General features: G+C 36.1%; 15 protein-coding genes and 5 long non-coding RNA genes across 47 annotated transcripts in view; 9 read left to right on the forward strand and 11 right to left on the reverse strand.

Annotated features, from left to right (window-relative positions):
* Positions 1 to 3,700, forward strand: part of LOC130730888 (uncharacterized) — a 3,895-nt gene extending 195 nt beyond the window's left edge. Inside the window, exons 1-3 of one of the 2 annotated variants that reach the window (XR_009016498.1) lie at positions 1 to 1,110; positions 1,378 to 1,530; positions 2,766 to 3,700. The exon at positions 1 to 1,110 is cut by the window's left edge and continues 195 nt beyond it. This is a non-coding gene — a long non-coding RNA (uncharacterized LOC130730888). The remainder of the gene's footprint in view (positions 1,111 to 1,377; positions 1,531 to 2,765) is intronic. The other variant, XR_009016497.1, reaches the window with a different exon arrangement.
* Positions 3,701 to 6,505: 2,805 nt separating this feature from the next.
* Positions 6,506 to 7,860, reverse strand: LOC130732708 (uncharacterized). Its single transcript, XR_009017111.1, has 2 exons — positions 6,847 to 7,860; positions 6,506 to 6,767 (listed from the first exon to the last, which is right to left on the reverse strand). It is a non-coding gene; the product is annotated as an uncharacterized LOC130732708 (long non-coding RNA).
* A 1,141-nt stretch (positions 7,861 to 9,001) lies between these two features.
* Positions 9,002 to 11,623, reverse strand: LOC130730889 (probable indole-3-pyruvate monooxygenase YUCCA10). The gene is made up of 4 exons (XM_057583028.1): positions 10,887 to 11,623; positions 10,515 to 10,748; positions 9,418 to 9,543; positions 9,002 to 9,305 (listed from the first exon to the last, which is right to left on the reverse strand). The coding sequence occupies exons 1-4, from the start codon at positions 11,496 to 11,498 to the stop codon at positions 9,111 to 9,113; spliced, it is 1,167 nt and encodes a 388-aa protein (XP_057439011.1). The 5' UTR covers positions 11,499 to 11,623; the 3' UTR covers positions 9,002 to 9,110.
* Positions 11,624 to 13,110: 1,487 nt separating this feature from the next.
* LOC130730890 (protein NETWORKED 3A-like) lies at positions 13,111 to 15,857 on the reverse strand. The gene is made up of 3 exons (XM_057583029.1): positions 15,610 to 15,857; positions 14,944 to 15,080; positions 13,111 to 14,081 (listed from the first exon to the last, which is right to left on the reverse strand). Exons 2-3 carry the CDS (start codon positions 15,038 to 15,040, stop codon positions 13,279 to 13,281), a joined length of 900 nt encoding a protein of 299 aa, XP_057439012.1. The 5' UTR covers positions 15,041 to 15,080; positions 15,610 to 15,857; the 3' UTR covers positions 13,111 to 13,278.
* Positions 15,858 to 17,431: 1,574 nt separating this feature from the next.
* Positions 17,432 to 18,260, reverse strand: LOC130730891 (uncharacterized). The gene is made up of 2 exons (XM_057583030.1): positions 17,894 to 18,260; positions 17,432 to 17,756 (listed from the first exon to the last, which is right to left on the reverse strand). Exons 1-2 carry the CDS (start codon positions 18,088 to 18,090, stop codon positions 17,666 to 17,668), a joined length of 288 nt encoding a protein of 95 aa, XP_057439013.1. The 5' UTR covers positions 18,091 to 18,260; the 3' UTR covers positions 17,432 to 17,665.
* A 3,006-nt stretch (positions 18,261 to 21,266) lies between these two features.
* On the forward strand, positions 21,267 to 22,819 carry LOC130730892 (uncharacterized). 10 transcript variants are annotated; one of them, XR_009016506.1, is made up of 4 exons: positions 21,268 to 21,397; positions 21,570 to 21,796; positions 21,922 to 22,060; positions 22,198 to 22,819. It is a non-coding gene; the product is annotated as an uncharacterized LOC130730892 (long non-coding RNA). The 10 variants fall into 10 exon arrangements; XR_009016508.1 differs by having other exon boundaries at positions 21,951 to 22,060; positions 22,198 to 22,818; XR_009016503.1 differs by having other exon boundaries at positions 22,263 to 22,816.
* A 4,668-nt stretch (positions 22,820 to 27,487) lies between these two features.
* Positions 27,488 to 32,634, forward strand: LOC130730893 (uncharacterized). 8 transcript variants are annotated; one of them, XR_009016512.1, is made up of 8 exons: positions 28,357 to 28,624; positions 29,241 to 29,452; positions 30,056 to 30,396; positions 30,498 to 30,796; positions 31,045 to 31,118; positions 31,509 to 31,712; positions 31,901 to 32,048; positions 32,161 to 32,634. It is a non-coding gene; the product is annotated as an uncharacterized LOC130730893 (long non-coding RNA). The 8 variants fall into 8 exon arrangements; XR_009016511.1 differs by having other exon boundaries at positions 28,358 to 28,624; positions 32,209 to 32,634; XR_009016515.1 differs by having other exon boundaries at positions 28,358 to 28,624; positions 31,544 to 31,653; positions 32,209 to 32,634.
* A 3,204-nt stretch (positions 32,635 to 35,838) lies between these two features.
* LOC130730894 (protein TRANSPORT INHIBITOR RESPONSE 1-like) lies at positions 35,839 to 38,336 on the forward strand. The gene is made up of 3 exons (XM_057583033.1): positions 35,839 to 36,473; positions 37,043 to 37,535; positions 37,653 to 38,336. The coding sequence occupies exons 1-3, from the start codon at positions 36,010 to 36,012 to the stop codon at positions 37,884 to 37,886; spliced, it is 1,191 nt and encodes a 396-aa protein (XP_057439016.1). The 5' UTR covers positions 35,839 to 36,009; the 3' UTR covers positions 37,887 to 38,336.
* Positions 38,337 to 41,234: 2,898 nt separating this feature from the next.
* On the reverse strand, positions 41,235 to 42,218 carry LOC130726131 (uncharacterized). The gene has a single exon (XM_057577364.1). It carries the CDS (start codon positions 42,216 to 42,218, stop codon positions 41,235 to 41,237), a length of 984 nt encoding a protein of 327 aa, XP_057433347.1.
* Positions 42,219 to 45,360: 3,142 nt separating this feature from the next.
* LOC130730895 (rRNA-processing protein FYV7) lies at positions 45,361 to 49,950 on the forward strand. The gene is made up of 3 exons (XM_057583034.1): positions 45,361 to 45,612; positions 48,721 to 48,830; positions 49,260 to 49,950. The coding sequence occupies exons 1-3, from the start codon at positions 45,453 to 45,455 to the stop codon at positions 49,554 to 49,556; spliced, it is 567 nt and encodes a 188-aa protein (XP_057439017.1). The 5' UTR covers positions 45,361 to 45,452; the 3' UTR covers positions 49,557 to 49,950.
* Positions 49,951 to 56,849: 6,899 nt separating this feature from the next.
* On the reverse strand, positions 56,850 to 59,989 carry LOC130730896 (protein TRANSPORT INHIBITOR RESPONSE 1-like). Its single transcript, XM_057583035.1, has 3 exons — positions 59,355 to 59,989; positions 58,293 to 58,785; positions 56,850 to 58,175 (listed from the first exon to the last, which is right to left on the reverse strand). Exons 1-3 carry the CDS (start codon positions 59,816 to 59,818, stop codon positions 57,375 to 57,377), a joined length of 1,758 nt encoding a protein of 585 aa, XP_057439018.1. The 5' UTR covers positions 59,819 to 59,989; the 3' UTR covers positions 56,850 to 57,374.
* Positions 59,990 to 63,207: 3,218 nt separating this feature from the next.
* On the reverse strand, positions 63,208 to 65,792 carry LOC130730898 (uncharacterized). 8 transcript variants are annotated; one of them, XR_009016518.1, is made up of 7 exons: positions 65,667 to 65,792; positions 65,446 to 65,590; positions 65,046 to 65,344; positions 64,724 to 64,829; positions 64,103 to 64,333; positions 63,794 to 63,938; positions 63,208 to 63,681 (listed from the first exon to the last, which is right to left on the reverse strand). It is a non-coding gene; the product is annotated as an uncharacterized LOC130730898 (long non-coding RNA). The 8 variants fall into 8 exon arrangements; XR_009016523.1 differs by having other exon boundaries at positions 64,103 to 64,298; positions 64,724 to 64,797; positions 65,446 to 65,776; XR_009016522.1 differs by having other exon boundaries at positions 64,103 to 64,298; positions 65,446 to 65,776.
* Positions 65,793 to 67,543: 1,751 nt separating this feature from the next.
* On the forward strand, positions 67,544 to 73,020 carry LOC130730897 (CASP-like protein 1E2). 2 transcript variants are annotated; one of them, XM_057583036.1, is made up of 5 exons: positions 67,544 to 67,702; positions 68,263 to 68,399; positions 69,262 to 69,719; positions 71,496 to 71,828; positions 72,800 to 73,020. In XM_057583036.1, the coding sequence occupies exons 2-5, from the start codon at positions 68,303 to 68,305 to the stop codon at positions 72,824 to 72,826; spliced, it is 915 nt and encodes a 304-aa protein (XP_057439019.1). In that variant the 5' UTR covers positions 67,544 to 67,702; positions 68,263 to 68,302; the 3' UTR covers positions 72,827 to 73,020. The 2 variants fall into 2 exon arrangements, with proteins under 2 accessions (XP_057439019.1, XP_057439020.1); XM_057583037.1 differs by lacking the exons at positions 67,544 to 67,702; positions 68,263 to 68,399; positions 69,262 to 69,719 and adding an exon at positions 70,140 to 70,759 and having other exon boundaries at positions 72,800 to 72,999.
* A 2,030-nt stretch (positions 73,021 to 75,050) lies between these two features.
* On the reverse strand, positions 75,051 to 79,185 carry LOC130730899 (zinc finger protein CONSTANS-LIKE 13). Of its 3 annotated transcripts, none has more exons than XR_009016525.1 (5): positions 78,407 to 79,185; positions 77,947 to 78,108; positions 77,187 to 77,449; positions 76,230 to 76,530; positions 75,051 to 75,328 (listed from the first exon to the last, which is right to left on the reverse strand). XR_009016525.1 is itself a non-coding variant. In XM_057583038.1 (5 exons), the coding sequence occupies exons 1-4, from the start codon at positions 78,980 to 78,982 to the stop codon at positions 76,440 to 76,442; spliced, it is 1,092 nt and encodes a 363-aa protein (XP_057439021.1). In that variant the 5' UTR covers positions 78,983 to 79,185; the 3' UTR covers positions 75,051 to 75,328; positions 76,433 to 76,439. The 3 variants fall into 3 exon arrangements, 2 of the variants coding, with proteins under 2 accessions (XP_057439021.1, XP_057439022.1); XM_057583038.1 differs by having other exon boundaries at positions 76,433 to 76,530; XM_057583039.1 differs by lacking the exon at positions 75,051 to 75,328 and having other exon boundaries at positions 75,885 to 76,359; positions 76,433 to 76,530.
* A 5,478-nt stretch (positions 79,186 to 84,663) lies between these two features.
* LOC130730900 (F-box/FBD/LRR-repeat protein At3g26920-like) lies at positions 84,664 to 87,999 on the reverse strand. The gene is made up of 5 exons (XM_057583040.1): positions 87,819 to 87,999; positions 86,480 to 86,591; positions 85,569 to 85,805; positions 85,312 to 85,488; positions 84,664 to 85,233 (listed from the first exon to the last, which is right to left on the reverse strand). Exons 3-5 carry the CDS (start codon positions 85,611 to 85,613, stop codon positions 84,907 to 84,909), a joined length of 549 nt encoding a protein of 182 aa, XP_057439023.1. The 5' UTR covers positions 85,614 to 85,805; positions 86,480 to 86,591; positions 87,819 to 87,999; the 3' UTR covers positions 84,664 to 84,906.
* Positions 88,000 to 93,459: 5,460 nt separating this feature from the next.
* LOC130730902 (probable protein phosphatase 2C 73) lies at positions 93,460 to 97,184 on the forward strand. The gene is made up of 6 exons (XM_057583041.1): positions 93,460 to 93,751; positions 94,905 to 95,187; positions 95,429 to 95,620; positions 96,178 to 96,295; positions 96,383 to 96,606; positions 96,906 to 97,184. The coding sequence occupies exons 2-6, from the start codon at positions 94,945 to 94,947 to the stop codon at positions 97,104 to 97,106; spliced, it is 978 nt and encodes a 325-aa protein (XP_057439024.1). The 5' UTR covers positions 93,460 to 93,751; positions 94,905 to 94,944; the 3' UTR covers positions 97,107 to 97,184.
* Positions 97,185 to 100,070: 2,886 nt separating this feature from the next.
* LOC130730906 (wall-associated receptor kinase-like 15) lies at positions 100,071 to 101,026 on the forward strand. Its single transcript, XM_057583046.1, has one exon. The coding sequence runs from the start codon at positions 100,127 to 100,129 to the stop codon at positions 100,748 to 100,750; it is 624 nt and encodes a 207-aa protein (XP_057439029.1). The 5' UTR covers positions 100,071 to 100,126; the 3' UTR covers positions 100,751 to 101,026.
* A 1,124-nt stretch (positions 101,027 to 102,150) lies between these two features.
* Positions 102,151 to 105,151, reverse strand: LOC130730904 (probable protein phosphatase 2C 5). The gene is made up of 8 exons (XM_057583043.1): positions 104,895 to 105,151; positions 104,425 to 104,685; positions 103,987 to 104,158; positions 103,684 to 103,901; positions 103,498 to 103,605; positions 103,268 to 103,393; positions 102,946 to 103,178; positions 102,151 to 102,755 (listed from the first exon to the last, which is right to left on the reverse strand). The coding sequence occupies exons 2-8, from the start codon at positions 104,641 to 104,643 to the stop codon at positions 102,536 to 102,538; spliced, it is 1,296 nt and encodes a 431-aa protein (XP_057439026.1). The 5' UTR covers positions 104,644 to 104,685; positions 104,895 to 105,151; the 3' UTR covers positions 102,151 to 102,535.
* Positions 105,152 to 111,248: 6,097 nt separating this feature from the next.
* On the forward strand, positions 111,249 to 112,909 carry LOC130730905 (uncharacterized). Its single transcript, XM_057583045.1, has 4 exons — positions 111,249 to 111,620; positions 111,944 to 112,104; positions 112,198 to 112,395; positions 112,562 to 112,909. Exons 1-4 carry the CDS (start codon positions 111,278 to 111,280, stop codon positions 112,901 to 112,903), a joined length of 1,044 nt encoding a protein of 347 aa, XP_057439028.1. The 5' UTR covers positions 111,249 to 111,277; the 3' UTR covers positions 112,904 to 112,909.
* Positions 112,910 to 113,146: 237 nt separating this feature from the next.
* Positions 113,147 to 119,669, reverse strand: LOC130730903 (kinesin-like protein KIN-14G). The gene is made up of 19 exons (XM_057583042.1): positions 119,315 to 119,669; positions 118,922 to 119,088; positions 118,549 to 118,692; positions 118,169 to 118,399; positions 118,011 to 118,082; positions 117,575 to 117,643; positions 117,386 to 117,463; positions 117,088 to 117,276; positions 116,919 to 117,000; positions 116,740 to 116,835; positions 116,331 to 116,507; positions 116,137 to 116,243; positions 115,862 to 116,042; positions 115,574 to 115,733; positions 115,112 to 115,365; positions 114,838 to 115,001; positions 114,502 to 114,636; positions 113,793 to 114,316; positions 113,147 to 113,553 (listed from the first exon to the last, which is right to left on the reverse strand). The coding sequence occupies exons 1-19, from the start codon at positions 119,430 to 119,432 to the stop codon at positions 113,436 to 113,438; spliced, it is 3,066 nt and encodes a 1,021-aa protein (XP_057439025.1). The 5' UTR covers positions 119,433 to 119,669; the 3' UTR covers positions 113,147 to 113,435.
* Positions 119,670 to 121,896: the final 2,227 nt, after the last annotated feature.

The raw sequence follows: 121,896 nt of genomic DNA on the forward strand, positions 1-121,896 counted from the left end.
TACCTGATCTTCCTTGCTAGCCCCTTTATAAGCAGTAAGCTCAAAAGCTAAAAAGTGAAGCAATCTCAATGCTGCTTGCATTTGAAGGTTTCTTTATTGTTGTTGTTGTTAAATTATGTAAAGCTGTCTCCACTGGATAAATGGAAATGATGACAAACTGTAAGCTTGCTCTTCAAAACATTCTTCGGCAGTTTTAGCATATTTAGAAGAACTTTTTATTTTTTGGGGATCTTTAAGCACTTGCGATCATCAATTTAAATCCAACAACACAAATTAAGAAGACCCCAAGTTGTGATTTCACATGCAAAAAACTATAAAAAAAAAGAATGAAAAAGCAAACAAAATGAAGTAAGGTGGTTAATTAACAGAAAAGGTGAAAATGCGCTTAGTTGTTAATTACTCATTTCGCATGATCAGTAATGCATCAAATAATCAATCAATCAATATATATTAGAAAAGAGCAAGGGTTATGATAGTCACTTGCTGAGGTGTCACACTACAAAAAAAAACATGATTTAGTGGGGGTTATTTAGCGGGGGTTTTAACAACCCCCGCAGATTACATTAATTTTCATTACTTAGGGGAGGTTTTAATAACCCCCGCAAAAAATTACGTTATTAAACTCTCCCAATTTTCACTCTCTGAACTCTCATCTCACTCTCACTCTGAACTCGTTTCTCATTCTCACTCTCACGATTGCAACCTGATTCGTTAACCATGGAAGCTCCTGAATCCTTTCCACCGATTTGATCTCTCGATTTCCACCGATTGCAACCTGATTTGATCTCTCAATTTCCACCGATTTCAACCTGATTCACTCTCGATTTCTTCTGATTCGACTCTCAATTTCACTCTCCTGATTCCACTCTCGATTAAACCCTAAAAATCTACTCTCGATTCTCTTCATGATTCCTCAATCTCCAGTGTTTCACGAGAAAACGCTCAATCTCTGCTTCACTTGCATTTTCCTGGTAAGAACTCAACTCCACTTCCGTATGAGTTTCAATTTTGCTTCTGATTTTGAGTTTTGTTTCTCTTTGGAATCACAAATTAGGCAGAAATTCTCTGGAGCTGGAACCTAGACATTGTTAGGAGCTTAGGAGCTGGAAGGTAAGTCGATTTCGTTTGCTTAACTTGAATATCTATGGCTGGATTGGTATGATATGATCGAGTAAAACTGTGGAAGTGAATACAGGTTTTCCAGTTTCAATTGGCTTCTGGGAGTGTTGACTTGTTTCATACGATTGATAACTTGGATCAATCCCAATTTTTCAATGAAATACTCAAGTTGAATCTGAATGGGGAACCCCTTTTAGCTACTAAAATTCCTATATTAATCATTTTGTTGCTTGATAGGTTTTTGCTTTGTTTATGCAGTCATGCCAAGGTTCAAGCGTTTCCACAACCCACAAAAATCAGCGTCTGGATCATCAACTGAAGCTTCTTCACAATCAGCTCCTGAAGTCTCTCAAAAAGCCCCACCATCGAAGAACCCCGTGAGTACACCATCTTGGAATGTTGAAGCAATAGGTATGTGTCATATTTTCTTAACAATCTTGGAATGAATTATTATCTATTCCCTTTTTCTTATCTGAAATTATTATCTCTCTTGCCCTCTCCCCCCTCTCTCTCTAACTTACATACACACAAGATATTAATGAGCTTTTAATGGTTAGCCTGCAAAACTTGAGCTTAACTCATTTATATAAACTGACTGTTTGGTGAAATTTAATTTCGCCATTTGAACACTTTCTTCTTAAACCATGTATCGTTTTCAAATCTTCCTTGGGAGAAATAAATACTGCTGAGTAGAATATGTATATGCTTTTAGTGGTGCGTTATGAGTTTATGACTAATTAGCATCTTAGCCTGTGTGCACTACACAGTAAAAATAATATAGACCAGATTCCTATGATCCTTGTTCTGGAGTGCATCTACTTCAATGACATCAGTTTTCTTTCTTCTTCAATCTTCAATGGTTGTTTGTATCAATTCGTTTTGTTTTTATCCAGATTCACATGTAAATTGCATTTCAAAGGGACAGTGTAACAGTGAAGGTTGAAGTATTGATAGATCATGCGAGAAAGTTGAGGATAGCCATAGGTTGTATTTTTTTATCCTAGACATGTTTGGTTGTCTAAAGTGTACGAACTATATAGGTTAGAGAATGAAACATCTATTTGGAGTTCGTTTAAACTAGTGAAGTAGGATGAAGTTCTGAAACATTGGTGAGGGTTGTTACTTCTAGGAAGATAAGAGCAGGCAAGAATGAGAGTTGTTATGGGGGGTGGCAATGAGTGAGGGGTGTGGAAATATATTTATACTAGTTAGAATGGGAAAAGAGAATATTAAAAAACAAATGAATGGATTGGTTTTGATATTTGAACGAGTGAAAATAGTAACTGTCAAAGTTGAAACTGAAATAAAGAAAGAAGGCCTAGGATGCTGCAGAGAAAACTGTGTGTCCATAATCATAGCATAATTTATAAATAAATAAATAAGATCATGACACTTTAGAAGATGGACTTTTGAAGTGGTTTTAGTGTAATTTCTCTAGAAAAATGAGATAGATGCTTTGAGAAGTTTAGATTTTTGGTGTGTTGTTCATCTTATGTCCATCTTAGGAAACAGTCACTTGCCCCTTCTTCTATAGTCTCTGCTAATTTTAGCTCAATTTGTAGGATTTGTCAGTTACTAGAGTGGTTCTCCAACTAAATTTACATTTTAAGCTTACTTTCTTTTCCTTCCTTTTTTACCTGTTATAGAAGATGTGTACCGACCTATGCTGTAAGCAATAGCATATACCTTGAGAATGAAAGAAATTAAGACCAGTAGTGCATCCAATAAACACATGCTTCTTATCCAGGAGTTAAGGTTCTTTACTTAACTCTGTTTTATCTTTCAAAGACTCAAACAGGGAAATTGATGGATGTAAATTTTCTCTCTTTGTTTCTACTTTCTACTGTTGTTACTTATCTGAAAGGTTTCTAGAAAGTTTCTTGCTATAATCTCAGTTTCTCAAGTTTTCATTTTCAGGTTGTATGCAGTACTCTCCAAAATATATCATTGATTTCTTTCCTAATTGGTATTACTCTATTTGGATGGGCAACCAAGCAAGTTATAAATGTTATTCAGGTTGGTTCATGATACATTTATGCTTGATATTTAGATGATGATTGATGAGGTGTTGTATAATGTATCTATCTAGTTTTTTAACCAACCCCTACCCCATAATGAAATGAGGAAGAAGAAGAGAAGCAAAGCATGTAAGGGAAGAAAAGAAAATCCAAACTCCAAAGAAAACCGAGCGGAACTTAATAGTCTATATTTTTCAGTTTGGAATATTCATCTTGACAGAGTAATAGGAAATTTGTAACCTTTGAGTTCCTGTAATCTGAACTTTCTTTTAGCATGACTCAGGAACTTCATATTGTGACCTGATAATTGGCTTCAAAGATTGTTTTTTACATTCTAGCTATAGGCTTTCTTGGATTGAAAGTTGTGTATGGGTTATTTTGGATTGTAAGTTGTCTATGGGTTTGTTTCTTTAATTGAAGTGTTTTGTTATTTTGGATTATGAGGTTAAAAATGTTCCTAGAATATATTATAGGCTGTAAATAATCTCTTGCATTTAAGGGAGGTTTAAAACTCCCGTTAAAAAAGCTTGCGGATAAGGGAGGTTTAAAACCCCCACTAAAAACCGCCGCTAAATTCATATACAGGTACCAGGGTTTGCTAAAAAACGCCGCTAATGATTTGTGGGGAGTGTAACTTCGGGATTTTTCAAAACCCCCGCTAAGTAACTCGCGGGGGTTGAAAACCCCCACTAAATGCAAAAAAAAACCCCACTAAATAACATTTTTTTTGTAGTGTCAATTCAAGGTGCATGTACTATCAGATTAATTCTCACTACTCCCTCTCTACGTGTTATTCTCACGTTTCTCCATAGCTTTTTAATACATGTCATTCCCACATGAATTATCTTCCCAGCATTTATGGTTCTCAATTTCAAAATCAATTTTCAAAAATATCCAGTTTTTGTGACTCACGTAATTCCTTTTTCCTTCTCCACACTCTCATCCGTATTCAAACCTCACCTCACAAAGAGCTTTCATTTTTTTTCGCTTGCCTACCTCTCACCCACTTACATCTCTATGAGATTCACGCAAGAAACCGGCACCTAAGCCATCATCACCGTCACGCCGAACCTAACACTATTATTTCCGGTTTCTCTCTCAGATCGTTGTTGTTTGTTCTCGTATACATCCTCAGAGCATGAAATTTCCTCTCTCAATCTCTCATTCACGTTCCTACCCTCTCAATGTCTCAAGCTTCTCAATCGTAGCGCTCATCGCCACTCTGATCATCGAACCCACAACCTCCCTCCTCTCCACAGCGTGAATGCGACGACTCAGATATCTTCATCTTGGGCTTAATTGATTTAGGGATTTAGATTTCTCATTCATTTTTTGGGTTTAATTTCTTCCTATAAAAATCATATCACAAGAACTACTATTTGTAAGAAATTACTTTAGTATTTATATTTATATTTATTATTTTTAAAAAATTTAAGATATATATATATATATATATATATTTGTGTTTGTGTGTGAGAGAAAAAGAGTATAGAAATGTCATGTCGAGATTAGAAAACAATAACATTTAGATAATCTATATTATTTATATTTAAATTATAAGATTAAAAGCTCTTATGGAGAGGAACATTTTACATGAAAATATTTCTACATAAAAATCAATATAAAATCAATTTTAATAAGATTTCATTGGTTTTCAATATATTTTCATGTTAATTTATCGTACGTAATAATATAGTCCATTTTCATTTTTTGTGCAAATTGCGGAGATAAAATTTTCATACGGGGAGGAACATTTTAACAAGAAAATACTTTCATGTTAAACCTAACTAATAGAAAAATAAATTTTATATAATTTAAGTATATTTTTCATTATTTTTTAAATGATTTTATGGTTAAAATATATAAAAATTGTTTGAAATTTTGGAAATTGTGCGATATTCGCAGTGGCTTTGTTTTGTTGAGTGGTCATATTTTTTTAGACTCTTAATTCTAGCAAGTAAAAAAAATGACAAATATTGATTTTAGTATATCAATTTTGTTACCTTTAAAAAAAAATTGTTATGAATCATTGATACATGCCTAAATTATAATATCAAAATTTGGCGTGCAACGCACGAGTAAGAAACATTAATACTTATTTAAATTATAAGGTTAAAAGCTCAAACGAGGAGGAAATTTTACATGAAAATACTTCTACATAAAGAGTTAATATAAAAATATTTTTTAATAAGATTTCATATGTTTATAATATAGTTTTACGTTGTACTACATAACAATATAGTCCGCTTTTATTTTTTTATACAAATTACAGGGGGAAAACTCTCTTAACGGGAGGAAAATTATAAAAAAAAAATTCTTTCTTAAAACTAATAAAAAATAATTTTTCATATAATTCAAGTATATTTTTCAAAATTTTTAAAACAGTCTTAGAGGTAAAATATATAAAAGTTTGTGAAACTTTGGAGATTGTGTGATATTTGTTGTGGTTATTTTTCTTTTCTTGAGTGCTTATATTTTTTTACTTTCTTAATTCTAACAACTAAATCAAATAGCAAATATTGATTTTAGTATATCAATTTTGTCATAAATCTTTGTTACATGCTTAAATAATAAGAGCAAAATTCACCGTGCAACACATAAGTAAAAAACACTAATTTAACTAGAAATCATAATTAACTTACTGAAACAACGGAAATAATAACCAATCTCATTTTTTTGTCTCTTCTTTCTGTTGCTTGGACAAATCCTTATACAAATCCACTCCTCATTTCCCCCACCATTGTTCCCGTGACCCACCCATCCCGCAACGAACATTATTCCCAGCAACCATCGTGACCCACCCACCCCGCAACCACCCTTAATCAGCACCCAAAATTTCTCCCTTCCCTCCCCCAAATATGAATAGGGGGGATGAGGAGGGGAAAGGGAGAGAAATACCAAATCCGATTAAAGAAAAATTTGATGGACTAAAATTGATGTGAAAAAAATTCACGTTGACAACATCTACTACACTTTAAAAGAGACTCAAGAAATCACTATTCCTAAAAGAACTTCCAATCTGAGCCGTCTATTCCAATCTCTCTCCATTTTCACTCTTTAATCTTGGCCACTCACTTGTGAGACTTTTTTTTGCCTCACTTTCAATATGAACCATTGATTTCAACTTCTAATCCAACAGCTGATTCTCCTCCTCACCTAATCACACATCACCTGCAGTGTCTCTCTTACACACACTGTTCACACGCCACCACCAACTACACTGCCACTGCCAGGAACTTCTCCCTTCCATACGCTACCAACAACTCCACTCCCATCATTCACTTTCTCAGGTCAGAGGAGAAAGTAAGTAGAGGAAGAAGCATGCATCAACTAGAGTATAAAGCAGAAGAGAAGGTGATGAGAAAGTAGAAGGAGAAGTAGAGGCAAAATTGCATCAACAAAAGGATACAAGCAGAAGGAGAAGGAAAGGAGCATCAAAGAGGTTAGCATACATCTTATAGCAATACATATAAGAACTGATATTGATCTTATAACAATACATCTTTACATAAAAAATCAAACTTTACAGTAAAAAATTGTTCTTTTACCCTGCATATTGATATTTACATTAAAAAAAAAAACTCCATCTTCAGAGGCTTGCATGTCACATTTGGTTGACAGGGAGATGATCTAGAAGGGAGAGGAGAAGGATTCAGTGAATGAAAATATTAAAAGAACAAAATCAAGTAAAAATTTGATTTTAACATACCTCAGAGCCTAAAATGTCCGATCCAGGTGCTTCTTGACTCGGATTTTGGTGAAAAAATCGTTGCTTGTGTAGCTCTAATTGTAAAAATCTCCGATCCATGTGGTTCTTAACTCGGATTTGGAGAAAAATGAGGGTTTTGGATCTGTAGGGGGCGAAAATTAGGGTTTAGGATCGTTTGGGGGCGAAAATGGTGGAGGGGACCAGAGGAGTGGAAGAAGAAGAATACGGTTTGAAGAACAGCAGAAGAAGAGGAAAAAATCAGAGGAAGAAAAGGATTAGGGGAAGAACGGTAAGAGTAGCGGCTAGGGTTTTAGAGAGAAGGGAGAAAGGGAGGAAGAAGAAGAAGAAGAAGAAGAAGAAGAAGAAGAAGAAGAAGAAGAAGAAATGAAGAGAGGAGGAAGCAGACGAGATTTCAGAGAAGGAGAGAGGCAGCGGCTAGGGTTTTGGGTGAGGAAGAGAGGAAATGATCTTTATATAGTGGGTGACCTGCTGAGCAGGTCATCCAGCCGTTTTGGACCATTTCCAGACCGGTTATAGCCGGTTTTTTTACCAGTTTTCTTCCCTTTTTCAGCTTTTATTGTTTAAATATTAAGTAAAATTATTTATGTATAAAATCATAATTAATTGTTTCCAAAATATAATTTAAGGCCACTAAATAAAAGCTGAAGAAGTTTTTTTTAATCCGAAATTGGTGGGTAAATTTTGAAGTCTGTATTTGAATTTAGTTGAACAAAATCTCAGAAATACCCGTAGTAACCCAAATTAAGTGGATATGCAATATTTTCTCTCAGAGCAATCAAAGATTCCATAGTCGTAAATAAATGTTTAATTCTGGAAATGTACAAATTGTGATGATCCCATACAGTAGTCGAGTCAAGTAACAAGGATCAATAGTACTTATCCAAACAATTATTACTTGAACAAATCAAACAACAGAGTGGATATTACAAAAGCAAGGGCAGAGGAAAAAAATGATATTTTTACATAGGCTGACACGCATCCACACTAATGTGTTTATTTGGCACCGAAAATTGGTTTTTTTTTGTTATTTTAGACATAAATTGACTCTATGTTAGTGAAAATCTATCTATATATTAACCAGGCAAGATGGTTTGATCTGAGCTTCTCCTCACTTTATCCTATTCGTGTATGTTTTCTAGAGGGGGATGTTTTTAAACTTGCTAAGAAATTCCAGTATGTTTGTTCTTTAAACATGCTAAGAAATTCCTTATTGGCTTAAGTTGAAAGTAGTAAGTAAAATTGTAGTGAAGAGATTTTCATCATTTTCACTCTGAGGCTTCGTATATTTATAACAGGAACTTTAACATTGTAATTGTGTTCAAGTTATTTTGACAATGATAAATGAAAATACAACTTTTGTTATCCATATTAATGTTTATAATTAGTCGTTGATGTCTATGTTTCGGTTAATCCATATTTTGTATTGTGATTAGTAAGGGTTACAATAATTGGTATGTGATTTAAATAGATGAAGTTAAATAAATTGATTGAATAAATATGATAAATTGAAGAACTGCTCGTCCGTGCATCGCACGGAGACGAGCTAAAATCCTAGTATATCTAATTAGGATTGACATATAGGCTATTAATTGAGTAAAAAATATGCCACATTTGTGGTTAGGACATCATAGGTCTAGGAATAGAAGCATAAGTTGTATGTCCCTTGCTTCTTAAGGGAGCTTTAGGTGTAACATAGTTAAGGCCTTACTCTATTCCATAAGGCCTTACTCCATTCCATCGGCAGGAATGGAGGCATCACATGTCCCCAACCCTTCCCGCGCCCCTTAATGACCTCTAATTCGTTTCTGACCCACACCCGTGGGTCAGGTGTGGGTCATTCACTATCCTGACGAGACAAAAAACTGACTTTTGTTTTCAAGGGCCAATTTAGACTTTTGTTTTCAAGGGCCAATTTAGATTCATCCGTATATTCCCTGATTTTATTATAAAGTTATCCTTAAACATACACTACCATATTCTCTGTTTCGCTGTTTCAAAGAACATCCGTATTGGAAGAAAAAAAAAACATCCGCAACACATTTTGTACTCTAATAAAGATTGGCCTAAGTTTATACCATTAGAGAGTGATAGGAAGAGACGAGAGATATAGATGTGACCGGAAGAGAGTAAGAGAGAAAAAAAAAGTTGTTCCAATGTATATATACTTTAAAGCGGTACACGTATCATTGTTGTTTATACTCCCGCCAAACATAACAGATAATAATATAATATCATTATTCATATTACACTAATAATTCCTTTTTCTCTTGTTGAGTAATTAAAGATGCAATATCATTTGCAATGTTTTGGGCATCCATGTTAGCTCCAAAAAATCCCCTCCTTGACAGTCCAACACAGTACAAACCATTATTACCCTTCCAATGGTTTGGTAAACCAGGCTTTGGAAAGCCATCCTCGTTCAAAAAATCATCACCACCCTGTACAAAATCAATTAACATTCTCATGTCAGTTAAACTTCATTGCATAATAGTTAAATTAGATTAGAACAGAACATTTTATTCATTAAAGGGTACAATATATGATACATACCTTAAGCCACTTTTTAGTTGATCTTTTGAAGCCTGTGCAGAAAATGATGGAGTCAAATGGCTGCGACTTGCCATCCCGGAACAACACTTGGTTACCTCTTATGCTCTCTATTTCTGCTGGCAACACCTACACATAGCATAATAGAATGCCACTCACTCCATGTCTCTGTCACATATGTCTTAAATTGAGCAAAAGAGACAGCAATGTTTATGAATCAAACAATGCAAATGCTGATGTAGTGAAGGATGTTGGTCATTTCAAGCTGGGAATTAAGGAAGTAACAACTAAGTGTTAACATGTTTATTGAAACACATGAATGAAAACTTAAAAAGGCTTAAGGTTCTTCATGAGTGTGGATTTAGCTTCTTAACTACAGGGTTGGCATTTTGTGTTTTAGGAGAGTGCTGCACTTGTTCTATCAATTGCTAGTAATGACAAATCCACTTCATTTTTCTCTACATCTCTATCATCCTCTTTCATCACATATATTATAGTACATATATCACATCTTTCATTTCTCTTCCTTTCCCACTCTCACTATTTTGCATGTAGACACTCCGCTTGGGTGTCAAATAAGCATTTTCCTTGTTTAATTGTATGTTTCAGTTTGCAGGTCTCTGCTATCCTTTTTCCCTTCCTTCACTCCTTAATGTGTTTTCATATGTACTCAAAAAGGAAGTTAAACTTACATATCATAATCAATTATGGGATCAAAAACACAATTGACAGTCACTTTAACTCACATTCACTATACTCAAGTTTACTAAAATGAATTCTTATCAAAATCAATTCTGCTAATGCTGTTCCACAAAGTAATGACAAGCGCACACATACGCACAAGCACGCACGTACACACGCGCGCGCACACACACGCAATCACACCTGAATCTCGTCAGATTTTATTTTGTTTACCGTTCCCATGTAGATTACAGGGAACTTGCCATACTTCTTCTTCATGGCACTATACTCAAGTTTACTAAAATGAATTCTGATCAAAATCAATTCTGCTAATGCTGTTCCACAAAGTAATGACAAGAGCACACACATACGCACGACCGTGCACGTACGCACACGCGCGCGCACACACGCAAACACACCTGAATCTCTCCAGATTTGATTTTGTTTACAGTTCCCACGTCGATTACAGGAAACTTGCCATACTTCATCTTCATGGTGAAAGGGCCCTCAGTGGGCACAGGTATGCCATACTTGCTGAGATCCCCATACACAATCCTGCTAGCCATCACCACCAGATTCTCCACCGTGCTCAAAGACAGATACCTCAACAACTCTCCAGCATAATACATCATATCCCTTGTAAGAAAATGAACCTGAACATACATAACAGCAACAACAACAATAATACACACATAGACAACCTTAATTAGCCCCTTATACTTAAGGAATTTAAAAATCAAATTCATAAAAAAATAAAATTGTAACTTCATAATTCTATTCCTATATAGTACCGGGCTTCGAACAATGATGGAAGGTTTAGCACCAAAATTGGCCAAGTCTAATGAAATCTCCATGCCAGAATTGCCAGATCCAACAACAAGAACATTCTGATTTTTGAACTCTTTCCCATTTTTATACCCTGTTGAATGAATCACTTTCCCTTTGAAACCCTCTAACCCTTCAACCTCAGGTATGCGAGGTTCAGCTGTTTCACCAGTAGCCACCACCAAGAATTTGCCAGCATATTCTTCAACATGACCAGAGGTTCTGTTCTTAGCCTTCACTCTCCAATTTTGGTGACTATTATCATGTTCTGCTAGCTCCACTGCTCTGTGGTACAGAGGATTGATGTTGAAATGCTTGACATAGTTGTCTAAGTACTCTATGAACTGCTTCTTTGGCACGTAATGGGGATAAGAAGGTGGAAATGGAAAGTGTGGAAGCTCACACGATTGCTTCCTTAGGTGGAGATGGAGGCGATCATAGGTGTATTTCTGCCACAGGGAAGCAAAACAGTCTTCTCTCTCAAGCATGATGTAAGAAATCGATTTCTTGGTTAAACAGGAAGCGGTGGCGATTCCAGAGGTTCCACCTCCGACGATTATCACCGATGCTTCCTGCATGGTGTGTTAGTTTACAAAGGTTTTTCGGGAAATGGCGTGTCTTTGTGACTTGATAAGGAATACTGCTTTTATGGTTCAAGGGTTGCCACTTGCCTCAGCAGCACTTTGAAACAACTTATTTTCAGTTGAGAACTTGGATATTGAAAGAGTTATGATATTCTCACATTTCTTTCTCGTATAATTAATTTTCACCATGTTTTTCTTTCTATCTCTCTCATACGTTTTATCATATCACCAATCTCATTATTTATTTCACTTTCTTTTCTTCTCAAATTTAAAGAGGTGGAGAGGTAAAGGGGTGTGTACCCAACATTTTTCCATATTGAAATTCGAGAACTCGCGTTTATGATGCACTAGGTGTGAAAGTAATTCAAGACTTTTAAGCTTTCTCCTGGGTTCAACTTAAAACGAAACATGAATGAATGTGATATAATAGAGTGTTTACTTTTGGTGCATATGTTATTTAAGAAAAATGTTCAGTAAGCACGAGGAATTATGATTTATTCACAGAGTTGTCTAAATAACCCATGAGAAAATTTGAGTAAATAATTCATTGTCCAATTACATTAAAGATAAGTGAGTTAAAATTTTTACTTTTGTTTTTAATTTATTTATAAAAAAAATATTGGTTCATTGAGTTGTGGGTTAGTAACCCACATGAGTCATTTAGACACTCCTTCAAACTTTAACTTTATTTTTAGTTTACATGTATCTCTCTTTTTTCTTTTAATTAAATCTATTACTCCCTCCGTTCCTTATTATAAGGTCATTTTTTAGTGTTTTTCTTGTTCCTAAATAAAAGTCTATTTACAATATCAATAGAGCATTAATTATTTTTTTTCAAAACTATCCTCATATTTAATATGAAAGAGACAATGAGGTTTTGAAATAATAATTTAGAGAGAGAAATTTATAAGAAATTAAATAAGGATAGTCTAGGAAAGTGAATAAATTCTTTTACAAATTTATTGTTTGTAACTACTTTTCTTAATCTAAGAGAATTAGGTAAAATGAGTTATATATAGGAACGGAGGGAGTATTTCCTCACTCTTTTCTTCCTAAATTTCTCTAATTCATTTGTTTTTAATAGTGTGAATGGAATTTTATCAATTTTATTCCATATAGAGTGCTAAAGAAAGAAAGAAAAGTCTACTACACAAACCATTCTCATCCTCCCAATGTTTTTCCTCATTGAGAAGATGACACCTCCCTGCTCAGCATAAATCAATATTGTCATGTCATCCTAATCTTTTTTTAGCGTAATAGTCAATCTTTTCATTGTCTAAGAATCGTGAGGGATACTTCTAAGATCTAACCAACTGTGGGAGCCATCTTTTCTTGTCTTTTTATGGCTCCAGATCTAGATTATTCTTAAACACATGTTTTTTCAACATTTTGGTAAGAAACATCAAGTGGAACGTCTTAAATACATACTTCCTAAAGGCCTAGTTGTAATTGATAGTTAGTAGTACAAATGGATAATGTATCAATAATAAGCCCCCCAGTTATCTGTTGGCATCTTCCTCAATTAGAATCTAAAACTAAGAAGAATCAAAAAAACAAGGAGAAAACATTTGAGGCATGAGACTAAGGAATTGAGGTGGGATAGTCATGCGAAATTTGAATAAAAATTTATTACAATTTGAATGCATACCGGTACTTGATGATACAAAGAATTAAAGAACACATGAAAAAATAAAGTACACACACTAGGAATCTAAGAGTAGCGGTAACATTGAATAAAGATTTATACGAAACTTGTACATGATTATGTTATTTGCTAATTTTGTAAACCACGCCTAGAGAGCTCAACACTGGGCTGATTCCTTGGAGTTCCATGAAACAACTTCATTGAAAATGCTCCCACAAGTTTGTTGAACTCAAATGGGTACTTCCATTTCTTTGTAGACTCCTTAGCAATGAAGTTTCTCATCTCTACATTCTCCTGCTTCAGCATATCTATTGCTAAACTCAGTTGTTTTATCACCTCTATTTTCTCTACATCCTTCTGCTTGAGTTCTTCTTTCTGTGCCTCATTCTCATCTCTAAGTTTCTCTATTTCTTCCCTCAACATTATCACTTCATCACAAATGGCATCCTTCTTCTTGAGTTGATCCTTGTTAACCTTGGTCTCTTCATTGAGTCTCTTAATTTCATCCCTCAGCTTCATCACTTCCTCATTGGCAGAAGCCACAAATGAAACTTGCTCTTCTTTTGTGAAGTTGTGAAATTTGGCCCTCTCCTCTTGCTCCTGATCAGGATCATCAACTTCAGATTCCTCATACTCATCTATAGCACAATCCTCAGAATAGGTATCATAACCATTATCTGCAAAACTCATTAGCTTCTCTATTTGATATTTGGCTGAAGCAAAGGGTGATCCTCCAGTCGTGAGATGGCTAATTCCGGTGTCAGGTTTCACTTGATCATACCGCTCAGCTAGTGAGCGGTGTGTCCGGTAGAAATCTTCAACCATGCTCACGAGTTCCGGTCGCTTCTTGTAGTACATCTCTGCACGTTGGGCAAAGGAATCTGCATCTTCTTCAATTAACTTTAAAATTGCCTTCGTCTTCTCATTTAGCTCTGCATTAAACATACCAATAGAGTCACACATAAGTTTACAACGTGTTTGGTTCTACATTTGGAAGACACACAATCAATTATGAGAAAAAGCTAATGTGTAACTTTAAGTCACCGTATTGTCTGTCACCACTGATCCAAACAGGCTATTAATCTCTTCAGCGAAATCCTATTCCCACATAACCTTTTTATACCTTTAACCTCCACACCAGTCTATAGTTTGTACCAAAGATGTTTATAGCTTTTCCCTTTATAACCTATGCTTCTTTCAACCATACCTTAACCTTAAGCCAGTGATACTTATTCCTTTTGGTATGTGATCATGTTGCTACTTGCTAATAGTTTGTAATATAGGTAAATTGTAGAAGGCGAGTGTATAAACTTAGTGCTCAAGTAGATGCTCTAGTCTCTTTTCCCCCTTTAATAATAAAATCATTATGTGGCACAAAAAGGTATACATAACAGATACATGTAAAAAAGAAACCAAACAAAGGTCACTCCAACGGCTAAATCCAAAGGTGGAAAAAGGAAAAGAACTTGGAAAGTAACACTCAGATAAATCATAACGGTAGCTCAAAACCTCTTTTGTGTTTATACACTATTGTTCATTTGTTCCTCTTTCTTTAGCTCAAAACAGTAATATTTCCGGGGGACAAAACTTCAGCAATTCATGAAGATAATCTATAGGTCTATATTAAAGGGCAAACTCAAATAACATTTTTCACACAATCAAAAATGCATATTAGCCTATAGAATCAAATCAACCAAAGAATATAAAAGGTGCTGCAGTGCAATAGCAAAAGAAATTATTGCTGCAAAGTGCAAATTGATAATGAAGAAGAGAGAAGAAGGACATGCATAATACCAGATAGAGTGGATTGAAGCCATGGAGATCGTTTAGTACTACTGTGGCTATCAAGAAACCACCAATGTGAGGGTTGATTCTTCGTTATTTCAGGCATCTTCTCCTTCAATATTTTCTTGTCTATCCCCAAGTTCCTCCTATTTATCAAAAGAACAAAACATATAATATTAAAACCACAAAAGATAACCTTGAATTCCTAAACCAAAAGTTGCATAAACATAACTATCAGCTAGGCTAGCAGTAGCAAAGTCTCAATCACATTGTTTCAAAACACCAAAGATATCAGAATTTGCGTGAAGAAACAAATGCACCGACTCAGTGACTCAGAGACTGACTCTGACTCTGCCTCTTCGCTATTCTCAACAGTCAACACAGCACACAGATACACCGAACAAGGCCATTCCCGTTATTTCAATTTTCAACAGTGCTACTACCAATGCTACGCGTGGGAAAACTTTCAAATCCCGAAAATCCAAAACTAGTAAAAAAATGAAAGTATGAAGAAAGCAACAACAACAACAAAAAAGACACAAAATAGTTCAAAATACAGGGCAACCCACAAGGCAATTCTTCTTGATTTCATTGTTAAGAGGACAAAAGATTCGGACTTTGAAATACCCATTTGGCAAATCAAAGTAAAAACGAAGAAGGAAGAGAGAAATGTACCTGAATGAAGTTTTATGATGGTGGGTAGGTAAAGGCTTCGACTTCTAAGTGTAATCAGCTCAACGGCACTGTCTTGTGCGCGTTTTGTGCTCTGAACAGAAACTGCTGCAACTATGGTGGAGTAGTGTGAGTGTGAAGAGTGTCCACTCCACTCCAAGAACAAAGAGGGAGAGTGGCACCATAAATATTGTTTCTTCTGATTTTGAATTTCTTTGACTCTATTCTGAAGTAGCTACCTATCATATTCTGCCACGTGTATTTGATGCAGGCCCAACCCTACACGTTGACCCAATTACTGAGTAATGACTTTTTTAAGTCCTTGGTTTTTTGGGTTAGAGAAGAGCTAATCCAAATATAATTTCACTTATTCGAGAAGTAAGATTTTAATATGTTGGCTTCAACATAAATTAACATTGAGTTCAACGGAAATCTAAATGTACACTTAATGAAGCTTACATCATCATATAAACTACTCTATCAATTTATCATACTTAAGATTATGAAATGCTAATTATTGATCAAAATAAATAAACCATAGTATATCGTGTGAGCATGTGAACATGTGTGTTGTATTATGGATTTGAAAAGTAATGGAGCGTGTAGTATTGGTATGGTGCAACGGTCAGAATTGCAATTGGAAATGTCTCTGTTTCCATTTTGGTTGAAATTCCTTCACATAGGCTCCAATTAAAATGATTTTAATTTATTGGAAATTTCGGTTGCTGGCATTATTAAGTTCTTAATTTATTGTTAGGAAGCTAATTAGTCATTACTCTTCGTTAACAACGCCTCTATTCGTTGCAAAGCCTTAATTAACTTCTAGATTTCACTTTGCAGCCTTGACCAAGGGACTGTTCACACTTCACATAAACTGAAATGAAAGCAAGAGATAGAAGGAATTGACTCTCTTTCATATTGAATGAATCTGATACACATCACTTTGCTATTTTCCACATTGATTTGTGTATCACTATATTTTGCCAAACACTCAAATACTTGATACATCCCTTTGCTAGTCCTTATAAAAAAAAAACATCCTTTGCTAGTTTCGACATTGATTTGTGTACCATCATTTTTTCGCAAGCGCTCAAACACTTTTGAGATCGATAGGCTTTGGATATGGAAGACCATTTTCGAAGTAAAGAGCGTTGAAGTTTCCGGTTATTCAAGGAAAGAAAATTAAGAGGAATGAGACGTCGTGCAACAAGCGATTGCTATTGACATTGTGCGACGGTGCTTACTTGTAACATCTTCATCAAACATTAATTCTCGCAATTATTACGTAATGCTAAAAAACACATTTGATATTTGAATTGTTCTTTCACTCAATAGCTTTGAAAACTCTAACCCTACAATGGCAAAGGATGAAGATGCATTTTCACCATGCAATCTCGACAAAGACTACTTGTCTTCTTCAATCGTCATCAAGTTTAAACGGCCCATTCATGTACTGTGAGGATCGTTATCGATTGGTGCGTACAGTGACCCATCACCCTATTTTTTTATTTGAACAACATGTTTAGTCCTATTCAAGTTAAGTATAATCAATATGAGCAATAAAGCTCTTTATACCAAGATTTAACGCAACTACATTTATAAAGACTCAAGTTAAAGATCTCTGATTAAGCTAGAACAAACTCATGTCAATTGACTTAGGCAATTGGTTGTCAGCTTATAAAAGATATGTACTGTTTTACAAATATAGTTTAAAGTTTCTCACTAATAAGTTTCCCACACAAGACAAATGCGTATACCTCTATGGGACTATCAAATAATGACTTCAAAATCAAGATAGCTAATCAATATCCTTTGGATAATTGGATAGTAATGAAAATGTAGATATATTACGAATATGACCATAATAAACGATAGCCTCATAGTATTTCATAGGGTTCAAAAAGAGTGCTTCCCAACATCAAAGATAAACTGAAAAAATAATAACACAACCACTAAAATTTCATTTCTTCATAGTCACAGACAGCGTAGTAAACCTTCAACTTCACTGATGATCCAAATAGCATTGAAGGCCTCAATCGTGAAATAGATAAGCCTGCTACTAGTAAGGTTGTGGCCCACCTTGCCATGGGCCTCCTCGTGGACCACCGAAACAACCTTGGAACATCCAGCAACAACACAAGCAGTAGAAGCTGCATTTGGAAAATCATTCATGAACAGCATAATATTATACTCTAACAATAACTTAGATATATATATATATATATATATATAAACGTCCAATTGAAAAAATGATAAAAAGCTTCAGCAATGTTCAATTATCACTCACCATGAAGATATGATGTCACATAGACCATTAGCAAATCCACCAAAAAAACCACCACCAGGTCCAAAGAAACCCGGTCCGCCAGGGCCAGGACCCCAACCCGGACCGCCAGGTCCAGGTCCCCAACCTCCACCAGGACCACCCGGGCCTGGACCCCAACCTCCACCAGGTCCTCCTCCACCAGGACCTCCAGGTCCCATGTTTAATTAGCTTGCAAGCACCACAGAGCAGGGGAACCTAGGGAGAATGAGCTTCAGGGCAGTGATGAAACCAAGGGCTGTGAAAATTTGGGATGAAAAATGTATTCCTGTTGCTCTGTAATGTGTGATTTGATAATCAAAAAGCTACAAAACTGGCTCCTATATAGAAGATGCAAGATTCAACAACTTTTCTTCTTGTTTAGTTGTTAGGCTTGCATGCATGCTTTATCACTCAAGAGAAGCAAAAACTATCAGTCAAAGCCATGGTTAGCTAGCTACCATTCAAACCTACAAATCCAACTTAAAGAAAAAAATCTCATGACAGTAGTTAATTAATGCTTAGCATATTTTCATTTCTATTTGAAGTCAAATGCATTGTGTGACATTATTCTAGATTTCCTGGTAGATCACTCTATTCATTAAAGCCTCAGCACTTAGCAAATAAATTACTTTGTGATGGTAACTGTTAATCAAATGACTTCATTGACTAATTGTTGAAGTGGGGTGAGCTATCTACTGCATAATCACAATCACAAGTTAGTGAAGTGACTCGTTTTTACTAAATTCATTCCATGAAAAATTCAAACATATTAGAATTAGAATCATTAATAAATCACACCCTTGAGAATTCTCAATTTACTTAGCTTGTGAGAATTTGGTGAAAGCATCAAGTGAAAGTCAAGGGATTCTGCCAATACAGGTCAGGCCTTCTCAATCCTTGTCTCAGTCTAGTACAGTGCACCAACGATTGCATTCACCATTATTTCACACATATTCATGTAGAAATGGAGTTGGACTTCAACAACATAGCAGAATGAGTCACGCATTTTTTGTTTTGTCAAAGGAACTAAATAAAGTTGGATTCAAGACCCTCGTTATGGGCTCAGGGCCCTTTTTATTGGACCTCTCCTGTTAGGATACTATGGTCATCTTTGTCATGTTAATGTCCACACAAAAAGAATTCAGGACCAAAAAACATTATTTATGTTGATGTTTTCATATTGATGACTCAAATAATAATTTGATGGCTGAAAACTTGTTGTTAGTTGGTACCAGCTGTATTGCTTGTCTTGGATATCAGACCTGATCATCTTGTATGGCTCTGACCAAGGCCTTTTGGGAATAAATTCATGTAGAAGCTTATTGTCCTTCCCTAACAAAGGTCCTTTTTAGCCAAAATCAGATCCTTCTACAAATTGATTTTGAGGATGAATAAACAACGGATAACATTTTAAGGAGAAGACCAAGTAAGCAAATATCACACAAAGAACAACAATCTAATGTGAAGACAGAAAGCTTCAGATTAGCATTTCGGCACATTCTTCATAGCAACAACAACCCATGTCTGTCTGAAAAACAACACGGTGCGCAAAAATGTTGTCGCAGCTCATGCCAATAATGCTCTCATCATCAGCAACTCCACTTCAAAATTCAATTCAACTCAATTCACTTCCTTTCTCAAATTCGAAAACGAAAATGGACATCGAAGAGAAAAAAATCAGACAAAATACATGTGAATTTCACAAACATAATCAGAAAAAAATCATATACTACGATTGCCATGGAAAACAAATTCAAAAGGAGAGAAATTTAACAGACAACAATTTTCGCAACAAGGATCAGCGATGTACATTAGGGTTTCATGATAAATAGGAAGGGAGATTCGAGAAAAATATAGGGTTCTTCATTGGGTTTGTTCAATTTTCCTGGCCCAGCCCAAGAGGTTATATGGCAAAGCTAAAGAGACCAAGGTGTTAAATTTAACACCCTACCCATGAAATTTCTCACCCCAGCTGAAAACCCTAGAATACCCTCCATTTTTCAGAACACAAAGGAGTTAAATGTTGAATTTTAGCTTTGAAATTTATTTCCCGAATGGTTCTAGGATTTAAATTACCTGAATGCTACTCAACATGGATTCTTGGATTATAAATCCCGGAAAGTACTAAATTTAAGGGGCATTTTAGACAATTGTTTCTTTAAAGTGAGGTATTAAATTGGTTGCTTGAGGTGCCAAATTTAACGCTGAAGAGACCACCCCACATCAACATTACATTCACCATCCCTTTTTTCTTTTCTTTTTCTAAAATACATCTCCTTTAGCATCTAGTCCCAAAGTTTGATCCCTGGACGTTGTATATGAAGAAACATTTATTGGGAAAAATCTACCCACTTAATGTGATCTCTGAGCCTCAAGATTAGTCTCGTGACTACCGGGTGTAGGAATACCTTGGAACTAAAAACTAACCTCTCAATGAAATTTTTTTAATAGGGTAAATAAGATTGCGGAATGCAATTCTATGAATCGCATAAGTTATTGTCTGCGGTATTCAAATTTTTAGTATAATTAATTTACATGTTCCAATTAAGATTCATAAAGCATTGGACGTATAGTATGTTCAGGGCCGGCTCAAGGGTAAAGCCACCCATGCAACCGCCTTAGGCCTCTAAATTTTTATTTTTTTATTAAGTAAAAAAGGCCCTAATTTTTTTTTACTTAATTAAAAAGGGTCTCAAAAAACCAAGCCTAAGACCAAAATGCCTAGAAAAATGCCTCAATTTAAAGTTTGCTTTAGACCTCATTTAGTGTTGAGCTGGCCCTGAGAATATTGATGTTTTCTACAATGCATGTCATCCACTGATATAAAAAATCACATGGTCATTAGTATACTTTAAATCTCTAATAATGTAATCTATAGTTAAAAGGAACATTGATGGTTAAGACCATTCAAACTATGTCATGAAATTATATGTTTTGAGAACATTGTGACTCTTCATGTAAGGATGTATATGAACAATTATAACCTTACGTAACAAGGTAAATCCCCACTTTCTCTATAAATATGTGACTTAAGTCACATGATACATGATGATGATGATACAATTATATATATAAATCTCATCAAAGTTGAGAATGAATGAGAGAAATATATCATAGGTGTCGGCTGTGGTGCCTCCTCCCAGATGCAGGTATGGTGCCTGCGCCTAGTTGGACCAGTAGCAACAAAACATGTATTAAATGAGGTGACTTTTCCATTTATCATAAAATGATTTTTAAATAATATTGTTTCAGAAATAAAAGAGTTTCTATATTTGCTAACTGGTCCCTAACTAAAACAGTTTCCATAGTAAAAGTAACTTTTTAACCTCCCAACTATTTATTATTCTTCATCACTCTCCAGACTCTCCACCTTCCCTAGAGAAGAACTTCCAGAGAGAGAGAGAGAGAGAGAGAGGAGAGGAGAAGACGAAGTTGTAGAGAAGACGAGCGTGCGTTTGCGATTTGCCTTTGCTCTCACCGATCAAGGTCTGTTCCTCATGTTTTCCTTGCTAATATTCGTTATTCATCGTTTTTGGGTTTGATTGATTTCTTCGCAAACATCGATTGATTTCTTCTTCTTTTTTCGTCGCCGTTCGTTATTGCATCATGATCTTCATAAAGTTTTGATTTTTGATTGAATTTCCGGAACTGTGTTCAGAAATTACTAGTTTCGTTCATCTTCATATCATGTGTTGCGCGATTTATGGGTCTCCTCTAACCTTCTTCTAAGGACCACAGAGTAAAGGTGAAGGTTCTCTCTGTTTCTCGCTCAGAAATCCTGGATGAGGTGTTTTTCGGTGAAGGTTGCGATGGTGAAGCTTCGAGTTCTGAGATAGGAGCAATCGATGAGTTGGTTACTACCCTAATCCTTTGAATTAAACACTGGTGAGTTTTGAATACCCTAATCTCTTCATTCCCTAGTTTGTGTGTTACGATATGGTGTTTCTAGGCAAATGGAAGTGGGTTAAAAGTTGATTGATTGTTAATTTGTGGATTGATGATTCAAATAGTTGTGATTGTGAGAAAGTGATATGGACAGCATATGCAGATGTGGAATAAAACACAACATTATGGTGCTGTTAAGATGATTTGAAAATCTTGATTCTAGTTTGAGAATGATTAGAGTCGGTCTTGGTTATGGAATAAAAGGTGAGAGTATACTCGTTTGTTTCCCATTATCACTACTGCTGACTGATACCATGATTTTTGAACCATTTTTATCTAGTTTCTCACCTTATGTATTGCACAACTTTCAATCTCATGGATAGTCAATTTATTAGTTGCAGATGGTTCAGACATTGATATCCTATCTTTTGATAGTCTTGATTCTGGTGTCCCTTTGTTGTTGCAGTCCTGTCTTTGTTTTGTTTTTGCGGTGCTTTTTCTGGTGTTTTGCTGCTGCAGTTCTCGATTTGCAAGCTGTTATGTTCCTCCTCTCGTTGTTCTTGTTGCAGCAGGCCCCCTTGCTGTCACAACGCTGTTTTTGCTGCGTGTTTTTGCTGTGTTTATGCTGTTTTAGCTGCTGCAATTCTGCAATTTAAGCTGTCCTCTTGCTGGAATTATTGCAGTAGGCTGGAGGTCATGGCGTTTTTACTGTGGAGGTCTTGAAGTAGGAAAAGGCAGCCTTCTTGTTGTTTTGTTTGTTTCAAGTCTTTCCTTGTATTTTGTTTTGAGTTTTGTTTGTGTGTTGTTTGATGTAGTTCTTCTTCTTTTCTTTTTGTTGCTATTATGTTTTAATCTGTACTGGAACTTGGGCTTGACCCCTTTATTTATATATCAATTTGGTTTTCCAAGAAAAAAAATAGTAGCAGATGGGTATCCTGGTATTGGTGTTAGTAATTTGGGCTTATTTCATCTCTTTTGGGTAGTAACACCAGCTGTTTGGTGATATGCCTGAGAGAGGGGGAGGAAAGTTTAGATCATTTACTTTTCTCTTGCAGGTTCGTATGGAACATCTGGATGAAGTATTATATATGGATTGGCCTCCAAACTGCTCTGCCCCAAAACTATAAAATGCATTTCAATCATCATTGTGCTGAGGTGGGATCAAAGAAGAAGATGGGATGGTTATTAGTTTGGTGCACTAGTGTTTGGAATCTATGGCTGTGGTGTTGTTTTAGTCTGCAGGGGCAAGGTAAAATGATTCTCACTTTCCTAATCTTGTAATCCTACAGTGTGTATGGCTAGTATAACTTGAAAGATGATGGAATGATGGAATGCTCTGTTACTTCTGGGGCTTTTCTCAGAGTGGGGGTTGGTTTAGATGTTGTTAACATATTGCTGGAGATGTTATATATTTGCTATTTTATATGTGTTTTTGCTGCTGCAGTGGTTCATAAGGCCTCCAAGTGGGTTATTTGAATGAGATTTGTGGGTGTCCATGTTAATTTTGTATTTCTGATATGAAGCCAGCACCAACCATCAAAATTTTAAATCTGTGCTCTATTAGTGGCGGTTACAAACTGCCAGAAACTTAACCCCAAACCGCCAGTAAAATATTATTTTCAAATAAAATTGTTTTTCTACAAAGGAAAACAAATAATTTAGTTCTTTTTATATAGACATAGTTTAGTTGTTTCTATTAGTATGTGTGTATATATATATATATATATTGTGCGAATTTCAAAAAAAATTTATACGCATTATATTCTCAAATTGTAGATATATAATATTTATACACTGTTAAAAATAATAATGCTTTATTTTTATTCACATTTTAGGATGAAATAATTTATAAAATTCAAAAAACTCGTGTTTTTTTAGTTAGAACATGAATATGAAAAATATTTTGCAATTATTTTAGAAAAATAAGTGTTCAAACAAGTTTCACAAAAAAAATATTTAAGTAAAAGCTATAAGAAAATATTCTTAAACTGGTAAAAATCATTTTGTCAAAGACTCGTATTGGACCATCGTTCATTGCCAGACTTGATAAGGGTAAATGTCAGTCCTGGTCATGTCTAAGGCTCTTATTGGGTCCCCATTCCTTTTCATGTCCAGGGTAAAAGTTAGTATTAGTGATGGGGAAGTCGAAGAAAGACCATATTGTGCCTCATAATGAAGAATGGCCCAACATGAGTCCTCGTGATGGGAAAGTCGAAGAAAGACATTATTGGACCTTATTGAGCCTCATAAGAAAGAGTGGCCCAACATGAGTCCCAGTGATGGGAAATTCAAAGAAAGACCTTAATGGGCCTCATAAGGAAGAGTGGTGGCCCAACATGAGTCCCGGTGATGGAGGAGTCGAAGGAAGAATGGCCCAACATGAGGCTCGGTGACGGGAAAGTCAAAGAAATACCTTATTGGACCTTATTGGGTCTCAAAAGGAAGAGTGGTGGCCCAACATGAGTCCCTGTGATGGGAAAGTCAAAGAAAGACCTTATTCGGGCTCAGAAAGAATAGTGATAGCCTAAAATGAGTCCCGGTGATGGGAAAGTCGAAAAAAAACCTTATTGGGCCTCATAAGAAATAGTGGTAGCCCAACACGAGTCCCGGTGATGGGAAAGTCGAAGAAAGACCTTATTGGGCCTCATAAGGAAGAGTGGTTGCCCAACATGAGTTCCGGTGACGGGAAAGTCGAAGGAAGACCATATTGGGCCTCATAAGGAAGAGTGGTGGCCCAACATGAGTCTCGGTGATGGGAAAGTCGAAGAAAGACCTTATTGGACCTTATTAGGGCTCATAAGGAATAGTGGTGGCCCAACATGAGTCTCGGTGATGGGAAAGTCGAAGAAAGACCTTATTGGACCTTATTAGGGCTCATAAGGAATAGTGGTGACCCAACATGAGTCCCGGTGATGGGAAAGTCGAAGAAAGACCTTATTGGGCCTCTTAAGGAATAATGGTAGCCCAACATGAGTCCCAGTGATGGGAAAGTCGAAGAAAGACCTTATTGGGCCTCATAAGAAATAGTGGTAGCCCAACATGAGCCCCGGTGACGGGAAAGTTGAAGAAAAACCTTATTGGGCCTCATAAGGAAGAGTAGTGGCCCAACATGAGTCCCAGTGATGGAGAAGTCGAAAAAATACCTTATTGGGCCTCATAAGGAAAAGTGATGACCCAACATGAGTCCCGGTGATGAGGAAGCTGAATGACGACCGTATTGGGCCTCATAAGGAAGAGTGGCCCAATATGAGTCCCGGTAATGCGAAAGTCAAAGAAAGACTTTATTGGACCTCATAAGGAAGAATGGCGGCCCTACATGAGTCCAAGTGATGGGGAAGTCGAAGAAAGGCATTATTGGACCTTATTAGGCCTCATACGGAAGAGTGGTGGCCCAACATGAGTCCAAGTGACGGGGAAGTCGAAGAAATACCTTATTGGGCCTCATGAGGAAGAATGACCCAACATTAGTCCCGGTGATGGGAAAGTCGAAGAAAGACCTTATTGGACCTTACTGGGCCTCATAAGGAAGAATGGTGACCCAACATGACTCCTAGTTAGTCATGAACCCAATTAATATTATGTTTTGACAATTGATTATTAAAATTGTTTCTAGCTTAGTGGTTGTAAGAAATGTATGTGTCTTAGGGGTCCCTGGTTCGATCCTTCGTGGCTAACTTTTTTAATATCAAGCGTTACCCTTCAATTTTTAACGTCATCTTGCATTGTCGTTCCTCACCAGGACTTCCCCATCACCAAACTCCACAAGTTTCTATTTAAACCATTATCTGCAATTTTTGGCGGCTGAAACGCATGGCAGTGGGGGTTTAAAACTGCCACTAATGCACAGAATGATTTTTTACACAAAACAGAGGCAAATAACTCTGCAATATAACCAATTGAAATTGATGAATAAAAAACAAAAATTATCCAGTCTGAACATATCCAAACTAACACTGCAATGGAAGTATTAAATTGCAAGATAAAACAATTAGCCTTCATGTTGGAATCTGGATATTCACCCAGGCAGAATGAAGGCATCTAGCCAAGTGCATCAACAAACCAATATCTTGAGCAGCTCAACTAAGTGCTTATCTAATGGGATAAAAATTTCACATTGTTCATACATGATAATATTTCTACCACAGCATGTTCAACATGTTAACAGCAGAAATAGTGATTAAACTGAAAAGGGGAAGAAAAATCTGCATTCTTGTTGGATATTTCCACTGTCCAATTGTGTTTATCATCACTTCCCCGTGTTCATCATCAAAGTTATGTTGTCTCCTTTGAGAAGGATCCTCCCTAATGTCTTTCTGCTATTTTTCTTGACGTTTACTTCTTCAGCATCATCCATAACCAAATTCATGTATTCAAAACCAATGATACTGCCTTCAATCAAATAAACAAGATCTGATATCAAATAAAGCAAAGAATACAGATTGAGTCATCAAAGAATGAAAGACATAACCTTTCCTCTTCGCACCCACACCATCCCACATAAACATGGAGTGAATTAACAGAGAAGGAGGAGCAGAAATTAAAGGAAAACAAGATAAACTGAGATTAAATCCACCACCTGCATGTTAATTAATTTCAAACATCACACAAAAGGTCGTGTTTCTTGATGGTGAAATTCATCATTTGTGATTGTGATTCTCTGCAAAATTTATTGAAAATTGCTACCTAAAAACTCTTTCCAAGGCAATTTTCTCAAAATCAAATCAAATCTTACACGCAGATTTTGAAATTTGAATCAATAATAGAAAAATTTACAAAACATAGATTTGTGTCCCATGAATTTCAATCAATGAATTACCCAACAGAAGAGAAAAATTACTCACCGAAAGCAGGGATCCCTATAATTTGTGCGCTGTTGAGAGGAGGCAGAGCCAGGGATTCTTTAGTGAACGAAAACAAACAAGAATGAAATGTCGTTAGCAAAGTAACAAATTGAGTAACTGAGTGAATCGATCGTAACTGACAAGTGAGAATCGAACCTGAGCAGACAAATTTGGGAGCGGTGGAGGGGCAAACGGAAGAGAGTGAGAGGAGCCTCGTCGTGTTGAGAGGGAAACCGAGGATGACAGGGTCGCGGAGAAGGTGGCAGAAGCAGAGGGAGTCCACGGCGATGGCGAAGGAGAAGGCGTCGCAGCACGTGGCGTAAGCAGTGTGAGATTAGGGTTTCATGTGTTGAAGATGAACCAAGAACAACAGAAGATGAACCAGTAATGTATGTTTCAATCTTCAAACTAAATCTCACTCAAGGTAAAAACTCATATTAACTATAGGCAACTTTCTAACAATTGCTAAAAAACCCTTATCAAAATTAATATCACAAGTTATTTCGAATTTATAGAAAAAAACGGAAATTGATGGAAAATAAAAAATCTGATATAATAATTGCCACATGTCACATTCCTATTTGACAAACCACATGGAGGCATCACACCCACATTTTCCCACAGGCACCACAGAATTCACCTATATCATCTACATACACTTAATGGGGTGTTACAAAAGCACTATTCATAAGAGAAGTTCCAATCTTGGCCATTCAATTCAGTTTCTGATCTAATGGTTGATTTTCATTCCTCACCTAACCACAGTACCACACCTTCCATCATTCACGTTTCCCCATACGCTACCAGCCTACCACCAACTCCACTCCCATCATTCGTCAAAAGCTCAGAGGTCAGAACAAAGCTCCTCCACCGTCCTCACTTTCGGTCGCTCCGCCGCCGTATCTCCGGTCACCGCTCGCCGTGCAATCTCTGCCCAGCCACCAATCGCTTCGCCCCATAGCTCCGACATGCCTCTATTGTTGGTTGTTCATCTCCCCTTTCTTTAATCGCTCCTTCTCTCTCACTCTGTTTCGTAATCTCCCATTCCCTCTTTGTTTCTGAATCACTCCTCTCTCTCATTCTCGATTTTTCGAATCTGGGTAAGGAAAAGGGTAGAGGCGGCGGTTGTGATAAGGGTTTGGGGTTGAGGTATTGATTTGGGGTTAAGAAAGGGTGAAGGGTTCCATGGTTGAGGGAGAAGGAGGTGTGGCTTCCATTAGATTGTACGAGAACGCGTTTTCTGATCCAATTGATGATGGAGGCTTTCATCATGATGTAGAAGATGTGAACCGACGATGACGCAAGATACAGTGCACTTTTGTACCTTAAGCTTCACTTCCCCGATTTCATCATCCATTTCAGATTCGTGGCTCCAATGGTGTACCGACAGATGAGTTTCCTTTATCCAATTCTTCACTCAATTGATCGTACAAATAGTTAACCTACTAATATTCAATCAATGTCCTACGGGTTATAGAGTATAGAGTAATGGCTTTCTTTCAATCCCACTCCTATAAATACTCCTATGCTTTTGGAGAGTGTGTGTTCTCATGGTTAAACTTTACATTGTTTTATTGTTTCAGCCATGGTTCTTCTGGAGGTTGTATTCAACCACTCAGGTTTTTTGGAAACCTAATTTCACTGTTTTATTTAAATCCATTGGCTTTTTTGTTTTATGAAGACCGTTTGTTGTTTGTTTTCCTAGGTATGATGTTTTTAAACTCTGTTGAGAGTTGGATTTTTTGTCATTTAGTTCTTCTTGACTGAAGATTAAATAGATTTTATTTTTAGGCTTTAATTAATCTATGAATTTTTCATTTTAGGATATGATTGTTACTTCTATTTAATCATGATATTATAATTATACACAACTTCTCACTTGCTATGAACCTATTCTTCTATTTGTTTTCTCTGGTGCAGTCACAAGAAAGAGGACAAGTTGTTTGGCAGAGTTCCACAATTCAAGAGGAAGTAAAAACTTCTAGAGGTGTTGTCAAGGAAGAAACAATTAATAACTTGATTTTGACTTCATGTTATCTGAAACCGTATTTTGATTTTGATTTGAAGACCCTTCCTAAAGCTTACATTTTAAGCTTTAAGATTCAATTTGGGTATCTGAACCTCCAAGGCAAGAAGGAGTGTTGAGAAGTTAAACATGGTTTTGGATGATGTTTAGAGTAGATTAGTTTGATTTGAATAAGTCAATTAGAATCTGCCACTAGCTGTTAGTGGACTAGATCAGTTCTTTGTTGTTTTCGATTATAAGTAACAATCCCTAAAATGAAGGAGTATATTATCTCTCATTTAGTATTTTTTTAGAAATGAGGTAACATAGTGGTAGCATTTGTAACATATCTGATTGTTTTCAAATTATGATTACTGTTATTTCTAACCCGTTTTTTTATTGTTTGCAAGGGCAGAAGATTGAGACAATTATTTGAAAAACAATGATCCTCTAATTCAGGGGTGAGGTTGCTGAGGGTAAGGTGTATAAGATTATATAATTCTCTCTTATCCTAAAATCTGTTGTGAACTTGCCATCTTTCATTCAAATTATGATTACTGTTATTTCTAACCCGTTTTTTTATTGTTTGCAAGGGCAGAAGATTGAGACAAGTATTTGAAAAACAATGATCCTCTAATTCAGGGGTGAGGTTGCTGAGGGTAAGGTGTATAAGATTATATAATTCTCTCTTATCCTAAAATCTGTTGTGAACTTGCCATCTTTCATTCACAACCTCTCCTTTCAGCAGTTGTGCAGCAGTCCTAGATTCCACCTCATTATGCAGAGTTGCAGTAGTTCTGTTTTGGTAAGGTATAGTTCCTTTGAGGTGTTATTGTTTGAAGGTAAATTAGAAAATAAGCTGAGTTCTTTTATCCTTAATTATTAATTCTTATTATCAATTTGTCGGAATTTGTAACTCGCTGTGGAACAAGAGATGCAAATATAAATGTAGAATTCATTAGTTTGGTAACAAATGTTGAGTAAAGCATATAAATTGGTCCTGAAAGTGAGCACTTACCTGCTATAGTGAGAGTTTCCATTTAGAAAAATGACACTTATCTGCTATAATGAGAGTTTCCATTTAGAAATAATTGATCTGGCTATTTGTTAAATTAGGTTCCAAACTTTTGGTGGCATTCCCACTGTTTTGTGCGCGGTCAATTTCTAATTTACTTTCTATCATTTGCATCATTGCTGGAATATTTGGTTGCTTCAATTCTAAATTAAATCCAACTAGATCCAAACCTATGTGCATGAAATTACCTTTATATTGCACAACAGTTCTAGCATTAATTTACTAACTGTGTTTCATTTTCTCTTTGAGAACACTTCCCACTGAGGTGTGTTTTAGAGAGGAGTTGTTGTTGAGGTTGGCTTAGTGAGATAAGATGGTGGGTGCTCTGTCTATTGCAGGTTCATCAGTGCTGGACTGTAGAGGTGAGCAGTTCCTTCACTGGCCGCGAGGGAGTGGAGGCTCAGTTTGAGCAAAAGGTTGCAAGAAGCACCGTAGGAAGAAAAGCGGATTTTAAAATGGTAACATGATCAATGTTTTGTGTTTAAAGTTGTGATTTGTAAAAAAGAACTTGAGGTACTTTGTTTTTTGTTACAGAGGTTTGGTTTCTTCATAGGCTTGATTGAGAAAATTCTATCTGGGAATGTGTCATCTCTGCCTTCTCGACTTAAGGCTTAGTGAAAAAGAAGTAGCAGTTGAGGACACAACACAATGAGCCTCACTGCTGCTTAAGAATTTTAAAGTACATCCTTTGATTCTCCTCACATGCTTGCTCACTTGAAAAATCAAGTGCACTTTGAAATCCCCATGCTTATCTGTTTTCACTTCTTTCTTGAATTTCAGTTTGGAATTTCCCTCTTTGCATTCTACAGCTATAGATGCACCTTTACACAAATATTGGGCATAAACCATATAAGCCTCAGAATTCTGACAATAACTTAAGGATATGAAGTGGAACCACTGCAAGAAATGGATAAGTGAAGTGGCTTCCCATGGAGAAATCCTGTTGAAAACATGTGCCACAGTACACAGTTCCAACCACCACAACTGAAGGAAGAAGGTCGTTGCTGTCAAGGCTAGCTTCTAGAAGACTACCACGAGTGAGACTGAAACAAAATTACTAGGAACCAAGACATTCTAAGGTTTGTTATTTTAGAAACAATTATTATGAGTGAACTGAATTAGTTTCGTCTTCCCCTCAAAGTCTCAAACCTTTTATAATCAAGCTCCCCGAAAGTCAATCTCATCTAGCTAATTGCTTTCAAACAACTTGATTGTGTTTTTTTGGGTTACTTTTTTAAGCAGGAAACCAGTTTTGCTGTTAGTTTTGTCCAAGTTACATTTTTCTTGGTTTTCAGTGAAGAGGAAACTAAGGAGAATATTTTTTCAGTATTTCCCGTGACTATGAGATGTACTTTAGACTTGGATGCGAGATTGATGAGGAGACACCTGATAAGCTAGAAGGTCTGTAATGAAAGTATTGTATGTCTAGCATCTTGTACTTTGAATTGGAAGTCTAGCATGTTTTTTAAGCCAGCTTTGCGAAGTTTAATAATGAATAACGTTTTCGTTTTTCCCTCCATCATTAGATTTGCTACTTAAAAGCTAATGCAATGAGTACATTTTATGTTTTGCAGTCTTAAGTTTAAGTTCTACATAAAATGAAGTAAATCGAGACTTTTGTTTATTTTCTACTTTCTTTCATTTCCCATAATCCTTTTGAAATAATCATCTTCTTAGATAAGATTTTTGGGTCCTCTTTGTTTCAAAGATTTTCATTCAAATTAATCGCTTGATGCAAGAGATTTCAAATATGGTTGTAAATTGTTGTCTATCTTTTTATTTATCATGTAGTTTTTCAGAGCTAAGGTTGAATCCTTATTGGCCAGAGACATGGAGACATCTATTAACTACACTACAAAGGAAGGGAGATCAATTTTCTCTACTGTTGATACATTGATACACTATACCCCTCTTCCTGTAGTTTTGCTGCCTTCAGGTCCGTTAACTGGCTAAAAGAAACCAATTATGCCATCTTCTCAAGATGAATGCTCCAATGTCCAAACCCTTACTTTAATCCCTATTGTGAATTTATTTTCCTTCTTTTATATATTTATTATTTAGTTTGTTTCCTTTTATGATTTTAGAGATATCTTGACTCGATGAGTTGTTTTTTGGGTACAGTTCACTGCATATGCTTAGTCTGAGAAAGAGGGACATTTAAATTTACACGGTTGAAATTTCAGGAGGTGAACTGTTTATGCTTTGTCTGAAAGACTTATAAAGTAGATTAATATATCCCAAAGTATAATTTCAGCGGTGTTAGCTTGGCATGGGCTCAAGATGCAAGTTCATTTTTTTACACTATGTTAGATGAAAGCAGTGGCCTAACAGGTAAATTTTTTATTGGCTATTCATTTTTATTAGTTTTTGAGGTTGGAGGAACGAAATGGATTTTAGCTTAAGATAGTATCATAAGTTCAACTTCCATGTGGTTTTATGGCAGGGTTTTTTGTAAAAATACTTGGATATGATCCTATGAATGATTTTGCAGTATTTACATAAAGTGATTCCAATTATTGCGTGGAAATAACAAGCACAAAAGATGGCAAGTTCACAACTGTTAACTTGAACTTAAGGACTTCATTGGAGGAAGGAAGTAGACAAAATGAAAAGGCCAACTCTTTTTTGTGGGTTTGTGAGTGTGTCACCATTTTGCTGAGAAAAATTGGTGTGAGTGCTGCATCAGAGGGAGAATTGGGATATTTGAATAAAGGTGCCCCTTGGAGCAGTTGCTACCAGTTTTATGTACTTATCATTTACGTCTCTTTGTTTCTGGTTAGATAATGTTATTCACCAATCACATGTACCTTAAGGTGATTGGAGCTTCACAAATATAATTTTAGAAGTGGTTAGGTTACATTCTATATGAATACTTGATTCCTTTTCTATATATTTCTGCATTCCATGGATTTTGTAATCCTCCTCTTTCATACATTTTTTTTATTAACAAGACTTTATCATTTACTTTCTAAAAAGGGTAGCCCCTATATATGTGTCACACTGGATGACTGGGATAAAGTCTTCCCGCTGAAAACCCCTTCTCATTCAGTCTCTTCGCTACCCACTTTGGTTAACTTTCTCATTAAAAATTTCCGCTTTCTTTGTTCACATGAAGTGCTTAGAGCTTTCGTTTGAATTTTTTGAATTCAATCTAATGTTAATGGCTCTCTCTTTTTTGATCTCTTTGAAATGAAAATGTTTCTCTTTTCAAATCCATCAGTAGAATTTGCTTGGTATGAGAAAAACTAATGTGTGTACTTTTTTATTTTCCAAAAATTCATATTTTTGTGTTACTATATGCTTTTGTAAGACTTAAGAAGTTGTTTCCTTTTTATGGGACCACAAATCAGTCGTTGTCTATTGTTTATATTGATTTGTCTATTGTCATCTTTTCTAAGAAGGTTGTCTACTTTCTTTGCTAGCTAGGCTTTTAAAATTTTCTAAAATTAAATATTTTTGCTAAAAAATTAAATATATTTGTACTAATTCTTAGAATTATAAATATGCAAAGTTTATTCAAAATTGACATGAAGATTTCCTACTGTAACAAAAAAATAATTGACATGAAGAAAGATGCACAGTTATTAATTATTTTATGTATAGGTAATATTTTAATATAATAAATCAATTAGGTTTTTTTCAAGTTTATAGGTGTTGTTGGATAACAGGAGATCTAATCATACTTATTTTTTGTTACATCTTAGAAAAATAGAGACCATATCTCTTTGACTTATCATTTTATCATTTGTGCATTTCTAATAAATATTCTAACATTGTTATTGTAGTATAATTATATTAAAAAGTGAAAAAGTGCAAAATACATGTCTTATATCTATTATAGTTTTTTTAAGAAAAAATTATACCTAAAGTTAATAAGCACTTTATTGTCACCTATATATTGTCAAAGTTGACAATAAATTTTGTTGATTTTAACATCATCCTAATGAACCAATAAAATATGAAAATCATATTCCATAAAAGATTGCAAATTATTGGTATGTAAATTAATTTGTTCATCTTAATAATTGCATAATTAATTATATCAAATCGTAGAATTGCTCGTCCGTGCATCGCACGGAAACGGGCCACTATCCTAGTATCTTCCAAACTAAGACTTTCAAGTATAACAAGGATTTCCAACATCAAGTCAATTAAGTTGCAATGGATTTTGGAGGTATGTCATCATCCTTTCTCTTATTTTATTGGTGTCCTAAACTCATGCAATTATGATCATATTCTCATACGAATGATTCATGTTTTTTTTTATATTGTGTGTGATTTATTATAAAGAATATATTGTATTGAAATTGAAATTGAAAATATTACTAAATGTTTTCCACGTATGATAATTTTTTAAAATTGATTTAAATGCATTAAGAAAAACGGCAGACACATATGTTATTACATTATACATTCACATAATAACTTACAAATATATTCACATTTTTTATTGAAGCATGCCTTATATTTTTAAGTTAACCCCCACCACTTGAAAAATTGAGGCCGGTCACTGCAATTTGCAAAGGACCAGCTATAATTATCTCCGATCTTATCCTTAATTGCAATGAATTATATTGCCGGCAATTATATGTATATCATTTTCCAGAATTAAAAGCAGATAGAAGGAGAAATGGATGGTACGTATTTATTAATCTTTCAAGTTCGACCGCATTATGTGTGGTAAGGAGTTAATGGGTAACATCATTTGTTATAATTGTAGGTGTTGGGGCCACACATAAGTCTCACTTCTTCACACAAAATTGAAAGAAATGAGACAACCAAAACGAAAACACGAAAAGGAAAGGTGTTTACAATTAAAGCTGTAGCTTTGAGCCATCAATTTCACCTCTGAATTGCAGTTACCATGCTCCTATGAAGCTTTTCTGTTCATTCAAGGTGGTGGATTTGAAAGCTGTGGTGATTCATGGTGGAGTAAGCTACTTTTGGACTTTAATGGACCACTCGTTGAAAGACTAAACTTTCAAACTCATCTATGTTGTTGGGGACCATTTTCTGGTAACATTGACAAGTTCGTAAGCCTCATATGCATTCATTCCTATGCACAGGCCCAACTTATGATTCTCTTGGGTCAAAAGGCCCAACTTATAAATACACGTGATAGCTTTTAACAAGACATTCGATGGTAAGAATCTTTTCACCTTTGCCATGACAACCTTATTACTGCCGGCTCCTTCGTACTCATGCCATATCCATATCCATAAGGTAAATAATGGAACTGATCATTAGATTAGGGTATGCTGCCATTAATAAAGTGGACCTAGATAGGGTGACTATGTCAAACTAGAAGCAGATATATCTTACTGTTAGAATCATAGAATGAAACAGTCACACATGATTGGACGGCCATGATGTCATTATTGATTTATTTCCATACTCACCTTCCTATCACTCATTCATTCCCCTATTAAATTAATTACAAGCTACTTTTTAATTTTTTAACCATTTTCAAACATAATAATACGGTGGTCCCCACCGTATCCTCTTCAGATCAAGCCGTGCAACGCGAATCATGAGATTCCCTTCCTCACCCACTACGCTACACATGATAACACTTTATCAAAACCCCGTGTCGGTATTTTAACTTCGACGAAATAATCGCGAGATAAAGATAAATATCGTTCTCATCGGATTTGGATCCTCTCCATCCAGCTTCTCTCCATCTCCTCTCCATCCAAAATCTGAGCCATTGATTTGGAATTTTAAAGGTGAGGATTAGTTCATGTTTTCTCTCTCTTCTTAAATTGATTCAAGCCTTTAAATACAATTCATTTTTTTTTTCTCTTCTTAAATTGATCCAAGCCTTTAAATTTCCAAATCAATGACTCAGATTTGGATGGAGAGAAGCTGGATGGAGAGGATCCAAATCCTATGGTCCACGTCTTTTACGTACACCCGTTTTCTGCGGCTGCTCTTCCATCCCGATAAGATCAACTTCTCACCCAACCCATCCAACGGCTCACATCCACTCCCATCACCACGTGTCTCCACCACAATCACCGATACCTTAACTCACTTCAAAAACCCCCTCCACCATCACTTATTTAACCATAGTTAATTTCTAACCACGGTTAAATAATAAAACTTCTTATCCTCTCTGTTTCTCTCTCTCTCTCTCTCACACACAAACTCTTTCTTTCTCTCTCTCTCTCTCTGCAACTTCAAGCTCGTTAATGGCGTCTCAGATCTGAACAGTTCAATCGCACCACACTACTTCACTCTACTCATCACAAAACGACACCGTTTTACCTAGATTTCGCTGTTGTTTTTCATTATGAAGAGAATGGTGTGTTCGTTCCCTGAGGAAGTGCTGGAGCACGTGTTTTCGTTCATTCAGGTCGACACTGACCGGAACGCAATCTCGCTGGTGTGCAAGTCGTGGTACGAGATCGAACGGTGGTGCAGGAGGAAAGTCTTCGTCGGGAACTGCTACGCGGTCAGCCCGATGATTGTCATCAAGCGCTTCCCGGAGGTGAGATCCATCGCGCTCAAAGGGAAGCCGCACTTCGCGGACTTCAATTTGGTTCCGGAAGGTTGGGGCGGTTACGTGTGCACGTGGATCGCAGCCATGTCACGTGCTTTTCCTTGGCTTGAGGAGATCAGGCTCAAGAGGATGGTCATCAGCGACGAGAGCTTGGAGCTCATCGCTAAATCCTTCAAGAACTTCAAGGTGCTGGTTCTTACCTCGTGTGAGGGTTTCACTACTGATGGACTTGCTGCCATTGCTGCCAATTGCAGGTTTTGTTTTGACTTCACTGTTCTACTTTTCGTTTCTTGCTTTTTCTATGCTTGTATGGGTTATTGTATTAGTAGAGTGAAACTCGTTTTTTTCTTATGAATCATTGTTGGAGTTTGTGGATTCTGGTTGGTAGTTGATGATAGCTTACTTGTTTGGATCTTCGCTTTTTGTATTGTGACGTGATGATTTTGGGGCTCAGATTTGGAAACTAATTGTTGCAAATGATTATTACAGCTAGGATTGCTTAAGATGCTCTTTTTGTTGCTGTTTGAATCTTACTTTTCTATCATTTGGTTGTTATTTTCAATCACCTGCGTACTATTCAAATCTGAGCTGTTTAACAATTGAACTTTGGAATGTTCTTGTTAATGTTATTTGGTTTTTGATAAATATGAGTGGGTTGCTAATATTGGTGAGTGTAATATGCTAATATGTTGTTAAAATTTAGTTTAGTGTGGTTCAAATTACTACATTATTTACTTCGTAATTACTCTAGAGCATGCGAGTTGCGGAACTGACGTGTCATGGCACCATCATTGATAAATTCACTGTCTGCTATGCATTGTAGGAATTTGAGGGAGTTGGACTTGCAGGAAAGTGAGGTGGAGGACCTTAGTGGGCATTGGCTAAGCCATTTCCCTGATTCCTACACATCATTAGTTTCACTTAACATCTCTTGTTTAAGCAATGAGGTGAGTTTGTCTGCACTAGAGCGCCTGCTTGGTAGGTGTCCCAACATGAAGACCCTTCGCCTCAATCGTGCTGTGCCGCTTGACAGATTACCCAACCTACTTCGCCAGTGTCCTCAGCTGGTTGAGTTAGGGACAGGAGTCTACTCAGCTGAGATGAGACCAGATGTGTTCTCAAACCTGGCAGCAGCATTTTCTGGGTGCAAGCAATTGAAGAGCTTGTCTGGCTTTTGGGACGTGCTCCCATCCTACCTTCCAGCTGTTTACCCTGTCTGCTCTGGGCTAACATCACTAAACTTGAGTTATGCTACTGTCCAAAGCTCTGATCTTGTCAAGCTTATCAGTCAATGCCCAAGTTTGCAGCGGTTATGGGTATGTTTGATTTATATCATGCCTTCCATGTATTGTTTTCCCCATGTTTTTGTTTGACGTACTATTAGTTTAGTGCCCCAGGGTGAGTTCTTATGCTAATTAAGGTCATTGTTATAGGTGCTGGATTTCATAGAAGATGCTGGTCTTGATGTCCTTGCTGCTTCATGCAAGGATCTTAGGGAGCTGAGGGTGTTTCCATCTGATCCATTTGGTTTCGAACCAAATGTTGCATTGACAGAAAGGGGCCTAGTCTCTGTATCTGAAGGCTGCCCCAAGCTCCAATCAGTTTTATATTTTTGTCGTCAATCAGAGATGGTCTTTGATAGAATGATATTTATTGCGCACACATAAGCAAAATCAGGTTCCATAGGAGATGGTCTTTGATAATATCTATATTAACATAAATAACATAGGAAACATGTTAGCAGTGGCTTTGAACTGCATTCCAGCATAGGAGATGGTCTTTGTCTCCTTGTTAACCGCCACAATGATAGTAGCCACCAGAGTGAGTGACAGTGCAAGAAATCGAAGCAACACATCGTAAGGCCTTGTCCTTGTTGGCTTCTCCACCACCTTCACATCACTGTGGACACCGTCCACATCAGGCTTAGACTGGGTTCCCATATTTTTTATCAAGATCACTGAGTTTGGTGTTGTTCTTTGAAATGGAACAGAGGAAAAGGAAGGTTAAACTGAATTAGTGGAAGAGTGCGGATCTAGTGTAATGTAAAGGAACGTTATGTGTATTTATTATTCAAGATGGATAGATATAAGGTAGGTAGCTAAGCATTGGACCATTAAGTTTGTGTCTCATTTTCTCTCTTACAAATAAATTTTTTAGGTGCACATACGATTTCTTGTGATGGTCCAATCAACATATCATTTTGCGGTAGTTTGAATACCAAAAACCACCGTTGAGTTGTATGCCGATTGGATTTTCTTAAGAATCTTATGCACACATCATACTTTTGAAAATTTTAACCATCAAAGAAATTTGTAACTTTTTTTATGAATAATAACTATGAAGAGGGAACTTCACAACCCCGAGGTTTAGAGCAATATGGGTAAATCTCCTCCCCAATGAGATACTTTTTGCAAAGAATCGAGTCAGAAACCTTCTTGTGGAGCATCCTTATACACACTCTTAAGCCTCACCTAGCAATTAGCATCCTTCCATTAAACCAAACTTCTTTGAGTAAATAACTAGCTCACTCATATCTTTTGACAACGTTTTATTAGACGAATACAAAATTGAAACATCATTTAATGATAGAAGATCTTCGTCCTGGTAGATAGGATGGAGAAGAGGATTGATGAGGTTATATGAATGAGAAAGGTGGGGGAGGTTGGAGCAACATTGAAGGCAACTCGTACGACTTCTACGTATTTAATGTTTTCAACGATCTAATGTCTATTCTCTTCCTTTTTCAGCTTTTGGTCTCAGACCTTAGCTAGCTTTCCCACTTCATTCAGGTCATGATTTTTGTGCATTTATTTGTTTTTCAGCTGTGTTATTATCTGTCTGTGACATAATTAATACTTTTTTTATTTCATATACGCGCGGCTCACTGAGCCTGATCAACAAAACAAAAGATGTTATTAATTTACGATGGGAAGTATTTGACATACTCAAAACATGTCTGACTGTGTGAGGAAGGAAAACCAAAGTGAGTGTGTAAGAAATGAAATGCACCATAGCTACAACCTATTCCAAGGGGGAAAACAAAATTATAATCATAGTCCAAATCAAGCCACACTCATAAGAGAGATTGATAGCCCACCAGGTAATCCTACAAGGCTTATTTGTATGGATAATTGGCCAGAATGGACACCCTTGTACCAGGTCCAACCTATTACTATATATAAAGGAAAACCCTCTCCAAAAAAAAAGGAAAACCCTCTAAAAGAAGAAGATCAGTGAGAATCCAAAGTAGGATTAGCCATCCAAAATGCCCTTTCTTTTTACTATCAATTTAGCTTATGTTGTAATAGAAAGTGACTTTGCACTAGTTAGTTGTAGGGTGAGTTGGTGTGTTTGGAAAATTCAAGTGAATCCATATTTAAGTGTGATTCACATTTAGAAGAAGCAATAAATAGTTACTTTTAAAAAGATAGATTCACATCTAGTAGTGTTAGAATTGAAACCAAACAAGTAATTAATATGAAAGGAAATCATCCTTTTAAGCTATTGAACCTTATAGATTTCCTTTGGGTGGAAACAAATTGGTTAGGTGTAGCATATTTTTAGAGAATAAAATTCATTTGCTAGTTTTTTTTGCGACGGGGTGATAGACAAGATGTTCTATGAGCTGTTATAAATTAGTCACTTTTTAGTGTTCGAACCCTGGGGCTTGGACTCTTCACTCTTCATTTCACCCAACCCTTATTATGTCCTCTAACTCTTACCACTTAAGTTAACTCTCAGAAACTAGTGTTCTTTACCCGTGCGTTGCACGGCGATTAAATTTATTGTAAAGATGAATCAGTAGTAATGTGTTTTAACTTAGTTTAGACTCTTTTCAGTAAGTATAAAAGATATGGAACCGAACATATGTTACAAACATGTAAATGAATGAACCACAATAAATATATTAATTTGATGAGGTTGTAGATACCATACAGTGTCAACACTTGAATAGTAATAAAAACAAAGTTTTTAAGTAATGCATTACATTGAAATTGAAATAAGATAAACATAATAATTACAGCAACATGAACACTTATTCGAAATTGTAGTCCATGATTAATGATAAAGACTTCATAATCGAGCTTGTTGTCAATCAAGCACATTTGAGTTATAGAACCTAGAAAGGAAAAAAAAAATATCAGTGTAATAATCAGTAACCAATACAAATATAAACTGTGTATAATTTGAAAGTGTTAAACTAACCTTATAGAAACGTCAATACACCTTCAAATTAGATGATCAATAAAATGTCCCTGAATGATAGCTCAAGTGGTAAGAGTTAGGGACATAAGGGTTGGGAGGGGTGAAGGGCGAAGGGTCCCGGGTTCGAACCCGGAGGAGGGACTAATTTGCTAACATTTCTAACCACTAACATTTGCGTATCAAAAAAAAAAAAGATGATCAATAAAATGCTTGATATCTTTTTATGTTATCAATAATAAAGAGAATAACCATATCATTTTTCCTATTTTTAAAATTGAAATTGAAGATAAATAAATACTTACATGTCAAATATTATCGAAGACTTCTTGATACATTACGTTGCGTGTAGTGTTAGATACAACTCCTTCGTCATCTATGATGAGCATCTTCAACCATTTTCTAGATTTAACTCTAGAAAGTGCTATATATAGCTGCCCGTGAGTAAAGACAGGCCTTGGCAAATACAGTCCAACATGAGATAAAGATTTCCCATGACTTTTATTTATAGTCATTGCAAAACATAAAGTAACAGGGAATTGTTTGCGCTGGAATTTGAATGGAATGTCAGAATTAGATGGAGTTAAGCTCATCCTTGGAATAAATGTTGTTTCACCCATTTTGTTTCCATTTAAAATAGTAGCAACAATTATATATTTAGTCAAAGCATTGACTATCATTCGAGTGTCATTACACAACTCTGCAGCTTGGTCTATGTTTCGAATGAGCATGATAAGGACACAAACTTTCAGTTTAATTGCATGGTTTGGAATTCCAGAGCATTTGAAATCATTTAAGAATTCAGATGTAAATCATTCTGCATTGACACCCGAATCGTCGTCTGACTTGCACAGAGTATCATAACTCAAATATTCTGTTTCATCACCAGGAATCATTGCTAACATAAAGTTGTTGATTTCCTCTACACTTTCAAGTGTTGGCGCAAGGATCGCTCTTTCTTGAAAGAATGAATTTTTTTGCAAATTATGCGCAAGTTTCGGATGTGCAAAATTAACTAATTCAAGCAACGGTTCCTTACACTGTTCAATAAGAAGATCTGGAGGAATCTCAATAAGTGTTTCTTCCTCATCAATCGTTTTAACTGTACCATCTCCCACTTGAAGCAACCAATCTGCAAATTCTTTTATTTCTGCTGGTGAAGAAGTCGATGTAGCATTTTGCAATATCATATTAACAGTCAACTTCATTACCTTGCAATGCTTCCACAAATATGAAGAATTGATAGCTGAACCGACAATTTCAGAACGACTTCCTTTGGAAATAACTGGAAGTATTTGTCTAAAGTCACCTCCTAGTACCACAACTTTACCTCCGAATGGAATGTCATAACCATGGGTAGACTGAGTCTTTATAATGTCATTAAGAGATCTGTCTAAAGCTTCAAAGCAATGTTTGTTTAACATAGGTGTCTCATCCCAAATAATTAGGCTTGCTTTTTTTTTCTTCAATAATTCAGCTTTTGGGGAACCGTGACGAAGATTGCAGGTTGATATCTCATTTATTGAAATAGGAATAGAAAATCTTGAATGAGCAGTTCTACCTCCAGGTAACAATAGCGATGCAATTCCGCTAAATGCGACATTTAAGACGATAAGGCCCCTTGAACGCAGAGCAGCAGATAATGTATTCCAAATAAATGTTTTTCCCGTTCCTCCAAAACCATATAGAAAAAAGAATCCACCATTATCAGACAAAACAACATCCAAAACATTCTTATAAACAATCTCTTGCTCTGAAGTAAGAGAACTGACAAATTCATCATGGATATTTACCATTTCATCCCTATTATAATTCAACTCATCTGCAACGAATCTATTTTCAAAATTATGAATTTCTGAAAATTTAGGGTATAGTAAACATGGAAATTCCTTGAGTGACCTTCCATTGCCTTGCAATATTTTTTCAATCTTACATAAGTTATATAATTCTTCATCCTCTATACGAAGATCTGAAGGAAATTAAATAAAATAAGGCAAATAAATTAAATAAGAAAATTAAATTAAATGAGAAATATTGAGTTTTTATTTTTTCATGTTGAGAAAGAAAATGCATTTACACAACTTAAATTTTTCCTTCTAATCTGACTCACCGTATTTTGATAATGTCAAATTAGGAATATTTTAAAAAAATGGTAGTAGTTTTAACGTGATACTCATGTATAAAAGTATTTTTTAAAAAAACTTGACACATTTATTTAGACAATAGAAGCTCTGATATAGATTTTTTTTTTTGATATTTTTTTAACATGCAACAAATAATAGTGAGTTTGGTAGGTGAATCTTTGTTTTTTTATTGGGAAAACTAATTATAGGTTAATTTGAGTATAAGAAAAAAATATCTCCATAAAAATTAGAAAATAGATATGGTATGTAATTATGATATAGTAGCTGTCCAAAAAAATTAAGATAGTACATCGCTTAGGTTGCTGCATAATTTTTAAAATACGGTAAATACTGTTTGGTTCAATTAACAAATGGAAAGAAATAATAATAGCCATGGACAATTATATATGTGAAAAAATAAACGCATACTAATTCTTAAGGGATAAAAAAGAAAATATTACTAATTGTGGCAAAAAACTAAAATTGATGAAATACCTGAAATGTTGAGTGCTTTTCTTCTGTCATATAAAATCCCATCACTTAAAAGAGTCCAAGACTTTCTCCAAATTTATTGTGGCCTGGAAATCAAGTTTGTTATCAGCATTCTGGTAAATAATTTCCTTAGCTGAGGTCCGGAACCAAGTTCACTTGCAATTGAGAATAGTTTAAAGATTCAGATTCATAAACAAAAAAGTTTCAGCAGACTAAACGTTGAATTTGAGAATGTTTTCACCTTACTAAATTACCTTTTTCATGCCTACCAAAAATTCGAATTTTTTTGAAAAATGATAATCAATTGTATAATGGTATATATATACAACTTTTATGTTAACAATTAATTAGGAGTTATAAAACAATAAAAACAAAATCATCATTTGAATAATGGACCTCCATAAAAAAATTGAAATTAAAATGGGCTTATACTATGTTGGTCCAAAACAATCAGAAGGTGACACTTGTCATGCAAAGAGGGGGGTGGGTGAGATTCATTCTTGGAGTGCCAAATCATGGAGATGGGGCTCACAACCTTCCTCTTTTCTAAAGTATATAGATTCCAGGAGCTATAAATTGCAATCGACCAAGAGAAATGCCTCTTTTCCTAGGAAGCCATATTGTTGATTTTTTGTTGTACACAAACTTGGAAGGAAATTCTGCATATGTGAGATTTCTCCCCTCGTGGTAATTCTTGTTGGCATTCATCCATGCCAAGAATTGAGTGCTCTTTTTAGTTGATTTTTCCTTCACAACTTCCAAATCGTCATTCTCTTTGAATAAAACACTTTGTTGATTTGTAAGATGAAATCTTAATCTCAACACTGGAGGCCATCTATCATGAATATCATATTTGAATGTTCTCCATGCGGCTTCACATGGAGTAAGGTACCTGCATTTAATTTCAGGAGTTAAAAAATTCAAATGATATTAATCATAAACTCATCTTATAGGGTAGCTACATTTTATGTGCCTGCTAATAATGAACTTGTTTTTAAAAAAATTTACCGTTTGAACTTAAATATTCACTCCTTAGTTGACGGGTTCCTTTTATTTTTAAAATAAGTTTTTTTTTATGCGCTATAAAACAAACCACACATATTTCTAAGAATGCAAAAATTTCAATACTTTTCGTTTCCATTCTTAAAATAGGAATTTACATTTGACAAACACTTAATATTGACATTACAATAAATGGAATGATTTTATGATAATAAAGTGAAAATAAATTGACTCCTTAAATTTAGTTGCACATTAATCATCAAATTAATATGGTTTTCTTAATTTTTGTTTGGTTGTACTGAAAAATAGTACAGTAAAAAAACAGCCTAATTTACTAAACAGACTATACAACTATTTTGTAATAAACAATTTCAAGCAACCAATTTTACCATAATTTTGTATTTTTTTATTTATTTTAAAAATGATTTATAATGACTTTTATGGCAAATCATATAATTTCTTTCAAGAATTAATTTCCTTATTTTCGCACAAAAAACAAACAATGCGTATTTCTTTCAAGAACGGGTCATTAATATGGTTCTCAAAATTAAGTTTTTAAGGTTTGATTGGTAAAGCAGCATTAACATGGTGTGAATGCTTGAAAGAAATTAACCTGTGACTTGCTCAGCAGAATTAACACCCTTTTAATTCTTGACTTCTTTTCCTTAATAGAATTAACACCATTAATTCTTCATTCAGTGCAGGTGCTGAATCTCAAATTCAAGGCCGTGAATATCCATTTTAAAAATAGTTTAAAGATTCAGATTCAAAAACAAAAAAGTTTCAGCAGACTAAACGTTGAATTTGAGAATGTTTTCACCTTACTAAATTACCTTTTTCATGCCTACCAAAAATTCGAATTTTTTTGAAAAATGATAATCAATTGTATAATGGTATATGTATACAACTTTTATGTTAACAATTAATTAGGAGTTATAAAACAATAAAAACAAAATCATCATTTGAATAATGGACCTCCATAAAAAAATTGAAATTAAAATGGGCTTATACTATGTTGGTCCAAAACAATCAGAAGGTGACACTTGTCATGCAAAGAGGGGGGTGGGTGAGAGTCATTCTTGGAGTGCCAAATCATGGAGATGGGGCTCACAACCTTCCTCTTTTCTAAAGTATATAGATTGGGGAAGTCAATGGTAGATTCACTTACATGATAACTGATGCTAAATTCTAATTTTTATTGGGCTCATTAAATATTATTTACATGCCAATTCTTATTGGGCTGATTATGTTAAAATATTTTGGGCCAGAGGGAAAGCCCAGTCAGTTTAGCGTGGAATAATCAGCTTCGCGAGGTACCAACCTACATTGGTTACACTCTGCAAATTAGGGTTTCCAATTTGTTCATTCTTGTTCCCTTAATTGCTCCCTGAATCACCCTTCCATCTTCCGACAATGACGAAAAACACCGATGAACGAAGCAGCGGCGGCGATCACCACAAAAATCAGTTGAAGAAGAAGAAGAACGTTTCAAGGTTAGGCGGAAGTGGGCTTTCGCTAGCCGCTTTTGCCAAAGCCAAATCCAGAAACAATAACTATAACCCAGCTATCATAAGTACGCAATTTTCTCCTCTTTTTCTTTTCGCTTCTTCTCATTTATTTTAACCCTTTTTCACAGTGTTTAATGTCATCCTACTCTGTTTGCGATCCTGTTCCATTAATCCAAACCATAATATTTTGGAGCTAGGCTTTTGTTTTTCACAAATCCACCTTTCTGGGTAAAACAATTGCTAAACTAGCATCTTTTTCCCAATTTATTTACCAATCTGATATTGTATTGGACACACTTGTATAGTTAGGTAACATATTCAGTTAATAGAATAATTTAGTTTGTTGGGTTAATTGGGCTGGGTTAGTTTGAAGGAACATGGCATGTTGCCCTATAATTAGGAAGGGTGTCTAGTTATTTTTAGAATTAGCATGGAAATATAAACATGTCAAGCATTTTTGCTTGTCTAGCTTCATTACTGTTGGCATTTTTATTTGAAAAGCATTTAACTATGTCGTCAATCCACATAACAAGTGTTTTCCAGTTTTCCTGTTAGGCACCATCTGATCTATCTATGTCTGGTTTTTTTTTAAAGAATCCAGTGTTGCCAAAGTAGTTTGGTAAATTGTTCTAATCACAATGGCACATTGTGAAAAAGCCCCTGGAGTTTATTCATGTTGTAACTTTTGGTAACAAAATTGAATATTTTTGTGATTATCAAAACCTAAATTCTTATCATGATTTCTTCACAATATTTTATGTTTTTATTCATAAAACATGAAAAATTCCTTTCATAATATGCTCTCAGGTAGGGTTGGCAACGGGCCCCGTGGGTGCGGGTTTGACCATTCCCACATCCGAACCCGAACTTAACACTCGAACCCAATATGGGTGCAAAAGTTAAACCAAACCCAAACCCAAAACCCGATGTAAGTACCGAACTCACAAAAAAACCAAAAAACCCCACCCGGAAACATGTACATAAGAGAACACCATGAACATAAGTTGATCAAACGGAAAAAATATAATTCATGAACATGAAATTTCTTTTTATAGAAAGGAGAAAGATTAATTAAAAAAAAACATTCAAAGGGTCTCCCTAGTGAGGCCAAAAGAGCAATAAAAGAGCAAGAGTCTTAAAAACAAAGAAAGAAAGAAAAAAGACCAACAGAGAGGAAAAACAGTTACTAAGCCAAGACGAGGATAACTAGATGGTTATGGTCTATCAGCGCAATTTGATATTGTTGTGAGAAGCCTTGATGTGAGTGTTATTGAGAGAAGCCCTAATGCGACACAACCAACTAAACCCTAATGCGACACAACCAACTAAATATATGATGAACGAAGCTTCTGGAGAGATTTGTATGAAGTGGTCAAATTTAAAGTGACAAAGAAGCTATGTCACTAGAGAAAGTGAGACTCCTCACCACCATTAGAGCTGCTTGTAGGCTATGATGGTGAGTAAGACAAAAATGCAGTCAAAAATGCAATCAAACCACGATTTTGATATAAATCTAGCCATGATTGTTTGTTTGATAATAAGCGTGTCTGGAACCTCTTTTTTCCATACACACTTATTATCAAACAAGCAACCATGACTAGTTTTATATCAAAATCGTGGTTTGACTGCATTTTTGTCTTACACACCATCATAGCCTACGAGCAGTTCCAATAGTGGGGAGTCTCACTTTCTCTAGTGACATGACTTTTTGTCACTTTAAATTGGACCACTTCTTCATACAAATCTCTACAGAAGCTTCGTTCATCATACATTTAGTTGGTTGCGTCGCATTAGAGCTTCTCTCAATAACACTCACATCAATGCTTCTCACAACAATATCAAACTGCGCTGATAGACCATAACCATCTAGTTATCCTCGTCTTGGTTTTGTAACTGATTTTCCTCTCTGTAACTTTTTGCCTCTCTGTTGGTCATTTTTTCTTTCTTGTTTCATGTTCTTTGTTTTTAGACTCTTCTCTTTTATTGTTCTTTTGACCTCACCAGGGAGAGGTTTGTTCCCTTGGAATGTTTTTTTTAATTAATCTTTCTCCTTTCTAAAAAAAAGGAAATTCCATGAATTATGTTCCCTCGAAATTCCTTTTATTGTTTATCAACTTATGTTCATGGTGTTCCCTTATGTACATGTTGTTTTTAGGTCGGGTTTTTTTTTTGTGAGTTCGGTACTCACATCGGGTTTGGGTTTAACTTTTGCACCCATATTGGGTTTGGGTGTTAAGTTCGGGTTCGGGTGTGAGAATGTTCAAACCCGCACCCACGGGCCCGCTGCCAACCCTAACCGGGTGACATCTGCGGGTTGTGCATGTGTTAGTTAGTACATGAAAAGGGAAGGAGGGTGACAACTTCGATCGTCGTTTTTGAGATGGCTTCTTCTAACTTGCGTGCTAACTTGGTGAGAGCTTGAAGCTTCCATAGATGGTGAGGTTTCGGGTATGGCTTCGAACAACAGGATATGTAGCGACACTATGTTGGGACTTGGGGTGGTTTCTGAGTAGAAGGAGAGTTTTTGTTGATGGCAGAAGACCCTATGTTGGTTGAAATAGAGAGTTAGCGAGTCTAAGAGAGAAAATCATAGCATATAGGAACACTCCAGAACCTCAACCATGGTGCTAGGCTTGTTTAGAAATGAAACAAGATGCACTTTGCTGACTTGTTTTTTTTTTAGGTGACTAGGTGATGAGGGAGGGGCTTCCATCTAGAGTGTTCTCTTGATAATTCATGGAATTTCTATGTTAAAGAAAACCTTACTTTGTAACTTTAATAACATATGTAAGGGGTGATAATTACATGCATAAGGCTTCATTTTTGGGTGCGGGTTTAATCAATCTCACACCCGAACCCAAACAGGTTTTAAAATTCGGGTGAAACCCAAAGAAATCGGGTTTCGTCTGAAATTTTTGGTTGGGTTCGTGTCGAGCCCCGCGGGTTTGGGTTTTCCTGCCATCTCTACTCTCAGGATGCTCAAATTTCCAATTTTATGCGATCCTTATGGCATGGTTTTCCTGTCATTACAAGATTAGTAATGTAGGCTTTGGACCTCTAATTCTGAGTATACCTTTGTCATTTCTCATACAGACAGACTTATGGGATGAGAATGTGGATGTCATATACATGCCATTACACACCTCTCATGGATGTTGTTTTGTTTTTGACAGAGAGGCAAAAGGAGTTCCATAAGAATGCTAAGAATGTGAACAAGTTTAAGAAGATGATGAAGCGGGAAAACCAGCCGAATGATCCCGCCTTGGCCCAGAGACTGATTGAGGTTTGATATCATATTTTTTTCCTTGCTGTGAGAAGGCTACTTATCTGTAGGTTGGTCTAGCTAATATGTTGTTGAAAGATGCTACCGTCATGCTCTTTCCAACACTTCCATTCATTGGTTGAAATACATATGGGTATTAGTAGCACTCCTCTATGTTTAATGTTCTAATAATTCTGATATCATTTTACCACTGGTGATAGAAGTCAGTAGCTATCTTGTTTGTCATAATAGAGAATTTTGATGTTCATGGTTAAATGGAAAAGCTGATGTCGCGTGCTCTGAATGTTGATTTATTTTGGATTCTTGTTTCCACCTTAATAACATGACTGTCAAAGTCATGAGTCATGAGAACATATATACTGTTAGTCCAATTAATAAATTGTATCTATTTAGCCTACTATTAATTTTCCTTTCTATTTCATGTTGCAGAATTTAAATGAAACTGAAGGGGACAAGGAGAAGGACAAGGGTGAGAGGAGAAGGAAGAAAGATAGTGCCTTTAGTTTGGAAGAATTGTATAAGAAGACGAATGAAGAGAAAGAGAAGGAAAGAAGGGAGAGGGAGGCAGCTCTTAGGATAAAGAAGGAAGAGACAGAAAAAGCTGAAGCTCGGAGGAAGGCCATGCGGGAAAAAATGTTTAAGAAGACACGAAAAGGGCAGCCTGTTATGAAATACAGGATTGAGCATCTTTTGGAGACTATAAATGCAGCTGACAAAAAATCCTGACTAGTGAGTTGAGAAGGGTCTGTGGCAGATAATATCCCTAGTTCCGAGGTTATATGTTTCAACCTTGAACATGACTGCCATTAATTTAAGTGCCGTTGCATGAGAAGAGTATTCGCAGAGGAACGGTGTGCTGCGTAATGCACGGTAGGATTATACTGATTATAGCCTTTCTGATGGTGCAGTGTCGGGGTGAAACTTACTCATTGTAATGTTTTGCAGACAATAAATTACCAGCTTTGTCAATCTCATATGATTGTATCAAATTTTGTAGTAAAATTGATACCAGTAATTGTTATGCAGCATTCGTGATAATTGTTGTAAGCGCATCTGCACAAATATTGCAACTGCAGTCTGCAAATATTTAAACGGAGAATGTTAATAGTGTTCGCCTCCAGTTCTATAGTAGAGTACTTAAGTCAGGGTATGGTCTGCTACGTTTCATTTATATACCATTCAAACACAGGCAAGGATGATGAAATCCATCACATAAGTTTTACTTCGAGAATTTTCATTGGCAATTCCAATTTACCAATTTACTCAGCTTGAACTTTCTCATCAATGAAATTTGTTAAAGTCACCCAAAGTGTGATAAAACTTATCATCATCCTTTTGAAAGAATCCTGCTTGTAACTAAACGCATCTTAATTGACACCCATCAATATTCCTTGCAATTAGGTATATCCTTGATTGAAAAGAAACCTCTGATTATTACTGTATTAGTTTAAGTTGCATGGACAGAGAGGAGCTAGTTAGCTATGGGAGCAAGTTAAGATAGCGCCATCTCTTCCTTGTAATAGATGCAGGAAAAGTGCCTAAAAAGAAAAGTTCATTTGCTTTTCACAATATGAATCAACACAAGATAGAACCCCATAAGGGTAAGGAAACCAGATGATTCAACATTTAGCAGATACACACGAAACATAACAAAACTAAGATTGACAGAAATCAGTGTCAACTGTCAAGAGCCGTTCGACAACTAACAACTAAGAATAAATTAATAGCACGTTTGGATAAGTTTCTTTTTCCTCATAACCAATTCTGAAACTAATGCTATTCACGTAAGCTTTTCTCCAGAATTGATTATGAAGTCAGATTCAAAAGTGGAAAGATTTCCAAACATGCATTATTACAAAGACAAAAGTCACCAGCGACACACCACTGCCCGCCTCGGACTAGGATTGGTGCAGACGACCATTATTGAGAGAGCAAGAACCAGCACCATGAGAAGTCCTGTGAAATCAATACATAGCTCCGTGCAAGCCATCGATTGTTATATGCCTGTGTCTACAAAGAAGATGCAAAGTGGTCTGCAATAAGTTCATGTATGGCACTGACATTCATGTTTTCCGTATATATAACTTGTTTCATTGTAACAAAGTTGACCTGCTAGCTCAATTATGAGTCCAGGTCTATATTTTATGATTTAAGAAATTTCTCAGGGCTGCCTCTTTCAAAGCTGAGTTGCTCCAACGTTGACAGAATAAAGGGGCCATGATGTAACGTTAAGTTAGAATTTGTCACATTGAGTTTAACATGGATCACGTTGAATTTAAAGAAAATCCAAACGCGCCTTGTTAGGATACTCGTTTGTAGTGCAAATGAATTGTTAGCATTTACTTCAAGATAAAAAGTGAATGGAATTCTTCTCTATATTAGTACGAAAGTCCATTCATATTACACTTGACTTGTATACAAGCGGGCACACTTCGTTTTCTCTTCTTGGGGGTAGTTGTCGTTTAATCCCAGCCATGTTTGAAGAAAGTTGAAAAATAGAAATGATCCCCATGTGCTTATTTTTAATATCTAGTTGCTCCAATCACAGTTTTCCTACATCATCCATCCCAGCCAAAATTTCATCTTTAGTCTATAGAAAATTCTAGTGAACCTCTCTCTCACGGAACTTTGAATTTTAATCAACTTGACGAAGCTTCGAACCAAACGACAATAGTCAAGGTCTTTCTAGAAATAGTGGATTCCACTATATCCTAATCCAAACTGAAGACTAAATCATTGACGAGGCTTTAATCTGTTCACATTTCACCGAAATTGAATAAGCTTTCACAGTATAAAAAAACAAAAAAAAAACAAGGCTTAAATAAGTTTTTCGTCCCTAACCTTTCCATAATACCTGGTTTTCGTCCCTCACCGGAGCAAAGGTGGGCTTTAGTCCCTAACCTTTGCCAAAACGTTTGGTTTTCATCCCTCCGGAGCTCTGGGTCAACGCCGGAGCTCCGGTGGCCCATGTGGCAATGCCACATGGGATTAATGAGGCCAGATGTTAATTATTATTATTTTTTAAATTAATAACAAATTAACTCACTAATTAAAAAACACTTAACTCACTAATTAAAAACCTCAAAGAAACTAAACACACTTTCTTCATTAGATCTGGAAAAATCTCTTCATCTTCATATGCCCATTCATCCTTAATCCTCCCCCTTCATCCCTTTTCTCTGATAACTCTAAATTAAATAATAAAACCCCACCTTCAAACCCCAATTTCAATCTGTTCATCTTCAAACCCCATTTCATCACATGTTTTGGGTCAATTTTTTCAACCAAAGGGAAAAGCTTCAAGTATCCACCGTCTTCACCATCAACACAGTCCTCCTCCATCTTTTTCTGACAGATCAAGAACCAGGACGAAGAAATCGAGCAGATGGAGAGCCTGGTTCTCTATTTTCTCTTCTCTGTTCGATTTTCTGGGTTTTTGGTGAAGCTCGATGGTCATGGTTGTGGAACAAGGTGGCTTTAGTGAGAAAGGGGTGACTTTCTGACGGAGGAGGCGTTATGTTGGTGAAGTCGCGTACTGGAGGGCTGGTGGTTTTGATGTCGTTTGTAAAAACGCATAAACACAGATCTGTAGCAAAACTCGCGTTCCAGCGAAAGCGATAAATTTGAGCGGTGGGTGTTGGGCGTTGGCGTTTGCACACATCTGTTCGCATACCTCTGTGTAGCTTTTCGTATGATTTGGGGTGGCAAATTCATTATTGTTCTGTTGAGAATTGTAGGAGAGGGGCCTCTCTTCACGTGGGTTTATTTTTCATCTTGATTCAGTCTGTTTCAATTCAGTTCGCTTGATTCAATTCAGTTCTAGCACATTTTCCATGTATCATACTTGATTCAATTATGTTTCAATTGGATTTGGTTGAAGGAAAGGGAAAAATTGGTTTTTGTTTCTTTTTGTTTTTGGATTTCTTGATGCTTCTTTATTTGTTTCCAGATTTTGTGTTGTTGATTAATTGGAGATTAATATCAAGGAGGATTAGATATTAATGATTTAATAAAATTAAGATAAATAAGTTAATATTTTTTTATTTTTAGACTTTAAACAATTTTTTTAAAAAAAATTAATTAGTTTTTTTTAATTTAAATGAAAAAACAAATTACACATCAGCTTATTAATCTCATGTGGCATTGCCACATAGGCCACCGGAGCTCCGGCGTTGACCCAGAGCTCCGGAGGGATGAAAACCAAATGTTTTGGCAAAGGTTAGGGACTAAAGCCCACCTTTGCTCCGGTGAGGGACGAAAACCAAGCATTTAGTAAAGGTTAAGGACGAAAAACTTATTTAAGCCAAAAAACAATAACAATAACAGTAATACTCGTATGAATCAAAATCTACTTCGTTAGCCTACTTTGGAGTGAGTTTATTTCTAGATTAATACTATTTTTATTTTTTTTGCCCTATACTATTTTAATTGAATCCGTCCTCACTTATTGTAATAATCTTCTTTTTTTTTGGTCAAATTGTAATAATCTTTGAATTGATATATATTAATGCGCTTGACCAGGCTCACCTTTAAGTTGATGAGTATGAGTATTCACAACAGACAATTTCAGGGTTAGGTTATTGACCCAAAAAAAATATTTCAGGGTTAGGTTCCAAAAATTTATGGTCAACTTAATTTGCTCTAAAGTATCCAAAGTATAATCAATTGTGTTATGTGGACATGTTAGTTGAAGAATAGAATAATGAAGAGGAAATGAAAGCAGGCACATCTCGTTTGTGTCTTGCTCTGAGTTAAAATCTCTCATCATCTTTAGTTTATACTCCTCTCTTTGTTATAAGATTTCCACCAGAATTGAGCAATTTTAGCACATATGCTCTTGCAAAACCCTTTAGGAAACCTCAAGAATGATATGGAATAAGTAGAAATAGCTTGTAGCACTGGCTTTATTAACACCTTTTTACTGGCCTGATTGAACAACTTGCCCCTTTACCCTTCAATTTTGGCAAGAACTCTCTTTCTTGGTCAAATGCTCTTATGTGTTTCTTTTGGGTCAAAAATGCATTTTTGTTTGTGAGAACCCATTTACTTGCTGAGGCCCAAGACCATGATAATGGAGTGGGCTATTAGAAAATGAACCATAAATGACTGTTTAATAAAAATTAAATAATGAACCATAATCAGCTCCAACTGAAATTTCTTATGTCGCTGAATGTTGTGATTAATATCAGCTATATGATTATATTTCAAAAAAAAAAGCTATGTGATTTGACATTAAAAAAAAATCAGCTGCATGATGAAATTATTTATTTTCATTGAATTATTTCATATTTGTAATAATTAGTTTGTATAGGTAGTAATAGAACTTTTTCTATTCAGTTGATTTTCGTTTCTTGTCGCTTCTATTTTTTTAACAAAGTTTAAATTGTGGCAGATTTGGCTACCTCATGTTCAAAGGTAGCATCATCGTAACTTATGCAATCATAAAAACCTAAGTTTGCAACTGTAATAATATAGTATAATATACAGAAGTGTGCCAAAAAATAGTAGAATTAGAAGGAAAGAGGTATGAAATAGTAGAGTGAAGTAATGATCAAAATTCAAAGGAGCATAGTCATAAGAGAATATGAATGATGAAGATCATGAACATGGAACGTGCGACCATCATTAACCAATGAAACGAGCTCTCATTCACTACTACTCACTTTTTTTTTTCTCTTTACTACTACTATCACTTTTTCTTTATTGATCGGATAAGTTTTGTGGGGACGACGGTGTTCGTGCAACATCATGTTATTGTCTTTGCCTACTTGTCCTCCTTGGCTGGGGCTTGTCCTTTCGTTCTTTCCTCTGTTTCACTCTACTTAGTATAAGGATTTTTTTTATGAACAATATCTTAGTTATTGTGAATTTAAAAGAACTAAGATATATATGAAAAATGTTAAATTCACAAGGCATGTTTTTAATATATTGAATCCGCCACGCCGCCCTACAACACTGCCACTACCACCATCACCAACTCCATCACCACGCCTCCACCACCCTTCACTACCGCCACTGCCACTACAACCACCACCACCACTGCGTTGCCACCCCTACCACCACCATCACCAACTACCCAACACATGATTATATCAATTTATAAAATTATATTATTTGATACACAATGTATAACAAAACGCTAGATAATATTACATTTTTGTCGGACTATATCCTATCGGACCTAATACTACTAGATTTTATATTATAAAACATATCAAACATCAAACGAACCCTAAATAACATAATGATTGGTTAATGAATTTGGGGTTAGAGATGACTATTTAATCAAGAGGTTACACCTCCCTCAAGTGCATATTCATTGAATAGCATGTAAAGGTCATTCCTTAGACCAGGTTATCATGAGCAGGGCCGACAATAGGCCTGTGCAGGCAGACCCACGACCCAAGGCCTCCAAAAAGAAGGGGCCCCAAAAAAAATTATCATTAAACTTTATTTATGTTAGTCACATATTTTTGAATAATATTGACTAGAATATGACGTTTTGTTTATGTTAGTCACATATTTTTGAAATTGTTGATGCTATTTACAATTTAAATAGATAATGTTCTTTAAAAAAAATTATTAGGGATCCATTTTTATTATTTGCCCAGAACCTCCAAAATGTCGGGACCGACCCTGATCATGAGTATAGCTCGTTAGACACACAGTCCTCCAAATCATCAAACTTTGAGTTATTAAGGCTTGATATGTGCCTTGCTGATTAGAATGGGCTACCATGAGTGTGGCTGGATAAGCACAAAGAGCACAACCCTCCAAGCCTTTAAGTCTTATGTGCTGCTTATAAGGTCATGCTACCATCCTCCGCAAGCACACAATCACCTAAACCCTTAAGCCTTGTTCCTATTGGGCTTGAAACTAGGTTGACTACTATCTTTCTCCTAGGGGTAGCGGGTTTAGTCTAGAAGTTGTTTGGGGGTTAATCTACTGTATCTCTACTGCTTATTGCTTCTGTAATTTTTTCTTTCTACTTGTATTGGGTTTAAGTACCCCTTGTACTTCTATTCAATATATTTTTCATGACTTATAAAACAAAAAAAACATGATTGTAATTCCGTAGGAACAAATATAAATTAGAATTTGGAACAAAAAAAAAAAATAGAATGAAAGTTTGTTTCATTACATTTAACTCGTATACACATAATAATTCAACAAAAACTGGAAAATCAGCCGGACAAGAAAACTATTTACTTCATCTAAATTACTTTTCTTTTCTCATTACTAGTATATATAATTTTATTACGTGATGTTTTGTAAGTACTACTCCTACTACATATTAATAATTTTATAAAAAAATGAATAATATTAACACAGTAAAAATGACCCTTTTTAAAGTCCATGATAAGCTGTTTAGTAGCAGAAGTTAAGATTTGGGGTGATTAGATTAGTGTCATCTATCAGGTGGGTTAGCTGTCTGCTGTAGAAAAGAGAGCAAAAGGCTGAGTATCACCGAATCTATCACGTGGCTCATCAGTCGAGGCCTTCCTCTCTTTACCCTATGACTGAACTGACTACGAACCAACATTGAATTGAATTGAATAAACATATCACCACACCACACCCGAGGGACCTTTCCTTTGCTTTTTCAAATGCCACTGCCACAAAATCTGGGCCATTCAATAATTATCCTGACCCTATGCCCACCTGAAACCTGATTTTGCTTCTCTACGCAAGCAACTTCAAAAGCTTTCCTTACTGCTCCTCCAGACTTCAGGAGAAGAGAAGACAGCACCACAGATCCATTTGCTGAATTTCCTTCCATTTGGATTTCCCATAAGACTCAGGTAGAAGACATCAAGTTTCCATTTAATCTCTTGTTTATCTAAAACACTGGTTAAATTATTTTACAAGCCAATAAAAAAGTTGAGTGAAAAGACGATCAAATTCAAGGGTCACATGGATTGATAAAACTATTCCAACTTTAAACCATTACAAGCTTACACAAGGATATTGGGAACATGGTATGATCTTAGATTAAGGTCAAAGAATCAAAGTCTAATGAAAGCAAATTAAAATACCTCAACCATTCCCTTGATTACATTACACGCTTTGGAACTCGATGGCTCGTTTCAATTTAAATACAACAGAAAGCAAGGTGCAATGACATAAATGCGTCACAAGGTTACTACAATAGAATATGAATATTATTCATTGGGAACGCTAGCAAAGTATCCAAGATCCTGCTACGCGTGACAGAGCTAACATGAAGCATTAATTGAAGTCCCCAAATATTATAAAGTCAGAAGAAGAATAATATGACAATTGTATCTTATCTAATGCACATACAACAACATAGTTTCAGTCTCTTTATTTCAGTAAACTGGCATCACGTGGCTCAGCCAAATTGTAAGATGATCAATGGCAATAGAGCTCAAGTCTTCTTTGAACTTCCCCATGTACCTAGCTCAACCACAAACCATAACTACAACTACATAAAGCCAGGAAACATGAAACTCATTAAAGAATTCCATACTGACCCTGTACCTGGGATTAAGAATTTTCCACCGGAGATTTATAACGGTATGATCACTCAAGCCTTAGAGCAGAATCATCGTCTTCCATTCTATATACAAAACCAGGCATGTCCATCCTTGGACCAGCAATAGTCCTGTATATATAAAGCTTCTCAACAGGACAACTATCTGGCCTTGAATCTGGAGGTCCTCTTTCATCAATAACCTCAACATTAAGTTTGGGCATTTTCAGACCTAGCAGCTTACACGCTCCGTAACTAACTGAACAAGAGGACATCCAAAGGGATCGCATTGTCTCCAGCTTTGCAGCATTTGCCAAGAGGGCCTTGTCACCAAAGGGGCAGTCTCTGATCTCTAGCTTCTTAAGATTATCACACCCTGATAGAACGTGATGTAGTCCTAAATCACTATCTCCAGCAAATGCCAGAGATAGCATCTCCAACTTCTTACCATAAGTCCCAATGTACTCAAAAACACGATCAGTAAGAAGACCAGATAGCGATAAGCGCTGAAGACCCTTGCAGTGCTCTACAATTGCTCCAAAACCTGAATCCAATGGTTGAAGGGTAAGATAGTCAGGAGCTTGAGGCTCGATGATACACAAGCGAAAACAAGTAAAATTAGGTCTGTTCCGCGCAATTGTATGCAGGGCTGCATTCGACATTTGACGACAAAAATATAAAACTGATTGGAGCTTGGGGCAGCCTTCAGATACAGAGACTAGGCCCCTTTCTGTCAATGCAACGTTTGGTTCGAAACCAAATGGATCAGATGGAAACACCCTCAGCTCCCTAAGATCCTTGCATGAAGCAGCAAGGACATCAAGACCAGCATCTTCTATGAAATCCAGCACCTATAACAATGACCTTAATTAGCATAAGAACTCACCCTGGGGCACTAAACTAATAGTACTTCAAACAAAAACATGGGGAAAACAATACATGGAAGGCATGATATAAATCAAACATACCCATAACCGCTGCAAACTTGGGCATTGACTGATAAGCTTGACAAGATCAGAGCTTTGGACAGTAGCATAACTCAAGTTTAGTGATGTTAGCCCAGAGCAGACAGGGTAAACAGCTGGAAGGTAGGATGGGAGCACGTCCCAAAAGCCAGACAAGCTCTTCAATTGCTTGCACCCAGAAAATGCTGCTGCCAGGTTTGAGAACACATCTGGTCTCATCTCAGCTGAGTAGACTCCTGTCCCTAACTCAACCAGCTGAGGACACTGGCGAAGTAGGTTGGGTAATCTGTCAAGCGGCACAGCACGATTGAGGCGAAGGGTCTTCATGTTGGGACACCTACCAAGCAGGCGCTCTAGTGCAGACAAACTCACCTCATTGCTTAAACAAGAGATGTTAAGTGAAACTAATGATGTGTAGGAATCAGGGAAATGGCTTAGCCAATGCCCACTAAGGTCCTCCACCTCACTTTCCTGCAAGTCCAACTCCCTCAAATTCCTACAATGCATAGCAGACAGTGAATTTATCAATGATGGTGCCATGACACGTCAGTTCCGCAACTCGCATGCTCTAGAGTAATTACGAAGTAAATAATGTAGTAATTTGAACCACACTAAACTAAATTTTAACAACATATTAGCATATTACACTCACCAATATTAGCAACCCACTCATATTTATCAAAAACCAAATAACATTAACAAGAACATTCCAAAGTTCAATTGTTAAACAGCTCAGATTTGAATAGTACGCAGGTGATTGAAAATAACAACCAAATGATAGAAAAGTAAGATTCAAACAGCAACAAAAAGAGCATCTTAAGCAATCCTAGCTGTAATAATCATTTGCAACAATTAGTTTCCAAATCTGAGCCCCAAAATCATCACGTCACAATACAAAAAGCGAAGATCCAAACAAGTAAGCTATCATCAACTACCAACCAGAATCCACAAACTCCAACAATGATTCATAAGAAAAAAACGAGTTTCACTCTACTAATACAATAACCCATACAAGCATAGAAAAAGCAAGAAACGAAAAGTAGAACAGTGAAGTCAAAACAAAACCTGCAATTGGCAGCAATGGCAGCAAGTCCATCAGTAGTGAAACCCTCACACGAGGTAAGAACCAGCACCTTGAAGTTCTTGAAGGATTTAGCGATGAGCTCCAAGCTCTCGTCGCTGATGACCATCCTCTTGAGCCTGATCTCCTCAAGCCAAGGAAAAGCACGTGACATGGCTGCGATCCACGTGCACACGTAACCGCCCCAACCTTCCGGAACCAAATTGAAGTCCGCGAAGTGCGGCTTCCCTTTGAGCGCGATGGATCTCACCTCCGGGAAGCGCTTGATGACAATCATCGGGCTGACCGCGTAGCAGTTCCCGACGAAGACTTTCCTCCTGCACCACCGTTCGATCTCGTACCACGACTTGCACACCAGCGAGATTGCGTTCCGGTCAGTGTCGACCTGAATGAACGAAAACACGTGCTCCAGCACTTCCTCAGGGAACGAACACACCATTCTCTTCATAATGAAAAACAACAGCGAAATCTAGGTAAAACGGTGTCGTTTTGTGATGAGTAGAGTGAAGTAGTGTGGTGCGATTGAACTGTTCAGATCTGAGACGCCATTAACGAGCTTGAAGTTGCAGAGAGAGAGAGAGAGAAAGAAAGAGTTTGTGTGTGAGAGAGAGAGAGAGAGAAACAGAGAGGATAAGAAGTTTTATTATTTAACCGTGGTTAGAAATTAACTATGGTTAAATAAGTGATGGTGGAGGGGGTTTTTGAAGTGAGTTAAGGTATCGGTGATTGTGGTGGAGACACGTGGTGATGGGAGTGGATGTGAGCCGTTGGATGGGTTGGGTGAGAAGTTGATCTTATCGGGATGGAAGAGCAGCCGCAGAAAACGGGTGTACGTAAAAGACGTGGACCATAGGATTTGGATCCTCTCCATCCAGCTTCTCTCCATCCTCTCTCCATCCAAATCTGAGTCATTGATTTGGAAATTTAAAGGCTTGGATCAATTTAAGAAGAGAGAAAAAAAATGAATTGTATTTAAAGGCTTGAATCAATTTAAGAAGAGAGAGAAAACATGAACTAATCCTCACCTTTAAAATTCCAAATCAATGGCTCAGATTTTGGATGGAGAGGAGATGGAGAGAAGCTGGATGGAGAGGATCCAAATCCGATGAGAACGATATTTATCTTTATCTCGCGATTATTTCGTCGAAGTTAAAATACCGACACGGGGTTTTGATAAAGTGTTATCATGTGTAGCGTAGTGGGTGAGGAAGGGAATCTCATGATTCGCGTTGCACGGCTTGATCTGAAGAGGATACGGTGGGGACCACCGTATTATTATGTTTGAAAATGGTTAAAAAATTAAAAAGTAGCTTGTAATTAATTTAATAGGGGAATGAATGAGTGATAGGAAGGTGAGTATGGAAATAAATCAATAATGACATCATGGCCGTCCAATCATGTGTGACTGTTTCATTCTATGATTCTAACAGTAAGATATATCTGCTTCTAGTTTGACATAGTCACCCTATCTAGGTCCACTTTATTAATGGCAGCATACCCTAATCTAATGATCAGTTCCATTATTTACCTTATGGATATGGATATGGCATGAGTACGAAGGAGCCGGCAGTAATAAGGTTGTCATGGCAAAGGTGAAAAGATTCTTACCATCGAATGTCTTGTTAAAAGCTATCACGTGTATTTATAAGTTGGGCCTTTTGACCCAAGAGAATCATAAGTTGGGCCTGTGCATAGGAATGAATGCATATGAGGCTTACGAACTTGTCAATGTTACCAGAAAATGGTCCCCAACAACATAGATGAGTTTGAAAGTTTAGTCTTTCAACGAGTGGTCCATTAAAGTCCAAAAGTAGCTTACTCCACCATGAATCACCACAGCTTTCAAATCCACCACCTTGAATGAACAGAAAAGCTTCATAGGAGCATGGTAACTGCAATTCAGAGGTGAAATTGATGGCTCAAAGCTACAGCTTTAATTGTAAACACCTTTCCTTTTCGTGTTTTCGTTTTGGTTGTCTCATTTCTTTCAATTTTGTGTGAAGAAGTGAGACTTATGTGTGGCCCCAACACCTACAATTATAACAAATGATGTTACCCATTAACTCCTTACCACACATAATGCGGTCGAACTTGAAAGATTAATAAATACGTACCATCCATTTCTCCTTCTATCTGCTTTTAATTCTGGAAAATGATATACATATAATTGCCGGCAATATAATTCATTGCAATTAAGGATAAGATCGGAGATAATTATAGCTGGTCCTTTGCAAATTGCAGTGACCGGCCTCAATTTTTCAAGTGGTGGGGGTTAACTTAAAAATATAAGGCATGCTTCAATAAAAAATGTGAATATATTTGTAAGTTATTATGTGAATGTATAATGTAATAACATATGTGTCTGCCGTTTTTCTTAATGCATTTAAATCAATTTTAAAAAATTATCATACGTGGAAAACATTTAGTAATATTTTCAATTTCAATTTCAATACAATATATTCTTTATAATAAATCACACACAATATAAAAAAAAACATGAATCATTCGTATGAGAATATGATCATAATTGCATGAGTTTAGGACACCAATAAAATAAGAGAAAGGATGATGACATACCTCCAAAATCCATTGCAACTTAATTGACTTGATGTTGGAAATCCTTGTTATACTTGAAAGTCTTAGTTTGGAAGATACTAGGATAGTGGCCCGTTTCCGTGCGATGCACGGACGAGCAATTCTACGATTTGATATAATTAATTATGCAATTATTAAGATGAACAAATTAATTTACATACCAATAATTTGCAATCTTTTATGGAATATGATTTTCATATTTTATTGGTTCATTAGGATGATGTTAAAATCAACAAAATTTATTGTCAACTTTGACAATATATAGGTGACAATAAAGTGCTTATTAACTTTAATAGGTATAATTTTTTCTTAAAAAAACTATAATAGATATAAGACATGTATTTTGCACTTTTTCACTTTTTAATATAATTATACTACAATAACAATGTTAGAATATTTATTAGAAATGCACAAATGATAAAATGATAAGTCAAAGAGATATGGTCTCTATTTTTCTAAGATGTAACAAAAAGTAAGTATGATTAGATCTCCTGTTATCCAACAACACCTATAAACTTGAAAAAAACCTAATTGATTTATTATATTAAAATATTACCTATACATAAAATAATTAATAACTGTGCATCTTTCTTCATGTCAATTATTTTTTTGTTACAGTAGGAAATCTTCATGTCAATTTTGAATAAACTTTGCATATTTATAATTCTAAGAATTAGTACAAATATATTTAATTTTTTAGCAAAAATATTTAATTTTATAAAATTTTAAAAGCCTAGCTAGCAAAGAAAGTAGACAACCTTCTTAGAAAAGATGACAATAGACAAATCAATATAAACAATAGACAACGACTGATTTGTGGTCCCATAAAAAGGAAACAACTTCTTAAGTCTTACAAAAGCATATAGTAACACAAAAATATGAATTTTTGGAAAATAAAAAAGTACACACATTAGTTTTTCTCATACCAAGCAAATTCTACTGATGGATTTGAAAAGAGAAACATTTTCATTTCAAAGAGATCAAAAAAGAGAGAGCCATTAACATTAGATTGAATTCAAAAAATTCAAACGAAAACTCTAAGCACTTCATGTGAACAAAGAAAGCGGAAATTTTTAATGAGAAAGTTAACCAAAGTGGGTAGCGAAGAGACTGAATGAGAAGGGGTTTTCAGCGGGAAGACTTTATCCCAGTCATCCAGTGTGACACATATATAGGGGCTACCCTTTTTAGAAAGTAAATGATAAAGTCTTGTTAATAAAAAAAATGTATGAAAGAGGAGGATTACAAAATCCATGGAATGCAGAAATATATAGAAAAGGAATCAAGTATTCATATAGAATGTAACCTAACCACTTCTAAAATTATATTTGTGAAGCTCCAATCACCTTAAGGTACATGTGATTGGTGAATAACATTATCTAACCAGAAACAAAGAGACGTAAATGATAAGTACATAAAACCGGTAGCAACTGCTCCAAGGGGCACCTTTATTCAAATATCCCAATTCTCCCTCTGATGCAGCACTCACACCAATTTTTCTCAGCAAAATGGTGACACGCTCACAAACCCACAAAAAAGAGTTGGCCTTTTCATTTTGTCTACTTCCTTCCTCCAATGAAGTCCTTAAGTTCAAGTTAACAGTTGTGAACTTGCCATCTTTTGTGCTTGTTATTTCCACGCAATAATTGGAATCACTTTCTGTAAATACTGCAAAATCATTCATAGGATCATATCCAAGTATTTTTACAAAAAACCCTGCCATAAAACCACATGGAAGTTGAACTTATGATACTATCTTAAGCTAAAATCCATTTCGTTCCTCCAACCTCAAAAACTAATAAAAATGAATAGCCAATAAAAAATTTACCTGTTAGGCCACTGCTTTCATCTAACATAGTGTAAAAAAATGAACTTGCATCTTGAGCCCATGCCAAGCTAACACCGCTGAAATTATACTTTGGGATCTATTAATCTACTTTAGAAGTCTTTCAGACAAAGCATAAACAGGTCACCTCCTGAAATTTCAACCGTGTAAATTTAAATGTCCCTCTTTCTCAGACTAAGCATATGCAGTGAACTGTACCCAAAAAACAACTCATCGAGTCAAGATATCTCTAAAATCATAAAAGGAAACAAACTAAATAATAAATATATAAAAGAAGGAAAATAAATTCACAACAGGGATTAAAGTAAGGGTTTGGACATTGGAGCATTCATCTTGAGAAGATGGCATAATTGGTTTCTTTTAGCCAGTTAACGGACCTGAAGGCAGCAAAACTACAGGAAGAGGGGTATAGTGTATCAATGTATCAACAGTAGAGAAAATTGATCTCCCTTCCTTTGTAGTGTAGTTAATAGATGTCTCCATGTCTCTGGCCAATAAGGATTCAACCTTAGCTCTGAAAAACTACATGATAAATAAAAAGATAGACAACAATTTACAACCATATTTGAAATCTCTTGCATCAAGCGATTAATTTGAATGAAAATCTTTGAAACAAAGAGGACCCAAAAATCTTATCTAAGAAGATGATTATTTCAAAAGGATTATGGGAAATGAAAGAAAGTAGAAAATAAACAAAAGTCTCGATTTACTTCATTTTATGTAGAACTTAAACTTAAGACTGCAAAACATAAAATGTACTCATTGCATTAGCTTTTAAGTAGCAAATCTAATGATGGAGGGAAAAACGAAAACGTTATTCATTATTAAACTTCGCAAAGCTGGCTTAAAAAACATGCTAGACTTCCAATTCAAAGTACAAGATGCTAGACATACAATACTTTCATTACAGACCTTCTAGCTTATCAGGTGTCTCCTCATCAATCTCGCATCCAAGTCTAAAGTACATCTCATAGTCACGGGAAATACTGAAAAAATATTCTCCTTAGTTTCCTCTTCACTGAAAACCAAGAAAAATGTAACTTGGACAAAACTAACAGCAAAACTGGTTTCCTGCTTAAAAAAGTAACCCAAAAAAACACAATCAAGTTGTTTGAAAGCAATTAGCTAGATGAGATTGACTTTCGGGGAGCTTGATTATAAAAGGTTTGAGACTTTGAGGGGAAGACGAAACTAATTCAGTTCACTCATAATAATTGTTTCTAAAATAACAAACCTTAGAATGTCTTGGTTCCTGGTAATTTTGTTTCAGTCTCACTCGTGGTAGTCTTCTAGAAGCTAGCCTTGACAGCAACGACCTTCTTCCTTCAGTTGTGGTGGTTGGAACTGTGTACTGTGGCACATGTTTTCAACAGGATTTCTCCATGGGAAGCCACTTCACTTATCCATTTCTTGCAGTGGTTCCACTTCATATCCTTAAGTTATTGTCAGAATTCTGAGGCTTATATGGTTTATGCCCAATATTTGTGTAAAGGTGCATCTATAGCTGTAGAATGCAAAGAGGGAAATTCCAAACTGAAATTCAAGAAAGAAGTGAAAACAGATAAGCATGGGGATTTCAAAGTGCACTTGGTTTTTCAAGTGAGCAAGCATGTGAGGAGAATCAAAGGATGTACTTTAAAATTCTTAAGCAGCAGTGAGGCTCATTGTGTTGTGTCCTCAACTGCTACTTCTTTTTCACTAAGCCTTAAGTCGAGAAGGCAGAGATGACACATTCCCAGATAGAATTTTCTCAATCAAGCCTATGAAGAAACCAAACCTCTGTAACAAAAAACAAAGTACCTCAAGTTCTTTTTTACAAATCACAACTTTAAACACAAAACATTGATCATGTTACCATTTTAAAATCCGCTTTTCTTCCTACGGTGCTTCTTGCAACCTTTTGCTCAAACTGAGCCTCCACTCCCTCGCGGCCAGTGAAGGAACTGCTCACCTCTACAGTCCAACACTGATGAACCTGCAATAGACAAAGCACCCACCATCTTATCTCACTAAGCCAACCTCAACAACAACTCCTCTCTAAAACACACCTCAGTGGGAAGTGTTCTCAAAGAGAAAATGAAACACAGTTAGTAAATTAATGCTAGAACTGTTGTGCAATATAAAGGTAATTTCATGCACATAGGTTTGGATCTAGTTGGATTTAATTTAGAATTGAAGCAACCAAATATTCCAGCAATGATGCAAATGATAGAAAGTAAATTAGAAATTGACCGCGCACAAAACAGTGGGAATGCCACCAAAAGTTTGGAACCTAATTTAACAAATAGCCAAATCAAGATTTAACATAAATATCATTATGATATGTTTAACATAAATGAAAATGTTTAACATCTAACTTATGAATTAAATAAACGTTGGTCAAAAGATGGACACTTTCATGCTTTAATAAGAGAAAATCATGTAATGCACATGTGAGACAAGTGAAGAGAGATCAAACAAAATGAGTGACACGTGCAAATATATCAAACAAAATGTGAACCTCTCAAGTGCAATAGATTATGGCATAGATTATGCAAGAATTGGATAATTTCAAGTTCTTTCTTCTAAAAAATAATTCTCTTATAACTCTTTTAGTATGTTATTATCTTTAAACTTTACAATTAGTATCAAGTACTCTTAGATTTATTGTCCCTCGGGCCAACCCGGTCCCGTCCTACATAGACCCGTCCTAAATTGGACCCGCATATTGTCGGGTTGCTTCGGGTCTAGGGACAGGTTAGGGTCTAAGAATTGGCCCGGTCAATATTTAGGGCCGGGTTAGGGTTAACCAAAACCCGTCCCAACCCGTCCCTTGTACACCCCTAGTCGAAACTAGCAAAGGAATGTTTTTTTTTTTTTTTGATAAGGACTAGCAAAGGGATGTATCAAGTGTTTGAGTGTTTGGCAAAATATAGTGATCCACAAATCAATGTGGAAAATAGCAAAGTGATGTGTATCAGATTCATTCAATATGAAAGAGAGTCAATTCCTTCTATCTCCTGCTTTCATTTCAGTTTATGTTTATGTGAAGTGTGAACAGTCCCTTGGTCAAGGCTGCATAGTGAAATCTAGAAGTTAATTAAGGCTTTGCAACGAATAGAGGCGTTGTTAACGAAGAGTAATGACTAATTAGCTTCCTAACAATAAATTAAGAACTTAATAATGCCAGCAACCGAAATTTCCAATAAATTAAAATCATTTTAATTGGAGCCTATGTGAAGGAATTTCAACCAAAATGGAAACAGAGACATTTCCAATTGCAATTCTGACCGTTGCACCATACCAATACTACACGCTCCATTACTTTTCAAATCCATAATACAACACACATGTTCACATGCTCACACGATATACTATGGTTTATTTATTTTGATCAATAATTAGCATTTCATAATCTTAAGTATGATAAATTGATAGAGTAGTTTATATGATGATGTAAGCTTCATTAAGTGTACATTTAGATTTCCGTTGAACTCAATGTTAATTTATGTTGAAGCCAACATATTAAAATCTTACTTCTCGAATAAGTGAAATTATATTTGGATTAGCTCTTCTCTAACCCAAAAAACCAAGGACTTAAAAAAGTCATTACTCAGTAATTGGGTCAACGTGTAGGGTTGGGCCTGCATCAAATACACGTGGCAGAATATGATAGGTAGCTACTTCAGAATAGAGTCAAAGAAATTCAAAATCAGAAGAAACAATATTTATGGTGCCACTCTCCCTCTTTGTTCTTGGAGTGGAGTGGACACTCTTCACACTCACACTACTCCACCATAGTTGCAGCAGTTTCTGTTCAGAGCACAAAACGCGCACAAGACAGTGCCGTTGAGCTGATTACACTTAGAAGTCGAAGCCTTTACCTACCCACCATCATAAAACTTCATTCAGGTACATTTCTCTCTTCCTTCTTCGTTTTTACTTTGATTTGCCAAATGGGTATTTCAAAGTCCGAATCTTTTGTCCTCTTAACAATGAAATCAAGAAGAATTGCCTTGTGGGTTGCCCTGTATTTTGAACTATTTTGTGTCTTTTTTGTTGTTGTTGTTGCTTTCTTCATACTTTCATTTTTTTACTAGTTTTGGATTTTCGGGATTTGAAAGTTTTCCCACGCGTAGCATTGGTAGTAGCACTGTTGAAAATTGAAATAACGGGAATGGCCTTGTTCGGTGTATCTGTGTGCTGTGTTGACTGTTGAGAATAGCGAAGAGGCAGAGTCAGAGTCAGTCTCTGAGTCACTGAGTCGGTGCATTTGTTTCTTCACGCAAATTCTGATATCTTTGGTGTTTTTCGTTCTTATCATGTCTCTACGTGTGTTTTGAAACAATGTGATTGAGACTTTGCTACTGCTAGGCTAGCTGATAATTATGTTTATGCAACTTTTGGTTTAGGAATTCAAAGGTTATCTTTTGTGGTTTTAATATTATATGTTTTGTTCTTTTGATAAATAGGAGGAAGTTGGAGATAGACAAGTAAATATTGAAGGAGAAGATGCCTGAAATAACGAAGAATCAACCCTCACATTGGTGGTTTCTTGATAGCCACAGTAGTACTAAACGATCTCCATGGCTTCAATCCACTCTATCTGGTATTATGCATGTCCTTCTTCTCTCTTCTTCATTATCAATTTGCACTTTGCAGCAATAATTTCTTTTGCTATTGCACTGCAGCACCTTTTATATTCTTTGGTTGATTTGATTCTATAGGCTAATATGCATTTTTGATTGTGTGAAAAATGTTATTTGAGTTTGCCCTTTAATATAGACCTATAGATTATCTTCATGAATTGCTGAAGTTTTGTCCCCCGGAAATATTACTGTTTTGAGCTAAAGAAAGAGGAACAAATGAACAATAGTGTATAAACACAAAAGAGGTTTTGAGCTACCGTTATGATTTATCTGAGTGTTACTTTCCAAGTTCTTTTCCTTTTTCCACCTTTGGATTTAGCCGTTGGAGTGACCTTTGTTTGGTTTCTTTTTTACATGTATCTGTTATGTATACCTTTTTGTGCCACATAATGATTTTATTATTAAAGGGGGAAAAGAGACTAGAGCATCTACTTGAGCACTAAGTTTATACACTCGCCTTCTACAATTTACCTATATTACAAACTATTAGCAAGTAGCAACATGATCACATACCAAAAGGAATAAGTATCACTGGCTTAAGGTTAAGGTATGGTTGAAAGAAGCATATGTTATAAAGGGAAAAGCTATAAACATCTTTGGTACAAACTATAGACTGGTGTGGAGGTTAAAGGTATAAAAAGGTTATGTGGGAATAGGATTTCGCTGAAGAGATTAATAGCCTGTTTGGATCAGTGGTGACAGACAATACGGTGACTTAAAGTTACACATTAGCTTTTTCTCATAATTGATTGTGTGTCTTCCAAATGTAGAACCAAACACGTTGTAAACTTATGTGTGACTCTATTGGTATGTTTAATGCAGAGCTAAATGAGAAGACGAAGGCAATTTTAAAGTTAATTGAAGAAGATGCAGATTCCTTTGCCCAACGTGCAGAGATGTACTACAAGAAGCGACCGGAACTCGTGAGCATGGTTGAAGATTTCTACCGGACACACCGTTCACTAGCTGAGCGGTATGATCAAGTGAAACCTGACACTGGAATTAGCCATCTCACGACTGGAGGATCACCCTTTGCTTCAGCCAAATATCAAATAGAGAAGCTAATGAGTTTTGCAGATAATGGTTATGATACCTATTCTGAGGATTGTGCTATAGATGAGTATGAGGAATCTGATGTTTATGATCCTGATCAGGAGCAAGAGGAGAGGGCCAAATTTCACAACTTCACAAAAGAAGAGCAAGTTTCATTTGTGGCTTCTGCCAATGAGGAAGTGATGAAGCTGAGGGATGAAATTAAGAGACTCAATGAAGAGACCAAGGTTATCATTAAACTTTATTTATGTTAGTCACATATTTTTGAATAATATTGACTAGAATATGACGTTTTGTTTATGTTAGTCACATATTTTTGAAATTGTTGATGCTATTTACAATTTAAATAGATAATCCTCTTCTCCATCCTATCTACCAGGACGAAGATCTTCTATCATTAAATGATGTTTCAATTTTGTATTCGTCTAATAAAACGTTGTCAAAAGATATGAGTGAGCTAGTTATTTACTCAAAGAAGTTTGGTTTAATGGAAGGATGCTAATTGCTAGGTGAGGCTTAAGAGTGTGTATAAGGATACTCCACAAGAAGGTTTCTGACTCGATTCTTTGCAAAAAGTATCTCATTGGGGAGGAGATTTACCCATATTGCTCTAAACCTCGGGGTTGTGAAGTTCCCTCTTCATAGTTATTATTCATAAAAAAAGTTACAAATTTCTTTGATGGTTAAAATTTTCAAAAGTATGATGTGTGCATAAGATTCTTAAGAAAATCCAATCGGCATACAACTCAACGGTGGTTTTTGGTATTCAAACTACCGCAAAATGATATGTTGAATGGACCATCACAAGAAATCGTATGTGCACCTAAAAAATTTATTTGTAAGAGAGAAAATGAGACACAAACTTAATGGTCCAATGCTTAGCTACCTACCTTATATCTATCCATCTTGAATAATAAATACACATAACGTTCCTTTACATTACACTAGATCCGCACTCTTCCACTAATTCAGTTTAACCTTCCTTTTCCTCTGTTCCATTTCAAAGAACAACACCAAACTCAGTGATCTTGATAAAAAATATGGGAACCCAGTCTAAGCCTGATGTGGACGGTGTCCACAGTGATGTGAAGGTGGTGGAGAAGCCAACAAGGACAAGGCCTTACGATGTGTTGCTTCGATTTCTTGCACTGTCACTCACTCTGGTGGCTACTATCATTGTGGCGGTTAACAAGGAGACAAAGACCATCTCCTATGCTGGAATGCAGTTCAAAGCCACTGCTAAGTGGGAATACATGTCTGCTATTGTGTGAGCCTCATTCTCATCTCAGTACTCTTTCACCAATTTCAAATGCACTCTGTCAAGCAACTCATAAGCATTAGCTTTTAAGATAGTTGTTTCATGATTTGGAATCAAAATATTATGACTAAATGGTCTAGATTTTAATACTTATTGAGTCATAAAAGAGTTGAATTTCAACCTAGACCTGTTGAAGCTTTCTAGTTTGGTAGTTCATGAAACTTAATACTAGTTCACATGAGATTACATATGTTTCAAATTTAGTGACTAGGTGTGTGCTTGTTTATTCATTTGATTAAATGTGAATGTGTTTTTTCTCAATCCAACAAGTTTGCTATATTGGAAAGTTAAATATGTCTGTTAAATATGATTTCAACTAGAAAACAAACACACTCTAGCTAACATGGCATTGTATATGAAAAAATAGCATTTTTTTATTTGTGATTACTAATGCAATCTTCAATAAATTAGAGTTTGTTTCGATGTCAATTGAAGTATAAAAATCGAAAAGTAACACATTCAAGACACTTTTTGTTGCTATTTCAACAAAAAGTTGTTTCAACTTTCAACATAAATTCTCTCAATGTGTTGCATTCCAGTTTTCATATTTTCTAACGGGTATCCAAGCCGCGGATTGTTAATTAGGTGCCACATTGTTATTTTTCCATTAAAGCTTTAGCAATCAATATCACCATTTTATCTAAAATAGATTGTGCACCTCAAAGTAAATTTGTTTGTGTATCAGGTTTTTCTTGGTGTCAAACGCTATTGGATGCTCCTATGCAGCTGCTTCTCTAGCCATCTCAATGGTTTCAAGAACCAGTGGAAACAAAACGGCACCGTTCCTGCTAACAGTGCTGGACCTTGTGATCATGGCGCTTCTGTTCTCAGCCAATGGCGCAGCCGCTGCAGTGGGAGTTATTGGACAGAAGGGGAACTCGCACGTACAGTGGATGAAAGTGTGCAACGTATTCAACGCTTACTGCAACCATGCCACCGCTGCTCTGGTCCTTTCTCTGATTGGATCCTCTGCTTTTCTCTTGGGGGTGGTGCACTCTGTTTTCAAACTCCATTACAGGTCAAACAAATAGATTAATTAGTACTATAGTTAAGGGTGTGCAATGCATTGGTGTGAATCTTTGTTTAGGAAGAATACCAAGGTCTTTAACCTTGGTGTAAGTTTGTATACATAATTTATTAGGCTTAATTACAACTTTGGTCCCCGACGTTTATCAATTCCACGATTTTGGTCCCCCACCTAATTTAATTACATGGATGGTCCCCGACGTTGTAGGCTGCGTGCAACGTTAGTCCTACCGTTTATTTCTTAATGGATGAGGCTTACGTGGACGTCTAGTTGGAGAGAAAAAGGAGATCTGAGGAGAGAGGGGAGCACGTGAGTATCACGTGAACTCACGTGAACCTTATATGAACCCATTATACCCAAATCTGAAACCCTAGGGATCTAAATCGCGTTACCTTCTTCGTTCCAGGGAGGTCAGAGGTTTGGGTAAAATGGGTTCAGATAAGGGTCACGTGATACTCACGTGCTTCCCTCTCTCCTCATACCTCCTTTCTCTCTCCAACTGGACGTCCACGTAAGCCTCATCCATTAAGAAATAAACGGTAGGACTAACGTTGCACACGGCCTACAACGTCGGGGACCATCCATGTAATTAAATTAGGTGGGGGACCAAAATTGTGGCATTGATAAACGTTTGGGACCAAAATTGCAATTAAGCCAATTTATTACTTAAGCTATTTGTGTTCGCTTCAGTTGGGGTACTATGCATTCATGTAATTTGATCCGTTCGATCGAGATTGGTTGCTGTCAACCAATTTTGACCGAACAACTTAGATTGCGTGATTATGTGAATGCAGTAGGAATTCCATGATTGTAGGGAATCCATCTCTGTAAGTAAGTAATGATTAAATTTAAGTGTTTTATTGTAGTAAAAACATGATCTTCTGATACCCAGATGGTAGGTTTGTATATTTAAGAGCAGTTATACTAAATATAGCTACTTTGTTTCTGAATGTGTGATGTAGGTGAAGTTATGTTACTTCCAAAAGTAGGTCAATGTTAGTAACTCCGTAGCTACCAAAGATCAATGTATGGTTGGGTTCTTCACCCTCCTTCTTGAAAGGAGATTAATGTTTCATAGTAGTACTGGTGGTAATTATGATCATAAAGGAATGAAATATATATATAGAAATGAGTATAGATACGGTTGGGTTGTACTCCACTACTCCCTCTATTTCAAAATAATTGTTCCCTAGAGAATTTTTTTTTTTACATTGGAAAGATAAATTGTACCCGTTTGGAATCGATTCCTGAACTTCCCCCTACCCAACCCATATGTCTTTCAAAATAATGAATAATTGTCCACTTAAAATTTCAAGAAAGCATTAATTGATGTTTCTCCAAATAATATCCTTATAAAAAGAATAAACGAGGAGAGATAAAAATACACTCTAAATGGTAAGGTAGGAAAATAAATGATATATTTCTAAAAGTTAACAAAATTAATTGCACTTCTTAATATGTGTGTTTACAAAATATACACAGTTAATATGAATGTTGCATATGAGAATTTGAAAATGAACTCATGGATTTTGTGTTTATAGATCCATCCAATCCCATTGATCTCTTTACTATATACATTTACTATTGGACAAGAGGAATTGAATGAAGTAAATTCAAACTATTTATTTTTTTTACATCGGAAAGATAAATTGCACCAACCAGAAATTGATCCTTGAACCTCCCTCTACCCAACTCATATGTCCCTTAACTCCTACCACTTGAGTTATCATACAGAGACATACAAAGCATTTACTAATAATTGATTTTTTTTCTTTTCTAAAAGCAAACTTAAAGGTAGCTACTTACCAGTGGCTATTACGGTGCAAGTGCACTTTAGGTCTTGCACCATGCAAGAGCCAATTTTACCTGTTATAATAGGTGATAGTTACCTGCTGGAAAAAAAATAAAAAAACTATGTTACAATAATACCCTAACCCTCATATGCTCTATCTCTCTCCTCTTTCTGGATCACCAAAATCTTCCCCTGGAACCCCAGATACAGAACCGCGGCGAGCACCGCAGCGCAGCCACCGCCATCGACGAGTTCACCGCGTGAGGTTCAGCTCCACTCTTCAGATCTTGGATTTCGTCCCCAACCACCACGGAGCCACCGCCGCGCGATGATGGGTTTGTGTTTCTCGTTCTCCCCGAAGCTGTGAAGATTAACAAGTTTCTGTGAATCTCCTGGAATGATTCACGTTCGGCGTCGATCTCATGTGCCTCGGCGAGTTGGCGGCGATGGTGGAGTAAAAGAGGAAAGGGAAAATTGCTGGTGGTGGATCTGGAAGGGAAAAAGGGGAAACCTGTTTGTGTTGTGTATTGATCTAAACTTGTGATGTATTTGTTGAGGTTTATTTGCAATCAATTACTGCTTGTTGTAATTTGGATTGGCCTAAATACAAGTTTCTTTTTTTGAAATTCTAAATACAAGTTACTTGTTCAAGTTTTGGATGAGTCTGATGACAACATGGCGACGTTCTTGTTCAAGCAAGATGGTCCTTTGTGAACATGGATGAAAACCTATTGCAAAACATTAACCTTACATTTCATTTTGAAGTTGGAGCAACAAGTGAATGGGGGCGTTCTTGTTTCAAATCAGTAAATTGTGGTACCCAAATCTTTTTCGTTGTTGTTCATGCTAAGATGAAGAGAATGGTTGTGCGGTGGTTTTCTGGACCACTGTGCTGGATCTCAGTGTCGCCGCCGCCGCAGTGATTGGCCAAAGATGGCTGCTGCGGCGAGTTTGCCAGTGAAGGAGGTTGTATCTTTCTTCAAGTAACGAGGGAGAAAGGTAGGGGTGCAAGTGTCATTTACATATTATATTTTAAATATATCTAAATTTTCAGTTTATAGAAAGAGCCGGTTTCCAATTTTCCCTCTAGACAGATGCTTTGATCTCATTGGTCCTCACCTCTATGACACCGGTGCAAGACCCATCCTCTATTGCACCTTATACTCCACCCTACTTACCTTGTCAAACTATCAATTCAGCTTTCATGAGGTTGAAAAAACTGTTGGAGAAGATCTAACCTTGTGTTTGGACTCTGTACTTTGAATGGTTGGAGAAAGAGGTCATTAATTGGTTACCTCCACCAGTCCTCCAAACCTAGTTGACTTTATCAAATTTAGTTCGGTCAGCACTGAAGCTCCTACAAAATGGTGCATTTAGAAGATGTTCGGTATAGGGTAGTATAAAGAGATAGAGGAATAGAATGGATCAGAAAATGAGAATTGTTCATTGATAGTACTACTGTTCTTTATAGTACATAAGTGCAACTGTGCAAGTGCCACATGGAGTGGCCAAACTAATTTAACTGTAAAAAATAAATAGAATTTCCATTATACACCAACTAACTTCAAGTGCTCTTGTATTAAAAAAAAAACTTCCAAGCTGCAGCTTCTAACATAACAGGAGAATGCAGTAGCTTGCAAAATGCTTCCTTGTATGTTCCATGTCCACCCGCCGTATGTACATGATGCTTATGATATCTCTGGCACATGAAATTAATGCTTTAAGTAGGCAAGATAAGGAGAAATTAGGACAAATAAAAAAATCCAAATGTTAATGCACTTCAATCAATCAACATAGTATGTCCATTCAACATACATAAAGAACAGAACTGATTAAATTGCTTTTCTATATAAGAATATAATGTTGTTCATCTATACATACTCCAGTATTTACCAGACTACTTAGTGTGATAAATTGGACAGTTTAGTCTACTGATTATGCACATGTCATCACATGTTGATTTGTTATTGAACTACTTGAGGGTGTTTTATTACACATTGCCCCACAAATGTGAGCTTTCCAATGCACTGAATGGGAAGGAAGACATTAGGTGCGGTGGGGTAAACCTTGGTTTGAGAGTGTTTCAATAGAAAAAACGAACATGCACATGGAAGCACATATTTCAGGTAAATTTAAAGGAGATAGAAAACATGCAGGCTCATTTGAGTTCAGATCCAATAGAGACTGATTCATCACTCCCTAACAGGACCAACAGTAACTCCAGAGGCGTGGGAATGGATATGTACAAGGCAACATACAACTTCATTGTCACTAGATATACCCCTGATCAAACAACAAAAGATACAACAATTGCAGACAGTTCATTAATTTGTTTACAAATCTTAAGCTAACACTTCAAAAGCTGAGCTTTTATATTCTCAGTAAATTCAAACATACAGTTGCTTCCCATTGTTCCCATAGAATGTTCAACACTAACGTTTGAACGACTAAAGGAGACCAGAGGCTATCTCAAGTTATGAGTATCATTTGAGAATCAAAAGGATAAAATATGTAAGTACACCAGATACCACGTCCCCTCCAAACACAATCTAAGGCCAAAGATCCCTGTAAATTTGATTTTTATTTAAAGAAAACTGCACCTTTTAATCCTCCTCAGATGCAATTTTGGAGCTAAGGAAAATAAATCATTGTCAAAGTCATCGCAAGAATACGTGTCTGCATTATCCAAGCTCGGAATCCAACAATACATCACTCGCAAAATATAGTTAACTATAAAAAGGAACGTGTTACAAAACTTGTGCTATGAACCAATAATAATGGTTATGATGTCATAGCAACCTACCATGATTTCAGTGTTCCATTTTGGCAAATCGGCCCCTAATTCTTATCCTGCTTTCTGCCCGAGCTTTTCGTGATTCATACCTTATGTGCTTCTCATATCTGTTGTTTTCCATATAAAGTATGTCAGTTTAATAAATCTTGGAAAGTTAAAAATTTATATACACAAATCATCAAGATCCTACACACACACACACACATATATGCAGGTCATTTGAATCAACAAGAGTTTAAAAATTGTGAGGAGATGATAAACTACAGAATCACAGTTCACACAGTGAATGGTGGCAAGAAATTTAAGAATAACAACAGTAATTTTCCAGAGAAGCCTGAACTGAACTCTTTAAGTCAATAAATTTTAGAAAACTAAGTTACATAGTACGAATTTATTCTGGACATCTCTCAAAGAACTTACATCATAAAGGAAAATCCCTAGAATATATCCAACCAAACTATGTTGGGCCAATATTTATAAAACTTCATGTCTATGAGGTGTTGAAGTTTGTCCAGTTTAAAAATGGAAAAGAAAACTTTATAAATCTAAAACAATAGAGTTAGATGCCAGAGAATTGGGATATAGTGTAGTGAGAATTTAACATATCAAAAATTACGCGGCTCGGTCTCAGATGAGCATATTTAAACATTAGAATGGTTACCTCTCTCTCTTTATCTCTCTTTCACACACACACACAAAAACAAACACCACACACACAAAAACAAAACAAAAAAACAAGCAAAGGATGCCATAATAGCAGTACCTTCTTGTTTTCTTCTTCTGCTTGTACCGTAATAATGCAGAATCCCTTTCTTGACTCGCTAACTCATATGGCACAGGTCTAGGAGTGGTTGGTAAGGTTTCAGACTTGATAGAATTTGAAGGTTGACCTTCATTATTGCCATAGGCATGAGCCTCCCCACCAGCAGAAGTAGAATGTTTAACTGAAACTTCTTCGTTAGAAGTTCTCAAAGACGATTCAAGAGGAACAACTTGATACATAGTCTCATTGCTTTCTCTATGCCACTGATATAACCATCAATAAGGCAGCATAGTGAGGGCGGACTCATAATTCAACTAAAAATAAGTTGTATAAAAATTGCACCACGAAGGTCATTTTACCAGTGCCCGAGCAAGTTAGTTAAGATACCAGTAGATATATACAAATGTTATGTAAACAGTTTCTTGCCAAACAATATGAATTGGGTTCAACTATCTCCTCATTAACAAATTAAGATAGCCTCCACAAAAGTCACATGATATTCTTTAGGACAGATGAACAAATCAAAATGAGAATATAACACAAATCCTATCCACATATACAAGTAGTCATCAGTTATACAGACACAAGGGTAAACATTTAGATGGTTGAAAAAGATTCTAAAACCAAAATTCTGAGGAGAAACTTATGTGAGTAGCTTCAAGGTGCCAGTTTCCACTATTAATTTTGAGGAAAGATAAGCTGATCCAAACATGCTATTATAAAACCAAGAACCCGTTATCAGGTAAAGTAGAAGCTTTACCTCATGGGAAGAAAAGATATCAGCCTCCATTTCACCTTCAAAACCTGTGGACAGATTTTCTGTTGGCACATACTGCTCAAGATCCAAGGGCTCAGACTTTGTTAGTTGGCGAAGCTGGTTAAGAATCTCTTCTTTGTGTCGCCCGCATGCAGCCTTACGATTCTAATCAATCACAATACCCTAAACAAGTCAAAATTGTAGCAATAGACACAGATTTTCATGTGTTCTTTTACATCAAAAGAACCCAAATCCCTAGAAGACAACCAAAACAAAATTGAAACAAAAAAAACATAAATTCTTAGAGTCTTATCAGGATTACAATTTAGCCCAAAATCCCAGCATGGCTAATTTAAATTCAAGAGCTGAACCTATAAGAGAACCCCAATTCCTACAAAAGGGGAAATGAATTCCTATTGCATTTTCTGTTTTCTCAGCATCCAAACAAGGGAACAAAATATACCTTGGGTAGAGGAGGAACCTCCATAGCCTGAAAGTTATGAGAAGAACCAGAAGAAGAAATCAAATCATCAAGACTAAAAACAGAAGGAGTATCCCAAACGAACAAATCAGAAAGCCCTTCAATCTCACACCCCAGAAACCCATCCTCTGTTTTCCCAGCAACACCACTCGAATCAAAAAGCTCTTTCTTCCCCAAATCCTGAAACCCCATAATCGACAAGAGCTCAGTAACCGAAGGGCACCCCGTGAACCCTTCAAGGGGCCTCCGTTCGTGCACAGAAGAAAGCGAAGGGTTGTGTTTCTCCCAGTCACAATTCTGGCAGAAAACAGAGGAGTCTGTGGAACAGAGTATGGTGGCAGGGGAATCATCGCAGGCATCACAGAGGAGAGTGCGAGTGTGCTTTGAGAAAAGCTGGTTTGTGGAGTGAACTTCACGGTCACAAGAGAAACAGAGCTTCGCTGAATCAGCTCTGCAGTAGAGAACTGCTGTGGAGTGACCACAGTAGTCACAGGGTCGCACAAGCTGTGGTGCTTCTTCTTCATCTTTTGGTTGTGGGTTTCTCGGAGAACCACCCATTGAGAGAGAGAGAGAGAGAGAGAGAGAGTTCAGAGAAGTTGTTGAAATCTGAGAAGAGAAGAGAAGAGAAGAGATCTGAGAAGAAAAAGTTAGGTGGGTGGAACAGAGTGGTGAAGAGGAGAATGTGGCATGTGTGTGTTGTTGTTGTTGTTGTTGTTGTTGTTGTTGTTGGAGTAGATATTCATGAATGAATCCTTCCTTGGAGAGCAAGGACTGCTTGAAAAAGTGGTTCACTTTTATATTATCCTTTAAACAAAATGCATGGACTACATCATGGTTGAATTTATTTTTGTGATTAATGCCAAACCAAAAGATTGGGACTTTTCTTAAGGGGGGATGTTAGGAAAATTTCATACAGTGTGTCATCTTGCCTATTAGGATAAGCTTGTGACAAGTTGATTTTTGTGTAAATTTTTTTTTGTTAATTTAAGTGCTATAGTAGAGCTATATTTGTATAACATTATGTGATTATAGAAGAGATGTAATAGGGTGGGTATATTTTGTTACTACTTACTAATCACATTTGATGACAAATTATTTAAGGTGTGTTTGTGAGTTTTTAAGAGAGATAAGAGGAAGACTCTGAGTTGAAGGGAGGGGAGGGGAGGGCACGTGAGCGGAATGGAGGGTAAGTCATTCTCTTGTTTACGAGTTTTAGGGGAGGGAAGGAGAAGGCTTTGAGATGAAGGGGAGGGGAGGACACGCAAGGGGAATGCACGGTAAGTCATTTTCTTGTTTGCAAGTTCCAAATTTCTCTAAACCTTTTAATTTGGGAAAACTCTATAAAATAACTAAAAGAGTGTCTAATTTGAGGAGTTTTTGAGGGTTTTAAAATATTCTTCAACTATTTTCCCTCTTCTTAAATTATACTATGAAATAATGGGAGAGCTTCTCATAAACTTAACTCACAAACACACATTAAAGGGTATAAATTTTAGGATAATAGTATTGGAAACATCCTATGCTTTGAGATATTTTTTTCAAAGAAAATATTCAGTTATGAAGTTGAAATTTAAAGCCATGCAGTAACAAAAAAAAATTGAGCCGGTGGACTTCTCATGATTAGCACGTACAAACCTCTTATTATTTATTTATTCATGTAGTAGCTTGAGAAAACATTAATCATAATTGCTTCAGCAATATTCTCATGCACACCACCTACTGATTACTACTATTAAATATAAATGAAATATTTTATATATGTCAAAACTTAGACGGAAAATCAAAAAATTAAAAATAATAATTAAATTAAATAACTTGTTTTTTTAGGCAACCACCAAAAAGAGATTGACACTGTGTCTGTGTGTCAATATGGCAGAGAGAGAGGATTAGAATTTAGAGGACACACATTTCACTTTCTGGGCTTTTGATATTTACGCTTGTGGGCCAACCTGACTTTTCAGCCGAACTTGCTCGAAACATAAGCTGGGCCCTTCACACTCATCATCGATATTTAATTATTTATGACGAATTTTAGTAAGCAAATAATTATAATTATGAGGGATTGAGGGGATGCATTATATTTTTATTTTTACACCTTTTATTTATTATAATAAAAATTGGGGAAATATAAACTATATTTAAAAAATCTAAATAATTTTGACATTAAGAATTATCGAGCTCCTTTCATGGAATGGCATGACATTAACAGAAATTGAGTGGGATTATTACTTGTGGAAAAACGTGAGAAATTATTTGTGATGTCTCTTTTAACCTAAAAGGTTTGATAGCTTGTATTGTCCACTGCGGTCCCTCTGCAAATTCAAGTGAACAAGGCATACTTTTTTTTTGGGTAATTCAAGAACCCTTTTTCACGACATGTTTGGAAAAGCAGTAACTTATCACATATTCACATACACTAAATAATTGAAATCAATAAATATTATTAATGATTTGCTTATATCAAAATTATTTGTTATTTAAAATTTTGATATTTTAAAATCAAGGACCCTTTTTTGATATATACTTACCGTCTTCCGGAAAGAAACGATATAATAACACATTAACACCTCAGCGTGACAGCATCCAATTTAATAAGAGATGCTTCTATATTTTTCCCACTTTTTAAGTTGATGAGATTCACGTACCAACTTGTACAAAGAGACAAACCTAATAAAACCTAAGGGTCCCTTGTGAGGACACCATATGCTACTCATAAATTTCTTGTGACAATATTGACAATAATTTTTGTCCATCATCTCATTCATTTCGTACCTTATTCTCACATTTTGCTACACATGTATGTCAGCATGTACGCATACACAGCCCAAGCCTATCCTAAGAATAGGGCCGGCCCAAGGGTCAAGCGACCCAAGCAAGGGCTTTAGGCCTCAAAAAATTTTTTTTTTTTTCAAAGTAAAAAAGGCCTCATATTTTTGCAAATAAGGCCTCAAATAAAAAAAAAGAAAAAATACTACCATTTTGTTACTCACCATTACCTACCACTTTGTTAGTTGTTTCTTCCCTAATTTTTCTCAAAAAATCTTAATTGACAATTACTAAATTAGCAATCTTAATTGACAACTAATTGATATTACCTATTCTTTTTCTTCACCTTTTATTCTCTGACCTTTCCTTTTCTCTCAATTAAATCCTAGTAACGTTTCTACTCTCCCTGCCACTCTCTCAGTCTCTCTCAAACTCTCATATCCTTTGTAAAAGAATTCTCCTCCATAATTTATTTTTTCTTTGATTACTTGATTAGCCATTGAGAAGAACGGGAGAAGATCAATAGGAAAACAAAACTCCCTTTATTGTAAGTAGTTACGCCCTAGCCTCTTTGCTGTTTTGTTTTTTCTGATTTCTATTTTAGTTTGCTTTTAATCATGTATGCGGTATGCCTATCCAGACTCCAGTATCCATGTCGGCATGACCATGAGGGGATGGTTTCATGGTTATGTTGAGTTTTGATACAATAAAAATTTCCTTTTTCTACAATACAAAAGGACCGTAAAGTACTAACTAATTGGAATTGGATGCAATACAAAAGCTAGAAAAATAAAGTTTAAATAAAAAATGTAATAAAGAAATTTTTTTTAGACAAAAATGCCTCACTTAGGCCTCCCTTTAAAGTTCGCTTTAGGCCTCACTTAGGGTTGGACCGGCCCTGCCTAAGAATGAGATGTTTCATTGTACATTTAATTCCATAGCAAAATCTAAATAATTTTTTACTTTTTTGGTCAAATTGTAATAACTTTGTTTGAAATTATTATTGAGAATTTTGGAATTTAAAATTATCATAATTAAGATTGGCAATAGAATGGGAGCGGGTGGAGTGATTCGGGACCATGATGGTAAGTGAGTTTCTGACTCCTCTATTAGCTTTGGAGAGGGTGATGTTTTTCATACAAAATTGATTGTTGTTGATGTTGGTTTCACTATTGTTTGGAATCTGGGGTATCGTGATATTGTTTGGGCATATGACTGTAGCAATGTCGTTGATGTTTTGTTAAGCATGACATATCTTTAGAATTACTGGTTATGTGATCATATTAGAAAGGTACGAAGCATGTTAACTCGGAAATGAAGGGCTTCCACAGTTCACATCCCTCGTGATAGCAATTTGGTTGTTCCTTAGCTAGACAAGCAACTCATGATGCGAGTCTGTTGCGTTTTTTTTTTTTTTAAGTTCTCGCCTTCCAACTTAATTCAATTGTTGTGTCAAAATGTTTTTGTGTAGTTTATTCAGCTTTCCAAATGTTGCAAAAAAAATTGTGAAAAACAATAAGTAGTTGATTTAAGTGGTACATGTTTGATTTCTCTTTAGTAAGGTATTGTGTTCAAGTCTCATGGATGAAAAAAAAACCTATTAAAAGAGCTAACCCCACCATGATGTGAATGTTTTCGGCTCGAACAAGATTGACTACGTGGAGTAAGCGAAAAAAAAATTTATATAAGAATTTGTCTTAAGTGAGATTTCATTAGTTTTATTTTTGGAAATTAAATAGCTAAAATAATGAATACTAAAATTATTATCATTGTTCTCCAATTCGTGTTCAAAATAGTCTCGTTTGGTTTGCATTTTCAGGCTCCTCTTCAAACTTCTCTCCAACAATGGTCTTTACTCTTTACCCCTGCGGAGTTGAATCCACTTTTAATTTCTAATTGGAGTTATTGTGCTAAGTTAGTGTAGTTAGTCTTTTAATTCAGCGGTTAAAAAAAATGGTAAATGAATTCGAAGAAAGAAGTGAAGTCATTGGTATATCATATTTCACTTATCAATCTTTAAAAACTTTCAATCCTGAAAATAAATTCATTCTATCAAATATTTGATAGCTTGTGTATCGGGGAACAATATTTAGTGATTCATTCATAATATTGGTTAACAACTTTTTTTTTTGGACAAACAACTATTTTTTTTCAGGAGCTAAGATAAAGACTCAGCCCACTTTATGGTTGAGCCAACCCCATCCAAAAAGACGGTAAATTGCAGCTCTGCTAGGGTTTGAAGGCAACCCACAACATCCAGCCGCTACCCCACTGGGGGCTCCTCCCCCTTTGGGGGTTCTTCTCCTCCGCCATGGAGGCCTTTCCTACACTAGGTAGGTAGCTTTCTCCCACAGTACCCACGGCCTCCACCTCCAACCACTAACCACCAGCCGTGGCCACCATCATCTTCAGTGGTACTTCCATGGTCTCATCGCTCCTTCCTTTCAGATCTGGTCTGTTGCTTGTTCTGAGGTGCTGTGCACCGCTGTGGTTGATGACCTTGTAGCAGAGAGCTGACGGCAGAGCCGGCAAGGTCTTGAAGAAGCGACATTTAAGCTTTCATATCAAATTTTCGCTTTGTTTGCAGGAGATCAGGTTCTAGGTTGAGCGGTGAAGCCAACGTCGTCCCGCCGCCGTCGCCATCACTTCCAACGCCTCAGATCCCAAATTGCTAGGGTTTGTTTGGATTTCTTTATTGGGCTGAGTTTTTGGGCTTATTGGTGATGGGCTTGGTGGCTTTGGGCTTGCAAGTTGTCTCTTTTTTAAATCTCCCTTAGCTAACTGTGTTTAGATGTATAAAGGAGTCATGTGCTTAAGTGTAATAGAACTTTCTTGTAAGTTTACTGTGTACTTCAGCTAGCAGGCCTGATTGTATTGCTTGAGAATTTGTATGGGCTCTGTAGAAAGGCTGAATGTTTGGCTCTTGTAGCCTTGTACTGGGCATGGCCCTTTCCATCTAATGAAACTATTCCTTTGACCAAAAAAAAAATGCCTTCTTTCCCCTGAATTTTTTGAAACCTGTATGATAGCCGAGCTATAATGAAATGTATATAACAGCAGCAGCATGAAAATAAGTTAAAAAATCCAATGAGAATGAAATAACTAATTTTCACCATTAAAAAAACCTCTACAGCATTGTAGACTGAACCAAATATTACCAAAATTAAGTAAATAAACGTGAATAAACCACCCAGGAATACCAGCACTCTGGTATATCACAACAGGCATTAAGCTTGCTCAGATTGTGTTATAGCACGATTAGTGCAGTGTAGATTTCTAGAATTTTGTGAGATGAGAACGTTGTGAAACAGATGAATGATTGTATAAAACAACACAGGATTTACAGATAAAAAAGATAATACAATCTCATCTTAAGTGGTTTGGTTGGAGAAGACTTATCGAAGCACTGAAAAAAAAGGTGGACGGCATGGAAGATACTCCAGTAAGACCAAGGAAAACTATAGGGCAAAACATTAAAAGAGATTTACAGATATGATCTATCTTTAAACTTGATCCATGACATCAATTTATGGCATCAATCAACTCATTTATATAGCCAACTCCACATGGTGGGGAAATACTTGTGGTGGTTGCTGTAGAATTCTAGAACTGATCTGCACTGTTAAAAACATGCAATCCCTAAATTCAAACATGTATCATAATATCCTTGTAGATATTTGTAGCTAGCTACTAGTTAAAAGGAAGAAATGAAGAAACTACTCGCAGCTACCAAATCTATTTTGTAATTCAAAGTAAAGTTCACACGTTGCTGAGTGCCTTGTGCATGAAGATAATTTTTCTATCAGCTCAAGCCTTCCCTGTTGATTTATGAAATCACCACTGCATGTTGTCATCTTCTTTAAAGATCTTCCATTCTGCATTACATGCCTTGCAAATTGAAACTCACCTTTGGTGCCTCTATAATCATTTAGATAGCATTCTTCAAGGTGTAATAGAATGCACTCAGGAAAAGATGGTGTGTACGGCCAATTTTCTGGTTCTTCTTCAGATAGTTCAGACACATAGGCATAAAAATTTGGCTGCTAAAAATAAACACAGAATAAAGAAATGAAATGAAAAAATGACAAAAAATAGTAATCATTCTAAGCCTCTAATCGAACCTGATCAATGACAATAACTTGAAGATTGGGGCAATACTTGAGCAATTCCACTACCTCAGACCAGTCATCATTATAATTTACATATTGAAGTTTAATATGGGTCAAATTCTGGAACATGGGGAAAACGTAGGGGCCCAGGACTTCAATACGATATGGGTCAAGAAGACTACAATCAATCTGCATGAGTTACAATAACAAGAAATCAAATATCTCATTTCACTTAGGAAAGAAAAATAATGATTTATAAATCACATTACCGAATCCATGTGCAAAAACTTGACATTGTTAACCAGTTCCAGCATAATCTTTGTATTTGTATTGGATATGTTTGCTCTGAGCAACTTGCCTAAGGTTTTAAACTCTCCAGTGACATCTTCGTCATAACATAAATCACTTCCAAAAGTTAGATCATATTCTGTAAAATCCTCAAGAACTGGACATCCAAAAAGAAGCTCGACGAGACATCCACGTTGTGAGAAAGATAAACGTCGTAGCTGCAGCACTTTCAGGGAAGTTAGATCAACAGAGGAAATAGGTTCCAATTTAATTTTATCCAACTTGAGAACCACCAGAGTTTTGCAACTGAGCATGGAAGACAAGTTGATTGGTCTCCAGCTAAGTTAATGTTGAGGTGCTGAACTCTGCGTTGCACAGCAGCATTAACCCATATGATGACATCGGCAAGATCAGTAAAATGAGAGACACACCTAAGGCGGAGTTTTGGGATGGGATGATGCAGATCTCGGAAGAGTGCATTCACTCCCTGAACAAGACGAGCATAAGCCTCTCTGTCTCTCCAAAAGCGACCATCATCTAAGTCCCTAGTGGGGACTGAGCGCCACAGCGGCTTCCACCGCTTGTGGCAACGACTTGCTTGGTTGGGAGAAAAGAGAGTATGAAATTGAGGATCGTGTCTGGTAAGGCGCTAATCCAATCTACCATCCTAGATAATGTAAATTACCTGCCAATAACTGAAGTGAATCTTACTACTACAGTACTACTGGTTCTAATTTCTGTTGGAAAAATTATATTTATTTAATTTAAAATTCAGATTTAAAAGTTTGTGATATTTTCTTTTAACAAATATTTATTTTTATTTCAAAAATATCTACCCTTTAGAAGCATCAGATAGTGGGAAGACTTAATTCCCTATTTCTTGGTAACTAACCTCCTGCACTTTCTCCTTTCTTCTGGTTTCACGTTTCCTATTCTTTTGTTGCACATTCAACACACGTTGAAAACAAACGTTTACAAACACTTCTCTTCTCTTCTCTATTTGACTGATTTTCCTCAATTTGATAAAGAGCACAAACTTGTTCATCAGTTCGGGGATCCTTCGCTGCACACGACTAATCCGACGGGTTGACGTATCTTGGGAGATGAGCGCATTTAAGTTCTCATTTTACCAAGTGCAGTTGGGGACAACGCCTAGCGCGCTTCAACCCAGACTTCTCCAAACCCTTTCTCTTATTATTTTATTGTTGTTCGTTAATGTATTGAATCATATTGGGATTGATTACAACTTATTTAAGTGGTGCACTTTATGTTATCTTGTTCCTCTTCATATTGTGTTTAATCAATATCAATTGATTGTTGCTCAATTTCTAGATTACAAACAGCAACAAAGAGGAATTAAAAATTGATATTGATTAGACACAATATGATTCAATACATTAACGAACAACAATAAAATAATAAGAGAAAGGGCGCTAGGCGCTGTCCTTACAGAGAAAACGCCCAAACTGCACCGGGTAAAATGAGAACTTAAATGCGCTCCTCTCCCAAGATACGTCAACCCGTCGGATCAGTCGTGTGCAGGGATCCCCGAACTGATGAACAAGTTTGTGCTCCTTATCAAATTGAAAGGAAAATCAGTAAGAGAGAGAAGAGAAGTGTTTTTTTTTAAGTGTCTCCTCCCAGAAATAAGTTGAACACTCTATTTCTAAACGTTTGTTTTCAACGTGAAAGGAGAAAGTGCAGAGGTTAGTTACCAAGAAATAAGGAATAAGTCTTCCCACTATCTGATGCTTATAAAGGTAGATATTTTTGAAATAAAAATAAATATTTGTTAAAAGAAAATATCACAAACTTTTAAATCTGAATTTTAAATTAAATTAATACTCCTAATTAGTATGCATATCATCATGGAAAATGGAGCTTCCTAATTGATGATTCATGAACCGTAGTGGATGGATCCTCAAGCTGAAATGCTCATACAAGCTAAATTGTTCACTAAGCATAATTAATAAACCAAATTCAGTTAACAGATTAGTATGCATATTATCATTGTAAAATGGAGATTCCTAATCGAGGATTCATGAACAAAACTAGCAGCTAAATTGTTCAGCAAGCATAATGAATAATACAAATTCAGTTAACATAACAGAAATTAAGCTTTCAAATTGCGGCCATGGTAATTGTGATGCAAAAACGTAGCTCTAACCCTAGATCTCTAATTGATTCTCTCCTCTCTATTAGATTTACTGGATCTCTGTAACTGTACTCACCTACTTGAGAGTTGCCGGAAAAGGAACTGGAGCGAGGGAAGAGAGGTGCGACGGAGACGGCGGAAACGAGAGAAATCGGTAGTGCAGCGAAGTCGGAGAAAGCGCCGGCAGCCGCGAGGCGCGGCGGAGACGGAGGATGCTTCTGAGTTCTGAGTGCTGTTTTCTATTTTTCGAGATGTTTTTTAATAGCAAGGGTAATACAGGAAACCAAAAGTATTGTGGTGTAGATAGCAGTTTTATGATGTGTTAAAAGTAACGTCACTTACTCACTTACTTGTTTCAGTTTGGGCCCAATCTGTCCCTTGCACATTTACGGTGTATTCCTAGCTTAATTGGGCCTAATACCTTGTATGCTGGGCCTTCTCACCTGGCCCTTTCTGATTTATGAGCAATGAGAATCTTTGGAAAAAAATATCTTAACTAAGCAAGTTTGTCACCACATGTATTAACCTCTCAACAAACTACACTAAGCCGGCACAACATTGCATGTTAAAAGTACGAAGAGGACTCTACAAGGGCAAGGACTAAAATCGATGGGCAAACTGCAAGCGCAAACTCAATGAAGCAAGTTTGTCACCAAACGTATTAGTCTTTTAACAAACTACACTAAGTCGACACAACAACACATGTCAGAAGTAAGAAGATGACTCTACATGAGTAAAAACCAAAACCAGTGAGCAAACTCCAAGCGCAAATCTATTGGAGCAAATTTGTCAACACACGTATTAGCTTCTTCCCAAATATATATGCTAGAAAGAAACATAGCACAAACGAGTAGAAATATGCAACAATTTCTATATCAACAAAATTCTAAGATGTGTTAGTTAGGTATGAGTTGGGTCTAGACGTGCATAAACTCTAAGATGTGTTGTTAGGTATGAGTTGTCTAGCTAGACGTGCATGCTTCACGGGGACAATTAGCTGTTCATGTTGTATGCGACAAACTTAAGGTCACCCTATTTTGCATTCTGAAACCTCAACATTGACTGCTAATTTGTATATTTCATTTGTTTGTAGCAAAAGTATGTATTTACTGAATCTTTGTATAATATTGTAACACATTTCCATTTCCGTGGGAGTCAATTATTGACTTGGTAGGTCCCGTGATGGAAAATCATGTGGTAGTGATCGATGAAAAGGCACAGCTAGCTCTACGTCTCAAGGTTCTCACAAATCATTATTAAAAAATCTATGTGGTTGAAAATTTACAAATGTTTTTCTGATGACTATGCATTATTTCAATCTTTTAATGATGGAATATTTGTTGGTTTTCATGTCCCACATATATATACTTATTAGTTATTAGATTCTGATCTTCATTGAGCACGCGATTGACAATTTTTACATCCACCGATCCCTAGTTCTGTACTAGATACATATTATGTAAAATACTCCACTTGTCTAAACGTAAAACTAACGTCAATAATAATTTTTATGTGGAGCATGCCCATCCACAAGTTAGTGTAAATTAATAGTCCAAGAATCATTTGTATGGGTCTTATTGGTTAATGCAGAGAATTGTGGCTTTTGCATTGGACATATATTGTGGGGTGGGTCTTGCAGTATCCACTGAGCCAAATAAATGATGACAAATTGGAATATTGGATATTGGATATTGTTTGTTATGGAAAAGCATATATCCAACTAAAGAAAAATAGAACTTTAATTTGGTTTCACTCTTAATATATATATTAGTCAAATTAGTGAATTATGTAGTTTCAATTTGCAGGTAAATTAACAAATGTGTGGCCATCACAACATTAAGTCCCACCCACGAACCGACCCATAGAGAAAGATGCAATTTCATTCTGGTCTGGACTGGTAGTAGTTAAGCGGTGAGCTAGCCACCCCCACTCAGGATTGTTGGATCTCACAATTTCATCACGTGCCAGATTTTTCTATTACTGATTCTCAAAATGGGAAAATCAATTTTTTCCTTATTCAACTTAACCAAATAAAATGATACAAATAAGTAAATCACCTCAAATAAATATAAAAAAACTCATTAATCAATTATTGAATAATATTTTGACATGCATCTTATAAAATTCAAACTTATAACACACATTTAAATATTACTTGACCATCAATGTTATGGTGATTTTTGTTCATATTAAGGTGAGGCGATTTTGACAATCCTATGTCAACAATACTCTTTCAATTCACTCATCTTTCTTCGTTATTTCTATCACATATATAAATGAACCTTCTAATCTAGTACTACATAAACTACATTTTTTTACAAATTAACCGAACATTTAAATCATCTTATACTATTTTCCGATGTACCAAAAAAAATCATCTTATACTTTTTTTTTTGAAAGAATCTTATACTTTCAGATCTCAACTCACTTGAACACTTTTTCATGCTATAACCAATTAATTTGTCAAAACTCAGGCTATCGAAAAATCAAGAGTAAAGTACACTCACCCCCCTCAAGTTTTGTTAGAATAACACTCCACCTCATTCTTATCTAAAATCAACACCCACCCCATTTTTTATAAAGGCAAATTTAGTGACGAAAAATATTCTTCATTAATAATTAGCTATTATTTAAATTGTTAATCAATAATTTCAAAAAATATTTTCAATATAGTCCAATAAATATAAAAATGAAAACATCACAGTCCTCCTCATTCTCTCAATTGCGTTCTTCCTCCGTAAATTCACAATGCAAATTCTGCAATAGCTCACATAACCGGTTGACAAACCATATCTCGAACATAGTGAAACATGCTTGTGTTTTCATATTTGGTAATAATTCAATTTTAATCAAAATAATCTATTTATACTTCCAATTTTTAAAATTGGATTGTAGACCCAAAAAGCAACACAAATGGGTGAAGAAAATAGAGAAACAAAATTAAGAAATATGAAGTGGATCGGAGGTTATTAGAACCCAACGATGCGGTGGAACACCGTTTTTAACAAAATCCAACAACATCTTAAACCAACAAAGTGTTCCCTCACAACTTAGAGGAGTGAAGTTCACAAGAAGTAGTTGAACAAGTGGCTTTGGGGATGTGCGATTCACGTTCTGGGGTTCAGGTCGCAACAAAACTTTGAGGCATGGTGGTGCCATGGGGTTTCACATTCTGGGATGGTTGTCGTCGTGTTAAAGGGAGCAAAGGTTTGGTGGTGACCGTTTGTGGTGAGAAATATGATTTGGAGATAGATGAGACGTGGACTTAACAGACAGAGTACGTGGATGGTTTTTTTTAAATTTAATTCAGTAAAATTATTTTCATAAATTGATGTATGATAGTGTATATGCATTTAATTTATTTAAATTTTAACTAATTAGTAATTATTTTTTATTAGTGACGAATTTGTTTTCGTCACTAAATTTTGCCTTTATAAAAAATGGGGTGGAGTGTAGATTTTTAAAAACAATGAGGTGGAGTGTCATTCTTGCAAACCTTGAGGGAGGTGAGTGTATTTTACTCAAAAATCAATTATATATGGCAACAATCCAAACACTAATTATTTCATTCAGCAACAAGTCAATTGATGACATTGATCCATCATTTGCATGGGGTGCCATCCCCTAGTACAACTTACCCTTCTGGAAGGGTACTATTTCTATCAAAAACAACTACGTATCTATATCCATCTAGAATTACGTTTTCGGTGTAATTTTATTTTATTTATGGGTGAGTGGGGTCATCTTGATTAATTGTTAACTGCAAATTGCAAACATTACTTCAGCAAGATTCTTACAGAGATGCCAAATGAGTGCTTAATGATGTTGTCATGTTAAATTTATAATCTGTGTATATTTGGAGCTTCTGGTTTGTCCTTTTCTTACCTAATGGAAATGGAAGGAAGGTCAAGGAACTTTGACAATGGTGTAGCACGAGGAATCACAGTAACCGTGACTAGTGACTAGGTTAGAAAAATTAAAAAGCAAAAGTGAATTTAGATATGGGGAGATGATGTCTTCCATTTGTAACCAAAAAAAAGGATATGGGGAGATGCAGTACGTGGCCGGGGTGAGTCGATTGTGGTACGAGTTGATGTGATCGGATCAATTTTTAAACTAATAAGATGTTTCATGTTTAAATAGATGATGAATCATAAAAGAATGGGCATTCAAATATCATTAATAATTGATAAAAACTTCTCATTCCATAGCGAAAATCTAACTATTAATGAATTCTAAAAACAACTACACAATTTTTGGATTATTTGGACTGAATTTTACAAACACGCATACCTGGATAGTTTTTAAAGATTTAATTTGTCATAATAAAGCTCGAATCTGCATAATGGGATGAGCAGATGTCATTAATATAAAAGTTTGTACTCAATAATAAGAATTAAAGACTCCGACTGTTTTGGAATTGTTTTTTTGAAAGAAAAAAGTATAATGCCTAACATCCTTTTTTAATATGCTCTAACTTCTATTTTTTTTTTTTTGAAAAAGCTCTAACCTCCTATTTCTAGGGAAAAACACATGCCAATTCAATAATTTGTGGAATACACGTATAAGGTGAGCAAAGAAGCACATGTGCACTTGAGCATTATGGACATGATAACCTTTCTGGTATAGCATTATAGATCTATTTTTGTTGTTAGCATTATAGATCCATTTTCATATCTTTTTGTTAGTTAAACAGTATTGTGAAGAAGTTGAATAAATATCTGTGAAAAAACAAAAACACTTTATATTTATCTCATGTGATTTGATGAAACTATATGCAATAACAATCAATTGGAGGTTACAATCCACATGATTTTTTAAGGATTTAATTTTTTTATATTTATTTATGTTGTAAAGAATTTTACACATGTATTTAATCACATTCCTCCATTTTTCATTTAAATATTTTAAATTTAAATTCAATTATGACATGATAAATTGATTAATTTTATATTTCATTTCTTTTTTATTTCTGTCTCCTTTTTATAGCAGAACAATACAGATTAACAGATTAATTATGAGGCTTTGCCTCGGCCAGGAGCTTTGCAGCGCTCCCCTAGGGCGGAAGCGGCGGCATGGTCGCGCCCAGCGGTGGGGTGGATTAAGGTAAATGTTGATGCTTCCGTGCGGCGTGCTATGGCGGGATTTGGGATGGTGGCGCGGGATGAGGAAGGTGCTCTCCTGGCAGCTGCAACTTTAGCTCCGGTGATGATGCAATCAGCGGGACTAGCAGAGGCACTTTGCTTGCGGTGGGCGATAAGGCTTGCTCTTGATCTTGGCTTCTTCTCAGTTTGCTTCGAGATGGATTCCTTGCAGCTTTATCAGTGGTGGCGTCGTCGAACTAGAGGCTCTTCTTACCTTGATTTGATTATTTCTGATTGTCGTACTTTAGCTTTATCTTTTGCAAACATTGATGTTTTGTTTGTTCGTCGTTCCGGCAACCGAGCCGCTGACTTTTTAGCCCGGGGGGCATCCTCTTTTTTGGTTTGGATAGAGGAGGGACCTCCTGGCCTTGATGCTTTTGTAACCTCTGATGCTATGGCTTCCATGCCTGTCTGATTTATGAGATCTATGTTTCTTTCAAAAAAAAAAAAAAAACAGAGTTGCACTTTTGGTAATTAAATGGGAATGGGAATAGCAACCGCCTAACCCTTTTGAGCCAAGAAACTTGACAGTGACTAGGTGAGGCTGAGAGATCGTTATGGAAGATTTTCCTTGTCTAGTCACATACGCTACAATACCCATAAATACAAATTTAAATGCAGTGACAGTGATGAGTTCCTATTGTTTTTGCTTCTAATTAGAAAAAGATAAAAACTCTGTTTTCATCTCCTTAGGCCATGGATAATAATAAGGGAACTGAAGAAGAGACTAGAACAACCAAACAAAACAAAGCTCCACATAATGTATTCTGATATTCCTTTGCTTTCTCGAAGTCTCAGCTCACCTTGTCGGAATTGCACCATCCTGTTCAGGCCATCACAGCTCCATCAGACTCAGCTTCTCTAGGTCTTGCATCAATCCATTCATTCTGTTATGTTGCCATGACTACTTGTATGTTTGGAAATGATTTTAAAGTCAGAACTCAGATCAATCCTGGTTAAAAGCTTATGCTAGTCGTGTCAGAATTGATTCTGATGAAAAATACCATGATCTATATAACATGCCATATATAAGCTCTTCTTTTGAGTCCTTCTGAGAACAAAAAATAAGCATATGGGAGTTTCCTATTTGGATCATCAAGTTAACAAAATGTTTTCTTTTTTCCTTACATGTTTCTGTCCTGAATTTGATGAATTTGGGTAGAGGTTGGAAGCATAGTCCTTAACATGTTTCCTCTTCTTTCCTCATGTTTTTGTAAGATTGAAGTTGTTTCTGACTTTTCTTTTGAATAGGTAGGAAAATTGTTGGAAGTTTAGTTTTTCTCTGGCCCCATATATATGCAGAATCTCAAATTTTTTAATTCAGATCAATAAGTTTCTTTTACATGTCATAGAATCCAAGGAGAAAGCAAGGCAGAAAGTAACCAATTAACTTTAATTTCACTTTTAGGTCCCAATTTAGTTATATCAACACATAGTTTGACATGGAATCCTTTGATCCAGGCTTTTCTAATCTCAGTTGATTTTACAGCCATAATCAGTTGTGATGAGAAGTGTAAGTAGTTACCAGATGACATGATTGATTTTGAGGAAATCAAAACGCATTCAAACATGTTATTCATTTGTCTGCCTTTATTCATATTCCTTTCATGTCTGTGTATACAGTATACTTTTTTAGTATTCATTCCCCTGCATACTGAATTCCAGATGCAATGCTTGCATTAGAGTAAGAATATTCTGAGTTCTTCTCAGTAACATGTTCCAGTTCTGAATTCAACTTTTGATTCCACACAAATATTAAATTCTGAGATTCTGAGCCTTGTGAGTCAGAAATTGTCTTATATAATCAGCCACGGCATTCCCAACTTGCTTTCACCCTTCATTTTTATTTCTGAAGAAAGTATAAAGGAAAGAGCAAGAATTAAGAAACCAATAAAAAATTAAGATGGTTTTCTCCTTTCCTATGGGCTGTGGTTTCTTACCTGCTCCTATTTCTTTTAATCCCTTATATATGTGTGTGTATTTATGTTGGTAACATTTATATAATTTTCATTGTGCAGATTATATACTCTAAACGGAGAAATCACAAAGAAAAGGTTGATGGGGCACTTATCCTCTTTGTTTAATGGCCTGGCAAAGTCGTTTTCAATGAAGAAAGGAAGAGGTTCTGGCAGATGTGGAGGGAGAGAAGCTGCTGAAGCTATGGCAAAGGAAGCTAAGAAAAATGACTTGATATTGCGTACCTCCGGCACCGTTAATGCAGATGGTTCAAACAACTTCGCCTCCGTTTTCTCTAAAAAAGGCCAGAAAGGAGTCAACCAGGATTGTTGCATAGTGTGGGAGGTACGTAGAGATAGCCGCATTTGAAATGACTTGTTCGAGTTTATCTTATAGTTTAAACATTTATGCACATTGTTTTAGTAAGCTTATGACTTCCTATCAGCTCTTTTGAACTCATTTTCATAAACTGCTCAGGTTAGCCGATGAATAAACACTTGTACATACTTGCATGTAATCAATTATGAGTTTATTTCAATAAGTTTTAGTTTCTGGCTGGTAACCATCTTTGCTATGCAAATGGCAGGAAACACTTGCCCAAACTTCACTTGATCAAGATATTGATATAGAGGATGAGAAGAAAAAACACCACCACAGGTTCAATATATGGAAGCATTCTTACCTGAAGACATGTGCTGCCATTGATCAAGAACTAGAGAAGTATCGAAAGATAGACTCGTTTTACAGTGGAACAACTGCCCTATCAATTGTTAGACAGGTAAAATTCAAAGTAGAGAAAATCAACTTCTGATAGTATGTTTGGTTCCACATTGAAATACCGTAAAACCACTTCTAGTTAGAAGTTATAGGACTTGTAGCATGTTTAGATGAACTTATTTTTTCTCAGAATCAATTCTGACACTTAGAAGTTACTCAAATAAGATTCTTTCCATAATTTTGACTTTAGAATCAATTATAGAAGAATTTCCAAACATGCACTTGGTAAATGTTTGGAAATCATTCTAGAGTTGATTGTTAACTCAAACCAATTTTCAGGAGAAACTTCTGATTTCGAGAAAAATAAAGCTGACCAAACATGGTATTAGCTTTTGAGCTTTGGATTCTATGCAACTCCTGAAACCATTCCCACTTATACTATCTCACCTACCTAATGTGCTAATTCTGTTGGTTTCATGCATTACTTTCTTGATCAATGATCACATATATGCAATTAAACTTGTTATAAACTTATATACTTATTTCATACTAGACCACTAAACAAATATTAGTGGAGTTGATTTGAAAGCTAATCCTTGATTATTGTGTAATGGCCAGGGTGAATTCATTGTGATAGCAAATGTTGGTGACTCTCGTGCTGTATTAGCTACAAAATCAGATGATGGAAGTTTGGTCCCAGTTCAGCTAACAATTGATTTCAAGCCCAACTTACCCCGTTAGTTTGGCTCAGTAGTGTGTTTCTGTGTTTCTGTTCATCCCTAATTAATGTCTTAGCTTCTCACTCTGCTGAAAAAATTTGCAGAAGAAGAAGAGAGAATAATTCAGTGCCAGGGGAGAGTGTTCTGCTTACACGATGAGCCCGGGGTGCCCCGGGTGTGGTTGCCGGATGGAGAGTCTCCAGGACTCGCCATGTCTCGAGCTTTTGGTGACTATTGTATTAAAGAATATGGTCTTATTTCAGTGCCTGAGGTAACACACAGAAGCATAGGCAGCAAAGATCAGTTTGTTGTGCTTGCCACTGATGGGGTATGGAGTCTTGTCCTAGAAAGATGAAATTGTTATACACATTGCTTTGAAAACTAGAACGGATCAGCCAGTCTGACCAGTTGAACTTGGGAAGTGATCGTTCATTTGAAGGAAAGAACTGATACTTCAAATGGACTAGTCATTTGTCCGGTTTCAGCTGATGAAGCCGGTGTGTTCGATCTGGTGATCAAAACAAGTACAAATTTTGTGATTGAACTAGTTAGCAACATCAACAAATTTTAATATTGCTGGAATGTGAAGTGTGATTAAGATGTGTTGTGATTGGTTTTGTTATGCAGGTTTGGGATGTAATCTCCAATCAAGAAGCAGTAGATATTGTGTCTTCAACACCAAACAAAGCAAAATCAGCTAAGCGTTTGGTGGAATGTGCAGCGCATGCATGGAAACGCAAGAGGAGGGGCATTGCCATTGATGATATTTCAGCTATTTGTCTCTTCTTTCACTCAGAACAAGTTAGCCATGTTACCACCCTAAAATAGATTAACTTGTAACTTGTAAATTGGGTCGATGTAACATTGGTGCAATGCAATTAAGGTAAATTGATTGGAAAGTGTCTATATCATGTTCCTGTTTTTTCCTTTGGCTAGCCTAATACGTTTAGCCTTTTGGTAGTAAAAAAAGGGTACAAGTAGTTGCTAACTTTGCTATTTTCTTCCTTGTCCAAAAGGGAGGCACCCAATTCCAGCAATTTGGTCCCAAGTTGAAATCAATAAAATGGCATGTCAAAATGGAAATTGGAAACTAGATCTTTAAAGGGCTAAAAATGTATTAAAAATGGCATAAATATACAAAATCAACCCTTGTAGTTGTATAGTTGTTTGTATTTATCAATCTCACAAATTTATACTGCCCACATGACATCGATCCATTGACTATAGACCGAAAAATTTGATACCTAACCATGTGAAAATGGCACCAAATTCATTCCAATAAGCCTTGGGTGGGCTCAAATTTTGTGATCATAGGTTGTTGGATTAAGGCCCCGTTTGGGAAAACAGCTTAACTAAACGTTTATTCATAAACTATTTTAAAAAAATTTATGGAAATATATTGAAAATAAGTTATATATAAGCATAAACTCTTTTGATAGCTTATGAAAGTAAGCTCAAAACAGCTTATGATAGGTCATAAGTTGTCTACATAAGCTCTTCCAAACACTGACATAAGTGTTTAAGCTATCATATAAGCTTAAATAAGCTCTTCCAAACGGTGGGTTGAGCTAGATTTGGGCCTTACACGGGCCATAATCCAACCAGGTCCTTTGGTCGATGCTAGACAAGGGAATGAGAATTGAGTAAACATGGACCAAACGAAGATGCGAAGTCTGATTTTACTAGTAGCTAGGAGTTCTAGGTTTTTCTGTACTTGAGAAGATGGCCCAAGTTCATTGTTTTCTGTTGGCAGTCTGCTGCCTTTCAATGAAGTGCGTTTTCGTGACAAAAAGAAGTCAATATCTAAAGCTAAATCCACAAAATGGGTATTCATGCATACATTGGGTCTTACATTTGCAACTGCTTTCTTGAGTCTTGAGTTTTTTTTTCATCAACTTAGAAAGTTATGAACTAAAATAAAAGATAAATAGATGCTCATACATTATATATAACCTTTTTTTTTTGTCAAATACATTATATATAACTCAAGACTCAACTGGCAACTGATATTAGTTGGCCTCTTGCTTTCCCTTCACGGGCTTCGGCTTTGTCCCCTTTTCAAAGAAACAACAACCTTTGACAAAAAAAAAAAAAAACTCAATGAAACCTTTAACCTTGAATGAGAAAATAAATAATGACATTAACTTATTTCGTCACTAAATTATGGAGTGGAGTGTAGATTTTTAATAAGAATGGGGTAGAGTATCATTGTATGAAACCTTGAGGGAGGAGTGTGTAATTTACCTTATATTTAAATAAATTAGTTAACAAAAGATGGTTTAATTCAAATAATTCATAAAAAGAAATGTCAAGAATCTTTAAAACATAAGAAATCTAATAATAAAATCATATTCTTAACAAAATATATATGAGTTAAATCTTAATATTTAATCGGGTTGGTGTGTCTATTCGCACTCCAAACTTGTTCTCGTTCCCGCTTTTTCATGTTCGGATTTGGTTTTTTTCTAAATCTATTTTAGTCGAAACAGGTTTTCTCCATTAAATGGGAAAACTGGGTTCGTTTGATTACCATGCCTATCTGTGGTTTTTACAGACTGACAGGTGGTCGTCCAAGAATATTCTTCTTAAATAATAAAAAAACATGCCTATCTGTTATTTTTCAAGAAAGTATCAATTTTGAAGATTGCAGGTAGATCCTTTAGTAGATTACAAACTAACAGGTGGTCGTCCAAAAATGTTCTTCTTAAATAATAAAAAAGCATGCTTGATATGGTGATTAATTAATGATTATGCACTCATAAAACTCAGTTGTATGGCACGCCTTCAGCTTGTGAACCTAAACACTACCTAGCTAAAGCATTTAATTAAAGTTGTGATGCCCAATTTAGAAAATTAAATAGCTTGTCCTTTTGTACTTTGCTGGAATCTGTGTATCCATAGGGATATAAAATTAGTTTATTAGAAGACCACTTCTAGAAATGGGAGCACCTTGAAGAGGCAAGTGGTACCCCCATAGTGCCATTTTATTCAAAACTCTCGTAATTACCCCCATACTGCTTTTAGCAAGTGGTTCCCCTTGAAAGGTTCCAAAAGGTGTTAATTAGTGTGTTCCTGCCAAATTCCAGTATATACAATATATATATATATATAAATAAAGAACACGGGTTGGATTTGCCACCCCCACATACTAGATTTGTCACCCCACTTTAAAGTGGGGAAATACAAAAATACCCTCTTCTTAAGTGCTCCGGAACTTAAAGTTCTGAAGTACTCCGGAACTTAAAGATCTGAAGCTTTTGCTACTAGAATTAACACCCTATGTTTTTTAGTACTCCGGAAGTTAAAATTCTAAAGTACTTCGGAACTTAAAGTTCCGGAGGATAGTTCTGGCATTTTGTAAAAAAATCTCGGCTGCCAGATCTGGTACCTGTGGTGCCAAATCCAACTCCCATAGAACACTACTTTTCTACCATAAACACTTATAGGGTAGATCAATGATCGCCCCTATACTAGTTTTCGAGATAGAATTAGACCTAACCTAAAATTCTTATATAATATTTTGTTCAACACTACTTTTCTTTATATTTCTTTCCATTATGATATCATTCATCACATCCACACCTATGTTTTTTCTAGTACTTACTATCTCTTATTTTACCGTGCAATGTAATTGCAACATATAGTCCCTCTTAGATAATCAACGTACGGTGCAGAAGTAACCATCATTATCTCAGAAACCTTTTACTATAAAAATACTTGTTTTAACTTTTAAGCAGAAACTCTTGGACCCAAACAGAAATTTGTGACATTTGATGTATTATAAATAGGCCACATTTCCTGATCAAGGGATATAAATCTTCCTTGCTCGATATATCCTTTGAATAAATATGGTAGCCCTTGTACTCATTCTACTAACTGGTCTTGTTCAAGTTATCAATTCATCAGCCTTTAATGCGTGTTCAAATTGTGGTAACACTGCGGTTCCATATCCCCTCAGCACTAATGAGGATTGTGGTGACAAAAGGTACAAAGTTTACTGCAATAATGGCAGGTTAGAGTTCTTGTCAGCCACAGGAACTTACTACAAGATCCTTAGAATTGACCCAAGTGCTAACAAGCTTGTCATTACCCCACCCCTCATACAGAAACACACTTGTTATTCTTCTGATCTCAAAATGGGAGGATTTGTGCTTGATGAAAGCTTACCCTTCAATATATCTACACACAACACTGTCATGTTGTTTAATTGCTCTGATAATATCCTCTTGTCTCCTCTGAACTGTTCTTCAAACAGCATCTGTAGGCAGTTTGAAGAAAAGGTGGAGGAGGGAAGTGGGTGTGTGGATACCCTTTGTTGCCATTTCTTGAAAGACTCTGCCATGAATTCCCATAAGATCAGAGTCAGGGTTGGGACCTGCACTGCCTATACTTGTTTGGTGGATTTCAAGTCTAGTGATCCTCTTGATTCTTGGAAATATGGGATTGAGCTGCAATGGCTCCCTCCGACCTGACAAAGTTGCATGTTCATGGTGTCATAATATCGTGAGTTTGTTGAGCTTTCCCTTTCAAGAAGTGTAGGTCACAGATAATGTATGCTCTTGTTTGTAGATCACCTATAAGTTTGTGTTAAGCTCTCCTGTTATTTTCCAAGTTTAAGTTTTGGTTTGGTTTTCTGTCCCAAGATTGCTTGTTTGCTTTGTTCTTGTCTAAATAAGGATAGCTTTTCTACTATTTCGTGTTCTTTTCCATGCATATAATAAACTGTTCATTAGATGTGTTTCTTGATACTTTCGCACTTGCACAAACTTCCGCCATTAATCCTCCTTCATCATTTGCCACCTATTTAAGTGTGTTTGAATCAACATTCTCATAAATAATTTTAAGTGTGTTTGAATCAACATTCTCATATATAATTTTTCAAACATTGCTTATGATAAAAATGAGTTGAAAGTAAAGTGATTTATCTTTGAATACACTTATTCATTGAGGAAGCTAAGATTTGTAGCTTTATCACATAATTCCTTTTGGGGCTGTAATTAATTGTGAAATAAAACATCTAAACTCTAAAAAAATTGTTGCCATAGAGGAGAATCAGTGCTAATACTTATAAATATGGAACCAAACACGCTCTAACTAGAAAGAACACTCCACAACTTTTTTTTTGGTCAATGGTTCTTTGTTCTTGGATTAACAAAGAACGGGCCCGAAGGCCATGAAGTACAAGGCATAAAGCCCACAAATACACGGGTCATTCTAGCCCGACAACCAGCAGCAGTATGCTTAGCATCATAGGACTGCAGAGATTCTCTGGCTAGCCTGCTGACTCAAACTAACACTCCACAACTTGAAAAAACAAATATTTTGCATGTTTGGATTTGCTTCAAGGTATGCAAAATCTAATCTCATCTCTCATAGTAGTGTACTCAATTTTGAAAATGCCACTTAAGAGGATTGATTCTCATGTGCTCACCCTTCGCTATCTAAGTTTCTACATATCTTGGCATTCAAATTACATTTCCCAAGTACTTAGCTTCCGAGCATATGACTTTTGTGCATAATCCTCTTTTGAAGTTTGAACATAATTGAAACCATATCTTTACTATTTTAATCAAATTGAATTTGATAAGTGCCTTACAAAAAAGTTTTAAACTGTTAATGTCATCATAAGCTTAAAAAATAAGAGTTGTCTAAAGTGTTCAGAAGCAATTCCCAACAGCATATGAAGCATCCACTAAATGAGACAATTTTTCTATAAGCATTTATTTGCAGTTTTTAAACAGGCCAAAGGACACTTGCGAATAAAGATAGACAAACCCTAATGAGAGCAATACAACATAGCACTGAATTACATCAATCAGGAAGATAGACAGTCCATTATGCATGATAGGGGGATGAGGGCGTGGTCGCAGACTCGCAGAATTGTGGTATTCAGAGACATTTGAAACATTCTTAGTGTGTCAAACAAATTCAGAAGATACAGATGCAATTAGACTGTTTACCACTGAAGCTCTCAAGAGAGAGATAGCCTTAAAAGCTTCAGTATACTTACAAATACAAGACGTTAGCACATACCATTAGAGCTTATCTACTAGACAGCACGTTTGTTCTGTCTGTCAGTCCAACAGCTGAGCACAAGCCAGAATCAAACTTGTAAAAATCAAAGTTATACTAAACCTATCTCAACCTCATTTCTTACACACAATCACCAACGGAAGTGTAAAAATTAAGCATGCTCACACTGCCAGGGAAAAATGATACAGATATTTACTAAGAACAACTATAATACTTGATAATTACTATGCTGTAACGGTGGGACTGCTGGGCCTTTTTCCTTCCATGGCATCTTTTTTCTTCCGGCAGTTTGTGCAGAGAAATGGGCCTTCCCATGGCTTGGATGCTGGAGAGAAAAAAGGCCCGGAGTTCACTGATAAACCATCGCCAGGGGGTTGATCCACTTGGCAAACAGCACAGCGGAAAATCCCAGAATTTTTATCTAACGGGAAATCCTTACCCAGCCTGCATTTTAACAAAATAGGGAGCTTATTGAGTTTCACACGAGTATAAACCCAAATGGACAAAGAAACCACTTAATTCCAGTCGTTTGTCACAGACGTGAACCTGGGAGGTATTAAGATAAGTTGCTAACTTGCTATGATACTTCAAGACATAGAAAGCAATATAAGTATAGCAGGGCTCCAGAATGTACCTTTCTGCAAGCATTGCAGAGCCCTCTTCAAATAACTCCTCCACAACACCAACTGCAGAAAGCTTACTAGTAGCTTTGTTTGTAGAGTTGCCAAATTTCTTTCCAAAGAGAAGTGAAGTTAGGAAGTTATGTTTCTTTCTTGGAGTTGGCGATATTACAGGAAGATCGGAAGGAATAATATCTACAACAAGGCAGGTTGTATCGTCCTTCAGGCCTCTCGATCTTAGAGCTTCCTGGGGAAAAAGAACAAAGCACTCACTAAATAAGTTCATTGGATATCCATTCGTCAAAATGTGGGAAGGGTACCAGAATTTATCATCACCTTAACCACTAGCTTCGCAGCAAGCTCTGCAGGAAGACCCCGACATGCCTTAGCAGCCATGTCAGAAGATAAAGCATCCCAAATACCATCAGAGGCTATAATGAGCCTTCCACCAGCATTTGAAAGCTGAGGAATCAATAGATAAATGTTTGTGAGCGTTGTAAATTGTAACTGAATGCTTCCACATAAAAAGGTCAGCAAACAAACAACATAATATGACACCAACTCACTTTCACTTGCTTGACATGTGGTATTGGCACAATAAATTCTCCCACATCTGTGTCACCTATTGACCTAGATAGGCACAATCCACCAGGCCAGCAGCGCAGAGGCCCTACCTATAAACATATTTGTGAACCAAAACTAATGAGTATAAGCACCAACCATTAGAACGAGTGAAAGTGATTTCATCATACCCCATTGCCTCCATATACATTGAGTCTTCCAACTTCACCACCACTGGCAGTAACACGCTCCCTCTCTTCTGCATTCTCTTCCAGTCTGTGATCAACTGTCAGGAGAGAAACTACACCTCCCTGAGTGTCTAATATGCAACGAGAATCTCCAACAGATGCAACTGTGACAGTCCATCCATCAACTAGAACAAATGTAGCTGTAGTTCCCGAGGTTTCCCCTGAAGATGAAATTAAATTATCAGCATAACTGCATAAGTAATCACGGAAGGTCAATGACGTAAGCAAGGAAGATTATGTAGATACCCTTTTGTTGAAGCTCTGTGTCAGTTTTCACAAAGCCAACAACTAGAGCACGAGGAAGGGCCTGCAGCCACGCATCCCTGCTGATATCTTGTGGTATTGCACTCAAAACATTACTTAGCAAGTTTTCCTTTGCGAAAATAGCAGCTGATATACCATTATGCCCATCAAATATCTGCCAATCAAGAATTCCTTATGGATTATCATAACCATTATGGGAATAAATTAATGCACCACTTGATAATTGAGCAAATGTAAAGAATCATTTGAAATCTATTAACCCTGGGAAACAAAATTCCCACCACTTTGTAGAACCAAGCTACCAACTCAGTCTTAGCTTCTAGGCTATATACTCCACTTCCTAACATTAAATTTCACTCTCCAAACATTCCACTAAAGACATTGTTAATCAAGTTAAATAATCAAGAAGAGAAACAATACCGCGAAGACCGAAAACGCGGTTGATGGATCCCCAGGAACCCTGTGACAATCTGTCCTGATGAGAAAGTAATCTTCTCCTTTCTTAGCCAAGCCAGCTTGGCCATACTTGACAAAAGGTTTCTCAACTTTTTCATGTCGAAGCTCACGGCCAATCAGAGTAGCCAATGGAACTGGTGGCGGCTTCATCCTCGTGGACGACAATTCACTCTTGTTCATCATCTCACTTCAGAATTCAACATTTCTAGAGAAGAAGAAGAAACCCTGCATAACATAACATGCAATTGAATTCAGAACAAAATTGAACAAAAATCCAAAACAATTTCTGGTGCACGATTCAGTGAATTAAATATTTATAAGCAAAAGATCTACTCATGAATCGATGAAATCTAGAATACGGATCGTAGAAGCATGAAAATCTGCATTTGAAGAAAGTCAACTGGAATTGAAATTAGGGGAAAAGTGAGACTAACAGTGGTGAGATTCAGCTACATTGCAGATTGGGAGAAGCATGCGCACTGGCAATTGGATTGTAGAAGCAATGGAGATGGTGATTTGGACGGAGAGAGCTGAAGATCAAATGGCGATAAACCCTAAAACTAGAGACAATGAGCAGAGGAAAAGAGAGAGAGAGAGAGAGAGAGAGAGAGAGAGAGAGAGAGAGACTGTGATTTGATTGGTAGAGAGAAAGTAAAGAAGTAAAGAAAAAGAAGAAGGTCTTTTAGTTTGTTTGGCAAAGGAATCCTCATTGACATGGTCACATTTTTGTTCTAATTATTATATCGGTTCCTATTTATAGAATTTCATAAATTTATTATTAGAAAATATGTAATAAATTGAATTATGGTATTAACTTTAAAAAAAAACTATACAACTTTTCACATTTACTTTTAATTTATCGTGTTAGCGTTCAATTAATTATTGACACTAATTAAAATTTTAGAATTGTCAAATTTAATAAATTCAATGAAAAACAATAAATATTTGTTAAAAAAAATGAGAATTTTATTGAATAAAAGAGACATATGACAACATCCATCTCATGAAGTTAGGCTATGTTTGACATGTCATTTTAGATAACTTATAACTTATTTCACTAGTTTAAAAGCTCTATAAAAGTGTTTGGTGGAGAAGCTTATTTCAGTAGCTTAAAGCTTTAAGCTATAAGCTATAAGCTATCTCAGGTAGCTTAAAGCTTATAGCTTATTAAATATATTCTCATTTTTTTCTTATCATTTTACTAAAATTCCACCTTTAGCCTTATATGTTTTTTACTAAACCTATTTACTTATCAGTTATCGCACTTATCTCATATGCACACCGTTCCCGCACACAAATAATTACTATTTTGGAATAAAACAAATTATTTTATATTACAAATTATGTATTTTATTCTATTTAATTTAATAAAAATATATAAAATTAAATAAGTAAAAATTAATATTATGTTTTTAAGATGATAAATAACTCGAGTGAAATTAAAATATTTATAATAATTATAATATTAATATCATATATGCATTAATGTGAAAATAAAATAATGTTAAATATAAAAAGAATTATTCAAGTATGTCCTTTTATGTCATTTTACATTTCAGCTTGTTCAACAGTTAGTTTTTTCAAACACTTTTGTTCAAATTATGTAGCTTTTCAGCTTTGAGCTAGCTTATCAGTAAAGCATGTCAAACACGGTCTTAGTTTAACCACCGAAACCCAACAAAAACACACTAAAAAACGAGTCTCATTAAAATCTTACCAAGAAAAATCAAGTGAGAAAAAATCTTACTTAAAAAAAAGAGTATCACATTCATGAGTGGCCATATTACAAAACCACGGTAAACCCAACAAAGGACTTTGGCTAACCCAACTTCCCATAATTACAAAAGGGTTAATGGTCAAAGTAGTCCCTGTGTTTGTATCAAATTTTGATTTTAGTCCCTTCCCGGAAAAAACTTGTCGATCTCTCCCTGCAGTTGCAATCATTTTGGTTTTAGTCCTCACCGGAGGGCGGAGCTCCGGTGAGCCCACACCTGGCACGCTGACGTGTTAAATGAGTCCTATGTGGAATTTTTTTTTTTAAAAATTAATTTCAAAATTTCAAAATTTAAAAGTTAAAAACCGTAAATACCCTTATGTTTCACCCTAAAATCCCTAAATTGGATCTCATCTTCTACCTTGAACTCCTGAATCTCCTTTCACCTGGCACACTTCTGTTAGTGCTTCCTTGCACAGGTTCGTTGTCTTTCTTTCTCTATGCATTTTTTCTCTATGCGTTTTCTTCTTCTTTCTTTCTCCATGCGTTTTTTTTCTTCTTATTTTCGACAGTGGTTGTTTATGTTCTTCTTCTTCCTTTCTCCACTATTTTTTCGTACCTTCCTCATACTTGTTTCTGGATCTGCAGCAATGAGCACAAACAGGTCCACTGCCTCATTCCCACGTCGCACAGGAAGATCTGCAGGTGCAAGGGCTAGGTGTGAATGTGGTGTCCCTGTTATCCTGTACACGTCTGTGACTGCGCACAAGTCAGGTAGAAGGTTCTTGAGATGCAGCAACTGGCATGTAAGAAGCTTTGTTGACCCATGTAAGGACCTTCTTAATGTGCAGTTACCACACAATTATGGGTGTTTTTTACTGGATTGATGATGCTGGACCACTGGGAGCACTAGGACCAGTATGAGCCTGTTGGACTAAGTTACCCACATAAAGATGTGCGTCAACTCTATTTTTAGCAGCATAGGTAGCCATCGCAAGAGCATCTTTGTCAGTCTCAAACTTTCTGATATTACCAGCATCATCACAGGTTCTCCACCACAAAGCATTTGAGGTGTAACCTAGCGCCTTCACCTCAGCCACAGTCTCTATGTACGACCAACAATCTTCATCTAAGTCTGGAACAACCTTCTCTGACCCACCATTGTAAGATAATTCTGGCTTGGCTACTAGTGAACCCTCATGGTGAATCACAAGTGAAAAAACCATACTGCATAAGCAAAGGAACATTAACATCAGATACACCCACATTCATAAGCAAAGAAATTAACATCAGATAAGCAGAAACCATACTGCATCAATGAAAATCACAAGAAACCCATAACCCAGGAGCAACTCATAACCCACGAGCAACCCATAACCCATGGCAAAACACTACCCGAAACCCATGGCAAAACCATACCCAAAACCGAATTTCAGAACCCCAGAAGCATGAGGAAACCCGAAAACAAAACCCTAAGCATTACCCACGAATTTCAAAACCCCAGAAGCATGAGGAAACACAAAGCTCTCCCTGTCGCTTGCAGAACCCAAAACGCAAAACCCAAACCCTTGGCAAAAAGCAAAACGCAAAGCAGAAACCATGGCAGAAACTTACATGGTATTCGAAAATCAACAGCAACCTTCCTCAGTCGCTTGCTCGAGCTCTTCCTCTGTCGCTGCCTTTCACCTTCACGATATGGGTTCTGCAGAACATGAATTTGTTGCTCGAGTGTCTAATTTTGGTCTTCCAGTGATATGGGAATTTAGGATTTGGGGTAACATAGAAGGGCATTTTGGGATTTTACTTTTAAATTTTGTTAAAATTTTAATAGTAAAACCGAATTTTGAAATTAATTTTTTTAAAAAAATTCCACATAGGACTCATTTAACACGTCAGCGTGCCAGGTGTGGGCCCGCCCTCCGGTGAGGACTAAAACCAAAATGATTGCAACTACAGGGAGAGATCGGCAAGTTTTTTCCGGGGAGAGACTAAAATCAAAATTCGATACAAACACAGGGACTACTTTGACCATTAACCCATTACAAAACCAACAGAAACCAAAAAGCATTATATTCCTACAAAGACCGGCACCCAACATAAACAACCCACATTATCCATTGTAATTTGTAAAGGCTATGTAAGACAAAATCCAACACTACACCATCTCTTCAATGCAATTTCATACTCCTTGAGTTACTTGCCAAACAATGCAGCACCAGTAACATGAGACCAGAACTAGTACCTGCCAACACTACACCATAACCTGCACCATAGTCCCTAGCTTATTAACCCCAACTAGAGAATCAGCCCATACTCTACCATTAACACAAAACTTGCACCATATTCCATACACCACCTCCCAACATCCCACACCAAAAATCACAGTAACCCGACACAACACAAACCAAATTAAAACTGAAAAAATCAGCACAACTTTCTGCAGCACACGCACACTAGTAAAAGCCTTATATAATCATCTCCCTCTTCCTCCTCCATTAACTCAACTCCACTCCACTAAGGTTTGTATTTTTATGTGCCTACTTGTCTCCGATTCCTCTTCTGAGGTAGAAAGCTTCTTCGCAGTAGCATTTAAGTTTTTTGCTTCTGGGATGCCCTCTATCTTTTGACACAGCTGCGGATCAACACAAAGCTCAACTGTGAGTAACACTCTGTTTTCATGCACCTCATTTTGCACCTCAACATCTTCATGCATTATCATAGTTTCATATTTTGAAGCATTTTTTTACATAACGTAGTTTCCTTTCCGACCATGATCATGTTTTCCCTTGTTTTGTGATTCATTGTTGAAATGTCTATTTTCTCGAAAGCATGGAAATGAGCTCTGCTTTTTGAGGCCCATCTGTGAGCTTTCCCCTCATTTTGTACCTCAACATTTTCATGCATGGTGATAGTTTCATGTTTTCAGCGCTTAACAGCTTTTTTTTTTATCACATAAAGTAGGTGCATTTCCAACATTAATGATGATGATACATTTACTAGCTCTGTTTTTTTTATAGGCAATTTACTAGCTCTGTAATGCATGATCCTATTTTCCCTTGTTTTGTTGTGTGATTTATAGTTGAAACTTCTATTTTCTTGGTGTTTAGCTTTGTTTTGAAAGTTTATTGTAACAAATACTTGATTTTTCATATAGAACTTTCTTAAAGGAAGAATTTTTTTGGTTCGCAGGATTTTTATGTGTGTACACACCATTGCAAAAGCTTTCCATAGTTGAATCATGGCTCCTGAGGCTTCTGGTGATCCAAATTTGTTAAGAGGTTCTGATTTTGGAGGTGATGGGAGAGTGCCTTTGAAGCAGCGCCCCTCATTTGAGGAAAATCAAGGCCGTTCAGTAGTGAGGAAGAGAGCATTAGCATTAGATTACAGAAAATCCCCTCACACTCCGGATAAGAAATCAAAGTTGTCTTCCTGTGATGATGATGAGGATGATATATTGGACTCCCTGGAGAGAGACATTGAGGAGTTTTACGCCATAGAACTTCAAAATAAGAAAAAGGAAGTTTCTTGTTTTAGAAAAATCAATGAAGTTAACAAGAAAATGCAGAAGAAAATTGAGGATCGTGTGTGCGATTTTGTCCAGCATGGTTTGATGGAGGACTTGATTAGAGAGCGCGAGCTACAGCTCAAGACCAAAGACAAAGAGCTTGATGCAATAACGAAGTTACTCGAGTTGGAAAGGAAGAAGCTAGATAGAGTAATCTCAACAATGACTGTTCGAAAGAAGGAATTTGAGTCAATGATGAATCAACTTGAAAGCCGGCGTAAGGAAGCAAAGGACCTTGAGTCAAAAAGAAAGCATTTTGAAGGTCAGGTGAAGGAGTTTGAATTAAAACAGGAGAAATTTGAAAGCCATGTAAAGGAGCTCAATTCAGATGAGAGAAGAGGGAAGCAAAATGAAGTATCAATAAAATCATTTAAAGAGGAAAATGAATTGGGTAAATATTCATTTAGTTTATTTTTTTTTGATACATGGGAAAATGTTCATTTAGTTTATTGAAACAACTTCATTTCATCTGTTTCTTTTAATGATATTGATATTTCTAGTCACCTGATCTGCCTAATTTGTCTTATAATGTTATGGTGCTGCAACAATGTTGGTTCATTGGGAACTTGTAGTCGTATTGGTGCAACTCCCTCCTCTTGTCCTCTCGACAGTCTTAGACGTGTTTTACTGCTTCAGTTAGACCATCTCCAATGGTTTCAACATTCAACACCCTCAACACTCCACTTTTTTTCTTCTTAACACTCCACATCACCACTCTCTCCAATTCAACACTTCATTCAACTTTTACCCACTTCAATAGTTTTTCATTCAACATCCTACCCCACCACTTTTTTATTTCATATTTTCATTTAATTTTATATTTTTCTTTTTATGATTATATAAAATTAAAATTTTCGATTTAAATTAAATTAAAACACTTAACAATTTAATATTTTTTTAAAAAAATATAGACAACAATTTATTTTATTTTTTTAACTTAAAAACTTGTGGAAAGATAATAAGATGGTGGAAAACTTCATTTTTTTTCTGTGTCCAAATCAAACGAACCAAATATCTATTTATAGATAAAAAAAAATTATGAATTTTGGTAAAAAAAAATTATATTTTTTTAAATTTTTTTTGAGTAAAATAATTGAGTTGGAAAGATTAGAAAAAAACGAAATCCGCTGGACCAATCAGCTATGGCCACGTGTCGCGTTCCAATCAAACCTGCACCTTTCTCTCTCTCTCCAATCAAACCTGCACCAACGAGGGCGTGCCACGTGGCGCCGGGTGCAGATTTCAACTCCGTTTAACATTTTCATCATCTCTCTCCATAATTCAACTTTCAACACTTACAATAAACACCATTGCACACACAATTCAACATTAAACATACCAACTTCAACACCATTGTAGATGGTCTTATAATGATATGACTAGTATAGATTGGTTATTCTATAGTCCCTATGCATTTCAATCTTGGAGAGATTTTTCATTCTTTCATGTTATATTCTATTTTTTAAAATTCCTATATCACCTTGATTTTTTTTATGCTTCTATAAATATGCAAGAGGTTAAATTTCTACTAGCTAAATATGCGGTTACATCTTACAGGTGAACATGAACCGCCTGACCATCAGATTCTAGTTGAGCTCGAAGCAACATCGGATCCAGCAAAAGTAGGAAAAGTGTTTATTATGGATAGCGGCCACATATTTCTGCTAGAACAACTTTTGAGAATCTCACCACATATTAAACCTTGTGTAAGAGGAGAAGCAATGAAGCTAGCTCGTGATTTGGAAGGTAACATGAGAACAAGTTCTAAAAATCCTTTGGAGGTTCTCGGCTTTCTGCTCCTTCTGTCAATTTATGGATTGGTTCCTTTCTTTGTTGAAGAAGAAGTTTTAAAGCTTTTTGAATTTGCAGACAAAAGCTCTGGTATGTTCACTGAATTACCTTTTTTGCCAACAGTATCTCTGTTTCTTTCTGTGATAGCCATTATACTTAACTTATTTTCATCTCACTCAACAATAAGTTATCATATATCAAATGTGTTAATATTGAATTCAGATTCTCAGCTGCCTCTGCAATTAATGAATCATCATAAATTCTTCAATCTAGTAAGCTATTTTTTATTAACCCTAGCCATTGATTACAAAAATAAGGGCCTAAAATTGTGCTGGAGGGAACTGTAGAGAGCCTCTGCTGTAGAGGATCCAAATTGGTTAATTAATTTCACTGCCATTCTTTGCATCCTGCAGGTTTCATTCAGAACCTTGTTAAGAAGCAGCAACATATTGAAGCTGTTAGATTCATTTGTGCATTTAAATTAGCTGACAAGAATCAACCTGTCGATCTCTTGTGGAAATACATGCAGAATGCAAAACTGGTTTCTGAGAACACCACCTCCCTTGAAATCCAGGTTAATATTTTCTGATTCAAATTCTATCAAGCACTCTATCTTAATAATTACATAATAGTTACTTACCTATATATATGCTGAATATGAACTCAGGATAAGGCCAGAGATCAAGAAGTTGCCACTTTGACAAATGTTCTACTGTCCATTTCAGACAACAAGTTAGAATCTGTGGGTCTACTTAATGAGATTCGAGATCGCATTCTTGAGCTAATTAGGCGAAATGTCAGTAGTGTTTGCACTGGCACCTGGTCCATCCTCAAAATGTGCAACACCCTAAGGAAAAGAAATGTGGTAAAGAAAACTTGCTAATAGACACTACACTAGTTGGTGTACATATTAAACTTTTTGATGAATTAACAGGATTGTCTATACTAGTTCAGATATTACATACTATGATAACAAAATAATTTATTCATTCCGCATGTATGTGAGCAATGAAAATCATTTCCGTTATTAGGATCCTAAATGTGGAAGGAGAAGGAGAATGGAGCCCTCTGAGTCCAAGTCAGCTGCTGCAGTTTCCAATGGTGAAGTCCCACAACAACAACAACAACAACAACTGAGAAGTTCTGAGCCTTCTCCCCTTGCGAAGGAGGGCGCACTTGGTGGAGAGCTTCGGAACAAGTTGGATTTCAAGGGTGCGGATGAAGGGGAATCTAGTGAAGGGTGTGCTGAAGATTGTATGATGTATTTGAAGACTGGGAGTTGCAGGTTTGGATCCAGTTGCATGTTTAACCATTCCATTAGGAGCAGGATCGTGTACGTTAGGCAATTGCCTCTAATAAAAAAGTACGTTTGAGACTTATGAGAGGTAATGAGAGGTAAATTTATATTATATGATGTTAATTTATATGTTGTTTAACCCCCTCCCCCTTCTACCCTAATTTATATACTTCCGTGCAAACTCACATAAGGCATTAAGGCAATGCTTAAGAGAACAGCCAATTAGAGACATGAACCAGGTAATTGGATAATTGCCCCATCAAATTGAAGAATAAAAATCGTTTTGCTCACTTTTTCCCGAAAATATAGATGCAACAAGAGAAAAAAAACATGATTCAACTATTAACTCAGTCTTCTTATGATACAGCAACAACAAACAAGTACTTCCCAAGATACACTTACACATCAATTTGATCTTCTAAGATTTGTGACATTGAAATGATCCTTCGCTATTAAACTAAATCATTTTGATGTCACTGTAACTTTAGAAAAAAAAATTATTTGAAGCCGTGAAAATTTAAAGAATCAAATTAATATCAAGTGTAAGAAGATGAAAATGATAGCTTAGCTAAACAAAATAAGAAGCCTTGACACTTGGAATAGTTTTCTTAGATTCCATTCCCGGTCCTTTTCTTAGCAGCAACAGGTCCTTGATGCTTTCTGGCTTGATTAACTATGGTGGGTTGTTTCTTTGATGGAGTAGGAATTAATGATGGGATCATACTCCTATTTTTAGGATACAGGAAAAGTGTTAACATCTTTGAGAAACAAATATGCAATTTAGAGAATATAAAACTTATAGCATGTTTGGAAATCATCCTACAAATGGCTCTAAATCCAAAATCAATTCGGGAGAGAAGCTTAGTGCTAGTCAATGCCAGAATTGATTCTGGGAAAAATTAGATGATTCAAACATGTTATTATATATGTGCAATCAATATCAACTAATTAAGAGGATTAATTACCTGGTTTCTAAGCTCTTTGTTGGTCTAAGATTCGTTGATTTCTTTGTTTTAGAGCCTGACCCGTTTGAAGGGCCAGTTGGTTTTGCTGCATGTGATAGCCAATTCAAGTCTGATTCTGAAGAATCACTTGTTGCAATCTCAAGCTCTTCAGATTCATCTGTGATGGCCATCTCACACCCGTGCCTACATAATTCTTCAAATTCTTGGCCATCCTTTTTATGAGAGGACTGTTCCATGTATAGTTTTGGAGGCTCTGCAAGAGAACTAGGACTTAACAATGGAGAAAATTGTTTGCTTTCTTCTTCCCATTGCGACACGAGGCTATCATCACTAGTTAAGCTGTCATTCCTGTTCATCGTAAACTTATCAATCCAATCCCCAGAAATCAATTCCTTATCATCCTCTTTTCCAATTCCATTCACCTTATTAATGCTAACATGTGGCCATGGAGATGGAGGTCTCCTATACATGTCATGGAGATCAAGGCTTCGTCTTTTCAACTTCGGCGCTCCTTTTTTCTTACCCTGCACATGCCATTGTTCACAACACAATGCAAACATCAATTTTCAGTAACATATATGTTATTTGGCTAATGGATTTTGGATGCCATGTATAATAAGTCATTCATTTCTCCAATTGTTACATATCATGCTTTTGTCAAGTTACTAAATTAAATTCATGGAGCTAAGGTAAATAATGAACATGTTACCTCCGTGCTATGTTGTCTAGGAGGAGAAGATATGTATGGTTTCAACTTTGGCTTTTCATGGCCACTATTGACAGATTGTGTTGGATGTTCTGCTTCTCCTTCCTTCTTTGCTAAGGCTGCCTTCAGAGTAGCAATCTGGCAAAGAAGAAGATTCAAAAACTTAAACACACTTAGGTCGCATTTTAAATAATTTATTTGAGCTTATCTTTTAGTATAAGCGCGTATGAGAGTGTTTAGGTAAACCTATAAGCTATTTTGAGCTTATTTTCATAAGCTGCTCAGATTAGCTTATGAATAAACATTTATACATACCTAAACAAAAATAAGGTTAAGTACCTGTTCTCTAAGCTCATACACTTGTGCATTATCTTTATTAGTCCGAGCAGCACCAAGTTCAACTGTGGAGACCCGTTCAGCGAACTTCAGTGTACTTAATGTTTCTCCAAGAGCTTCAGGCTCCGGACTAATATGAACAAACATGAGTGTCTTCGCTTGCCCGCCTGACATATATATATACAGAAAGTAGTTCCTTAATGGCTAACACAGAGACAAATAAGACTATCCAAATGCAGAAAAAGAAATGGACAAGGATATTGGTGAAAAATCATACCAAGAGAATCCTGAAGCAGCTGAGTAAGTTTGCTGTTTCTGTAGGGAACATGTGAATTCTTTTGGGCAAGCGAAGAAATTACATCTCCTAAGGCGGAAAGTGACTTGTTGATATGTTGAGCCTCCTTAAGTCTATCCCCTGTGGCCTCACTTTTATCAGCTCTCTCACTTCCTGCCAGGTCAACAAGATGCATGCTACCGCGAATAGTACTTCCTGAAGTTAGGTTCCTTCCTTGAACATGGACTGTCAGGCAGCTGCATTTACACACCATTACAAGTAATTAGTAATTTTATCAAATAGTATTATAATAGAAAGGATCAACAAACAATGTAGGTTAGTAAGGTCAATTTAATGGGATCACTACACAGTGATTATTAGAAAAGTACTTAAACAAACTTTATACTAAAACTAAGTAACTAACCACAAAAACTTGTTTAAAGCTAAGAAAAATGCTGTAATTACCTGTGAGAACGACTGCTACGATCATTCATGGCAGTAGCACCAACAGCCCTATTCTTATGTCCCAAGTTCATCAAATATATGACATCTGAAGTTGATGAAACTGGAACAAGGCTTGCCTCCGGCACGTTGATGCCATTGTGAGAACTGTTTCGAATTTCTAATGTATGCAGGCGTTAAGGATTAAATCAAGGAACAAGAGAATGAGAATCAATAATTGAGCATAGCATAATAGTATAGAATTTAGAAAATACTTAGTTGTTAGTAACTTAATATAGATTAGAATAGGATATCTTTTGTTAGAACCATCTGTTGCTAATAGGTCTCTGACTTGCTCATTGTAAATCTCAAGCATCTGAACCGAAATTTCATAACTAATAACATCTTTCCTCTGCTCTGAGAGAACGAAAAGATCTTTCAGTGCACGGTAGTTGACACCTATGGTTTCCTCAGTAAGATTGTCTGGCCCAGACTGCATCAATACATAGAAGCATAAATGAAGTTATCACAATTTTCACAAGTCAAGAACAAAGAGGAGTCAACAAGGTTGTCTTAATTTCTTTTACCATAGTGTATGTCTTTCCTGATCCTGTCTGGCCATAGGCAAATATACAGACATTATAACCATCAAGAATAGAACGAATTAGAGGCTGCGTATCTGAGAAAACTTCCTCTGTAGGAAAAACATAAGTAGAAGCAATGATGAAACCATACTTAGTATCAACAGTTTTACTGAAAAAGTGAAAAGACAAAGACCAACCTTGGGATGCACAAGAACCAAACACTCTATTGAAATTAAATGTCTTCTTCCCCTCTTTCCCATATTTGGAAGGCATTACGAGTGAGATGCTTCCCTCCTCAATGTTACTGACAGCGCTAGAATGGCTTGGTTGCCCACCCAAGAAGGGTCTAACTCTGCAGTACACCCTAATATTTCCTATGAACATGCAAAAAGTTTGGCTATTCACTCTCATTGAGAACATGAGCATGAACAACTAATAGCATGTTTGGATTAACTTCTGTTTCCTCAGAATCAATTTTGGAAACCAGAAACTATCATAGAAATTTCTCCCCACAATTGATTCTGACTTTAGAATCAATTGTAGAAAGATTTCCAATCATGCACTAAGAAGCAAAATCATAAATAGACGATCACTAGAATTTTTTACCTTTAAGATCCTGCACTTGATTATACAACTTGCGGTTTTCTTCAAGAACTTTATGATATCCTGAAGCAGCAGAAGCTAGGCTATGCATGTGCTTACCTATTAAGAGTAGCTAACAAGTATTAGATGCAAAGTTGATATTCCAGTAAAAAATTAAAGGAACTTTTTATCATTATACATACTTAGATAGATGATCTCCTTCTGGTATTCCTTTTGCAGAAACAGTACTCCTGATTTTGTTTGATGGACGATGTTTTTCAATTCCTAAAAAATGTTACACATAAAATTCTTCACTTTACCTTATCAATTACTAAACAATGTCTGCAACTTTGTGTATATATTGCAAGTTACCTGGATGCTCCTATCTTGTTGTTGGGCTAAGTCTTGTTGCTTCATAACTTGGCTGCTCCGATCTTTTGTTTGGGTTAACTCTTGTTGCTTCATTACTTGGCTTCTTGATTCTTCATCGTCCTTGGACATCTCATCACAGTCTTCCTCCTGCTTATCTTGCAATTCCTCTCCATCCTCCTCTTTTCCCATCTTAATAATCCTCAGACAAGAAAGTTCAGTTAAGACTTAAGGTAGAGATAGTGACCAATCTAAATATATTCATTTGCATTTATGAGTATTTCAGGTATCTAAGTCTTACCTCTTCATCAACATAAGCAGATTTCGAAATTGGATATTCAGTTTCAGAAGATGCCTTATCTTCTTGAGTTGTTTTAGACTGCCATTATGAAGATAAATTGCCTTAGATTTGGAAAGATTCATTGACCCAAGAAATATGGGAATCGTCACAGGGTGTAAAATTGAACATATTTGAGAGAGAGAGGCTCACAGTTTCTTGTTGGTTTTGCATGCGATGTTCAAACTCCTCTATGACCTTGCCAAGCAAACACTCCACTACCTGTTATAGCAAAAGATGTTATATCTTTATTTTACTAGGCTGAAAACCGAAGAAAGGGAAAAACCTCAGACAAGCTCATTAAAGTAAGAAAGAGTGTTGGAATCTCATATTCTGATCAATTGACTAATGCTAATCCACATAATTTAAATAGATAATCTAACAAGACAACATATGGGCCTTGAGAAACCCATTAGCAGCATTAGTTTTTGAATGGTTATGTTACATAGATGATTGAGTTATGTACTTAAGTTACTAGATGCAGGCTGAAGTCACTTAGAACCTTTTCAAAATGATATGTTGTTTCCTCTGAATCTAGTGTATGGCTGAAGATGACGATATATCAATTAAAGAAGTAATGAGGCCTTACAATGGGAATTTCTTCTGGCTTCTTGTCACACAAATATTGACGAACCAGTGAACTTAAGGAAGGAAGTGAACCCTGCACAAACCAATTCAAAAAGATTAAACAAATTATCCACCATTCAGACAAAAACTAAAAGATCATAAACAATAAAGCTCCCTAACCTCTTCATTTCGATCATGTCCTGGATCACTCATGTAACCATCTCTGTCCCCCGTCGACATGGTCCACAAAGACTTCATGAATGGTTCTGAGTTTTTCCTCAAAATTGGTTTCCCTGAGGTAGGTGGCTTTGTCACACCATATTTCCATGAGCCATTTCCTCCTCCAAGTTTCCATTCAGCATAGGACTTGAGAGCTAAAACACAATTCACTATCCTTGAAGCTTTTCCTCCCTATAAACAAACCATGTGCAGAAAAAAGAATTGCTAAAGCAGAACAAAACATGCTTCATAGTAATAATAACAATGAAATTGATTTCAATCTAGTTACTCTACTCCATCAGAGTACTAAACAGAAAGTTCAAGTTTTGATCAATAACCACCTGTTCCAGATCAGAAAATTCAAAGGGGGGAAGGCCCATTTCCTCCACAGCTACAAGAAAATTCCTAACATTTTCAAAGTATTGATATGCAGACAGTGCTGCCCCATCAGGAATTAAAACAGAATCTCCGGGGGCTTCAACCACCTAATAACATAGTTCCAATAATTGTATTTGTCAGAGAATGCCAACACTTAAGGAGCATGCAGAGAACAAATATCTAATAAATGTCTAATTGCTTTTATGGTTTCATGGTTCGCACAAAATTCAAGGCTCGTTCACTCAGTTAGAAAGATTCGTAACTTCTAATCAGAAATGAGTCTAAAGCATTTCACCGTGAAACCAAACATGCTAACAAAGCCATATTTTGCGATACCTTTGGCACAGCTCCTGGTTGAATTTTGTTAAGAACATTGCATAGGATAATCCCGCTTCGCAATCCAATCCTGAAGTCTTCTTCAGAAGGCTCAGCTGGCAAGTCCTTCCCTCCAACAACTCCAACCGTCTTTCGCAGCCAACCAGCCGCTTCATACCTTCTCAGTGCTGCAATACAAGGCAATCACTAACCCATGTCATTCTTTCTTCAACCTTAGATGGATCATCTACATTTTCTATGGTTCATTCTATTACTCATACATTTGTCGTTCGTTCCATCATTTTTGGAACAATCAAACTTAACAGTTTGTTCCTTTTTTATGATCAATGAAGGAAAAATTAAAAAAAAAAAGGCAAAAATAATGGATTTGAAGAAATGGGAATGGATATATACAAGCTTCTTCAGTTTTTCTTGATGCAAAGTAGAAATCGGTCAATTTGGCACCATGTTGTTGAAGAACATCTTCAACCACAGAAACAGCAGAGAATGGCAAAACTTGTTCTGTCTCCATAATATAACTAGGCTCAATAAATCATAACAAAACAAAACAAAATTGTCACACAATTCTTAGCTAGGAATGAAAAAGTTTAGCTGAATTCCCAGAGAAAGAGAAAAATATATAGACAATGTGATTAATTCTGAGATGTGTGGGAAGGGATTGAATGAAGAAAGCGAAGAGAAAGAAAAATGGGGTATGGAAATTGTGGTCCTTTCCCTCGCTTTCTCTTAAGTTTTCTGGTCTGTTTTCATTCTAGTTTCTTTGTCTATATTAACATAGAAAAAAGCTAACTTGGTTCCGTGGCTTTCGCTATGTGAATGTCACATAGTGGTTTTTGTATTTAACGGGTGATGATTAACATAAACAAAAGCATTAGTTTTATAATTCTCTTCTGTTAATTAGCGATGAGTACTTCTTTCCTACCTTTAATTATCCTAATAGTGATGGTATGGTATACAATTACGCTCTGACATTTACACATAAAACCATTTTTTAATCAATCCGTAACACATACAAGATATTTTTATTTATTTTTTACATAGGAAGATACACATACAAGATATGATTTAGTAACCCTAATTAAGTACTAATTTATAAAATGAGAAACTAATAAAGCCTATTTATAAAAGTAACTATTTTCACTTTTTTCTCTAGTTTGTTGTCATAAAATAAAATTTACTTTACTTGAGATTTTAAAAAAATCAGGCGGGGAATATTATAATTGAACCTTTTCAGTTGTTTGCTTTGATTTGTTTTCCATGAGACAGACTATATTTCACAATAAAAGCAATCCCAAATTACTTAGTGAATTCTATAATGGTAGCAGACAATATATTTTAGTTTTCGTGAGATAATGAGTAACAGTCTCGAGTCCAAATAATATTATGATCTTGTCTACAATGGAGAAATAGATCATCTCTGTATCTGAGTTGAATAGGACATCTAAATATAAATGTTCATTTTCTAGCTAACAACATCTAAATAGAAAGCTACTAACTTAAAATGCAAGGTTCAATTGCACTGTTCATGCGCACAATTTTTTTTTGTCCTCACTTCTGTTGTTGTTGGGCCTATTTCATTGTTGGGCTATATTGGATACCAGCAGTCTGCTCACCTAGGGTTAGGACACTCGAAATCTATCACCTTTATCCCGCGAAATCCGGCTGCCGTCGCCCTCAATGCCCAACCTCGCTGAACCCTACGAAGCTCATCCATTCACCCTTGTACGTTGGCCAGTTGTTAGTGTGTTCATTCTTTGATCTTTGAACCCTACGAAGCTCATCTATTATCGATCCTCACCCCGCGTTACCCCTGAACAGCTGTGGAGTATGCTTTACAGGTTGTTTGTCTATTACCTACCTTATCATCTAATCTAATCTAATTGATTTACAGCTTGTGTGATTTGTTGTTTGATTTGATTCAAAGCATTTTCAATTCTCCATTCATTTCTATAAATTTAACAATCGTGTGCTTTGATATTCATACGTTTCTGCTACAAAGTTCCATCCCGTTTGCTTCTTTTCTACAGTTTGACAAGATTCCTTTTTCTGAATCTTCACAGGTTATGGATCAAGCTATGGCGTGGACCGGACACTGCAATTTCATGGCTGATAAATGAACAGTTTTGGTTTATTGGAGAGACCAATGCCCATTTAGCTATTGTCCCCAAGTCCTGCTGAAAGTCATTGCAAGCATTCAGATCTCCTTGGTGATGATGTAAAGCTGTTAATTCAGTATCCTAAATTAGTCCCAAATTATGTCCAAATGAAATTTCACTTTATAGTTGGTTTTTATTCCCATTGTCATGTATTCTCTAAGAAAATCTTTAAGTTCATCTGAGAGCCAGCCACAAGGAATGAATTTTGATATATATGTTCCCTCGGTTTAGAGATTCAGATGCAGCCCCAGTAAATTGAAGAAAATCAATTTCTATTAATGCTCTGGTTCAATGTCTAACATCAAGTACAGAATCATTCCACGAGATACTTGACATATTTCTTTTCTTTCTATATAGTCCCTCAACACTACTGTCTACTGACATAGCATATCAACTTGCATTTACATATGATGTATATATAAAATGTCTTACTATTATGGTATTTTGTTGCTAGATCTTACATCACAAATTGTCTTTCTTTTTACAGTATAACTATATTTGTCTCTCAACTTTTTGAAATTGTAGGGAGTAAAACTACTTTTCAAATTGAACTTGCATAGCTCAGAGTGGAAGAGATGGATCATGGTATTGCAGATGAATCAAGTGTTGCACTCAAGGCACATATTCAGATGAAATAACTGTAGATAACTGTAGAGGATTGGAAGAATTGCTTAAGGTGATATGCTTGGCGACTGATTCAGATGTACCTATTATTAAAATGAAGAGGTTGTTGCCACATCAGAAGTATGTGGAAGATTTAACTATTGAACTAATTATGTCATGTAGAGAGTTCAAGATTCTATCAATTGGGAGAAGATT

Source organism: Lotus japonicus, chromosome 1, assembly GCF_012489685.1.
Source record: "Lotus japonicus ecotype B-129 chromosome 1, LjGifu_v1.2".
Taxonomy (NCBI): domain Eukaryota; kingdom Viridiplantae; phylum Streptophyta; class Magnoliopsida; order Fabales; family Fabaceae; genus Lotus; species Lotus japonicus.

Coding starts and splice junctions, on each gene's coding strand:
- LOC130730889 (XM_057583028.1), bottom strand. CDS start 11,498: ATGCAGGAAGCATCGGTGATAATCGTCGGAGGTGGAACCTCTGGAATC. Junction 9,544..10,514: donor TCAAATCTGGAGAGATTCAG/GTGTGTTTGCGT, acceptor TGCTATGTGTAG/GTGTTGCCAGCAGAAATAGA. Junction 9,306..9,417: donor CAACTAAAAAGTGGCTTAAG/GTATGTATCATA, acceptor GATTTTGTACAG/GGTGGTGATGATTTTTTGAA.
- LOC130730890 (XM_057583029.1), bottom strand. CDS start 15,040: ATGCCTGAAATAACGAAGAATCAACCCTCACATTGGTGGTTTCTTGAT. Junction 14,082..14,943: donor GCTTCAATCCACTCTATCTG/GTATTATGCATG, acceptor TGTTTAATGCAG/AGCTAAATGAGAAGACGAAG.
- LOC130730891 (XM_057583030.1), bottom strand. CDS start 18,090: ATGGGACCTGGAGGTCCTGGTGGAGGAGGACCTGGTGGAGGTTGGGGT. Junction 17,757..17,893: donor TGTGACATCATATCTTCATG/GTGAGTGATAAT, acceptor TTCCAAATGCAG/CTTCTACTGCTTGTGTTGTT.
- LOC130730894 (XM_057583033.1), top strand. CDS start 36,010: ATGAAGAGAATGGTGTGTTCGTTCCCTGAGGAAGTGCTGGAGCACGTG. Junction 36,474..37,042: donor GCCATTGCTGCCAATTGCAG/GTTTTGTTTTGA, acceptor TATGCATTGTAG/GAATTTGAGGGAGTTGGACT. Junction 37,536..37,652: donor CAAGTTTGCAGCGGTTATGG/GTATGTTTGATT, acceptor TCATTGTTATAG/GTGCTGGATTTCATAGAAGA.
- LOC130726131 (XM_057577364.1), bottom strand. CDS start 42,218: ATGGTAAATATCCATGATGAATTTGTCAGTTCTCTTACTTCAGAGCAA.
- LOC130730895 (XM_057583034.1), top strand. CDS start 45,453: ATGACGAAAAACACCGATGAACGAAGCAGCGGCGGCGATCACCACAAA. Junction 45,613..48,720: donor CTATAACCCAGCTATCATAA/GTACGCAATTTT, acceptor TGTTTTTGACAG/AGAGGCAAAAGGAGTTCCAT. Junction 48,831..49,259: donor TGGCCCAGAGACTGATTGAG/GTTTGATATCAT, acceptor TTCATGTTGCAG/AATTTAAATGAAACTGAAGG.
- LOC130730896 (XM_057583035.1), bottom strand. CDS start 59,818: ATGAAGAGAATGGTGTGTTCGTTCCCTGAGGAAGTGCTGGAGCACGTG. Junction 58,786..59,354: donor GCCATTGCTGCCAATTGCAG/GTTTTGTTTTGA, acceptor TATGCATTGTAG/GAATTTGAGGGAGTTGGACT. Junction 58,176..58,292: donor CAAGTTTGCAGCGGTTATGG/GTATGTTTGATT, acceptor TCATTGTTATAG/GTGCTGGATTTCATAGAAGA.
- LOC130730897 (XM_057583036.1), top strand. CDS start 68,303: ATGCCTGAAATAACGAAGAATCAACCCTCACATTGGTGGTTTCTTGAT. Junction 68,400..69,261: donor GCTTCAATCCACTCTATCTG/GTATTATGCATG, acceptor TGTTTAATGCAG/AGCTAAATGAGAAGACGAAG. Junction 71,829..72,799: donor GTTTTCAAACTCCATTACAG/GTCAAACAAATA, acceptor TGTGTGATGTAG/GTGAAGTTATGTTACTTCCA.
- LOC130730899 (XM_057583038.1), bottom strand. CDS start 78,982: ATGGGTGGTTCTCCGAGAAACCCACAACCAAAAGATGAAGAAGAAGCA. Junction 77,450..77,946: donor ATATCTTTTCTTCCCATGAG/GTAAAGCTTCTA, acceptor TGGTTATATCAG/TGGCATAGAGAAAGCAATGA. Junction 76,531..77,186: donor CAGAAGAAGAAAACAAGAAG/GTACTGCTATTA, acceptor GGAAAACAACAG/ATATGAGAAGCACATAAGGT.
- LOC130730900 (XM_057583040.1), bottom strand. CDS start 85,613: ATGCTGGAACTGGTTAACAATGTCAAGTTTTTGCACATGGATTCG. Junction 85,489..85,568: donor AGTTTTTGCACATGGATTCG/GTAATGTGATTT, acceptor TAACTCATGCAG/ATTGATTGTAGTCTTCTTGA. Junction 85,234..85,311: donor AAGTTATTGTCATTGATCAG/GTTCGATTAGAG, acceptor GTTTATTTTTAG/CAGCCAAATTTTTATGCCTA.
- LOC130730902 (XM_057583041.1), top strand. CDS start 94,945: ATGGGGCACTTATCCTCTTTGTTTAATGGCCTGGCAAAGTCGTTTTCA. Junction 95,621..96,177: donor CCCTATCAATTGTTAGACAG/GTAAAATTCAAA, acceptor TGTAATGGCCAG/GGTGAATTCATTGTGATAGC. Junction 96,607..96,905: donor TTGTGCTTGCCACTGATGGG/GTATGGAGTCTT, acceptor TTTGTTATGCAG/GTTTGGGATGTAATCTCCAA.
- LOC130730906 (XM_057583046.1), top strand. CDS start 100,127: ATGGTAGCCCTTGTACTCATTCTACTAACTGGTCTTGTTCAAGTTATC.
- LOC130730904 (XM_057583043.1), bottom strand. CDS start 104,643: ATGATGAACAAGAGTGAATTGTCGTCCACGAGGATGAAGCCGCCACCA. Junction 104,159..104,424: donor CCGCGTTTTCGGTCTTCGCG/GTATTGTTTCTC, acceptor CTTGATTGGCAG/ATATTTGATGGGCATAATGG. Junction 103,179..103,267: donor CTGCGAAGCTAGTGGTTAAG/GTGATGATAAAT, acceptor CTTTTTCCCCAG/GAAGCTCTAAGATCGAGAGG.
- LOC130730905 (XM_057583045.1), top strand. CDS start 111,278: ATGCGGTTACATCTTACAGGTGAACATGAACCGCCTGACCATCAGATT. Junction 111,621..111,943: donor ATTTGCAGACAAAAGCTCTG/GTATGTTCACTG, acceptor TGCATCCTGCAG/GTTTCATTCAGAACCTTGTT. Junction 112,396..112,561: donor CCCTAAGGAAAAGAAATGTG/GTAAAGAAAACT, acceptor TTCCGTTATTAG/GATCCTAAATGTGGAAGGAG.
- LOC130730903 (XM_057583042.1), bottom strand. CDS start 119,432: ATGGAGACAGAACAAGTTTTGCCATTCTCTGCTGTTTCTGTGGTTGAA. Junction 116,043..116,136: donor CAGGAAAGACATACACTATG/GTAAAAGAAATT, acceptor GTATTGATGCAG/TCTGGGCCAGACAATCTTAC. Junction 114,637..114,837: donor TGTATGAGCTTAGAGAACAG/GTACTTAACCTT, acceptor CTTCTTTGCCAG/ATTGCTACTCTGAAGGCAGC.